At 39.9% G+C, this 144179-nt stretch overlaps 2 protein-coding genes across 5 annotated transcripts; both read right to left on the bottom strand.

The window, feature by feature from the left end:
* Positions 1-23150: 23150 nt before the first annotated feature.
* On the bottom strand, positions 23151-46720 carry ALDH8A1 (aldehyde dehydrogenase 8 family member A1). The gene is made up of 7 exons (XM_047102951.1): positions 45493-46720; positions 41497-41644; positions 40078-40233; positions 38284-38433; positions 32925-33181; positions 29095-29256; positions 23151-23897 (listed from the first exon to the last, which is right to left on the bottom strand). The coding sequence occupies exons 1-7, from the start codon at positions 45721-45723 to the stop codon at positions 23445-23447; spliced, it is 1557 nt and encodes a 518-aa protein (XP_046958907.1). The 5' UTR covers positions 45724-46720; the 3' UTR covers positions 23151-23444.
* A 9062-nt stretch (positions 46721-55782) lies between these two features.
* Positions 55783-142629, bottom strand: HBS1L (HBS1 like translational GTPase). 4 transcript variants are annotated; one of them, XM_047101645.1, is made up of 18 exons: positions 142453-142609; positions 137940-138005; positions 129256-129384; positions 128563-128757; positions 91632-91740; positions 87255-87514; positions 86623-86788; positions 83960-84077; positions 78599-78745; positions 76279-76353; positions 75409-75526; positions 74944-75012; positions 72078-72182; positions 68457-68547; positions 67917-68025; positions 61105-61205; positions 58053-58197; positions 55783-56456 (listed from the first exon to the last, which is right to left on the bottom strand). In XM_047101645.1, the coding sequence occupies exons 1-18, from the start codon at positions 142493-142495 to the stop codon at positions 56445-56447; spliced, it is 2058 nt and encodes a 685-aa protein (XP_046957601.1). In that variant the 5' UTR covers positions 142496-142609; the 3' UTR covers positions 55783-56444. The 4 variants fall into 4 exon arrangements, with proteins under 4 accessions (XP_046957601.1, XP_046957604.1, XP_046957603.1 ...); XM_047101648.1 differs by lacking the exons at positions 128563-128757; positions 129256-129384; positions 137940-138005; positions 142453-142609 and adding an exon at positions 123537-125836; XM_047101647.1 differs by lacking the exons at positions 128563-128757; positions 129256-129384; positions 137940-138005; positions 142453-142609 and adding an exon at positions 105496-105584.
* Between the last annotated feature and the right edge of the window lie 1550 nt (positions 142630-144179).

Here is a 144179-nt window from a genome sequence, read left to right as displayed (position 1 = left end):
CGAGGAAAGCAAACTGGAGGGTTGTGTTTCAGGCCAGAGGCAGTTCTGGATCATTCCCCATCACTTTCAAGCACTCGACCAGCACTTGAAGCACAATCAAATTTCTTGGGTACAGACAGCCCTTGGACACATAATTTAATAGAAAACTTCAAATAGTTCTCTGTGTCATTTCTGAGGAGAAAGACCAGCTCGGAGGCCTTGGAGGCCATAATCAGACAAGTACCTCTCTACTGAACGAAACATCAGGCTTGCAATAAGAATCTTTGCAAGATAAATTTAAGCCACGAAGAAGTCTTGTGTAGACTTAAAGAGGAGTCTTGAGAATGTGACAGGGTGGCTCACCTCTGAACAGTCCTCAGGACTCTTTTATCATTGATTAGTCAATTTCCTTCCCTCCTTCCTTCCTTGCTTCCTCGCTTCCTTCCTTCCTTTCTTCGTTCCCTCTTTACCTGTCCCCCACCCCTTCCCTCCCTTTCCTCTTTCTTTCTGCCTTCAGCCTCCTATTTAGGAATACTTATACAAGGTATTGTGGGATTTCAAAACAAGAAACAGAACAAGCTGTGTTCCCAAGGGGTGCACAGGACATGCATTCAGAAAATAATTTTAAAAGTAGACCTTTTCTGGGGCGCCTGGGTGGTCCAGTGGGTTAAGCGTCCGACTGACTCAGGTCATGATCTCACCATCTGTGAGTCTGAGCCCCGCATTGGGCTCTGGGAGCCTGGAACTGCTTTGGATTCTGTGTCTCCCTCTCTCTCTGCCCCTCACCTGTTCATGCTCTGTCTCTCGCTCTCTCTCAAAAATAAATATTTTTTTTAAAAAGTTTAAAAAAGTAGACCTCTCTTCTTGAAAGAAAAATCTTTCAATGTTTTAATACCTGTACTTTCTACAACCTAGTAAAAAGATACCCGACGGTGAATTATTAATGTTTAAGTTTTTGTATACACAAAAGTAACAAACATTTGCTTTAAAAACTTAAGCAATATGGGACGCCTGGGTGGCTCAGTCGGTTAAGCATCCGACTTCAGCTCAGGTCATGATCTCACAGTCCATGAGTTCCGGCCCCGCATCAGGCTCTGTGCCGACAGCTCAGAGCCTGGAGCCTGTTTCAGATTCTGTCTCACTCTCTCTCTGGCCCTCCCCTGCTCACGCTCTGTCTTTCTGTTTCTGAAAAAATGAATAAAGCTTAAAAAAAATAAAATAAAAAACTTAAGCAATATAAAACCATATTAAGCAGAGTAAAGGTGGCCCCATGCATGGACAGTAACATGGAAAAAAAGTCACAGGTGTCCCATTCCCCCCAGAGTAACAGCATGAGTGTGCCCTTGCAGACGTGTTTCTATGCACACACACAACCGTAACATATACGTCACAAAATGCTGCATGAGTCTTCTCCGTTAGTCTTGAAATCTTGGCTACAGCTACACAGCTAAGGCTCGTCATCTCAACAAAGCCACGCCTTGTAAATAGGAGCTTCCCCAATTCCCTTCAGCCTCATAGAGTTAACCAGACTGATCCTTCTACCCTCATCCCACCACTCCATCCATCCTCCAGAAGCACAAGGTCAGGCTCAAGGAAAGAAAAAGGGAATCACCCAGATAGTGAGCTGCAAGCCTGGGGAAAGTTGCTTTGGCAGGATCGGGGATGCTGGGCTCACCACTCCATCCATCCTCCAGAAGCACAAGGTCAGGCTCAAGGAAAGAAAAAGGGAATCACCCAGATAGTGAGCTGCAAGCCTGGGGAAAGTTGCTTTGGCAGGATCGGGGATGCTGGGCTCCAGTCCCCAACCCAATCCATATAGGGAGGGTTCGGTGAGCACCTGTCATAAGGAAAGAGAGTGCCAACCTGCATGTTTACTCAGCCACAGGACCGCATGAAAGAGCCTGCTCTGTGTCCCTCAGCCTACGAGCACACAAAGATGTGAATCTGCTTTTCACTGCTCACCTACTGCTGCTCAGGGCCCATGGAGGCTGAGCAAGGAGAGAGGCCTGTGCCAGGGAAAGGGCCCACCCACCATCAGCACAGCAGCAGTATGTGAGCTGAGTCGCCAGCGATTAGGAAAATAACAGCCGCAAATACTGAGACACCGTCATTGGATGGGTTGGCAAAACAATTTTGTAATTCAGAAAATCTTGTGTCGGCAAGAGTAGGTTGGAAAAGGGCACTCGCAGATGTTATATCTAAAGCCACAAGTGTAAATATCTTCCTTAGAGAAAAATTAGTAGGACCTATCAAAACGGGAGACATAATGCTTTTTCACCTAGTAATCCCACATTTAGCACTGCATCTTATAAAACAATGACAAAATTATCCTTCCAAGGTTGTCGGGAGACTTTGAATCCATCCAGATAAGGACTTGGAACAAAGCATGGTGGTGGGAATGAAGGGGAGGAGAAGGACGTGAGAGACAGTTAATAGGATTTAGAGGCTGCTTCAGAGTGAATTTTTTTTTCATGTTGATTTATTTATTTTGAGAGAGAAGCAGGGGAGGGGCAGAGAGAGAGGGAGAGAGAATCCCAAGCAGGTTCCATACTGTCAGTAGTACAGAGCCCCACACAGGCCTTCATCTCGCGAACCATGAGATCATTGACCTGAGCCGAACTCAAGAGTCAAATGCTTAACAGACCGAGTCACCCAGGCATTTTGTCCCTCAAAAAGATATATTAAAGTCCCCCAGTACCCAGGAATGTGACCTTATTTGGAAATAGTCTTATGGTAGATACAGTCAAGTTTAGGTAAGGTCACACTAATTTCGGTGAGTCCCAAATCCGGTATGACTGGTGTCCTCATAAGAAGAGGAGAAGAGACACAGAAGCAGAGGAGAACATCATGTGATGCCAGAGACAGAGATTGGAGCATTTTATCTACAAACCAAGAAATGTCAAGATTATCAGAAAGTCAGAGAAAGGCATGGAACAGATCCTTCCCTAGAGCCTTCAGACAGAGCATGCCTCTGGTGACATCTTGATTCCGGACTTCTTCAGATCTGTAAGAGAATAAATCCTGTTAGTTTAAGGCACAAGTCTGTGGTAATTTAAGGCAGCCCTAGGAAGCTAATACAGAGACCAATCAGTGTAGACATCAAGAAGAGGAAGAAATCAAATAATATGATTGGAGAAGATAGGATTCAGTAGGCAGAGAGGGAAAGATTAGGGCCTGAGGTCCCTGGGTGGGTAGAACACCTATTTGAGAACAATGGTGGGAGTGTCTGAGCACAGCAAACCCCCTCAGGCATGAGGTTCCTCTCAAGAATGTAACAGACCCCACCTTTGCCCCCTCAGGTTTCTCTTCAGGAATTTGACAAAAGACCTAAGTACAGCCATAGACCCCCCTCGTGCAACGGAAAAGAGCCCATCAGGAATGGACAACACAGCACCCAGAGCTATCAAGCCAATAAGGGCAGAACCTGAGAAGAAACTGGGGGAAGGGTTGGGGGAGGGCTCACCAGAACCTTATAAAACAAGGACCCTTATGTATAACCCTCAGGCATTCACTTTCCAATGTCCCCTCTCTGTAAGGAGAGCTTTCCTACTGTTCTTCCTTTCTAATCTTATATTCTAATAAACTTTGGCCTGCTGCTCATTTTGTGTCCACCTCTGCATTCTTCAAAGAAGCAAGACAACGAATCCGGAGTATTGTGGTAAAAAATCCTGCAACATTGACTTAGATGTATCTGGCTTGGGCCACTAGGTAGATGTTAGTGCCATGGACCGTGGGAATGGATATAGAAAACATGCAAAGAGAAGCAGCTGGGGCAGGGTATGGCTTGAGTCTTGAGGTCAGTGTCAGTCAAGGCAAGTCATGGCTCCAAGGCCTACCTACTTGGATGCGCCCAGTGTGCATTTATAAAGAGAAGCTGAGGAGATCAAAAATAACCTGAAGGTATAGGTGAGCGAATCTTGAGAAATATCCATTTGTTTGATAAACATCTGTATTCAGACTGAAAAGGCTTCATTCCCTCTAAGGTGACTGGAGCTTTACACTATGGAGCAGATAGTAGGCTCTTGGAAGAAATACAGCCAGAACCAACATGGGGAGTTCTGGAAAACAGGCCCATTTCCCACCCAGCCTTGAGTTGACTTTCTAGAGCTGATGTGGGCCCGCTCTGGCTCTCTGGGCCCGCCTGGAAGCCAGATGGCAGGCACCCCAGAGGGTGCGGAACATCCTGCAGGAAGAGCAGGTGGGGGGATGGGTGTGAGTCTGCCCCTCATTAGGGGACAGCCCCCCGCCCAGGGTGTTTACAACTCAGAACCTCCATTTCTCACCGTGAGCAGCAGCGGGATGGTACACAAAAGAATGTGAGAACCAAGCTGACCTCAGTCAGTTCAAGCAGTTTATTTTACAGAGAAGAAAAAGTGGACACAGAGAAGTTAAGTGATTTATTCAAGGTCACAAACAAATGGGTCTCAGAGCTAGAACTGGAAAGTGCTCTTTTCATTACAGCATTTCTAAGGTCTCTTTCAGCCTTTAGATCCTATGCTTATAAAAGCAATTTATAAATAGAATGGGGTGATAGAAGTTTCTAAGTAGCACCACACAGCAAACATTGCTATTTAAAGAGAGAACTAATTAGAATTCATCAATCTCACAATTCCAAGGTCCCATATTAATTTTGTGCATTGGAGCAAAACCTGTGTGGCAGATAATTTGAAACACAGGAGGTCGGTCAGTCAGATAGATTGCTTCTTCAGATCTTCAAGAACGTTCAAGAACATTGTCAAAATCCTTTCATTACAACTGTTTTGCATGTTGGATTTTCACTGATGTTCCCTGTCACGCAGCAAGTGGGTTGGCTGAAAATTTTCCCCAACATGCCACCGCCCCCCGACTCAAAAAAGGAAAACAAATGTAGCAATAGCAGCCTTGCCCTAAAGTCAATACCTAGAAATCGTGAAAAAATAGCAACGGGTTGCTCTCGCAGGTGATGTATTCCCTGAAAATGAGCTTCCCTCAGGTCAAACTGAAGCAGGCTCCAGAGTCCGAGCTGGACTTTGAGAGTGCCTGACAAAGGAAGACAAGGCACTAGAGAGGACATGTCTGAGGGTGCATGCACCTGTCAGCTGTCACCTCCAGATGTGATCACAGCTTGGCTCCTGCTGGAAGCCGCCAGCTGTAGGGCAGGAAGCTCATTTTTTTCCAGAAAGAACAGGACAGAGGAAGGCAGTATTCTCCCTATCCCCGCCCCCACTCCTTTTCCTCTCTTACTCTTTCTCTTAGACCATTCAATTTCCCCCTCCTTTGCCTTTTCTTTGTCTTCATTCCTATTCTTCCCTCTGTTCTTCTTTCTATCTCATTCGTAGTTTTCCCTTTACCATAGGTCTTTCCAGAATCTTCAACCCCAGCTCTGGTCTATTACTGGATGCATGGAAATGAAGTCACTTAAATCAATATCAGTCAAACATTTCAATGCCTTAAAAAGACTAGTCCTGTGGTAATGAGTAAGGTCTGTCCTTTCCTCCTAAAAGGCTGTAGTGAGTCTAAATGGTCATAAGCTGTCTCTCAGGAGATTACCAGAGGAAGGAGATACCTGGTTCCATAAAGGCAGCACCGTCTGGCTTCCCTGGTCCATGGATGTCCAAGTATCAAAATCATCAGAACTTAGTAACAGAAATTTCCAACTCATTTCTCAGTCGAGGTGGAAAACTGAGCATGTGTAGGAAGTACCCCTTCTACTTCCAACACATAGAAAAAAAATATATATATATATATATATTCAAATTCAAAATTCAAAAAAAGGAAATTCTTGAGAATGAGACCTTCAAGGACATAGCTGTGAAAAGGCATTGAAGCCAGATAACACCCAGGTGTGCTGGGAGGAGATATGTTCCTCAGGACTGAAGTTCTAGAGGTAAATCCCCAAGCCCCCTACTCAACAGGTGGTTGGAAGGAGCCTCCTTGCGTACAGCCAAGGGTGAAGAAGCCAAGTGCCTGTGGAGTGACCAAAACACTCTACCCAAAACTTGTCAAGCTACCACCATTCCTTCCAATAACCTTTGAAGTTGATCAAGTTATAACTCCAGGGGACTCCCTCTGAAGGTTTTGATCTAGAGAAACGACACAACCAGAGGAATCTTGCAATCAAACCTGTTTAATCCTGTTTTTTGCATCTCACGTTAGCAAATAAGTGGTTGGCATAGAAATTGACGATTGTCTTCTGAAGCCAAATCTTTGGAATTTTGCCTGAAATCAATCGTTCTTTTATTTGCCCAAACCCTCTACCAGAAATAGGTCATAAGAATCCAACAGGCACCCCTTCCTGGTTTTTATGGACATCAATTAACAGCTCCACCGTGGTCAAGCCATTTAGAGACTCTCCACTGGAAATACCAGCTGCTTCATTGGTTAACATGTCTGAGACTTCCACGGAGGGCTGGGAAATCTTGATTGAGCAGCAACACAGAAGGATAATTCAGGCCCATTTCGATCCTGTAGCCCCTATACATATTTTTATTCTAACCTATCCTGCTAATATTTTTATCCTAACCTATCCTGCTCATATTTTTATCCTAACCCTTGCCTTCTGCCTGGGAATGCTGTCTCCAGAACACTTACTAACCTAAGAAAGTGATGGCCTCCACTTCTCCTCCAGGCCACTGAAATCTGGATTTACAAAGGGCTTTTCATCCCTTCCTATAGTAATGCTGTCCTCTGGGTAGAGTTTTATAAGTTCACAGAAATACTTTCACAAGATAACACGGTTCTTATGTGATAGATGATGGGACCAGGGTTTTTATCCACAAATGAGAAAAGGAGGCTCAGGGAGGCCTGGTGACTCTCTGAAGGTTACACAGAAGAACTGGGACTTGAGTCCGGGTTTCTGGTCCAACACCAGGTGCCTCGGTGGCCTTTCCTTCCCGTGATCGTGACTTTCCATTCTCCCTGTCTTGACACTGCTTGATGTTGATTATCCTGCTCTCTTTTTATTTTATTGTGGCAAAATCGACAAACCATAAAATTTATCATTTTAACCATTTTTAGGTGCACAGTTCAGTAGCATTAACTATATTCACACTGTTGCGCACCTCACCACCATCCACTTCCAGAATTTTTCCCCATCCAGACTGAAACTCTGTCCCCATCAAACAAGAATTCCTCATCCCCCCACCCCACCCCCGGGCCCTAGCAACCATTAATCTACTTTCTGCATCTATGAATTAGACATAGTTACCTCATATAAGTAGAATCGCACACTATTTGCCATTCTGCCTCTGGCTTATGTCACTTAGCACGTTTTCAATGTTCATCCGCATTGTATCAGAATTTTAATCATTTTAAAGCTGAATAATATTCCATTGTATGTATACACAACATTTTGTTCACTCGTTCCTCTGTTGACACTTCTCTGAACTCTTACCTCATGCTTTGGGGAAATAGCACTTTGATTTTCCTTTGAGAAATTTCCTCCTCCCTTTGGGTAGAGTCTACTGGAAGCTTTAAAATGTTCTGGGCTGGGACCAACCCAAGCACATGATTCTCCTAGAATTGAAACCTAAGCAACGTGATGAATAGAATACAAACGGGATGGCTTTTTAAAACACAGCTATACGGGCGCCCGAGTGGCTCAGTCAGTTAAGCATCCGACTCTTGATTTCGATTCGGGTCATGATCTCGTGTTTCATGAGATGGAGCCCTGCACTGAGCTCTGCACTGACAACATAGATCTGCTTGGGATTCTCTCTCTCCCTCTCTGTCTTGTTCTCTCTCCCAAAATACATAAATAAACATTTAAAAAATTGAAACACACCTATAACCAAGCAAAACAACGTAAGTAGTGGTTTTGACTATTAGAAATGTTTCAATTCATATTTATTCCCAAACCCAGGCTTCCAGCTTTCCCTTTGGTCCTATGATTTGCACAATAGCCAGTATTAGATTCTGCTGCTAGAAATCAAAGAACTCTAACATTCATCAGAACCAAATGAAGGGTATCCCACTTCCACAGCCTCCATTCTGGCTGTGGGCATGAGTTATTTTCCCCTAAAAAAAATGTGTTCAATGTGTCTTTTATATGTATATATTATTTATTTACATAGATCTGTGAACACAGGATACAAAGTAAGGGGTAGGGAGAACGAAAACTAGGCTAGGAGTTTGCTGCCATGTATTTGCCCAATAGATGACCTCAAATTTCCTTAAAGAATCTACTGATCTTCATTTTCACTTATTTTTATGTCAAAACCTGGGCCTATGGTAGAAGGACTTAATTGTCAGTATCCAGAGGCTTTGCAACTCCCTGCAATCTGGTATCCCCAGATGACTTGGGGGGCATTGATATGTGTTTACAGAATGGTCTATTTTCATCAGTGCTCTCCAATACCAAATACGACAGTCATACTTCTGTTATTGCCTACCTACAAAAGAAAAAATTCTTATTTCTCTCAAAATGTTCATTCATTCAACAAATAATCATTCAATCCCTGAAATATACCTAGTACTGGGCTGGGTTCTAGGCATCCAGCAGCTAACAGGACATATTCTCTATTCTCGTAAAACTCACCTTCTAGTGGGAGACAGATCAAAGGTAATTAACTAATGAAGCAAAACTCTGTAAAATTCTAACTCAGCTAAGTGCTCTGAGAAACTTAGAAGGAGGATGTCACCTAGTCTGGGTTGCAGATAAGATTTCCCCAGGGAAAGGGTGACGGAAATGAATTTCAGAAGATAAATAGAATAAATAGGCGTTGCCTAAGTGGAGCAGCAGTGGGCTGAGGGTTTGCGCAGAGATGCTTGGAAACATCCTGGCATCTCTGTCTCAGGAAATTTCAGTTCTTTCATTCTCATTTTACCTAATAGTTTTCACATGGATTTCTGTTTCAGCGCTTTAATGCACCATATCTAACGTTGAATTCACAACAGCCATGTTAGACTGGTTTGGACTGGGTCCCGGCTTCTGCAGCCCATTTCTCCATCCACTTCCTTCCCTTCTTCCACGCACGCACGGACCATCCACTGGAACTTAATAAACAGGCACAGCCCAGCGGGGCTGAGCATCCCCTGCGCTGAAAAATAAGAGATTAAAGAGCTCCAGGCTCAAGTCCCCGTGCTGGCTCATTTAACCCTGACCTTGTGCCTCAGTGCTGATAACCAGGTCACTGAGATAAGACTATTTTGTCTGCAGGCCTAGTGACAGCTCCCGCTCTGGGTAACCTTCCTGGTGCTCCCAGCACCGGCTAGCATTAGGGTTCTGTCTTGCTTTTCCCTATCTTCCTGTTGGGAATCAGAGCCCCACTTGTGAATGCCAGCAGGCACTCACTCTCTTCAACCACATGTCCAGAGGCCACCCCCAGCTTGCCAACATTCGGGAACTTCTACCATTTCCAAGTATAACTTCAGCCCCTGGTAGGACAGGAGCTCTTTGGCTTCCAGCTGCTTGCAGTGACTGCCCCCTGGTGGTTATTGTCACAGTGGCGCTCCCACTTCCCAGCCCAGCTCTCCTGGGCATCCTGGCCCTGCAGCACCTGCCCTACTCCTTTTGAGGGCATGTAGTGCAGGGGGGCCTGCCTCTTTCTAATCTTCTGCAATTAACCAGGCCCTGCCCCAGTCATACCAGAGCCCAGACTGAACCACAGCAGGGCCACCAGCCTACCCTCTAATCCAGAACTCTTCGTACTCCATCCACATCCTATAACTAGTAAATAAAACGAGTTATGTTGACGAGGATTTGTGAACTCTGACTCATATGTAAAAAATAATTTGTGATTAGAGAAGGATTTTATTTTCATTACTTGAGGAGCACTGTTATCATCAGATGCATTTCCTTGGCTGGTCAAGAAGCATCCGTAATGAAGCCATCTTCAACCTGATGTCATTCACACTGTCTGCACATTGACGGACACCGTGGGCCATAAACCAAGAGGCCAGGATCCCTGATGATTAGATCAGCGTATATAGATAGATCCCAGATCTCATGCACTTCCCTTCCCTGAAGTCTCCCAGGATTCCAGCGGGGAGGGTTATAGATGGCTTCAGTTCTCTGCTTTGCACTCAGGGCACCTGTCTCCTGCCCCAGGCTCCCCCACCCCACGCACGGCACTGAGGGCAGCAGGGAGGAAAACAGCATCAATTGTTCCCAGTACAGAGCAACCCTGCGGAAGGAAACACCTAGCCCAAAAGGAGTCCGTATTTTCCCAGCCATCTTTGCGATCATTGTACCAGGAGAGCATTTCAGTGTTGGTTAGCTCACACACCAGGTCAGTGCTAAGGGTGACTAGCCAAGCTGGACTTTTCCTCTGTTCCTGCTCCATGGCACGATTTGAAGGGAAGACGAGTGTTTCCTAACATGTCCCCATTCCCCGCCACCTGACCAGAACGAAACCACTCAGCCATTTCCTTGAAATCTGCACAGGTGGCAGAGGCCAAGCCCAGAAAATGTGCCAGGGAACATTAGTCGTCACCCCGCCTCACATGATGTCTCAGAATCTGTAACCTAATACAATCCCCGTAATCTTAACACTTCATCTAACTTAGCAGTACTCAGTGACAGAGATGCCTGTACAGATCGCCAGGGAGCCCATGATATGAACTCTGAGTACGGGCTGTTCTGACCGTATCTGGGAAATACTTAAGGGTGGGGGAGACGGAGGGAGGCGGAAAATGTTTGATGATGCAGATATTTAAAAAAAAAAATCCGGAGTTGGCACATTAATAATACATACCAAAAAATAAAAAGAAGAAGGAGAGGGAAGGAAAAGGAGGAGGGAAAGGAATGCAAATTAGACAAAGCAAGGAGCACCCCCCCATCCCTCCTCTGGGGTGAAGTGCCCACATGGGCGCTACACTCACCATGACAGTTGTCACTGCAAGCCATCTGGGCCCAAAGAGTTTAATAATGTTTTGTTTTTAAATAACCAACCCCCACCTGCTCAACTTTGGCAAGCAGATGTCACCGGGATGGGAAAAGCTCTGGACGCAAAGACGGGAGCTGTGGTTTCTGTTTCCCCCCAGGGTTGCCCAGTGCAGCTCATTGATGTCCTTCCGACTGGGGAGGATTTGGGGCTGAGGATAGCTAATCCAGCTCGGGTTTGCATTTTCTCTTAAGCTTAAAGCTGCTTGCCCGTTGCTTCAGCAGTGCCCAGACCTTGGTAAAGGAACTCCCTCTGAGCCACCATGGGTAGTCCCAGGAAGCCTCAATGGCAGCCCTTCCCATTCACCAGAAGGCAGCCAGCAGAGAACCCACTGCGTCTGCAAGGCCTGATTAAGATCAGATAGGATTTAGGCATGGCATGTGCGCCCCCAAATCTGGCCAGTTCAGATGTGTGCATCGTTTCACAGCTCAAATCGTGGGTGGTAGCTTTAGAAATATTTGCATTTTAAAATCTCATGCTGACATTTTTAAAGTAAACCCTGCTGGAGAAATGTAACAGTTTGCAAACGCAGGCTATAAAGGATTTAAGAAGTTGTTAAAAGAAACTTTCTCTTATAAAATATATGCTTTCAGGGATGTGATTATTTCAACCAGGAAAGCTACACTCAATCAAAAATCAGGTCCAGAATAATATAGCTGAGTGGGGAAAGTCCATGCTATAAAATACATATCTAATAGGGAATCTAAAGGTTAACAGGAGATCAGAAATTCCTGGAAAAAAGAAAATAGGGCTGTGAAATTCATCGTGAACTGTAGCTCCACAGAAGAGAGTGAGTGTTCCCAAATTAAACAGAGACTCACAGGACCAGAATGAATTGCCTCAGTTATCCAATCTCAGTGCACTTGGCCTCTGGACACAGTTCGCTCACAGCAACCTCGGATTCCACAAAGAGACACAAGATGTATCTGTTTAGGAGCAATTCTCTTTTGCAAGTGCTCGGAAAGTCACCTATTCCTGAAGGATGGAATCATCCTCCAGAAAAGGGTGAGACAACCACAATAATGTTTTTATTAAAACTCCTTCCATGCTCAGAAATACATTTCCTTTTCTAGAATTCCAGTCTGCCTCTTTCCCACCAGTCCACTGAACCCTGTGCTTTTTCAGACCTTCCCGACATTTTCCCATGAAGGAAATAACAACTCATGATAATTCCCACCTTGTTTTATATGTTATTTGCTTATACGAGTGTGTGTTACTTAATTTTGCCTCCTTTCTTTGGGTGTTCTTCTCATTCTCCCTCACTTAGAAGCTCTGTGAAGCCACATGTACTCAGAATCTGCTTTTTTGTTCTCCATCGTATGATCCTACAAATACATGGGCATTGAAAATGCTCTCATTGGGGCGCCTGGGTGGCGCAGTCGGTTAAGCGTCCGACTTCAGCCAGGTCACGATCTCGCGGTCCGGGAGTTCGAGCCCCGCGTCAGGCTCTGGGCTGATGGCTCAGAGCCTGGAGCCTGTTTCCGATTCTGTGTCTCCCTCTCTCTCTGCCCCTCCCCCGTTCATGCTCTGTCACTCTCTGTCCCAAAAATAAATAAACGTTGAAAAAAAAAATTAAAAAAAAAAAAAGAAAATGCTCTCATTGAATATTATACGTATGACACATTAAAAACGAAATGTTTGAGATCTTGGCTCTAAGTGATTATTGTAAAGATTCCTTTCAGATAACAAACTTGGAGAAAAATATGAAGACTGTCCATTCTGTTCTACACTCATGACCTGAACTTCTGTCCACTGGATCTTGATAGACCAATCGAAGAGTTGGTAGACTCCTGGTGGGTTAGATAAGCTCCTTTTCTACAGACCTTCTTAAAATGATAACCATACCCACTGGAACATAGCTTTTTCATTTCTTTTCTAGACTAATCCTGGAGCCCCAAAGTGGGAAGTTTATCCTAGGACTTGCATTTATCCTCATTCATGCTGCTCTGTGAGGACATAGAGTCTTGAAGATCGTCCTGGGGTTTAGAAACCCCAATTACTCACAGTATCTCTTTTCCACGGGACGTGTTTTTCTCCCAGAACATACTCACCCAAGCACACCATCCCGATATTTCCTCACCTAGACTTGAGTGGGTTTGTTTGTTTTTTCCTTTAAGTGGTGGGAAACATAGGCAGTGGAGGGTATCAGGATATGTCACCCAAAAAACACGACTTTGGAAGTCACGCAGTGTCCCTTTGGCTGCAGTCACGGGCATGCTGGGATTCAAGGAAGGAAGCATAGACCTCACAGTGGGCAAGACTCTAAGATGATCCCAATTATTCAATCAAACAGGAACCTAGGTACTGCTGTGAAGGGATTTTGGAGAAGTAATTAAAGTCTCTAATGTGTTGGCCTTAACACAGGGAGATTGGCCAAGGATAATCCAGAGTTTTCTCTGGCTGGTTATAGGAGAGCTACCCCGAGATCTGAAGCACAAGAAGATTTTGATGCGCCTTCGCTGTCTTGAAGAGGGAAGAGGGTATGTGGCAAGGAAGGTGAGTGGCCTCTAGTTGCTGAGAGCCGCCAAGGAAAGGGTGAAGTCAGTCCTCCAGCTGCAAAGAACTGAATTTTTCCAAGAACAAAAAAGAGTTTGGAGACATGTTCCCTGTCCCCACACCAGAGTCTCCAGAGGAGAACTCAGCTGGGCTGACACCTCGACTTCAGCCTTGCCCTACCCTTCAAAGAGAACACAGTCACACTTGTAGAGCTGTGAACCAATAAAGGGGTGCTGTTTTAAGCTTCAAAAAAAAAAGGCACTTTGGTATAATGATTATTTTGAACTGAAAGCAACTGAGAAAAACCAGACACAGGAAGAGCTCTCTGCCCTCCTCCTATCTATCTAAAAGCAGAACATGAATTCCCCTTTTGTAGGTGTCCCCTGCCCTCTCCCATACCAGGAAAAGAGGAGCCCTTATCACCGGAAACGGAGACAGCACCTAAGTGAGTCTCCAAAAACAAACTTTACTAAATAACCCTTATCTAGCATTAGTTATTCCAGAATGTTTACCCTCCCATAATTTCTCACCCCTAGAAGCTCAAACCCCCTTTCCTTCATTTAGACACTTCTCCACAATCTATTGCCCTTTATTTGAATGGTATATAATTTCCCCAACCCCAGTCTAACTGCTACTTTGGGTTTTCATTTGTGGGGAGGGAAACCACCCCCATGCATGTAAAATTAAAAATAAAATGTTTATGCTTTTTCTCTTCTTAATCTGTCCTTTGTCAGTTTAATTTACAGGCCCCAGGAACAGAACAGAAGAAGGCAGAAGAAACATTTTCCTCCCTAACAGAAATAAGATGAAAAACATGTTCACCTAATTTTTATTTCTTGGGTGTGGATCAAATTGAAAATTTTACATTTGCCTCAATGGAACCAATGTAGGAAAAAAGAAAAAAAAAAGTGAGGGACGGCTTCAGAGGTTTTAAGAACTAAAGGTAGAAGTTGTAGATGACATGGTCCAAGCACTGGCCCCAGAGACTTTCCTGGCACATCATGTCACCACCCCCTCATTAACTGGCCAGCTCCTCCTACTAGAAGGCGTCATTTTATAAGATATGAATTTATTGCTTTAGTGGGTTTAATCCAAAACACCTGAGTCAGTACATTTCTGATTTTAAACTCCTATAAAAATGTCAGTTCATGTTCCCCACTGACTTGTTTCTTTTTAGATTGCTTTATGGGCACCTACTATCTCTCAAGTTTTCAACTGTGAAAACGTGCAGATCCCAGGCACGCACTTTGGAGAGCATGACAAAAATTCTAGAAGGTATTCCAGCAGTTATAAGGTTATAAGTGACCCAGTCGTGGCGTTCCAGTCACACGGTGTGGTCTAGTTTTCTGGGGAGTGATGTTCAAGGGGGTCACATGTAATGAGCTCTGAATACACTGGAACAGTGGACTGGGCCAGGTCGCATCTGTCTGGGTAGTAGGCTGAGCCCTGAGCCCTCACCACTCGGGCTGTAACCCTCAGCCAAGAAACAAGAACCTGACGTCAGACTTTGTACGTCTGACGAGCCAGGACACCTGGCTTTTGTGTTCTGTTTTTTGTTTTTTGGGGGGTTTTTTGTTTGTTTTAGTTTTTAAGTTCTTCTTTAAATTCCAGTTAGTTAACATACAGTATAATATTAGATTCAGGTATATACATTGTATTCTTGATTACGGGATGAATGTGCCTACTCAGAGATCAGTAGAGTAGCATAATTAATACCACTTGGTTTGGGGGTCCTCATAAATAAGCATGCTATTTCCCCAGGACTATTCAAATTATCATATAGTGATTTTTATATTTTTTAAGCTCAGAAGAGCAAACTTGTATTCAGTCTCCACTCTGTCTAAGGCACTGATCTGCCCTAGGGATAAAAGAAATGTTGGCATGACTAATATGAAAAACCAATCCCTAACTTCAAGGACCTGGAACTCTGGAGAACGGAAGGGTGTTGGAACTTATTTTCAGAGCACTTTATGTGAAGCATAGAGACGATGCTTATACACGCTTCAAAGTATGTCAGTCACTAAAAAAGAAAAAGAAGACTGGGACACCTAATACCCTTCAGAGCTTAAAAATTAAATGTTGCTTACTGTATGGTTGACCTCTAAGGCAATCAAAATAGGATGTGAAAAGCTATCTATTTGTGCCAAGATTTAAATCACTTTTCCGAAATGGATTTGCCAAAACAAAGAGAGGTGTTTTCTGTAGCAACATGCCGAACAGTCCCAAGTAATCATTTTTTTTAGTTTTTTTTTTTAAGGTTTCGGTATCTATCTGCCCCTTTGCTTATGATAGCAAAGCATAACGAACAGCCAAAAGGCAGAAATAGCAACACTCACCTTATCATGCCAAGGGATGTCACATTCTTTCTATAAACAATACGGTGCAAAGGTTCAGGAAGAGTGAGAGATCTGACCTCCAGTGATTTTTCCACTACTCATCATTTTGGATAGTTACAAGAACCAAGAGAAGGGATTTTCTTGTCTAATTATTTCTAACCTTAAGTTCAGGGAGTTAGTCTTTCGAAAGATTAGAACGCACTAAACACATCCTGAGGAAAGGGTGCAGTACATTTTCTGCAAATACTGTCCGGGAGATGTGAACTCTCTCCCTTCATTTAGGATATCAGAGGAGGGAGCAGGGGAGGGGAGCAGGTTCAGCGAGCTCAGCTCAGGGTAAATGCTTCAGTAAGCGCTTTATGTTGCTTCCCGGGGAACAGGGCAATATCCATTCTGAGGATGGAACTCAGTCTGACTGCAGACCACTAACAGCCCAAGTCCGAGCCGGTGGCCTCAGGATGCCAGAGAGTTACAAATCACCCCTCAGAACTGCTTTCTGGTGAGTTATTACTGCAAACTGAGAGAGTGCATTTCCCCGAAGATACCTCAAATTCAGGCAAAAAGGACTCAAGAAGCACGTATTGCGGGTGCGCTTCAAACATCAGAGAAATAGTTCCAAAGCCCCCCAAAGGGATACATAATGCTGATCTTCAAGGTTTTACCTATCTTGATGCTTCTCACGTGCTTTCCTTTCTCAAGGAAGTTACATGAAAGTCTGATTTCTCCTATTTAGCAATTTGTGCCCTCCTGAGGCTTATTTACCCACGGCTGACCTCGTGATCTGACACGTGGACACCCTGATGAGATGCCTCAGTGACAACATTTGATGCGGGCACTGAAGTCCCACTTGGGCTATTGGCATGGGATGCAGCGACACCCCCCAACAAAGGCGACACAGAACCGGGGGCTGTTCCCCTACCTCATTCCTCACACCCCCTCACGGGGGGCCCCACCTGGGCTTGGAGCCCTCCGGAAAAGGGGTTTCCACCCTCCTCCACCATTCACTATTTCTGAGCTCAAAACATCAAAATAAAGCACTTCTAATTTTACATATGAACTCAAACTGTAATTAAGAACCTTTTTTCCCCCTTTATCTTGTCCTCGGTGGATATAGAGGCCAGCTGCTTACTATCTGTGGGAAGGAAGTCCAAAATAGTTACTAGAATTTGCAATTATCTTTCATTGTCCTCAGAATACCCCTATCTCTTTGATGCTTGTATATTTCTGTACCTCCTGTTCCACTTGGAGGAACTATTTGCTGTAAGATTTTTGGCAAGTCAGTTAATCTCTTTGTGCCTCAACTGTCCATCGGGAAATGGGGAGCGACACAGGGTGACCTCAAGATCCCTGGCAATTCTGCCTCACTGTGATTCAATGACCCCCAGGGTCCATAAGATTCCGAGGAGGAGTTTTCAGCGCGTCGTTGGAAACTGAGTCACACTGGCATGGCAATTGTAAGACGAGGCTGGAGTAGAATGACTCCGCCTGAGGTAAGATTGGATGAGGAATGCCATGAGGTGTAGCGTGGGAAAGTGTAACTGGAGTGAGGCGACGACATATCCTCCGCTAACAGGCAAGATCAGGCAAATTCCTGATGCTTGATGGGTGGCCGGCCGCAATCGGAAACTGGGCTCTTCCCAGAAGGCTGCTTATCATTTCTTTGGCAGAAGCCTCAGAGAAGTGACTCTGATGCTTTGCACAGGCCCTGGGGTGAGTCAGCAGTGATTGGGGTGCTGACTAACGTGGCAGCAGATACGGACGATGTGAATGCTCGGATCTGGTGGGCTAATGACCACGAGGACACCTTCCAGAAGGCTTGCTTTAGACACCCGCGAACAAAATGTTTTCCTAAAGCTATGTTTGAAACCCTCATCTGAAAAGCCCCAGTCTTGTCCCTGGGATATCCTAGGGATGTCCCCCTTCAATGTAGGTCACAGGCAGCCTCAGTAACCTCCAAAAAAAAAAAAAAAAAGGACATGGGAAATTCCCAGCAGAGAAGCAAATCCAAAGCCAAGAAGGACCATAGGCTGTGGAGTTTTCTTTTTAAAGTCCCAGCTCAGGCTTAGGGGAAATCCAGCATGGATGGCCGGAGGCTGATGAGTATCCTGCACTGCCTCTCACCCTCCAAGTGCAGGCAGAAGGGAAAGAACAGGTGCAACGGGAAGGAGGTCCTCCTGGGCGGTGACTCTCTGGAGCCCCCTGCTGAGCAGACCCGCCAGGCTAGGGACAGGGCACAGGAGGCCAGGAGGTGTCTTCCTCCCCTCACCTGACCCGGGGCAGGCTTCCCAGATGCTCTGCAATCAGGCTGTGTCTCCCAGATACCCGGAGATCTCAGCTCTCTTATGGCAACCAGAGGTCAGAGGGCCGGAGGGTTAAGATACCCTGGAGCATAGAGTACATTCTTCCCAATTACCACATGCATAAAAAAGCATCACTGGGAGAGCTTTGAAATATATACGCTATTATTTATAAGACTGTTCATAGCACGTTAAAAAACATAAACTCAAAGGGTACCTAATGATTCACATGAAACTCTCTCCATTATACTAAACACCCCCTCGCCTGTCCTTGTTCAACTGAGAAGCAACCATTTTTAAACAGTTCTGGTTTTAGGTCTGTCTATACCACAGAACTAACCGGTATGTGTGTGCCTGTGCTTTTGGCCTTATCAACTTCGAATAATACATAATCTTCCCACGAGGAAAGGTGTGTGCACTTAATACACTTTGTACTCTGAGTTCACCCGCATTGCACCTTCCAACTTTTATTAATTCCATTAACATTTTGAGATCTTGAATGGTTGCGTGCGTCCCTTTAAATAAGCTGCCTCAATCCTTGCTTCTTGATTCATCAACTTGTGGCATCTTCAACCCACGCTCTGTTCTGTAAGAGGAAGAAAGTAGATCCCCACGGCCTAGCCTTGGCCACACCCTTTCCTCTGTGCGACTCGTCAGCTGATTAATATGATCCAGGCTGGAACCTTTGTACTCTGTTCTGTCATTTTAAGTTAGTTTTCTGTACTTTGTCTACAGCTTGACTTTAAAAATTGAAAACCAGTGAGAGACATCCATAACATTAAGATCATATAGACACTCATTGCAGAACCCAGCAATATGTAAGGCCCATGAAGATGTAAATGCAATTTTATATTTACAAAAATGTCCATCCAAAAAATAAGGGAAAAATGGATTCCCTTTCTTTACACCCTTTCTATTTTTCCAGGTCATGTCACACTTCGGTTCACTTCGTCTTGTCATCACTTCTGAAAAGTTGTTATTTCCTTTATTCTAATGGAGAGAAGAGACATACGTGGACATTTTTACATATCTAAGATCTTCCAGCTTGTTACACATGTTTTGTAATCAGTGCTCGTCAGTTACCACCTCCGGTCTACTCTGTTCTAATTTGGGCCAATTACTTTCTAGGCCTGTTTTACTGCTGATAATTTGACATTTCTTTTCATTTTGTTCCTCAGCAGTTCTTCTGTTTGTTGGATTTGTTTTTCTTTCTCCTAAGTTACATCCCAGGTCACACCCAGAAGAGTAAACAGGAGAAACACTCTGAGTCATTAGCTTATTTTGCTTGGATTCTTGAGTAACAGGTTAGCTGGCTATAACACGTAGGCTCAAAATAATGTTTCCTCAGAACTTTGAAATCTTGCTCTACTGTCTTCCAAAATCAGTATTTTATTTTTTTTTTTTTTTGAGAGAGAGAGAGAGAGAGAGAGAGCACAAGTGGGAGAGGGGCAGACGGGGGGCGGGGTGGGAATAGAGGATCTGAACCAGGCTCTGTGCTGACAGCAGTGAGTCTGATGTGGGGCTCAAACTCATCAACTACGAGATTATGACCTGAGCTGAAGTCTGACAGCAGAGAGCCCCTTGCAGTGCCTGAACTCACGAACTACGAGATCAGGACCTGAGCCAAAGTCTGACATTCAACTCACTGAGCCACCCAGGTATGCCCAAAGTCAGTATTATTAATGAAAAGCACATGATGACAATCCTATGCTTGTATTTTTGTTTTTGGGTTTTTTGTGTGTGTGCGTGTTTGTTTGTTGTGTTGTTGTTTGTTTTTTGGTGGGGGGAGGTTTGTAGGTATCCTGGCAGGTCTCTCTGCAAGCCTTATGCTAAGAATTTTTAAATTTCAACAGAATAGTCCTTGGCACATGGTGAGTGTTTTTCATCGGAAAGTTATTTTTTAATTATTTGCTTCTCCACCTTTGTTCTCTCATCTTGGACTAGTTACATTGACAGCTTTCTAGATCTCTGCTCCATCTTCTATTTTCCCCTTGCTGTCATGCCCTGTATTCTGAGCAATTTTCTCAACTTTATCTTCCAGATCGGTACGTAGTTTTCAGCCAAACCAATGATTCAACTCTATTGATTTTTTGTTTTACTTCATTTTATCGCCAACGTTTAATTCTTCGAGGCCTCTTCACGTCTGTCGCTCGCTCCTTGTCCATAGTAGCCCGCTGCTGTGGACAAATGTGCTGTGCCCTCAGATCTCTCTGAGATGAATTCGGTGTTTCCCATCTTTCTTGTATCTGTTTCTCCCACGGTTAATTGTTCTTTCGCACACCTTAGTATTTCTCTTTAACCAGATATTTGACGATCCTTGATTGACTGGTGATAGCTCTTAATAAAAAGCATGCTGGTTGATTATTATAGGTAGTCGGCAAAGTTATTTTTTACGGTTTGGCGGAACATTTACCCCTAACACCTGTCACTGAATGGTGTTAACTAATTGGTGTTAATTAACTACTCTACATTTCTGTGTAAGCGGGTCAGAGACAGGCTTCTTTTCAGGCTGTGAGGTCAGTTCAGTGTGTGCCCTCCTATCAAAGGGAGGAGAACGGTACCCGGGTGGTGAAATTCTTTGGTGGGTTTCTCTCTAGGTGTTGCCTTTCCTGTACCTCCTCTGGGCTGCGTGTGAAGGTCCTGAGTTGTCTCAGGCTCCGTGCCAACAAGCACGCTGGAGGCCTTCCCCAGGAAGGTCTACACTGGCGTTTGAGCACCTCCTTTGTGTCTGGGAGGGGCCAGATCCAGGAGACAGCTGCTCCTGAGACCTGGGAAGGAGACCTGGGAGGAGGCTCAGAGTGGGAGCTTTTCTGAAGTGCCCTCTGATTCTTTGACACTCAAAGTGCAATCGGGCCCCACCCCGGACCATCTGAATCTGAATCTGCCTGTGAACCAGAGACCTCAGTGACTCAAAGGCACAGCTAGGCACACTCAGAAGTGCGGCTCCTCGAAGTCCTTGCTCCTGGCCCCTCATGTCCTGCTGTCATCCAGGCCACCTCCACGAGCAGGAGCCTCTGGGGCCGTGCCAGAAGGAGTGGCCCTACGTCCCCTCAGCTTCGTCCGTGCGTGCTCCACTCTGTCCTTCAACACGATCCACTTTCCCTTTTCGGTACGTATTTCCTGTGTGTGCAATAGTGTAGCAAACACCCAAGCACCCGTCACCCAGCTCAGAAATAAAACTCAACAGATATCATTGAGACCCCTGTGCCTCCCCTTCCGGTGTTTTCATTATCAGTTCTGAACACAGCACACAGGGGAGCCAGCAGTCACACAGCTGCAGAGTCACCCCTCTGGTGGGATTCTGTTGTGGAGCCAGCACAGACCCAAAGGGTGCCCTTAACCGATGTGGGGCCTGAGACAGTATAGGATGGTCTGGGAGGGGAAGGTCTTGGAGCTAAAGTGACCCGTGGTAGGCTAGAACGAATGAAAAAAGGCCCATCGGGTGCTAAGACATCATAGCCACTGGCGTTGACAGCGGAGAACTGGGCCCGTGTTGGGGTGACAGAGAACAGCATCTGGTTAAATATGCATTAATGAGACTGCCTCATGAGCCCGGAAGAAGCTTCTAGAGATCCAAAGAGACCCAGAAACTGGGAAATGACATCCAGAATGTCTGTCAGCAAGAGGCAGTCCCCTGCACAATACAGGACCCAGAGCCCTGACAAGATTTGGAATCAAGATGTGGCTTAGGTCTCAGAAATAAGGGTGAGCTTGGGCTAGACCAGGTATAAGAACAAAACTGTGGGTTCTTCGAGACTGGAGCTGCTGAAATTCTTCCTGTTGATTCATGGGATTGGTCCTAGACTTAACTAATGAAGATCCCAGGGCCTGAACCGGAGAACAGGGCAGGTGAGAAAAGGGGAGGCGAGGGGAGGTGGAAGCTGGGAACCAGATATGATCCCACACCATCGCTTGACCTCAAAGGCGTTTATGTTTTCCAGCATTTGTGAACACGCCAACATATCCAAAAAACTACACAAAATGGTAAAGACTATTCTGTCCCCCGGCCCTGACCCAACCCCCACCCCCATACACGATGAAACAAACACCCCAGAGTATCAGGAAGACCTTCACTGCATTCCTGGAAATTGTTTTGAGCACCTTCTGTGTGCCAGGCACTGTGTTGGGATCGAGACTTCAGTGGAGAGTAGCACCTGCAGTGGCACCTGCCTGGGCTTTCAGCAATTATCTGGGCGGTCAGATATGCAAACAAGTGGTTTCAGTCTGTGCAGGAAGGGCTGTGCTGGAGGAGTTCCTAGGTCACATGGCCTAGTGGGGCCAGGGAGGGGCAGGGGGAGGGAGACATGGAAAAGAGACACAACGCGATGTTTTCCATGAGCCATAAGTATGTGGCTGTTTCCAAAGCAAAACCCAAGACAAGTGTGAGATGGTCAAAGATCATGGCTTTGGAGACTGACAGCCCTGGGTTCAAATCCTTCCTCTGCCCCTTACCATGTGTATGACCTTGAGTATGCTACTTTAATCTCTGTAAAGCTCAGTTTTCCCCTCTGATCATTAGGGGATCCAGAAAAAAAGGCACTGGAAATACCTTTATTACTTTGTATAAAGTCCATACCCCTAAGAGGATGAGGATAAGGAAGAATAAAGGACAATTCAAGAAAAAGGTATATGTCATACTGTCTACTAAAATTGCTTAACATTTATTCTTTTAGGATTAGTAGGTTGTAAATCTAATGAGATGCATACATGAAGAACTGTAATTGATTAGACACTACAGTAGAAATGGATCAAACTATTTCCTCTTCTTGTTCCAAATTCCCTCCAAAAGCAGTCATTATGTTATTTTTCTTTGTCCTTATATAGATGTATTTAGTGGGACCTACCATATAGGCCTGCTCTGACAAATTCCATATTATGCTTATCATCAACGTTGGCTTCATCGATATTGATGTTGGTGCCTGGGTGGTTCAGTTGCCTGAGCATCTATCTGACTCTTGATTTCAGCTCAAGTCATGATTCCAGGGTCATGGATTGAGCCCTGCATCAGGCTCCATTCTAAGCATGGAACCAGTTTAAGATTCTCTCTTTCTCTCTCTCCCTTTGGCCCTCTCCCCCACTTGTGCTCATCCTCTCTCTCTCTCTCTCTGTCTCTCTCTATCCCTCTCAAATTAAAAAAAAAGAAGCAAAAAAAAAAAAGATTGTCTTTAAATTACCAAGAATTCAATCAAAACAATGAAAAAAAAAAAAGTGAAGACACAACATAGAGGAAACCTGACAATCCCTTGGCTCCCTTTTTGTGCCTTCCTGTTCAGAAGTCTTCTCTTCTTTGACTCCACAGTGAAAATAGACAGCATCTCTTTGACAGCAGATAAAAATACTAACTACCGAGGATAGAGAAAACCCGCTAAGTCAAGATGTGGTTAGAATTTATGCTGGTGAGTCTGCTCACCACGTTGGATGACTGATTCTCTACAGCTGAGCATTGACCATAACAGCTTCTCCGCTGGCCGAGGTCAGTGCTTAATGGTGATTGTTTTGACTTCAGTGAAAAATTCATAAGAGTCTTTGGCTCCCTCTCTGCCTATCCCGGAACTCTTCATCCCCCCGAAAGGGAGGTTCAGCTCTCTGATGAGCCAGCAGTTGGTCCAGACCAAGCCCGACTGCAGCTTCTTAGCCACTCGGTGGACACGGCCCACATTGCTTGACCACACAGTTGCTGCCAATCCGTATTTAACACTGTTCGCTCTTTGAATCACTTCCTCCTCACTATCGAAGGGGACGACACATGTCACTGGACCAAATATCTCTTCCTTCATGCAGCAGGATTCATCCTTAATGTCTGTTATGACTGTGGGAAGCATAAAATATCCTGCTTGATTCTTGGGGGGGAGACTCAACGTATCCACCCCTTCACCACATAGAATTCGGGCCCCTTCGGCGCGGGCTTTCTTGATGTAACTTCTGACCTAAGTGGGTAGAAACCATGATTAGCAGCACCTTACCATTTGGTTTTACACAAAGCAGCAGAAAATTCAATATTTTTGAATCATCTACATAAAACATGTAAGGTCATTGCTAAGAACTCTAAAGTTGAGGGGCGCCTGGGTGGCTCAGTCGGTTAAGCGTCCGACTTCGGCTCAGGTCACAATCTCACGGTTTGTGAATTCGAGCCCCACATCGGGCTCTGTGCCGACAGCTAGGAGCCTGAAGCCTGCTTCAATTCTGTGTCTCCTTCTCTCTCTGCCCCTCCCCCACTTGTGCTCTGTCTCTATCAAAAATAAATAAATGTATAAAAAAATTTAAAAAAAAAGAACTCCAAAGTTGACTACCGTATTGCTCAGCTGCTAAGCCTGAGGGCAGAAGTGCTCTGACCATCATTTGGGCATCCAGCCCCATACGTTAGAGGAGAGGAGTCATTTATTTAATGTCTACGTGCTGGGCACATGGATAAATGCTTTTCAGACATTCTCACTTAATTCTCTCAAAACTCTATTAGCTATGTATTATTATCCCCTCTTTGCTGACAAAATTGAGCGTCAAAAAGGGTAGATGGTCCATACAACGAATAAACAGGAAAGCCAGAATCCACACTCCGCTATAATCGGTAGTTAAATACACAAAAGAATAGTTGCTCACTTTTGGGAGGGACTGTGTCCACTGCAGAATATGGGAAGTTGAAGGGTGTATAAGATTTCATTAATGGCCAAGATAGCTAGGCTTCCAGAACAAATAATTTCTAACTTCTAGTCTCATTACCAATTATATTCTAAAAATATATCTAGGCAATAAAGTATAGCTAACTATAATGGGAAATAAATTATGTAATAAGTAAACCCAGTGACTCGGGGACAATGACAGATGTTTACTAATAATGGTTGTAGAAATGACTCATTATAAAATGATACGTATGGTTATGTCTGGAAGGGTTGTTGCGGTCACAACATTATCCTGCCCCTGAAGGGTATGATAAGCATAGAAGCCATAGAAAAGTAATCCCCCAAATTAAAAGCATAGAACAGCAGTGAGGCGGTCCATCAAAGGCTGGGTACGTTGAAATCATACTTTGGCTTCTTACTTATCACCTATCTATCTGAGCATTCTGCCCCAGTATCCGATTAATATTTCATCGTAGAACTGTATTCAACGTAGAGCTATGTGTTCGCTCTGTAAAAATAAAAAGGTAATGTTGTTCTATGATTCGTTTCGCTCTAGTTTATGGAACACTTAATAAGCCATGAAGTCAAACACTTCCAAAAAATAGAACATCTGGAACAGCTCTGCATTCCAAGCTGCTACACCGTTCCCCCCCAACCCGTGCAGGGATCTCAGTGTTCTTCCTGAAAAGCCCTAGTCTAGTTTGCGGGTGGAGACCAAATGAGGTCTGGACTTCTCCTTCCTCCTTCCCGTATTCTCTTACTCCTCTTGAAGCAACCCACCCAGATTAACTAAAACATGTCAAAGGTCGCATCCTGCGTGAACAGGAGAAGTTGAGGCAAAGGTCCCCAGGGGCCCCTGCTGGTCACAGGACCAGAACTTTCTTCTGTGATTCAAACTCAGAGCGTTCTGGCTTTAGATTGTCTCCTCTACCCAGAATTTCATGATTATCTATCTCTTAGAGGTTCTTGGCTCTAAAACGTGAAAGCGTCGGTTTTCAAACTGTGAACTTTTCAAGATATTTAATGTATAAGATGACTCACACTAAACTGAATTTATTTTCTGGGGAAAGTATTACTGGATGATAGACTATCTATACTAGAAGCTCAGGAACTGAGATTTTCAGTAAAATCTGAAAAAAGAAAACAACATTGTGACTGGTAATATGCCATAAAATGTAATAGACTATTATTACGAAACTTTTTTGAGAACAGAGAGTAGTTATTACTTCGTAGCTTTGCACGTAAATCAGAGCACAGAGGGCAGATGGGAGTGCTGGGGAGGCCAAGCGTTCAAATCCCAGGGCCTCCACTTACTCTCGGAGAGATTTCAAATGCTCTGTGCCTCAGTTTCCCCTCTGAAAAATAGGATTAACATTCCCACCCATTCCTAGGATTCGAGAAAATCATGCATGTGAATATTTAGCGTGACGCCCGGTACACAGTAAGTCTTATGGTTGCCAGCTGCTCTCGGTGCTGTTGGTGAAGAAGGAGATGGTGTAACACACGATCTGATGCTTACTGGCTAGGAGACTTCAGAGATGCTCCCACCCTGCAGGTCGGGTTTTTTTAACCTGACAAAAGAAGACAGGAAACTGCCAAAGTGGACCTTTGTTAGGCCTGAAGCCTGGCCCTGTCGGGGGATGCACCAGCCAGGATCCCCTGCGCTTCCCCCAGCCTCACTGTCAACACTCAACAATTCCGTCTCCAATTACCTGCATCTTTGGGGAGGCTGGCATATAGCCAGATTCTCCAGACAGTCAAGTGGAAAAGAATTCAAGGGGGTAAAAAGAAAAACAAAAGTGAAAACAAACAGCAACGCCGTGCAATAGGTGAAGAGCCTTTTCTTCACTCCTGGAGGACAGAGTCGCCTGCAGCTACCTATGCATCCCCTGGGTCTCTGGGAACCTGAAAAGTCACAGGTCCTCTTAGGAGCATGCTGTGTCTCTGTGGGTTCTGAGTCCTTTGCCATTACAGGACAACCTCGACATATTCTAATGGGATTCTTCTGTCCCTGAATCGCCACCTATCGCGACAGCCACATAGAAGTAAGATGGGCACAGACGCTGCAGGGCTAATTTGCAGGGGACAAAGACCCCAGACGCTGCAGGGCTAATTTGATTCGGAGAAGATATAGACAAACTGCAGAAGAAAACAAAGAGGGCAGCCAGACCTTCCTTAGCACGCAGCCCCCCGAGCTTTCCAGTGACAGGCGAGGAAAGATGCCCACCAGTGGAACGTGTCGCTGCCTCCTCCGTCCCGGAGGGTTTGGCATACTGGACTGAAAAGAGTCCCACCGGAAAGGCCACATTTACACTTCCCTAGCTGCTCCCATGAGCTCCCCGTCAAGGGCAGAGGTACCCAAGGCCTTCGCACAAGAAGTGATCTGAAAGCACCCGTCAGGGGTCCACCTGGTGGGAGAGTCAGAGAGGGACGCTGTGATTCCTTGCATCTGGGCACACTTGCTCCATGTGGAGCAGCGACGATGGCAGACATCCAGGAACCCTCTGAGCCCCCGCAGGATTGCCCTAAGGCTTCACAAGGGGAGGAAACGTAAGTCCACCCGAGGGGCGCTCTACACGAGGAAGGGGGGACCACAAACAAGAGAGACTCCATAGACAGCAGCAGGTCGATACGTGGTGGGGTAATGGGAATAACATCTTTGGTGTGCTTCCCTAGAGAAATCAAAATAAAATAAATTGGCCAACGATAAAAAACTATTTTTTTTTAATTTTTTAAATGTTTATTTTTGAGAGAGAGAGAGAGAGAGAGCGCAGGAGGGGCAGAGAGAATCTGAAGCAAGCTCCAGGCTCTGGGCTGTCAACACAGTCCGACATGGGGCTCAAACTCACAGACTGCGAGATCATGACCTGAGCCGAAGTTGGGCGCTTTAACTGAGCCACCCAGGGACCCCTTTTTAAAAACTTTTTAACTGTGTGTACAAAATCTTTCTCCTTAAAAGCAGTAGGGTCATGGAACTTTCTAAAATGAGTGCAAAGTAATTAACTTTATTTTATTTTAATAAGGAAAGTAGCTGAGAAATTATTTTCTCTAAGGATCGAGGAGAAAATTAAGAGACTTTGGCTGAAAAGTCTGCAGTTTGGCTAACGGTAATGTGCTAACGTCAGTTTCTTGGTGCGGACAGTTGCACCGTGGACATGTAAGACGGTAACAAAGGGAAAGCTGTGTGAGTGGATATAGAAACCATCTGCCTTCTCTTCGAGATTTTTCTATAAATCTTAAGTTATTCCAAAATAGAAAGTTTATTTTTTTCTTAGTTATTTGACGGAGATAGAAAACATTCATGGTGGTAAAAATATTCGGGAGTGTTCGAAAACTTCTGTTTGAAAGATAAATACGTGCTTATGTTTGAATGCGGTCAGGAAAAAACTGGTAACTGTACCCGTCACCATTTTCAGGGTTATTCATGGAACCTCAGTAACTACCTTGAAATGATAGTAAGAAAACAAAATCCAACCGCCACGTTAAATAAATGCCTGTCTTGCCAGCATAATTTGGTTTCACAGAAGATGGCATTTCTGGGCGGCCATACTGGGTCTAAAACCTTGTCAGTGGTTCAAGTCTTGAAAACAAACTAAAGATCAGGTATGGTTTAGGTTAGGATTCTTGCCCTTTGTCCACAGCTTCTGTGGCTACGCTAGAAGCCATGGGGATCTCTCCCGCAGAACCATTTCACACATTCTCCCCTCCTCACCCTGCTTCCTGCTTCACTGGAGAAAATAGAAGAAATAAGAAGAGACCCTCAAGCTACTACACCCTCCATTATGTGCATCTCTGCTCCACAATATTGTAAAAGTCAAAGTTAAAAGGCAGTTAATCTGCCACATCTGTGCAATGTCAAAGATTTCCAGAAACTTAGGTAAAGGCCCTGTCCCTCAGAGGCTAACTGATGGGAGCGTATCTTCCTTGGTGGCCCTCAGGCACCACAGCTGAAAACAAGGTCCCCTAGCCCCCAAATTCTATGACTTCTTTTGGGAGTCACATCAGGTAATAAGTTAAAATGACCTTAAAGACCTAAATGCCACAAACCACCCAAAGACCATCGATGGCTTCTCCCACATGGACCACCACTCACCTTACCAATTAGGAACCACCTAATTAGGATCATGCATGCTGGCCCTTCCAGAATTCCATCTGCTGTAAGCCAGAGGCAGAGTCCTTTCCACTGGGAACTTTTTTTTATCTATGGAAACTCCTGCCTCCCTTAGTCTACATCATTCTTATTAGTGACCTTTATGTTTTGAAATTTGACTTCCTCACTCTTGATTCTATCTCCATGCTGACTTCCTAGATTCATTCATTCCGTGTAGATGCTACTTTAACTTGGACTACATTTGTGTATTCATATCTAATATTTCAGAGACCATTTCCTATACAGGTCCGAATGCTTTAGGAATAAGGCAGTAATTAACAACATTTCAAACCGTGGATGTGTGCTGTGTCCTACACTGAGCTTATGCCCAAACTCACATTGCACAGATGTACTTACTTTTTCCAAATGAGCTTTACTTATCAGAGCTCCCATGCTGGCCGATGGATCGGAGGGAATGCCAACTTTCCACATTCTGGTAGCTGCTACAAACTTCTTCAAAAATTCACTATAGATGCTCTTCTGGACAAAGATTCTGCTGGTACAGAGGCAGATTTCACCCTGCCAAGAATGACATGTGAGGACAATGACAAGACACCCTCCTTCGTGGATAGGTCAACGCGGCAATTGTGAGCACCTGGCCGTGGCCGGGCACTGGTCTAGGTAATGGGAGACGGTGACAAACCAGACAAAGTCCCACCATGAGGACCACAGCGGTGTGCGAGGCAAGGCAAGACAGCGTGAGCAGGGCTGAGCGGGAGTGTAGGCAGGAATGGGGTCGGGGAGGGTAGGAAACGAGGGCAGGAGGTGAGGAGCAAGGCAGTATCATGCAGTCTCACAGGCTCACAAGGAGCTTGCACCTTGCTCCTGGCATCATGAAAAGACCGTGGAAGCCTTTAAGCTTTAAGCAGCAGGATGACATGATGGGGTTCACGTTGTGAAAGGATCCTCCCAGCAGCTGTGTGGAGAATAGAACGGAAGGGAATGCGAGCAGGATCGGAGTAGAATTAAGAGAGTATTCCAGAAGTCCAGATAAGTGGACGTAGCTCGGACCAGGGCAGGCCCAGTGGACATGAGAGAAGTGGTAGGCGTCCACTGACGTTCCCAGACTCGAAAAGGGACATGGGACCCCAAAAGTGCAAGGAAACTGGTATAGATGCTCTGCAGAACAGACGGGTTTCAGGACGTATCCTTGCGGGGCGCCTGGGTGGCTCAGTCGGTTAAGCGTCCAGCTTCAGCTCAGGTCATGATCTCTCGGTTCACGAGTTTGAGCCCCACGCCTGGAGCTCAGAGCCTGGACAGCTGTGCTGACAGCTCAGAGCCTGGAGCCTGCTTTTATTCTGTGTCTCTGCCTCCCTCTGTCTCCCTCCCTCCGTCTCTGCCTCTCCCTCATTTATGCTCTGTCTCTCCCTCAAAAACCAAAACCAAAACCAAAACCAAACAAAAACATTAAAAAAAAAAAACAACTGAACCGACAAGACTGGTTGATGGATTATTGAGACAGAAGGAAAAGAAAGGGTAAGAATCAGGGTGGCTCCCAGGTTTTTGATGGAGCCGCAGAGCAGATGATAGCGCTCTTCCCTGGGAAGGCGAGCCCACGGCAGGGAGAAGATCAGCACTGCAGGGAAAGGAGAGGGAGGGAAACCGGAAGTCCTGCTTCGCACAGGTTAAGGCTCAGACGCCTAATCGTCACCCAAGCAGAGGCACTGAGTGTCCTGGGCTGAGGTGCTAACAGGTGCCTGAATGAAAAGTCATCCTTACTCTCCTTTGGCTACGCCATGCAATCGTTCGCAAACACCATTCTAGACACATCAACGCATTATATAGGTTTGACAAGTACACATACGCATGAACAACTGTTTTTGTCACATTTATATTTGCTTGACCTTCACAACCATCCTAACAATAGAACGTTTCTAATTATCTTGCTAGTTGTGCAAAGATGCACTGTTCAAATTAAACACTCACTGTTTGGGAGCAATAAATTCTCTCTGCCAGCCAGGATCACGGTTAGAACCATCTGCCTACCTGGCTTGGGAAATCTCCCAACACGAGTGCCCTCTGCCATGTGCGGGAGGCAGGGGAGGGAGTAGTAAAGAGATCTGAGGGGTTAACCAGTCAGGGTTTTCCTGACTATTTAGTGCTGGGAAAGCATAGGTGGGACCAGCGTCCCTAATGGTATGACTTGAGAGGAAATAAGAGAAGGGAAATCTTATTGATTGAGTGCCCATTGTGCGCCAGGCACAGCGCGGGATGCTTTCCTCATAATACTCCTGTGGTGTACCAGCTTTTCCAGTTCAGAATTAGGAAATGAAGTTTGACCAAACACAGGCCCAAGGCCCCCAGGTACAGGAAGTTTCAACTTCAGTCTGAGTGATGTTGAAGTCCGCGTTCGTTTCTTCCGAGTCCCACGGCGTGTCTTAAGTATGAGTGTGCCCCACTCCAAAGAAGAGTATACACAGTGGACATGTTTCGAAGGAGCCCATTGTGTCCAGTTGAGGAGGAAGTGCTCACTATGTGGGACTCATCTCTCGGCCAAGGAAAAAGAAATCAGCCCCTCTATTTTGCCTAAAGTCTATTTGTTGTCTCGAATTAGCCATTTGGATTCATGTCCTTTCCCACCGGCATTTAAAATACACGCCCCCCCTCCCCCCAAGAGGAAGGCTGTCTGAGCATTTCAAGTTCTTGCACAGTCCTTCTGTGCACTCGGAGTGCATTTGCCACCATGCAGAGGCCACTGAACACCCCCTCAACTATGTCTCAGGCCACGGTTTGTCCCCCCACCGCACTGTTGTCACTAAGCCACCCAAATGCTCGATTTCATTGTTCGTTTCGATCCTTGTTTATCTTAATGATTAAAATAGCTGTATCATAAAATTGCAAGTCTATTTTCTCAAATCTGAAATTGAAGTCTATTGATTCAGAAACACTCTATACACACGGATATATCTGTATATAGAGGTGCGGACAGAGATACGTAATCAAACCACTTTCTCTAAGAATTACTGCGAGAGAAATCATTACAATTGTAATGATCCTGAAAAACCACCGTCAAGAATGTTTTTCGTTCGACACTCATGAAAACCCTACTGGAAGGCATCATTCTTGCTTCTGTGATTTTACAGGTAAAGAAACAAAGGTTCAAAAGGCTTTGCAGTTTATTCAAGTTAAATAAAGATCTATCTCATTCTACTCATCCTTCTATGACAGTTCTCTTTCATTAATTCTTTGCCCTCTGCTAATTTTTTTTTTTTTAAACAGACCCTTTGGAGAGGGGCGCCTGGGTGGCTCAGTCGGTTGAGCGTCCGACTTCGGCTCAGGTCGTGATCTCACAGCTCGTGAGTTCGAGCCCTGCATCGGGCTCTGTGCTGACACCTCAGAGCCTGAAGCCTGCTTCTGCTTCTGTGTCTCCCTCTCTCTCTGCCCCTAACCCACTCGCATTCTGTCTCTGTCTCTCTCAAAAATAAATAAACATTAAAAAAAAATAATAAAAATAAAAATAAAATAAAAACAGACCCTTTGGAGAAAATCATTCAGTATTTTCGTATACCTGTTGAAGGTCAAGTGTGCCCCCAAAGCAGGTACAGGTGTCCTCTTCGTGATGCTTCCAGTCTGGTCTATCTGGGCTGGTTTTCCTAACCCTTTGGGATGCCATCGAAGAATTTGCTAAAAACTGTCGCCTCCAGAAAAACAACTGTTTACACAATTTCAGGAGATGAAAAGTTGCCATGACTCCATGACACCCATGGCTCCAACATAAGAAAGGTGCTGTAGGCTGGTTTAGGCATTTATTTCTAAGTGTGTGGTGCATTTAGGATGCTTTGGGGGAGCAAAGGTTCACTGGAGATAGGACATTGAGACAGCGAGAAGAGAATGAGAGTGACTCTATGAATTAAGGGAGAGAAAAGCTTGGAGAAACAAAAAATCAATCATTTTGCCCATGGCCAGTACCTGACAAAAAGCTGTGACTCAGAAAGAGGAGCTTGCTAAACAGAAGCTGTGACTCTAGAAGACCACAGATGGACATTGAGATAACACAGACAGTCAGCGGAATAACACAATGTAACAACTTCTTCTCACTGAAATAGCACCAGATTGACCCGCTCACTCCTGGCTTTGTACTGTGATGAAAGAGATCCAGTCTGACAGGGTCACAGAGTTTAACAATAAACAAACCAAAAATGAAACGAACCAAAATAAAAACAAACAGAGCAACCCAGAGGACGTACCTGGTTGGCAAAGCTGGACCTGACGGTCGTGGGAATGCACTCCTCCAGGTTGGCATCCTCAAAGATGATGGCGGGGTTCTTGCCCCCCAGCTCCAGGGACAGCTTCTTGCAATGGGAAGCACTCAGCTGAGCGATCCGCTCGGCGGTGGGCTGGCTCCCCGTGAAGGAAATCAGGGGCACCTCTGGATGGGACACCAGGGCCTCGCCTACCTTGGGCCCCGTTCCAAACACAATATTTACCACACCTGGTGGAACACCTGGATGGGACACAGTGACAGTTACACTAATTCCTCTCGGTACGTTGAGAACTTCCGTTACACAGACATTCTCTTGGAAAGTCCAATAGCTTGAATGGGTGGGAGGAAGTGTCTATGGCCGCCTCTAGTTTAATAACAAAGCTCCATGCGCTTTGCCTTAGAAAAACGAAGAGTAGAACATTCTCTCTCTCTCTTTGTTTTAATGTTTATTTATTTATTTTGAGAGAGAGAGAGAGAGCCAGCCAGTATAGGGAGAGGCGGAGAGAGAACCCCAAGCAGTCTCTGCACTGTCAGCGCAGAACCCCATGCAAGGCTTGATTTCCCAGACCGTGAGATCTTGACCGGAGCCGAAATCAAGAGCGGGACGCTTAACTGACTGAGCCACCCAGGCGCCCCGAAGATTAGAACATTCTAATTAATTCATTCCATAATATTGACTAGGCATCAGGGGCTGAGGACGCAGAGATATCCTCAGGCAGGTCAGGCCCTCTAAGGTAGAGAAGCCGCGCTCTTAGCTGGCATCCAGAAGTCACAACGCAGTGTGAACACGTTAAGTAGAGGGAAGAAGAGATTAGACTATCCTGGCCCAGGGACGTGAGGGAGGCTCCTCTGGGAAGGTGAGTATTGAGTTGAAGGTCCGGTGTCTCATAATATGGACATACCGTTACACTCCTGGACTGACGTAAAATACCAAGGACACCCGAACACGGGTGCCCCAATCTTTCTATCATGAGACCCTACCTTCCTACATTTGCGTGTATTTTTTTTGTGTGTGTTTATGGCTTTCCTTGTTTATTACCTATCCAACACTGGAAGGCACACTAAGGGCAGAAATGGTGTCTGTGTTTTGCTCCCTCCCCTGTTCCCCTTGCCATGGCCTAGTTTGCCATATAGATTAACACTGCTAAACGCTCACATTCACTGAGGGTCAGTTATTGCTGCAAATGATTTACACCCTTCCCATCTCCCAACAACTGATGATGCAGGTAGGATTTAATATCCTCACCTCACCCAAACTGAGGCAAAGTGAGGTTAAACGGCATCCATTACGAGGCAAAACTGGGTGCGGAAGATTAATAAGCAATTAAGTGAATGAATGAACAAATATTTAGCATACATTATCCAAATCAGAAATGGTTCTTGACTTTGTTTGAAAGCTTTAAGTGTCCAGAAAGAAAATCTGTGTGCAATTGTGATGTGTCCAGGAAGCTCTTAGGTTTGCTTGGAGGTAGCTGAATGTATTGCCTGTATTTCTTCAGCCTTGAAATGCAACAGAGGCAGAAAACCTCCAATGTGTAAGATTCTTGAACTACCCTGCTGCTAGGATCTTTTTCCGTCCAGGTTGGCCGTTCTCTCCTTCATAGAAACATACTCCATGGGATTACAACCATCTCTTCAAGAATATGCTTTTAAAGTATAAATAATAAGTTCTCATCAATGATCCATTATCATCGTGAACACCTTCCCGTAGAGTCAGTCTTAGCCTGATCACTTGAGGGGACAAACGAGTCCCCCTTCAGGTGAGCCTCAGGGACAGGTGTGAAGAATCAAAGTGGCATCTGACAAAGCGTCACCTCTAATGGCCCCACCGTTACAGTCATGTGCACACTTATTGAAACCTAGTCTGGCTCGATCCTGGATCACAGGTCACTGCCACAGAGGGGAAACCCAGGGCCAGACACCATGTGAATGCAGGTGAGCTCTGCGTTGGGACAAAGAGGAGGTTCAGGAGAGGGGGGGCCCATGGAGGCTGATGGGAGAGAAACAAGGACAGGTTCCCCATCGTTTGCAGGAAGGGGTCTTAATCTCCATCAATTATTACTGGGCATGTGAATATTTGCCCAATATTTTCTTTGTTTTTTCTTTTGAAATGTTTATTTATTTACTTTGAGTGACAGACGAGACAGCATGAGCCGAGGAGAGACACAGAGAGAGGGACGCAGAATGCAAAGCAGGCTCCGGCTCTGAGCTGTCAACACAGAGCCCGACGCGGGGCTCGAAGCCAGAAACCCACGAGATCATGACCTGAATCGAAGTCAGACACTTAACTGACGTATCCACCCAGGCGCCCCTGCCCGATGTTTTCTGATTGGAGTTTGGGGGCAAGAGAAGGTGAGCTGTTGGTCAGGCTTTATAAATCCTGAAGGCAAAAATGGATCAAATCCCTTCTAACGTTTACAATAGCATTTTAACGAAGAGTGAAGAAAACTTAGAAACACCACACATTTATAACCCAGGAAAGTGGGCTCATTTCTTCCAGGCCAATTGCCTTCTACACAACGGCGCGAACACTTTACATTTCCTTGAGCTCTGGTGTTAATATGTTAAGAGCTACATACTGGCCATTATTTCTCAGTACCAATTTGCCATTCGATGGAGGCAGTAATGAAATTTTTCTAGAGACACCCGCCCTCTACCCTTAAGATATTCTGGTTATCAAAGGAAGAAGGCAGCCAAGTCGGCAAATACCAATTCGAGAAACCTCAGAGTAGGTGGCTAACGGACAAGAAAGGGCACAAGGTCCCTCCCATGCTAGGATGCGGCAGGGTGGCAACAAGCTTAAATTGGGCAGAACAAAAATAGGCCAGGGGTGCCTGGGTGGCTCAGTCGGTTGAGTGACCGACTTCAGCTCAGGTCATGATCTCACTCACGGTCTGTGAGTTCGAGCCCCGCGTTGGGCTCTGTGCTGACAGCTCAGAGCCTGGAGCCTGCTTCTGATTCTGTGTCTCCCTCTCTCTCTGCCCCTCCCCCACTCATGCTCTGTCTCTCTCTGTCTCAGAAATAAATAAACATTAAAAAATTTTAAATAAAAATAGGAAGGCCAGAAATCCGCTTTCAGTAGACCCTCCAAGAACGAGGGCAAACATTTGGTGCCCCCAAGAAGAAGCGAATACTCTAGGACTTGCAAAGAGTTACTCGCTGCATGCTTTTTTAAATGATTGCACTTCACAGGAAGGTCATCTGCCAAGTCTCTTTGAAGGCTCAGGACTAGAGGACTGGCTCTTTAAATATCCAGAACGCACCAGCAGGTCATTTTAGCTTTCTTTTTCTTACACCATTAAAAGTGTCTCTTACATAGTCTCAGTGGAGAAACTGAGGGCTTAAGGCAGGTGCAATTTGAAGGGTGCCTGTGTGGCTCAGTCAGTTAAGCATCCAACTCTTGATTTAGGCTCAGGTCATGATCCCAGGGTCATGGGATCGAGCCCCGCATCGGGCTCCGCGCTGCACACGAAGCCTGCTTAAGATTCTCTTTTTCCCTCCCTCTTCCCATCTCCCCTGCTTGTGCCCTCTCTTTCTCTCTAAAATAATTTTTTTAAGGTGATATTTGAGCCTTATGCTCTCAGTGGGCCAGAGGAGGGAAGTTCAACAAAGCCAGCCCAGGCTGGGAAGGAGAGAAGGACCACCTTGGTATAATCAGCTTATTTGTTCACAAGAAAGAAGATCAATGCTGTGTAAATACATGGATACATAAACCTCTCATGCAGACCAGGTTCTGGGTGTGTGGAAGGGGAGAGTACTGAGGGAAAGGAATCATCCTAGATCAAGACGTAGTTGACTTCAAGAGAGCACGGTTCTGGGAACACAGCTCTGTGGCCCACGCCCCCTCCATGCGTTCCCTCCCCGACATGGATCACAGCAGAGCCTAAGTCCCACTTCTGTTCACTCGGGGGACCTACAGTCAACAGGCAGGGAAGAAATGCCTTGGACCCCCGCAGACACTAGGCACTTAGTTTTGCAAAGAACGGCATTAGAATGTGATCCCTCGTGGAAGGAAGGGATGACAGACAGGTGGGGTATGGGAGAGGTCGCCATCTTTCTATCACACACCCTCCAGGAGCCTAGGGCATCCGTAAATGTCACCTCAAAGACAGGATGGAGGGCCTCATTCCTCTGTACAATACAAGGGAAATGGGCAGCTAGACTAGGGTCATAAGGCCACCGTTCAACCTGCCATCTAAACCTTGGAGCCAAGAACTGGCTCAACTTCTTTAGAAGCCAATATGTATATTTTTGCTTGGAGAGATGAGATATCCAGAAGGGGGAGGGATGGGCTCTTTCTACTTTACAGATATGGGTGAGCCCAGCTACCTTCTCTGTGGGCTTGAAGGACGTATGCACAGCGGAGACTGACAGAAAGACAGCCTGTTTCCCACCATCACCCATCATCCCAGCCCAGAGTGTGTATGGAGACCTGAGCTGAGGGACCTAATAGCGAGGGGCTTTCCTGTGGGTTACAAGCTGGGGCCTCCCGATGGTTCCCCTCCAACCCTGTGCCCATGCTGAGTTATACCCCAGAATGTAACCAGGAACATACCTTGAATGTGACCATTACACTATTCACAAAAAGAGGGCAAGGAGGGGCACCTGGGTGGCTCAGTTGGGTGAGTGTCAGATTTCAGCTCAGGTCATGATCTCACAGTTCATGGGTCTGAGCCCCGCATCGGGCTCTGTGCTGACAGCTCAGAGCCTGAAGCCTGCTTCGGATTCTGTGTCTCCCTCTCTCTGTGTGTCCCTCCCCCACTTGTGTCCTCTCTCTCTCTTTCTCTCTCTAAAATAAATAAACATTAAAAAAAAAAAAAGGACAAGGAACCATATTGCATCAGCTTCCACATAGTGGCTCCAAATGCTGGGGAAACTGAGGAATGTATATTCAAATCTCTTGAAAATGGGCTATTTTGAGCAGTTACTCTATAACCATACAGAAAAGTGCCCAACAGTAGCCTTATTTTCATCAAGGTTAACACGTAGTCCAAACAGAAGATTTAAATTGACCACTGAAGACACTCTCTGGGGCCCGCTGCTGTCGGGCTTGAGGCTCCCCGATTGTACAAGTCTCTGTACTGCCTGCCCCCTGCTGGCGGAAGGGTTCCTGCAGCAGCTCGGTACACGGGCGAAGAGAGGAAGCAGTGTGATGAAAGGGGTTTCTCGGGAAAAGCTCAGGGAGACAACAAGCAAAGATGTCGGTGGGATCGGTCTTGCTCTGAGCGGATTTCCATCCAAAATAACTTTTCAAACGTCAGCGACGCGGAGGTGGCCGCAGCCCGCAAAACTCGCAACCCCAAAGCCGATCCCGTGCCTCTCGGGACCCGCAGCTAAATCACCTGCTGTCTCCAGGAGTTTGCACATCATCCAGGCCGTCACTGACGTCAGCTCGCTGGGCTTGGCTATGACGGTGTTGCCGGCAGCAATGGCCGGAGCCACCTTCCAGGTCAGCAAGTAGAGTGGCAAATTCCAGGGGCTGATCAGACCAGCTGCAAGAGGACAGAAGCACCTTCAGCAATGGCATGCCCCTCAAAGCAGGCTGGCCACACTGGGTTTCTTCACGTGGAGCTCCTCCCTCCTGCATCAAAGTGAAGCTTACTCTTCTAAAAATCCCCAATTCTGCTATTGGTAGCCACCTTCAGGAAAAGAATTCTGAAACGTATCATATGCCATTGTGCCTCTTCAAACTATAAATCCATACAATTTACTCTTTTCTTGATGTCGTAACAATTGTATTGATGAACAAACAGCAATATAAGTTACAGGACCAAGAGGCTGTCACTTGTCACTAAACAGTTCCAGCTGTGATGAGTTTTGAGATTTATAGTCCGATGTTCACATTTTTTTAAACCTCTCTCTCCTTCATCATCAAACTGTCTAGCTCCTACTTAAAGTTTTCCATCACTGTTTCTAATCTGTTGTGGATTAAGACATAAAGTCTCAAGCTTTTTAGAATTATTTGTAAAATAAGAACAAATCAGTAATGAGCATGCCCTGTGGGGGCCTCCTACTAGTAAGGCCGATGAATTCTGATGCATAGACTGCGAAATCCATTTTGGCAAGCCAGGGGGTTTTTTAATAAAAAATTCTCTCTAGGTTCTCACCTGTATCATGAGCAGATAGGATTGCTAAACAAGTAATAGAACCAGCATCTAGAATTTGTTCCCATGCAATACTGAAACCATGTGTAGGCTTCCAACCATAAAACACACACACACACACACACACACACACACAATCTACCTTATGAATAAGTAAATGGATTCATTTTATTTTATACTCTTCCCTCAAACCTGTGCTGTGAAAGTAAACATACACTCTATATTATTATATTTCTCATTGGAAAATCTTTTCTTTAGGGGATAACAGTATTTTTTCAGCATTGTATATCATCATGCTTCTTAGAGGAAGGTTTGAGCTTCTCCTAAATGCCTTCAAAATGTGATTTCCAAAGAGTTCAAATAATCAAAGTGGTAAAATGTCCCGTTTTCTTTCCTTTTAATTTATTTTATCCTGTCATAAAATGTAATAAATATGGGAGGTTGGTGGGTTTTTTTCCTCGGAGGAACAGTGACATCTAGTGGATATTTTGAGACATTGCTCATATTTATATGTCCTCCAAAAGGAAGAAGCGGCCCGTTCAGTCAAGGCTCACTTATCTGGCACTAAGTGCCCTACACTTACTAATTCATTTAATCCATGTTAAAATATATAAGTATAAAATTAAACTATTCTCTCAGTTTTTCAGATAAGAATCGTGAAATATACAAATGTTAACGAAACTGACCCTGCACATATCCAAAATCCATGCTGTTAACTACAAGCCTCTCTGGAAAGAAACTTTTTTTTTTTTTTTAGTTGTATGGGGGTAAAACCTTTGTATGTGAATTTCCTCTTGGTATTATTCTTTTCCTGGTAATTTCCCAGGAACGATGTTTTCGGAATAAGTGGGGAATTTGACACAAAGAAAAATAACCTCGAAATAGATTTTTGAGGCCCATTAATTTTCAGTCCAAGTAGAAGAAATCATCTCTTTCCTTTTTCTGGGTCTGTTCCCTTAGATCGGTGCTGCAGGACCGACGGGGCGTCCCTCGGCACCAACCCAGTGCAGGCTTTCACCCAGCAGCACCTACCGATCCCCACGGGGGCCCGCAGGGTGTAGTGCAGACAGCCTACGTGGTCCATGTGTGTGCACTCTGATGTGTGGTGCAGGATGGAGGAGGCGAAGAACCGGAAGTTCTGCACAGACCGGGGGATGTCCATGGTTCTTGCCAACGTTATGGTTTTCCCTGTAACAAGTCAGCAACAGGAGGCACTGTCAGTGTAGTGGAGACACTACCGCACCTGCATCCTAACTCACGCTCACGTAGCCTTGGTGCCTTCCAGCCCCGGACCCCAGCCCTTGACTAACGGACAGCTGATCATGGTTTCATAAAGCTGTGAAATAATTAGGTATGACGTTATAAGATGGGGGGGTGCTTAAAACGGAGTCAAATAATCTTTGTTTGGGGGGGGGGGTGAACAATTGATAGCGATCATGAATTCGCCAGATGCTACCACTCCGCTCACATCAGCTCTTTCAATTCAAAATCACCATGCCTTGTGCAGGCTACAAAGGGGTTGGAGTAATGGGTGTTAGGACAGCTGTATCTCCAGACACCATAAAACCCCTCGGACAGACATACGCTGTACATGAAATGTCCCCCAGCACGTGGCGGAGACCTTCAGATGCGCACGTGACAGAGCGACCAATGGCATCCGGAGGTTGGCATGTGACGCTCGCTCACCATGTGCCCCATGCACGACCTAGCTCCTGGACTGAACAAAAAGAGATTCCGGGCTTTTCCTTTATTCTCTTTGGCAATTCCAGGGGACTCCCTGCAGCAGGAGCACCAGCAGGAAACATCTCCTTCTTAAGGGCTTAGACTCAAGCTGCTTCCTAAGTTTAAGCTGATGTAGAGCACACATACCATTTTAAAAGATCTTGGGTTTTCCTAACAGACATCCCTGCAAGGATTTATGGGCATTTACTCCATTATCCACACCTCTGGGACGGTAGCTGCTTAGGGAGCAGAACGCTGACCTGTCGGACTCTTTCTGAACAACTTGACTGTAACTGCTCTTCAATGACCCGCGCTTAGAACCCCTCTGCCTAGGATTGGAGAATTGCAGGATGAGCCCTCCTCTTCCTCTCTCCCCATATCCGTGCCCTTTGCCAAGCATCTCCGCCGTGCCTTCCACCAAATGGACAAAATGTATTTGCTTTCCTGCCCTGGAACCTGGGCTCAGCTCTGACTTGATGTGGCCATCAGAATGGGGCAGGCGTGGGCCAGATGCCAAACCCCCAGGTGGTTCTGCTTTCCACCTCTACCTCTGCCATGAGAAGCGTCGTGCAGGCTAGCCTGATGGGAAGAAGGTGCCCTGAGTCCCATCCATTGTGGTTAAGAGGCAAGAGGTCCCCTGCCCAACTGGAACGAGGGTGTGAATCTCCAGCGTCTGAGTAGTTGTACTGCACTTGCCATAAAGCACTGCTAAGAGGCGGCTGCACTCACCTTGGTCTCTGGATTCCGCCTGGGCCAAGTCCTCCAGGGATTTCTCGAGCAGATCCGCCAGCCGGTGCAGCACCTGTGAGCGCTCCTGGGGGCTCCTGGCCGACCAGCCGGGAAACGCTGCCCTGGCGGCCTCCACTGCGGCTTCGATCTTTGAGGAGCATCAGGAAGACAATCACCTTAGGACTGTTGCTCCCGAGGTTCAAGGAATCCAGAAACCACAGCTCCACGCATGCCTAATTTTTTTCAGCCTAGTTTCAAATATGCAACACTTGCTAGTGCTGAGTTACCTGCAAAGTGGTGTTTTCGTGACCGGTGAATCAGGGCACCGCAAAAACAAAGAAGAGGGATCCGTTTTGACCAAGGTGTGCAGATGTGGCAATCAGATTATTAAAAAGAAGCTGTTTGAGGGGCGCCTGGGTGGCTCAGACGGTTAAGCACCCGACTTCGGCTCAGGTCATGATCTCGTGGTTCGCGAGTTCAAGGCCCGCATCAGGCACTGTGCTGACAGCTCGGAGGCTGGAGCTTGCTTCAGATGCTATGTCTCCCTCTCTCTCTCTCTGTCCCTCCCCTGCTCATGCTCACTCTCTCTCCCTCTCTCTCTCTCTCTCAAAATTAAATAAACATTAAAAATAAAAGCCATTTTAATTTTAACAGATGCACGTTTTCAATCATGTCAAAATACACATTTTTTTAATATCATAGGGAGGGGAAACTCATCTAGACATGTAGAATCTCTAAACTTTTAATCCAGCTCCAACACATCTGAGAAAGTCTAAAATTTTGCTTGAAATCATATCTGCAGGCTGTCTTTCCCCTCCGAATGACTAATTATAATAGCCATTTACTAATTTTTCTATATAAAGGGATGTTCGACACACAAATTATTTCATCTAACCTGTTCTAAAATTCTAAACCGTGCCTATTGCTATGCCCATTATGCAGATGAGGAAACTGAGGCACAGAGCGCTCAAGTCACTTAGCAGAGGTCACACAGCCAATAAGTGGCAGTATCAGGATTCAAACCCAGATCTTTGTGGCCCCCGAGACCATGGCTGGCCTTCTGTGGCACAGCCTCAGTCCCTGCCCCTGCCGGGCTCTGCCCAGTAAAAGAGGCCTGTTGGGGAGGAGGATATCTGTGTTTGGACAGATAGTTTGGAGACCTGGTTTTGGAGCCAAATCCAAAAATATACAGGGGAAGGTACGGGCAAGGCCAATTCATGCAAGGTGAAACGGGTCTTCAGGTCATGGGCTGCCTTTGTCTGCCCCTTAGCAAAGTCTAAGCAGTATCTTTTCCAGAGACAGCAAATCCATAGCCTGTGTCTCACCCCTCTCCCCTCTCACACACATGACAAGACTATAATAACTCACAGCTTGCTTCTACCCCTGGGCTCAGACCCAGCCTCAGAATCCTTTTCCACAGGCTTTAGGTCACCACGAGCATCTGTCTCATGTCACATGATCTGACAATTCTGCTGCCCTCTCCCCCCAAACCTGATGTACATTTCTCCTTTGCTTTCTTTGTAGAAAACAGAGTCCCTCTCAGCGGGGCTGAATAAAGGATACAATGAGTCTCATTTCAATTATACATTTCTGGAAAAAAAATGGTGTTTTCATTTCAAAAGCTGAATCTCTAATGTGGACCCGCAGAAACGATGAAGGAAGAATGTGGGCTTTCCACCAGAAGCTGCCGTCCGGCCGAGGCCTGGGTGCCCGCCAACAAGAGGAGGGTTCATTCCTGCTGTGGTCAGTACAAAACGTCCTCTTCCTGAGGTTGTCAGTGTAAAAGCTAAGCTTTTCGCTACGCAGAGAACTCAAGTACAGTCATGTTTTCTAAGTTGTCTTAGAATACATGTGAATATAACACGAGCATACGCTAAGACTTAGGAAGCATTTACTATTTGCCAAACACTAAGGGCTTTACATACACCAGTCTGTTTAATCCTTAGAACAACACTATAAGGTGTTATTATTATCCCCATTTTACAGGTAAGGCGACTGAGGAACACGGAAGTTCAGCTCTAAGTCAAGACCATACACACTAAGTTGTGCAGCTGGTCTTTGAAGCTAAGTGGTCCGACCCCAGCCTGTGCTGATGACTGCAAAGCTATCATGTAAATGCTACCATACGTGTGTGTGTGTGTGGTCACTGATCTAAGCATCAGAGATGAGAATGTTAGCTCACTGTCTGTCGTCTGTGGAATAAAGGACGATGATAAAGTCTTATTTGTAGGCTGTTACGACTCATATTGGGGATAATTCCACTGTTAGCAAAACCAGCAGCACTTTCTGTGAGTGACTTTCTGTAAAATCGGGCATGTAGTTTGTACGTGGACCGTAGTTTTCAAGCCAGAAAAAGCTGGGACTTATGGGGATGAGAGAGAATATTTGCAGGGAAATCCAAAATGTTTATTTCTCTACCAGCAGGTGCTTCCATAGTACATTCTGTCTTCTGAAAAGGCATGAGCCATTAGCTGCAGAAAATATTTCAACTGAATTTGTCATATTTGTCGTTTTTAACTTCAGTTTAGAAAACACCCTGAGACCAGGAGGACTGGAAAACACAAAGCTGGATTTCCCACATCTATCCCAGGTCATTGGAAACAAACAAAATTGTGGGTTACAGTTTAACCAATAGATTAGCCAGTATTTGCAGACTTTAATCCACAAGTCTAAAGGTTTTTTTAATGCAAGACAGATTGAAAACATTATTAACAAATGAGAAATAATAGCTTAGTATAGATGAAGGCTTGTTTATATATCTTTATTAATATATGAAGGTTACAATTATCCTTTAAATAATCTAGTTCTTTGTGCCTTAAAAAATAAAATCCATTAGGCATTAGATGAGCATATGTCCATCAGCCACATTTATCACCCCAGACACATTTACATTCTCAATACAATAAGTGATAATGTGTCTCCACCATTTTATAAAATTTCTCAAAATTAATTCAACATCAGTAAAAAAATTTTAATGTGTGTGCCATTAAGCACTTTAAGAAAAAGGATGGTATTAAATTTAAACACAAAACTATATGGGAATTTGATTTTGCATTTCACCATTCAAATGATCAGTTTTACTTTACCAGATATTTTAAAAACACAAGGAATTATTAAAGGATAACCTAAAATAAATCCCTGGGTTTTTACTTTTGCTTGTTTTTAGCGAAATAACAAGTTTTTCAGAAAACCATGAATATAGTGGCAAGTTTAGGCAACACTTGGTAGAGAAAAGGAAACAGTAATACTGATCATTCTTAACAACTAATAGTTTTTAGTAGACACCTATTAAGGAATGTCTGAGAAATGCAGCTGTGTGTTAAGCTGCCTAGACTAATAACTTGCTTCTACAGAGTCACCTGGGCTTTGTTCCGTGCACAGATATCACCCCTTTCTTTTAAGAATATTGTTTAAGTTTATTTATTTATTTATTGGGGGGAGGGGCTGAGAGAGAGAATCCCAGGCCGGCTCCGTGCTGTCAGCGCAGAGCCCGATGTAGGGCTCGAACCCGCGCACCGTGAGACCACCCTGGGCTAAAATCGGAAGCTTAGCCGACTAAACCACCCAGGCGTCCCAGGTAGCCCCTTTTGAAAGGTCACATGACACTGCTTCGCTTTTACCTTAGCACCTGTTTTCACTAACCAAAAGAAACCCGAAGAGGATTTTCACTTTTATGAAAAGAGCCATTACCATAGTATGTACTTCTCTCCCAAAAGCAAAGTTGCATGACACGAACTTTCAGTAAGTGGAGGAGACTCTGCACTTTATGCCATTTCCACAGGTGTCGTAGGAAGGCTCTCTTTTCGGATTGCGGGGGAAACCTACATCCTAGGAGTCCGATTACAAAGCAAACCTTCCCCGAACTAAAATCTTCCTGTCCGCCGATGTTTAACAACTGGGGACCTTTTCCCAATTCCCCTTGCTCCTAGAAAAGTAAGTGACATGTAATCATCAAGACACCAAGTACATTTCAGTCTCCCTAAGTGAACTACTCACCTCTTCGTTTCCACTGTCTGGCACCCTGCAGTATACTTCCCCCGTGGACGGATCATAAGAATCGATATATGAGCTACAAGGTACAAACTTTCCATTAATGAAGTTCTCCAGCGTCAGAAGTGCCTTTGTTCCGGCCATGGTGGAGACAACTCCTGTCTTTCTCCCCACCGGTGAGGGAGTCTCCCTACCCTGAGTTTGCCTTGTCCTCACCTCCAGCCCCAACGTCCTCATTTACCAATCAGGGAATGTGGGAGGTGTCCTGACACTCAGGAGCCTTCCAGTCTCCCAACTCTAAGTGAAGAGAGTTCTGAAATATTTCACAGACTTCCGGTACATTTTGAGAAAGGGATAATAACCTGGCAAAGTAACATCAGCTTATGTGCTCATGGCCCTTTGAAATGTCAGAAGGTATCTGTGTATCTCCTTTTACTGCATTCACACTATAAGCTTTATTGCTCAAACACTGAGGGCCAGACCCTGAAGCGAGTCCTTGACACGAATGTACTCATTCATTCCGCACAGCAACCCTATATAAAGTAAGTGTCATTAAATCCCCTCTGTTGTAGAAGAAACTGAGCCTCAAAGAAGTCAATTTGTCCAAAATCGCAGTTAGTAAGGAATGACCATTAATCCGTTTTTCTCCTAATCATGTTTTTCCTCCACGCATCGCTGCCCTCACCCCACAGAGGTAACTGAAGACAGACTCCCTCTCTCCATCACTCATCTGTGTTTCTCTTTACCTTGCCTGCCTTCTCTCTGACCGGTCCCTCCACCCCGAAACCAGCCAGATGTGCCATGGCAATAAAGCCACAAGCCAAATATATGCATGGTGTGTATAACACACAAGGGATTCATATCTGTGATGTGTGTAAGAATTTCTATAAATTGGTGAGGGAAACGAACAGCCCGATTGAAAAAAATAAGCAAAGGCTAAAAAAAAAAAAAACCAAATCACAACAATTCATAGCAAAAGGGATGCGATACACGATTGGCTAATGAAGGTATGAGAGGTGCTCGGCCTCACTGTTAATCAAAGGATGTGAAGGACACAGAGACGCCCTGTCTCCCCAGTGAGAGACGGTACACATCCCCCGTGGGCAGCGTGTACTCTTCTGTGGGCTCCCACGGTGGGAGGGCTTACAACACAACACCTGGGAAGGCAACCAGGCAGTTGTCAACATTTTTTTTTATATTTATTTATTTTGGGGAGACAGAGAGACAGAGCGCAAGCAAGGGAGGGGCAGAGAGAGAGGGAGACACAGAATCCGAAACAGGCTCCAGGCTCTGAGCGGTCAGCCCAGAGCCTGAGGGGCTTGAACTCACGGACCGCAAGATCATGACCTGAGCTGAAGTCTGACGCCTAACCGACTGACCACCCAGGTGCCCCGGAAGTGTCAACATTTTAAATGTGCCCACTTGGAGTCTGGTAAGCCTAGGAATCTCTCTCACAGAATTTCTTGCTCTGGTGCAAGTAGCTAAATCACAGGACATCTGTTTGGTAATTTAAAAACTGTGAAAACCATAGAAATGTCTACCAACCGACGAATATGGTAAATAGTTGTGACACCCACAATAAGGAATGTTATGTAGCCATTGAAAGGATGTGCTATTAGGTGAAAAAAGAGAGCTAGTGGATAACATGTCCTATATAATCTCCTTGGATGCCTATTTGATTGAGGGGATGGAAAGGGGAGGGGGAGTGAGGGTTTTTTCCTCTTTTTACTCCATACAGTTTTAAATTTCATGAATACTTTGTGATGAACCTTTATCAATATGCCACTTTTGTAGTTAAAATTTTGTCAAATGTGAGATATCAATATTCTAAATTCATTGGTCATTTGGGATGTTTCCTGGCTGTGCACAACCTTAGATCCTTAGGGCTTCCCTGCTCCCCCCTTGTTGGTCTCTAAATAATCTCCAAAATTCTTGCTAATCAGTGATGCAAAGCGAGAGGCTCTTCTTTCCCTAAGTTTCAGGCCTCTCTGCAGATCTAAAGGTGACCTCTGATGATGGTCTGATGAACAAAGGACCAAGCCCCTGGTGTTCTCTCATTTGCAGCTCAAAGCCTCTGCAGAAACTTGGGAATTAAAACTCACCTTATTTAATTTAGCCACTGTTCTCGAGGCTCCTTCTCCTCACCCAGTAAGAAGCAGGGAAGAAGTTTAAAGGCAAACATTTTTCTTCTCGGCCTAAAATTCTTAACGTTCCTTTTCCAGGTGACTTTTCTTTTAGCTTGTGTTATTGACGTGGGGTCATTTCGAGGTGCTTCTGTTGGATACCTGGTTACATATAAATAGAAACATACGTGCAGGGACAAATACAACGCTACATGCAGCCAGCGTCCATTCCGGAACCCAGAAACCAGGGTGGGTATTTCGAAGTCTAATGCAGGGAAATGGTTACATTGTGTTGGAAGGCCGAGAGAGGGGCCAGTCCGGCTGAAGCGCCCAGACAATAGTTAACATCAAAGAGCAGATGTCATGTCTGAGCCCCGGGAACACAAGAAGAGGTGGGTAGAGAGAGCTCCTGCAGGGCTGTGGCGTGGCCACAGCGGCTGGGCCAAGGGCAGCTGGGGGCTGCAGCTCGGGCTGTCGCTGGAGAGATGCTGACAGGGTCTGGATACAGGGAGCATCTCTTCCTTCCCCCTCCTTCCAGGCTCTTCCTAGTGCCTCCCGTTGGCAAAAAGCCACTTGGCAAGGGATCTGAGCGATAGGGTCTGCAGACCCCAGCTGTGGCCCCACAGTTCAAAGTACCAGGGAGGGAGCCTGGAGCAGAGAGCTGACAGGGAAATACCCAGCCCAGACTGACTTTTCTTTTTTTTTTTTTTTAACTATTTTTTTAGTTTATTTTATTTTTATTTTTATGTATTTATGTATTTATTTTTTTTGAGAGAGACAGAGTAGACAGACTTTTCTTAGCTTGTGTCCCTGATTCCCCCACTCAGCTTCCAGTGTCTTGTTTGCTCCTTCCGAACCTTCTAGAAGCCCACCCTTCTTTCTCCTAAGCACGTCATGCTCAAAAATATGCATCACCCTCCCTTCCCCTCCCCCACTTCACTGAGATATCTCTCACCCAAGCTATTGAGAAAAAGATCTGATTGTGTGACAGAAACAACGGAGACTAATGTGGATTGCTTAATCAAGGTTTTTGTCTTTTTGTATAGTTTGCAATAATCCAAAAGATTCTAATTAGAGGACTACCTAAGGGAGATCTTTTAAACAGGAGGGACTTTCCAAGGACACCGGGTGGGGGGGTGGAATTTTCTGACACAGAGGAGCAGAATAGTGCGAGAAGCCGGCCCCAGTACTTGTAACGCACACTTGGTGCTCCTCAGAACTTCTCACAGAAATCGGCCCAGCTTCAGAGCAGACATGAAGTTAGCTTTAGCTGGTGCATCTTTGTGCCACTTGTCATTCAAGCTTGACCTGGTCCATTTGGGCATAGTGCCCTGGCCCTTCACTTCCCTTCTCCCTCTGTCCTAGCAGCCCCTTCCTGTCTACACGGCAAGCATTGATCCCCACGTGCCGCTCAGCCACAGGCCTGACTCTGGAACCAGAGCGCAGGTGAAGCGGGAGACACTTCCTGAGGACACGGCATTCAGCCTCACTTCGGCCTGAGCACTAATGGGTCTTCATGCCCTTCCCTTGAAACTCAGGACCAATCGTCTCTTGCCTGTTTCCCTTAAGGAGACTAAAATCCGATACCCAAGCCTAGGAGTAGAGACTCTACTCCCTTGTGGTTCCACCTGCCTCACTGTACCTCTGCATGTGACCTGCTCCCGAATCCTGCGGACTGGTCCACCTGCTCTGCAGTGCTCGTCCCGCCGAGCCCAGACCCCTGGATTGCATCCAAGTGTCCTTCCACTGGCAGCAACTGCCCCCGCCGCACCCCAGCGGTTGCTCTAGCGCCAGGGCCTGCACAGCGAGAATAGAGGACTCAAGGCTTTAAGTTCCACTGACAAAATTATGAACACGAGGTGTGCAATATTCTGAACATCAGTAGTTCTAGAATACTTCAGAAGGCGACAGGGTAATTTTCACCTCATAGGCAACAAATTGTTCTTTTTGGAATTATTCCCTGATTTTCCACGATCCTCTCGAGTGCTTTTGGAACTCTGAACCACCCAGGTGGGCCGCAGTACCAAGAAGTACACGGTGTGTTTGTTACGTAAGCATCTCCAGATGCCATAGGGGAAGATACGGGTACCTTCCAGTTCTCTCTCTCACCTTCGTCTAGGGGAGACAGAGCACGAAGCAAGTCACAATGGAGTAGCGCGTGGGTACCCCGAAGGCGGGCACTAGGCTTGGCAGAAACCCAGGGCGGGGAATGGAGAGCTCCACCTGAGTTCAGTGAAGGGACCAGAGGACGGGACTTCGGAGGTGGATAAGGAAGGACAGGGAGGAAGTTAACAGGCAGACAAGAAGTGGGTAATTCCAGGCAGAGGCAATACCTGTTGAGGACCCCACCATCCTTCTGTCTCCACAAGAACCGTGACCAGAAGACACTCTCCTCTCTGCCCCCTCCTTCTCCCCTCTCCTGGTTCTGCAGCCTTTTAATGGGCTCAAGTCTCTCTACTATAATATTGTATCATGTGACTATATGGAGGAAAATAGAAGCCTGATAAAGTGAAAATGTGTCTCTTCTCCAGCACGAGAACACTGCTCTGAGAATCACAAAATTAAACCCAGTTAATGGGGTACCGAATTGATATTACAAAGGCCACACGCTACCTCCTGCCCCTATATTGGAGGCATAATTTAATTGACTTGTTTGTTCTGTCTTACACTATTATTTCTACCTATTTAAGTGGTTTCCAAGTAAGGAAAAAGCTGCGTCTGAGAGCTGAAAGCTGGCTTGGCCATCTTGGGTAGGCCATGGTGTTCTTCTATCAAACATTAACAATTCCTAAATCTCTGACATCAGACAAGGTCACTGTGATCCTGAAGTGAGATCCTATAACTGCTGAGCGAAAAGCACTGTGCAAACCATAAAAACGACTCAACGACTCCCTCCTGTGGCTAACTTGAGTGACTGCTGTTGCTTTACTTGCAGCCATTGCCCCTCCCTCAAAGGGTACCCAGTTGCAGAATTACTTCCACTTTCTGACAGCCACCAAGTCCAGAAGAAACCCTTGCTCACTCGAGCCCTCCCCAAAATTACCTAGGTGTGCCCAACTCTCTAACAAGCCCCTCTGTACCCCTTCTTACTAAGAAGCACCTAGTCTCCATGGTGGATGGCCTCTCTTGCTGCAGCCAGCATCGGTCATTTTGACTAGTCGTGTCCTGGTGGTCTTTGACTGATGACATCAACAAATGATGGGCACCAACATATGCTTGATGCAGATTCTTCTACTATGACTTCCCGGAAGTTTTGAACTACATCTGTGACCTGAGTATTGTATATCCTGCCTCCCCACTTCTCCACCCCCTCCCACAAGGACTCCTTACCTTCACCTCTGAACACCACCGCCTGGGTGGCTCAGTCGGTTGAGCGTCCGACTTCGGCTCAGGTCATGATCTCGCGGTCCGCGAGCTTGAGCCCCGCGTCGGGCTCTGTGCTGACAGCTCAGATCCTGGAGCCTGTTTCGGATTCTGTGTCTCCTTCTCTCTCTGACCCTCCCCCATTCATGCTCTGTCTCTGTCTCAAAAATAAATAAACGTTAAAAAAAATTTTTTTTAAATCAATAATGAAATTAGTGGCCTACAGCCCCTCTAAAAGTTTTACACATTTGGCTTTGTCTTCTAAAATGTGGTGCTCCACAAAAGACTGGGGTTAATTTTTCGTTTCTTTGAAGATGACATTTTTGGGGGAGGTTTGCTTTATTCCCAAGATTTGTTTTAATCTTAGAAAAGTCAACGTTTTGACAGAAAAATGTGGTTGTGATCCCTTTGTGATGTTTTGCACAAAAATGGTGTGCTCTCATCACGTGCAATCTTGGGGTCTCTCTGTCCACCATTTTCATCTATCTGTGTTCTAGGAGTGGCTCCGAAGGAAAACTTACAGGTCATCAAACTTACAATGATCACCTGTTTTCAGTCTTCAGCGAGTATTTGGATGTTGCTGTTATGATTTAGGTCGGTTCCTATGCAGTCTCTTCCAGCCTATCCTGATTCCTTCCTCAACTCAGCAAAATCTCCTGCTGAGACACCCTGCAGCAGTTCAAGAAAACTCGTGTTTGTTAGGACGCACCTGAAAGGTCTTTGCCTCCAGCTGCTCAGAACACTACTCTACATGTAGGGCTGATTTTTCCACAGCCCTCATGCTGTGTTTCACAATCATCTTTGAAAGAAATCTATCGGAGCCCAGTGTTAGAAAGCAAGAGCGTATTACGTGCCCTCAGCCACCTCACAGTCCATTTGCGTCCTGGTAGAATCTCTGGCAGCTAGTTGATTTCTTGTCCGCATTCTGAAACGCAAGCACATTTCAATCTCCGCAGCTCAAGAGGCTCACCCCAGGTCAGGAAAGACTCCAAAGTGGGGCTGTGGTTTAATGACAAGAGGACAGACAGAAGCAGTGCTGAAGTTTGCTTTTCTTTCTCTTTCCTTCACTATAAAAAGAGCCGTCTGCACACACAGCATTAGAATAGAAATAAAAGCTTGTAATTTTCGGTCACTACACACATAAGGAAATGGAAAGCAGTCATCTGCTGCCACCGGCATTAATTCTTGCACTCACTCAACAGTCGTACGTGCTAGGGACTGTTCCAGTTGCTGAAAAATAGTGGTAGGCAAAACAGAAAAGGTCTCTTTCCTCTTGGGACCGACATTTCAATAGGAGAAAATGACGAATTATACAAATGAAATATGAAATTGCAGCCATGAAAGGATTCCAAGGACAGGGACAAGGTCCATGAAAGCACGCAGCAATCCTACCTACTGTAATCAGAGCCCACGGGTTCCCTGGAAAGTGACAATGAGCTGGTACGCGGGAGCTGAACCTCATGTTACATGCAGTCTTTCCACTAGTCCTCATCATGTAGTTATATGCCTCATCTCATCCCTAATGTTTATTTTTAAAATCTTGAATAGCTTTGGCATTTTCAAAGAACCAGACTGTAAATTATTCAACAATTCTACTTTTCCTAAGACCTCTGATACAGAAGGGCTTTCAGTGGCTCCATCAAGGGTTTCTGTTGGGTTCATCTTGCCCCTGGACCCCATCGCTCCCGTCAGCACGTGGTTCTGCTGCCTTGTGGCAGCTCTGGTCCCACTGTTAAGATGCTCATCGGTGTGGCTCTTCTTACTGGAGGTAGGTGGATTCTAAAGAATGGTTTTCACTGTTGGTGGGATTTTAAAATGTTGCTAGTTTGGAGGCCAAAAGCTGCCCTCTTGGGTGATTTTGCCAAAGCAAAACCTGCCTCCCTCTCTGCACCCCCCCCCCGCTAATTTTTAATTTTGCAGGAGGGAGACTGTGATTTCCAAGTTGAATTACTTAGATTCAACAGAATCATAATGGCTCCCCTCCTCACCGAGTCCCTCTGCATTGTCCTTAAGGTACGTTCTTGCTAGATGCTTCCATATTAATTCTTCAGAGAACCCCCTGGGCTGGGCTGTCAGCCCTAAGAAGACCTGTGCTCCAGGGCTCTCTCCTGTGCCTAGAATATGGCAGGCTCATGTTGAGGAAGGAAGGAAGGAATGTTTTTCCATTCACGTATTTCTATGGGTATTTTAGAGGAAAAGTGGAAAGTGATGACCCAGTAATTTTTATTGGGTCTTCTTATCTGGAAGGTTTGTGTGTATGTGTTTTAGCCATGTAATCCTGATGAATTCCTACAAATCAGGAATGTGCTGGGGACATTCAAATGACTGTATTTTTACATCTTTTTTTTTTTTTTTTTTTTTTTTTAAGAGAGAGAAGCAAGAGTAGGGGAGAGGGGCAGAAGGAGAGACAGAGAGGATCCCAAGCAAGCTCCACACTCAGCACAGAGCCTGATGGGAGCTCGATCCCACAACCCTGGGATCACGACCTGAGTTGAAATCAAGAGTTGGAAGGTCAAGCAACTCAGCTACCCAGGTGCCCCTTTACATCATTTATTAAAAGCTACTAATACTTCTATTGAAAAATCTTGATTGCACTATAAAATAAAAAGATCTTGAGTAATGATCAAAACTACATTAAAAAATAGGGGTGCACACACATGCACTCTCTCTCAAAATAAATAAAAAAAAATATGTGCTAGAGGCAGAAAAGAAATGTATCAAAATATTGGCAGCAGCAATATTTAGGCAATGGAACTATGGGTGAATTTTATTCTTCCCTCCACTTTTCTGTATTTTACAAATTTTATAAAGTGAAAGATTACATTTTAACAACGGTTAAAGTAATTTTTCATCTGCATATCCATAGAAGAAAAAAAAGTCTATGTCTAGAAATTGTTTTATAAAATACCTCTCAAAATAGAAGGGCTCAAATACTGTTGTAAATAATGAATCTATGGAAAAAACACTAACAAGTCAAAATATGGATCTATCATGTTTTAAAGGCCGGTTATTCTACAGGCAATTGAGCGGTGGAGATTCACAAAGAGCTGAGATCAGAGAACAAAGAAGCCACTTGTGTGCAGAAACAGAGAAACCATAAATAGGAAGAAGAAAAGCAGCACGGGAAGCAAAAGTGCCCCAAAATGGATGCACTGTTAGTAGTATGGATGGAAGTTTCAGGGGGAAGATTTCCACCAAAGCCAAGCTTGTGTATGCTTGCTATTCGTCACTTAACCTCAACCTCCTACTGCCACCACACCTCTCCCACGCTGGGTGGGTCCCCTTAATGTCTCCACCCCCTTAAACAACAATCAATTGTACACATAATGCAAATAAGACTGCACTTTATCACAATTTAAGAAGGGAGAAATAAACACTCATTTCTACTACTGCTGCTACTATTTTTTGATGCTAAACTTTTTTTTTTTAATGTTTATTTATTTCTGAGACAGAGAGAGACAGAGCATGAGTGGGGGAGGGGCAGAGAGAGAGAGGGAGACACAGAATCGGAAGCAGGCTCCAGGCGCTGAGCTGTCAGCACAGAGCCCGACACAGGGCTCGAACTCCCAAGCTGTGACATCATGACCTGAGCCGAAGCCGGACGCTTAACCGACTGCACCACCCAGGCGCCCCGATGCTAAATTCTTAACAGTTAATTCTATCAAGGCCTTATACAACACTGAGTGGACGTCTCTTGTTCTGGCCTCACCCCTGCCCAGTCCCAATCCATTTCTCCTGCCTAAAATCACCCTGAGTTTCCATCCAACCCTCCCATGATTCTCAGCCATGTGCTGTGCGTGATATCCACTTCACACCCAACTACAAGAGTGCCCCAAGCAAAGAAATTAAACTCAATTATAGTCAGTGGTGAGCTGTTTCCAGAACTTCTGGAAAACAAATGCTCTTTAAACCTGCCCTTGACCTTGATGAAGGCTCTGCGGATCCAGGTGTGGAATTGCAGGGGGTTCTGAACAGAGTCAGAGGGAAAAGCCAACACTGGAGAAGGCGAGTATAGATGAATGAGTCTTTGCTGACATTGAGCTGCTCCATCTAGATGGAGTCAATGTCTGGCTACCGCTAGTCTTTCTTTTTGGTTTACATCACTTTAAGTTAGGTTTTTGCCAGATCTATCTGTTAAATTCCTGATTACTATAATGCATAAATAAAACACTTTCTTAGCTTAGCAAGTTTACACTGGAGTGACAACTACTCAAACACTCTTCAGTAAAGAAATGTACTATATGGGTGTGTTCGCTCTGATCATTCACCCAGCAGCACATCTACACTCTGTACATTTTAGCACATGGATGTTATTCTTCCACAGAATAAAAGAAATGTTGTCGTACAAGGTAAGCCACCAATATACAAATCACACTATTTCCCAATAAAAAGGTTTATCATACAGTCCATCAGATCAGAGTCCCAGGCCCAGCTGAGGATGAATTCTACCCTAAAGCGACTTATACTCAGGAGGCAGCACAACAAATACCCATTGACTAAATTTACCTCGGAGTTTGCTGTTGCAACTTTAAAGAAAAACATGACTTTACTCACAGGGGATTTACAGTCTATAAAGTATGCAAGATAAAGTCATCATGTATGTAATTCTAAAACAGAGAACAGGAGAAATAAATTTATGGCTAGAAATGGAGGAGTTGAAATTTAATCTGTTAGGGAAAAAAAAAAAAAAAAAAGGAATTCATGTGAGTCGGGAAACTTAGGTGAAAAAGAGCCCATAAAATCCCCAAGTCATTTTTAGCAAGAGTGGTAGAGAACCTCATAAACAGACTCTAAGAAACAAAACACGATCTGCTGTTATGCTCAAACTAAGGCAATTTATTAGCTGGCTTTACACCTTAAATAATCTCTTGGTTACCTACAGGGACAGTTCCACTAATTCCAAACCAAGCTTTCAAAAGTTCATTGTTGGAGGAAGAACATTCTTATGCTCAACACAAAATACCTCTTTTATAACTTTCAGCAAATCTTTTCTTAGAGTTAACTAAAAAAAAAATTGCTCAGGTCAAATATTAACTACCTCAACAACCAATTTAGTTTATTTTCCATCAAAATGTGCGCAGGAGAGTTGAAAATCAAGAGAGAACACTGTAAACATTTTGTGGTTTGGCTGGAAGTAGAGTTCATTTCATGATGACTGAACGTCTTCTAATACATATTTCTGATAGTTTCCATAAACCTCAGCAAAGTAAATCCATTCACTAACATTTCAAAGGGAAAGTTGTTTTCTTAAATGAAAGTGCAATATTAGCCTTTCTTTGCCATTTGGCAACTTGAAATTTTTGCAGGAGTGCTGATTAATACTTCTTTGTAGTTGATTATATCATTTTAAGTTTCTCTCTCATTTAAAAAAATGTCAATTGGACATTGTTCCTTTAACTGAACAACTGGATTCTTTAAAACAGAGGTTAGCTATTTCACTGCATTTGGAAACATGGTAGAAATTCTGACCCATCATTCTTTTATCTGTAAAAGAAAAAAACAAAAAAAGGCGCTATAATTTATTCATTCACATTTTAAGAACAATAACAAAAGGAAAATGACAGTGAAATAATCATTATATCAAGATGAAACTTTTCTTTTTTCCTGCAACTTTTCCCCTTCCCCAGTCATGCTATTTCTGAGATTTACTACAATCTCTCCATTATGTTCCACAAGACACTGTGTCTTATTTCTAGAATGCTCTTTTAGAAAGAATGCTTTGATGGATTACGTGTCACATTGCTGACAGTGCATTAGATAACATTTACTGAATGCCTATTACGGTGCCAAGTGTTTTGTGTAGACCTTCACTTCACGACGCTGGGAGGTAGGTTCCTGTACCCCATTTTTACAGGTGAATAAACTGAAGGAGAAATGTGCTTGTGCTGCTAAGAGTCAGTGGAGTAGTAACAAACTTGGGCAGCTGGACTCCAAAGCCTTTTGCGGGATGCAAGTATAACTGGATTTGGATGCAACATAAAGCCCCATGTTCAAAGTAGACACTCCGTTCGATGAAGTGAATAACTTTCATGCGGAAAACGATCAAATGAAGTAATGAAGTTCCCTTTAAAAAAATAATATTCCTAAGATTTACATTAATCATGATTGTGTGGAAGAACATTTAAATTACTGAAGTTCTCTGGTCCACTTCTGGCTATTTTCTCCAAAACTCAACTGCACCTTACATTATACAATAGGTCCCTTTCATTAACATTAATTGAACTTTCTGAATGGATCATTTCAAAGAACACTGAGAACCAGTTATTTAAAGAAAAAAACAATAATGATGGCTCTTCTATTAAATGAAATCACTTCCCCCAAATTCATTGGACTCTTAAAGTCTGTATTCTCATAATTTGGATTGCATAGTTTCAAATCTATTTTTCAACAAATTTAATTAAAAAAATTTTTTTAACATTTATTTATTTGAGAGACAGTGAAGGAGTAGGAGGGGGGCAGAGATGGGGGGAGACAAAGAATCTGAAGCAGGCTCCAGGCTCTGAGGTGTTAGCAAAGACCCAACGCGGGGCTCAAACTCACAAACAGTGAGATTGTGACCTCAGCCAAAGTCAGATGCTTAATCCACTGAGCCACCCAGGTGCCCCGAATTTACTTTAATTTTTAATAAATGTTTATTTATTTTTGAGACAGAGAGACAGAGAGAGAGCATGTGTAAGCAAGGGAAGGGCAGAGACAGGGGGAGAGAGAGAATCCCAAGCAGGTTCCGCGATGCCGGCGCAGAGCCCCACGTGGGGACTCGATCTTATGAACCCTGGGATCATGACCTGAGCCGAAATCAAGAATCGGACACTGAACCGACTAAGCCAACCCCAGGCGTCCCAAAAGTTACCTTAATTTTGAGGAATATCACTCATGGGGAAGATAGTTTGGAAGTCTCACTGTGAAAAGTTCTAAAACCACACATTTTCTTGCCATCACATAAAAAGACTTTAACATAAATTTTAAAATCTTGTTCTAATACCATTAACTGTGTCCCCCTTAAGCCATAAAGTCTCAGTGAGCATTCTCACAAAGCAGGTAAAGAAGAGACGCCACGACAGGTAACCACCCTCACGGTACCTCGGTGACCACGCCCGCGGCGATGGTGGAGCCGCCGTAGCGCAGCATGAACCTCCCCAGCTCCTTAAAGTCTTTGTACAGCTCCAGCGCCACCGGCCGTTGCGTCTGCAGCTCCACCAAGGCGTTCTGGCCTTTGGTCAACAATCTGTCAGAAAAGGGGAGCGGGGACGACACGGATATCCCGCAGAGGTGAATAATGCAGTAACAAACCAAAAAATGTATATTTCACATATGATCAACTTTCAAAAACTTAAAAAGAAAAAGAGTTTTTAAAATGAAAATATATACCTTTGAACTTTTCTGGGTCAGTTGAAAGAAATGAGAGGAATAATTCTAGATTTAAGAAATATTAGCTACATTTTATATACGTGTGTGTGTGTGTGTGTGTGTGTGTGTGTGTGTGTATTTTTTACCAATCTTCCAAATACAACTCTTGAAGGACCCTATAACCTAAAATGCTCAAGGACCCTCCACCAAAGCCTTCCCTTCATTCCCTCATGCAACTGAGAGGTTCAATATCTAATAAAGAAAGTAAAGAATTTTCATTTTAAAAGAGGAACATAATATAAAATTCGAATTGGGGGGACGAAGTGTTAGGAAGTTATGTATAAAGAGGACAAAATCTCCTAGTGCCAATAGACTATTCTAAACCTCTCTCTTTCCTTCCCTCCTCTCTCTTTTCTCACACAGGAATAGTAATTCTTTAACAAGCGTTCAAAATAAAATCACATAAGATTTTTCCATCGTATGATGTCTGTAGGAAACGAACAGGGTGGGGCAGGAGTCTTTATATAAGCAGTTCCATACAAATATAAACAAAAATCCTCATGCAATGGGCCTTCCCAAACTTACAGCAAGAGTAGATCCCAAAAGGGGACATTTTGAAAACGTTCTCTAATTTAATTTTGATAACATTCTCTAATTTAATTTTGATGTGTTCTAGAAAGAAAACAGCAATTATAAACTCTCCTTCTGGAAGATTAGTTCAGAGACAGAATAAGCCAAAAAAGTTTTTAAAAAAGTATTCCAAAATTCCCAAAAATTGGCTTTGGACAATTTCAGTCCAAAGTCCAATTCCTTAGAAAGGAGAGTATCTAATATATTCATAATTTGTACTTAATGTTGTTTCTAGAAAGCTTGATTCCATCCATATGAAGCAATCAAGTCTGTAATTTGCCAGCGGTGGAAAGGAAGGAAAGACCAAATGGTGCTGGTATAAAGTAAGAGAAAGGCTACAAATTAGGTGCCAGGGAAATTAATATGAGAATATACTAGAACCCAGAATCACTGAGCAGGGAGCAGAAGCAGGGAGGGGAAAATTCAGAATTAGATATGATGAGTCAATTTTAGATTGAGAATTCTCCCAATCACTTGTGTGGGTCAAACAACCTGGATCCTGCCAAAAATACTATAATTTATGTGAACCAGCTGACTAGGTTAAATTCCTGGCTCTGCCCCCTTGCTAGCTCTGTGAACTTGAACATGTTATATAACTTCTCTAAACCTCAGCTTTTCCTTATCTGAAACCTCAGATTTTTCCTTATCTGAAAAATGGGGGAAATAGTACGTGCTTCGTAAGGTTGCTGAGAATATAAACCATGTGAAAGTAGTCCCGAGAGAGCCTAGGAAATAGCGGTCCTTCAGAAATGTTCACCATTATTTACACTTCTCAGGACATTATGGCATCACGGACTTTAAAGACCCAGGTTAAACCTGAAGAAGTATCAGTGACTACACATACTGTGGTGAGCACTGAATAATGCACAGAACTGTCAAATCACTATGCTGTACACCTGAAACTAACATAACATTGCATGTCAACCATATTTCAATACATTTTTAAAATCCATCTTAAAAAAAAATAAAAAGAACTGTTAAGGAACTATCTTCGAAAGAGAGATTAAGTAACTTTTTCTTCCTAACTAATGGAGAAACGGGCATGGGTATAGAGCAGAGTGAAGACTCACTTCCACTTGCACCCTACCTATTAGCCCACTAGCCACCTCTGGGCCTCTTACCCAGGTGCGAATGAGGAGGAACACCCAAAGACTGAAAAAAAGGGGATTTTGGGTGGGATTCCCCATAGGGTTGAAACGAGGAAAACCCCAAAGCTAAAGCAGCCAAGCCAAACTGTGGTTAGTTAGCCTTTAGTTGAATTAGGGTAAAAAACTTAAGGTTCTCAGGAAGCACTTCCTTTGAAAAATCCCAACCTTGTCCCGGCCAAAGGGAATTGTCCCCACTGAGGCCTGGATATTAATGATAATCAAGAGGGAAACAACATGGTGGTGATCACCTCAGCTTAAAGCTCCACGTGGATTCTGAACAGAAAGAAAAATTCTGGGTGGGAAAAAAACTAGAAGCTACAGGGTATGCAATACACTTTTTGCCTGGAGTATTCTGAAAGTATGGAATGCTTCTCATTAAGGAGGTGACAAGAAAGTTAAGAGCAACACTCAGGTGTAATCTGGAACTGGCGGCTAGGCATAATTGAAATTCATTCTTTAAAATGTAGAACTGACTTTTTTAAGTGCCTTTATTTTTACATCATCAGTACCCAGGGCTTGACACATATATGCAAACTTACATTAACATCTTTATTCACAATCCACACCCCACTGCCACCATCCATAACAGAAATTATATCTAGCGGCACTCATACCTAGACGGAAGCTTAAATATATGGTCTGTGTTTATTTTAATCTAGTCTGTGCAAAGAAAGATTTCTGGAACAAGTAAAATTAGATTTAGGTTTCATTTATCACAAAGAGAAATACTATCACAATGAATTAATCAGTAAAAAAATTGCTAAATTTTAATTTTTTTTAAATGTTTATTTATTTTTGAGAGAGACAGAGACAGAGCTTGAGCAGGGGAGGGGCAGAGACAGAGGGAGACACAGAATCCAAAGGAGGCTCCAGGCTCTGAGCTGTCAGCACAGAGCTCAAGTCAGGGCTTGAACCCACGGACAGTGAGATCATGACCTGAGCCAAAGCCAGACGCCCAACCGCCCGAGCCACCCAGGCACCCCTTTGCTAAATTTTAAAATACTCACTTTGGCTTCTTCTTTGTGACTTCACCCGTGCTTTTGTTTAAGACGCTAATCAATCGTTTAATAACGGCAGGCTCACTGACAGTCTGATAGTGTAACAGCACCTGAAACAAAAAATGGTCCTGTCAAAGCACTCTTTACCGTGCACCCGCGGCTGTTTATCCTGGTGTCACATTCCATCATATGAATGCACTCGGCACTCCTGCCGGAAGCTTTCGGGGTCTCCAGCTGCTTCCTAAGTCCTACCATTCCGATCAGGGTGTTCCTTCACTTACTAAGGGATAAAGGTCACAGGGGCCAGTTCGAGTCTCTCCTCCACTAACTTAACGAACCTTAGTAGATCAGACAACCTTCCTTACAGGGTCGTGATGAGAACTGAACAAGATCAGAGACAGTGCCTGGTATAGATGTTCATCAAATGCAAACTGTTCCATCACAAAAATGAGGGAAGGGGGATCATGTGATATCCAGCAGTAGTTAATGTATTCATTGTTGGATAATGAGAATAAAATATTATATAGGACTTTATTAGACAGTCTTTGAACTCAGGCCTGACTCTACACTTTCCAAGTGTGTGATCTGGGGCAAGTCCTTTTAAAGCCCTTTATCCCCAACATCTCCAGCCTCAGGTTCCTTATCAATGAGAAAAATCAGATGTTATTTTGAAGTGGTGAATATTCAGTTAATTGATGATCTTAAATTTTAGCTATTGTTCGTGTTTTATATGTAAGGAAGTTTAATATCAAAAAGGTTAAGCAACTTAATGTAGCCATGGTGATATGTTTCAGAGGTGAATTTTAATTTTTTTTTTAATGTATGTTTATTTTTGAGAGAGACACAGACAGAATGCGAGTGGGTTAGGGGCAGAGACAGAGGGAGACACAGAAGCAGAAGCAGGCTCCAGGCTCCGAGCTGTCAGCACAGAGCCCGACACGGGGCTCGAACTCACGAGCTGTGAGATCATGACCTGAGCCAAAGTTGGACGCTCAACCGACTGGGCCACCCAGGCGCCCCTCAGAGGTGAATTTTATATGCTGGGATCAACTAGAGTAAGAGTTACACTGGCTATCCTCATTCAAATAACTAGCACTAAATGTGCAATATGTCTATAGTTGGGTATAGTGGGAAGACCAAATACTCAGCAAGTGGCAAAGCTGGCAAGGTTTAAGTGGTCTGACCATTTTATGCTGTTTGCTTGAAAAAACACTGACACTTCTACTATGGAACTTCTTCGCTGGGACGGCACATTCAGAAAAGAGAAATACAAGGGGGACTTGTGGATGCACAATCCTGGACTCTGTAACTTTCTAAAAACCCAAGTCTTTCAACCAGCACTTTGTTTATTCTGTCTACTTCTCTCCCCAGGACAATGCTGTCCTCAGTCCAGGACAATCCTCTCTCATCTGAATTAAAGTGCAGGCTCCTTCCTGGTCTCTCTGCCACCACTCTTGTCCCTCCCTTAGCCAGTCTTCTTAAATCTACCAGACTGATCTTCTAAAAGATAAACTTAACGACACACCCTTGCTTTTTAAAACCATGGAAACTTTAACTCCCCTACTAGGCACAAGGCCCTTCTCAACGTGACCCTCACTTCTCCAGCCTCGTCTCTCTCCATCGCCTCTTCCATTCTCCATTCCAGGCATACAGAGCTTCCACTCCCTACATGTACCACGCCCTTTGTAAGCTTTAGGCTTTTGCACACGTGATGCCTCTGGCTAGAACACAGCTTCCACCTGTGCAGCCTCACTGGGCTAACTCCCACTCATGCTACTCCAACCCTCTTAGCGTGAAGCGTCCCCTCCTGCAAGAAGCCTGACCTCTAGTCTGAGCTAGACACCTTCCTCTGGGTCCCCTAATCTCACGACATAACCTCTCACTTTTGTTGTAGCTGCTGTTTTAAGTGTCTGTCATCCCATGTAAATATAAACTCTGTGAGACAAGGAACTATGTATACCAGTACCAGACATTTAACCAGCACTCAGTAAGTATTTATGAAATAAATGTAAGAATGAAGGAATAAGAACACCTACAACACATGGAAGAAGAAATCAGTCATGTGGTTTTGTTTGTTTTTTTAAAAGGCACAACCGAACCTCCATTATTCTACAAAGGCAAATTAGTTTTTGTTTTGTTTTGTTTTTTATCAATGGCATGTGACCATTATAAACTGGAAACATTCCAGAAAAATTTAATGACCAACTCTTACCAGGGGAAAAAACCTTCCACAACACATGGTAAAGTTACATTTGTGTATCCAACACGGTCAGGGGTCAAAAGGCACCAATGTGTAACGTAAATGTAGTTCTACAAATCTAAGAAACATTTCTTTTGCAACAAACAGGTAAATAAGCAGAAAGCCCCTTACTTGGCTCAGGTGTGACTAAGAAATCAATACCAGTCTCCATCCAAGGCTCGCCAAATTTGAAAGAACAGAAGCACACGAACCTACTTAAGTTTCTTCTAACTTGTGTGAGCTGTGTGTGGGTTCCACCCAATGAGGTAGATGAATGGATCGTAGCAGTTTGGGGTACACTGTGTGTGTGTGTGTGTGTGTGTGTGTGTGTGTGTGTTTTATGTCCACAGTATCTTACAGGTAGTAGCTCAGGAAAACAAAACAAAAACAAAAACAAAAAAAAACCTTGTGGAACACGAGTGAAAAAATCTACATGCCAAGTAAGTGGAAAGTAATTGTATATTATATTAACATTTAGTTCATATTACATATAACTCAAGTCATCTATAATTCAAACCAGTATGCAGCATAACGTAAAAGGAAAAGGATCTCAAAGTGAAAAGTACTGACTATGAGTCCTGGCTTAATCACTCATTATTCGGACAGTCACCACACCCGAGTCTCCAATTCCTCACCTGTAAGTGCAGACAACACTAACACAAGTCTACGATCTTATCTGCAATTCAAAAATCCAAAAGACTGAAAACCTAAGTTGTTCCTGATTCTGCTATAACCCACTTAAGTAGCAAAAGAGGACTTGAAGTAAGGCAATTTACAGTCCTTATTTATTCTACTTAGCATTAACAAGCTGTGATGCAGAATTACTAGTATGTTTGATTACAGGGTGTTGCCCCATCATCTGTTAGGGGTTTTACATAACATGCATGCATCATATCACCTTTCTATAATCTGAATATTTCCGAACTCTGAAACACACTAGCTTGAAGAGTTTCAGATAAGGGTTGGGACTCTACTTCATGTGGGGTTGTGAAAATAAAATTATGTAGTGTTTTATAAAACTGTAATGAGCTACATAATCTGTTAGGTGGTAAAGTAAGTCAAATTATCATTTTCCTTACACTTCCAAGTGACCTATATTTTAAAACTATCAAGGCATATATGGTCCATTAGTTTACAACAAGAAAGCTAAGACCACTCAATAGGGAAAGGACAGTCCTTACAACAAATGGTGCTGGGAAAACTGGGTAATCCACATGCAGAAGAACGAAGATGAAGCCTTACTTTACCCATGTACAAAAATTAATTCAAAATGGATCAAAGACCCAAACAAAAGAATGAAAACTATGAAACTCATAGAAGAAAACAGAGAGGGAAGTTTCCTTGATGTTGAATCTGGCAATGATTTCTTATATATGACACCAGAAGTATCGGCAACAAAAGATAAATGGGACCTCATCAAAATTAAAAACTGTTGGGGGCGCCTGGGTGGCGCAGTCGGTTAAGCGTCCGACTTCGGCCAGGTCACGATCTCACGGTCCGTGAGTTCGAGCCCCGCGTCAGGCTCTGGGCTGATGGCTCGGAGCCTGGAGCCTGTTTCCGATTCTGTGTCTCCCTCTCTCTCTGCCCCTCCCCTGTTCATGCTCTGTCTCTCTCTGTCCCAAAAATAAATAAACGTTGAAAAAAAAAAAATTTAAAAAAAAAAAATTAAAAACTGTTGTACATCAAACAGCATTATTAAGAGATTAAAATGACAGCCCACAGAATGGAAGACAGTATCTGCAAATCACATATCTAACAAGGGATTAATATCCAAAATACATAAAGTACTGAAAAGATACTCAACATCACTAACCATTATTAGGGGAAATGCAAATCAAAACCACAATGAAATACCACTCACTTCACAACCATTAGTTTGCCTATCAGTTAAAAGCATCCTACTCTTGATTTTTGGCTCAGGTCATGATCTCATGGTTTGTGAGTTCGAGGCTTTGCGCAGACGGCACACAGAGCCTGTTTGGATTCTCTCTCTCAAAATAAAGAAGCTTAAAAAAATCACCCACACCGCCCCCCGCCCCTTACACACACACACTACCAAGTGTTGGTGAGGAAGTGGAGAAAAGAGACCACTTGCACACTGCTAGAAAGAGCATAAAATGGTGCGGCTACTATGAAAAATAGTCTGGCGGTTCTTCAAAAAGTTAAACACAGAATTACCACATGATCCAGCAATTCCACTCTTAGGTACGCACTCAAAAAGACTGAAGAAAAAAAAAAAGGGGGGGGGGTCAAACATACTTGTATGCCAATGTTCAAGGAAGCATTATTCGCAATCGCCAAAAGATGGAAACAACCCCAAGGTCCATCAACGGATGAACAGATAAACGATACATGGCATACACATACTATTCAACCTTAAAAAGAAATGAAATTCTGACATGTGCTACAATACTGATGAACTGTGAAAACATTATGCTAAATGAAGTAAGTCAGACACAAAAGGACAAAACCGTATGATTCCACTTATGAGGGACGTAGGATAGGCAAATTCATAAAGAAAGAAAGTAGAATAGCGGTTGCCAAGGGAAAAAGGGAAGGAGTAACAGGGAGTTTTTGCTTAGAGGATACAGAGGTTCAGTAGGGGGTGAGGAAAAAGTTGCGGTGATGGATGGTGTTGTGTTGACGGTCGCACAAAAACGTGAGTGTACTAAATGCCACTGAACTGTACACTTAAAAACAATTGAAATGGTAAATTTTATCTTACAAAATATTTTACAGTAAAAAAGCATAAGTTTAGTTAAAGTCTAACCCATTCTTCTATTTTTCTTCTTAAATAGAGTTTACCATACAAACTAAGAGACACAAATACTTCATGTAGTGTTAAGAAATGAGTCCCCAAATAGCAAAATTTTAATTGCTTGGGAAGCCTTTTCTAGGTTTAAAAACAAAACAAATAAACCAACAAACAAAAACTGAAGGTTCCTTCCCACAAGGGGCAGATTAAATGACAAAACACGACTGTTTTATTCTGAAACAAATTTCATCCTCGTATTCGTGAATCAATATACGCGGTGTAATTTCATAAAGGAACACGGACAAACTTTCAATTCATACTTATTTTTAAAAAACTACAGTAGACAGGAAGACAGTATTACTATTCAAAGTAACTACTGACCTCTTGACCTCTCTACCTCTCCAATGGCAAAAATTATTGCTGCATGAGTAAAAACACGCCGTAACCAACCTCTCCAGTTTCTCCCCACTGGACATACTGCTTTCTAAGAACGAGTGCCGTTCATTCACAGCAATTAAGCTACAGTTTCTTGCCTGTTAAAGAAGAATTCTGAATATTTAAAAATTAAATATTTTCAACTAGAACAACTATTTTGGAGAAACAATTTTAGTCTTTTTTTAGCATTTGGGAGAAATGGTATATGATTAAAACTAAAATTCTCGAACAGTATCTTGTATTTTTTATATGACCAAATTTACACAGAAATAATTACAAAGAGTTATAATCAAAGTGCATGGTTATTTCAAAGGTGTGTAAGTATAAAATGAATTTAAATAAGCTAAATAAATTTATTCCCAACCTCTAAAACATGATCACTAACTAAACTGAGCTTAAAGGTCAATTACTACTACTGTCTTATTTTTATTTCAAAGATGCATTAAATGCTGAAAATGATCTGTTTATATTTTCAAAGGCAAGCCATTTAATTCCACTAAATATTTTATTGTCGTGCAAATCTGTACTATATGAGCTGACCAAGAAAGAAAAAAAAAGTCTAATAAGAAAAACTTCATCTGTTAAGTGGCAAAAGCAAAGTATCAAACTCTAAACACAGGATGGCCCCAAACATCTGAAAAAAAATTACACATAAAAGAAGAAACCCATGCAATTCACAGGCAGTGTATCTTCTGGCCAAGTAATATTAGAGTATAAAAACTCCTCTCCTTCCCATTAAATGTGCATGTTCAGATGATGCTGGTAAATGATAACCTACAAACAAACCTCACAGCCTGCAGGGTCTAAATGTGTTGCTTTGGCCCAATTAAAGTTAACCCTGTGTCAAGCATCCCCAGAACGTATTCATAAATACCAATGGGTGGACAACATGCACACATAAAAATACACTAAATGTAAAGTGTAGACATATTTATGTAGTATGCAATTACAGAGTATTCTTATCTTTTATGTGTGTGTTTTCCAAAGTTTTCTGTAATAATGTATTACTTTTATAATCAGAAACACTATAAATAAGCATATTAAAGCCAGAACAGAAAGACATAATCTAAGATTAGTCAGGTAGCCTCTAGAACACAGTAAAAAACATCAACCATTTTCCCTAAATGAATTTTACTATTATCCGTACTTTGTATCCTATTGATTACAAAATTTCTTTTTAATGCCTCACTGAAAAAATCGTCAGACTCAAGGACCAAAATGAAAAAATACAAATGACTTTCAAAGTCTAATTTCATGTTTTTCTGGATTAGGGCAGTAAGAGGTTAGTTGAAAATAACTATAATAGCATTCTCGCTTGTAAAGTAAGTTACACTTTTTAAGATGAAGTTACTTTGAATTTATAAAAACAATAACAAACATTTTGAAACTTACAGGAAATCCTTTAGTGATAGGAATTTCAATATTAAAGATGAGGATCCGAGCTCTGAAACGAGTGCAAGCTTTAATGGGTTCTTTGGGGCCACAGAATATGCAGCCAACACTGTAACAGAAAAAAAAGAGACGGGGTGGGGGGGAGGGGGGAGAGAAGGTACTTGAAGAACAAATAAATACACATCAAATAGGAGTATCTCTAAAACCATTTACAAATAAAACAATCAAGTAAATTGGGGACTTTTCTAAATACTCCCTTCTGGGTTAAGGCAAAGCTTATACCATTATTAACCTTCCACCATTTTCATACGTTACAGCTTTCACTCAAAGAACGTGTTGAGTACACGTGCTGACATGTATTAATTTCAGTTTTAAGCAGATTTTGCTCATCATTTTTACATTTCTACAAGTGCCTATTTTTGGCCAAATGAAATTCGAAATTAATACTCATTCTTTCAGTTCAGTAGGTGAGTTGCAAGATCTATGTTTTGAGGTCCTACATCCAAAATAAGGGTCGCTTAAACTCATTTTCTCACTCACTTGATCTTGATGATATCCATGCCAACCAGCGTAAGACTAACATGATCACCTGCCGCCGCCCAATCAACAGGTTCATCATGCAGAGTGATTCCTGGAAATGAGTAAGAACCAAAGCATACAGTGAAACACCTCAATATCAAACCATAACAACCAAGAGAGCTTGGCTGATTTATGCCTCATCAGTCACTACTCATCATTTTCAATATGAATAGATTGAGAATGAGAAGTGTAACTGTGAGCGTTGAGGAAAACACACTTCCTCTAGACTTGACTCTTCTAGAACACCACCCTAAACATAAAGTGACTTGTATTTGTCCAAAAAAGGCTGATTTCTGCTTATTTAATCAAGGCTTTAAAACTCATTTATACAACTCATTTTATAACTCATTTATACAACTATTAAACATGCCCCCGTTCAAATAGTTCTCTTATATTAATAGATGCGGGCATAATAATGCAGTTCAAATCACTTAATAACATAAAATATGGGACTAGGGGAGGTGTCCAGTAACCCTTAGGGCATCAGTGCTCAGTCAGATGGTACTCTTGACAGGCCCCTTCACCATTCCTGGCTCAAAAGAAATGCTTCCCAGAAAGAGAGAGAGATCCACAATGTTAACTGGTTATAAGAAAAGTGTAAGGAAATTTAATTTAAAACTGATCCCAGGTGTTGCTATACACCTTTATTACCTAGGGATAATCCTGGAGAACAATTACAAAGGGCATTACTCCACTACCTTATTCAAAAGCTATGAAAAGGTATCTCATATTTTCTGATTCTATGGGGCAAATTAATGGGCTAATAGTAAGTTCCATTCCACTAGAACTTGAACCTTTTGATGAAGACAGTGCATAGGCCAACCACTGTGAAATAGTTCTTGATGGACATGTTTTTAGTAAATGATAACTCACCCATATCTTTCTCAAAATACTATTTTTTCCCATGTAGCATACACTTAAGAAACTCTTAACTTTCTTTTAGACTTTTTATGATTTCAAAGAGAACTTTAAAAGCTCTGAGACAACCTAGAGTTTTATTTGAAATTTTATGTATGTATATACCTGCATTAGTCTAGGAGGAGCCATAACTTTTATCAAGGCATCAAAGAGGTTCTTGACTCCAAAAACTTAACAATTATAATATTAAGGAATGTTTGTTAAATTTTCAACTACTTTAGTTTTTAAATGTAAACTTATTAAAAAAATTTTTTTAAAAAGGTGGGGGGGCACCTGGGTGGCTCAGTCGGTCAAGTGTCCGACTTCAGCTCAGGTCATGGTATCACGGTCCGTGAGTTCGAGCCCCGCACCGGGCTCTGTGCTGACAGCTCAGAGCCTGGAGCCTGCTTCGGATTCTGTGTCTCCCTCTCTCTCTGACCCTCCCCCGTTCATGCTCTGTCTCTGTCTCAAAAATAAACAAACATTAAAAAAAAAAGTTTTTTTAAATGTAAACTTAAAGTGATCATATCTGATTTTTGTTACGAAATGTGGAACTGAAGGCAGGAGCTGGCCACTTACAACAGAGATTGCCTTTAGTTTAGGATTTTGAAGAGCTCTCATACTAGAATTTTAATTAGCAATATAAAATTTTGTAGAGGCAATCTATAATCTGATTTTCTCCCTCCAAATATGTTACACTGTCCTATATATGATACTCATCTTCTTAAGGATCTTCTTCATGAGACAGACATCACACAAAGTAGTACTTTTTTAACACTCCAAAAACTCGATGCGTTAATAAAATGAAAACACAATTTAGAATTTCCATTTCTTGGTAGCAGATTTAGTCACTTCTCTCTTTTTAGGAGATGTTACTGGTTAGTGATAGAATTGTTGAGATAGAAGGGTGCACTGAACAATTAAGTAAATCAAGCAAAAGCAACGGAGTTAGAAATTGAGGACTGAGGGGCGCCTGGGTGGTTCAGTCAGTTAAGCACCTGACGTCAGCTCAGGTCATGATTCCCACAGTTCCTGAGTTTGAGCCCTGCATCAAACTCCGTGCTGACAGCTCAGAGCCTGGAGCCTGCTCTGGATTCTGTGTCTCCTACTCTCTCTGGCCCTCCCTTGCTCACACTCTGTCTCTCTCTCAAAAATAAATAAAAATTCCAAAAAAAAAAAAAAGAAAAGAAATTGAGGACTGACAACCTCCAAGTTGGGTTACAAGAGTAGCCATCAAGGAGTAGGGTATGATCTCAGGTACTTCTTATACAGCTTTCCTTTAAGATTAAAGATAAGGGATTAGAGTTTTTCTGGTGGGGAAGGGACAGGAAGAAGAGAGGGAAAGAATGTGGAACTTACAGATGTAAATTATGATTCTGGAGGTCACAAAAGAGCCAGTCTGTAAGGTCCATGATAATTTTAGGACCATGGTTTTAGTTTTAATTCATGTCTATTGATTATTTTAAAACTTCCTATCTCAAAAAAGCTCATTAACCTACAAAGAAATTAGTATTTCAAAAGTGTTGTTGCTCTTGATCACTTTAAAAAACAGTAAGAGATCTGAACTTACAAATAATAGATCAATGGAAAATGATTCTTTTTAAAAAAGCGTGCATTACTTGTCATCTAAATAGAATTTTCATGATCCCTAAACCAGCAGAAAGAAAAAAGCAAAATGGAAATAACTTTGGCTTTCATTCCCCTATTCATCTTTAAATTTGTTCTAAATTGTTACCTAAACAGATATTCATTAATTTCTTAGACTCTAAGAAATCTGCTTTTGAAGTAAGCAAATTAATTGTTAAAAATGTACATTCAAATTTATCATCCAGTCAGGTACAACTCTGGATATAAACTATAATAAGAGTAATAGAGAAAAGTACTGAAATTTAACAACTTTTAACATTCTCAGTATACTGTAATTTAAAATTGTTATAAATTGTTACTTTGAAGTATAAATCAGAATGTCAGGTCTATGTTGAAGTTGGAGGCTTAGCTGGAAACTAGATTAAGGTAAGTACAGAATTATAAACTTTTAAGCAGAATTCAGAACAACAAGTACACTTGTAAGGTCAAAAGATTAGAAAATAGAAACAGTTATTGGTCAGTGTGAAAGGTCATATATTACATGTGGGAAAGCAGTAATTCTGGCACGTTAGCTCAATTTCTCTTTTTAACATTAGGATTCTCTGCATTTGCATCTTATTTTCTTAGGTCTTTCTGCAAAAAACAATTTTTTTTTTTTTGGTATAAGCATGATTAAACTGTTAACTGATAGTAATTCTGAAATACAAATTTCAAAACAACTAGTTACTGACTGTTTAGTGCCAGGATGGGGTTAAATTTAATTTCTGCTGCTGAATACTATTTTCAATGTATCTGTCAGGTGTCTATACATCTGGTTAGATCCTAACCAGGCTTTTAGAATCAGTGTAAGGAAAAAAAAAAAAAAAAGAAATGCTACCACAGTTAGAATGTTCTGTGTACATTTATACACACATAGTCACAACAGAAAAAATCGTTTAATGTTTTCACATTTTTATCTTCAACAGTTAGTATCATTTTGACAGTCAGTTACAATTTCACTAAGAGGTTATTTACTTAGGAGTTAATAACTAAACTACTTTTAAAAATCTGCTGTCTCAACTTAAAGGTTTTCAGCAAAAGAATCTTGCAGAGGAATACCTTTTGCAGTACAAGTTTCATTAGGAGGCATTGCTAGTAGTCGGTCACCGGTCTGGATATAGCCAGCTTCAATTTTACCAGTTACACAAAATCCAGATCCTTGATCTGCAAAATACACCCAAATCTTACAACTCATGTAGCCACGTTATCTAATGATTCAAGCTGTTAGCTACGTTTTGTTCCCTAGTAGGTTATATAAAACTAGTAGTTCAATGAACATTTAGCAATGATCATTTCAGAATTTGTAACATTATCTACTAAATAGGACATACCACATTCTACTCTGTATCTTCTTACAAATAAAAATATTCATGTTACAAAAAGGGAGATTCATTCCTCTTTCAAATATTTAGTGAGTGTTTACTAGGTACCAAGCCATGTGCTAGCCTCTAGGAATAAAGAGATGAAAATATAAGTCCCTACCTGTAAAGGGGTTTTACTCTAGGAAGAGAAAGACAAAAACAATACACTGTCCAGAGACAAGTATAACTTAGGATGTACAATGAAAACAGAAAGAGGTACACCGAAGAATTCATGATGAGGGGGAATGACTGCACGTTAGCCGGGCACTCGGAGAAAGAACAAGAGTTTATAAGGTACTTGTGTATATGGGGAGGGAAAGAAGGAAAACACCAATGACCCAGGACACTATATAAGCAAAGGCGGAGTCATAACCGAATGTGAGATGTACGAAGACCTGTGTGTCACTTATAAGGAATGTTTATGGCACCACATGAGGCAACAGGGGGAGGCAAAGAGCAAACAATAAAGGGACCTCATAAATCATACTCAGGGCTTGAATTTCATCCTCAGTTAAGGAATAGGAAGCCGGTAAAGAAATGTGAACAGAGAAGTGGCATGATGGTATTTCGGTGTCAGAGAGGAGGGGAGACTGACTGCAGACTGGAAGCAAACTCAAGAATTTGGGAATAAGTTATGACAGATCGAAGGTGATGAGGTAGAAGAGGGATAAAGGCAAAAAGGGGAAGTCTAATTTGATGGTGCATCAAGTGTGAGATAGGAAATTAAGGAACAAGATCCATTTTAGCCTTGGTGAATCTGAAGTGCCTACCAGACATACAGGTGGAGACAATGCATTCCAGGGGGCACCAATCACATCAAATTCCATGAGAATGGGACCCTGGGAGCACACTCCCTGTGGAGATGTCCAGTAGCAGTTAGCACATGCGCATGTATCCAGAAAGTGAGAACAGGTTTGGGTTCGAGATACTGACTTGGGAAGCATCAAGACACAGGAGGTAGATGAGTCATGGATGTCTGTCTGAAAACAGCACGTCAAGTAAGAAAAAGACTGAGGCAGAACATCAGTTAGGAGTCAGAAAAAGAGGAGCCCACAGAGAAGATACAGAGAGGTCTGAGAAATGGACAGGACAGTAGGAGAAAGTGGGTCACAGAAACCAAGGGAGAAAAGTTTCAAGGCGGATATGGCTACCAGCTTCAGAAGTAATGCCAAATTCAAGTAAGATGAAAGACAGAACTGAAAACTCTGTAGGGACTGTGGCAACCAAAGGGTCATTTGGTAACCTCAGCGGGAACATGCTAAGGGGGAATAGTGTAGGCAGAAGCCAGGAAGCAGCCTGAGAAGAGAGAGAGAATAGCAGGTAAAAAGGTAGAGTTAGCAAACACTGTTATTCAAAACATTATTTTTGTATTCTGTATGTTAAAGAAATAACAGGCATTTTAAAAAGCATTACCGGTATTTCTTCTGCTACTAGAATGTGGAAAGCTAGTAATAATAATGATTCATTTCAATTTCACTGAATGATTTTTTGGGAAGCACCTTCATTTATTAAACAATTATTAAGCATGTATACGTGGGAGGCACTAGTCTGCACTGAGCTAGGTCCTGCAGATAAAGATACAGAAGAGACAGTACTGGCCCTTAAGGACTCCACAATCTAAGTTCAATAAAAAGCACAGAAACAATTATACTACTGACTGAACAATACACTGACAGAAGATACTGAGAACACAGAAGGACACCTTAGGGTACATGATGGGTGAGCCCATCAGTTACCAAATTATTGCTGCTCAGTTCGAAATCCATTCTGCACTGCCTATTCCATGATAATGGCGATTTGGGAGACCACTGACATCTTTACTGTATTGATTATTCCAACAATTACGTTATACCCTTCCATTTATTAATATCTTTTATTTCATTTCTATTTTATAGTTTTCGAAATAGGGTTTTGTACACATTAAACTGGATGTACTCTTGGGTATTTATTTAATACAACACGTTCTCCAACATGGCCTTCTAAGTTTGCCCTTCCTTGCATCCTCTTCCTCAGCCCTCTGGTACCATATAGAGTTTCCTTACATCTTATAATCACTCTTTTATCATATTAATAATTCTTTACCTCAAACTTCTCTTTTCAGCTATGGATGGTATCTTTCTCCTGATTGGACCCAGACTCTGCTACAGATAGGTACGAAATGGGCAAGAAAAGAGAAAGACATAGTGGTAACAAAGATTCTGTATTGGTTAAGAAATAGTGAACAATCCATTTTGGTTGAAGGATACAGAAACTAAAAAGATCTATTGAGAGGGAAAAAAAAAAACATGAGGCTAGAAAGATAAAGGGCAAGAGATTTCACACCTGGAAGAAGAGTATGAGCTGAGGAAACGATGTAAGCTGAAGTAAACTGAAGATTTTTCTGGGGAGGGGCATTAAATAAGTAGAACTATGCACTTCAAGATTTATTGGGCCTTGATCCTTACGCTGGCATAAAGAAGGGGGAATATGAAGACAATGCAATGATTTCGTCTAAGAAAAGAGGTCAGGGGAAAAATGGAAAAGCAGGGACCGTACTAAAGAAGAACCAGGGAGGCAGCGCTTACCTTTGAAAACATCAGATACACATAATCTAAAAGGCTTATCCACAGATCTCTGAGGCGGCTTGAAGGAATCTGGAAAAAAATGGTAAAAACCAAGGTTTAATTTAAAAGTAATTCTTGACTCAGGTCCAGTCGGCCCATTGTCATCCCATGTCTCCTAGAAAATAATTTTCTTTTATACTTACTAATAGCAAATTGACTCTCATTCATCTAGTATTTTGTGGTTTATGAAATGTTTTTATATACGTTATCTCATTTAATGTCAACAACCATCTATTGGTTAGGTAGGCACGAACCTCAGTAATTAAATAAGGGAAATGGAGTACTAGTTGAAATACTGCAGAGGATTTCAAAACTACTACTCTAGCTCTTCTGACTATAAAACCTATGCTTTTTCACACACATCACTTGTCTCCCATCCAGAACTCTAAATGACAACATCAAGCTTATAATGTACTAAATTCTTACCAATTTGTTCTAATAAACATAGTCCTTTATACCATTTTGTGAGTTCACTTGATTGAGATCTTGTGATTAGATTTTCACCACTGAGACCACTTGTAGGGATGAAAGCTACATCACTCTCCTATTAAAAAAGATTGAATATATGAAACTTAATACAACACTGTTTTCAAAAGGTAAAAGACCCACCATTACCATGCTGCACCAAGTTTGTAAAAGCAACAACATACTTTTTAAAAAGTAATAGAGGGGCACCTGAGTGGCTCGGTCACTTAAATGTCCTTTGGCTCAAATGATTTTGGCTCAGGTCTTATCTCACAGTTTGTGGGACCAAGCCCCGCGATGGGCTCTGTGCTGACAGTGCACAGCCTGCTTGGGATTCTTTCTCCCCCTCTCTCTCTCTACCCCTCCCCTGCCTGCACTGGCTCTTTCTCACTCAAACATTTAGTAATAGAAATCACAGAACTACAGCCTTGAAGTTATCTGATCCAACAGTTTTCAACTTTTTTGATTTTTGTAAGAAACTTACAAATTTGTTCAAAACACTCAAGCACTTTTGTTGGGCAACAGACGCTTTGCTAGAGAAATTCCTCTCTACTAGTTTCCACTGCAGTGGAAGTGTGGTTTCCACTCCTCTGGTACCTCCCTAAACCTATCCACCTAATTTAATAGCTGGAGAAAAGTCTTTTACTTATGTTAAATCCAAGCCAAGTTATAAAATATGTGCAATTTTCTAAGGTAAAGTAATCCTAAGAATGTAAGATATACAAAAGACCAGGCAGAAATAAAAACAAACAGAATTAAACATACTTAATAAGACAAGAACAATCAGTAAGATGAGACTTAAGGTACCAAATATATTTAAATTTATCTTACCTTAAAACCTGCTTGTTTAAGAAAGTGCCCAAGTTTTCCAGTAATCTCTTGAAACCTTTCTTGTTGCCAATTAACCTGACAAAGATTCAATTTTTAAAACTATGCTTCAGATTATGCTATAAATAAAATTTAAATTTCTGCCACAAAATATTAAAAAATCAAGACTAAAAAATAAAAATATAAAATCTATTAAATATGAAATCTATTAAAATTTAAACTTGGAATATCAGATCTTACTATTAATATGATCTAAAAATAATTTTCCCTACAACAGAAAACCTAGAAAGAAACTGCAAGACATATAGAATTTTTTGTATATAGCTATAAGTGATTTCAAATTTGGGGAGACAGAGTGAAGGATTTATTAAGTTATGCTCAGACCAACTGCTGATGTAAAATAAAATTACTGATGCACCCCCACCGCAAGCCAAATAGACTAAAAATGTATGTTATATGAACTCTATCTAACAATATGCATGCTGTAGTATTTAGAGGTAAGTGTAACAACGTGTGTAACTTACTTGGAAATTCTTGTCAAAATAAGATGAATTAATAGGTGGACACAGGGGTAGATAAGACAAAGATGAGATCAGTAAGTAGGACAATCTTAAGTAGTGGGTAGAGTATGGTATTTGTTGTAAAAATCTCTCCACTATTTTTTTCCTAATCTTTACATTTGAAAATTTTCATACTAAAACACTGGGAAAAATAAAAAGTATGTGTAATAATAATACTGTAAAAGAACCATGTAGAAAAGTGTAAGTATCTGATCCCAAGGTAAGAAAATACTTAAGCATAAAGAATAAAAAAAATATGCTTATAAACTTGACTATATGTCAAAAACAAACCATAAATAAGTTGAAAAGTAAAATAACTGGGAAAAATACCTAAGACAAGATAAAGGATTAATATCTTTAATAAGTAAATTATACTTAAAAACCAGTAAGAAAAAAATGTTTCAAAAATAAGCAAATTATATAAATAATTCCCAAAATAAAACCATAAATGGTTAATAAATATACAAAGTATATTTAAATATTATTAACATTCACTAAAGAGTAGGTTAAAAAACAAAAAACATGTTTGGCAGTGCCTGGGTGGCTCAGTTGGTTAAGCGTCTGACTTCAGCTCAGCTCATGATCTCAAGGTTTGTGGGTTCGAACTCCATGTCAGGCTCTGTGCTGACAGCTCAGAGCCTGGAGGCTGCTTCTGATTCTCTTTCTCCTTCTCTCTCTGCCTGTCCCCTGCTTGTGCTCTCTCAGTCTCTCAAAAACATTAAAAAAAAAAAAAGCATTAAAATAAATTTAGGGCGCCCTGGGTGGCTCAGTCAGTTGAGCGTCTGACTTCAGCTCAGGTCATGATCTTGCGGTCCATGAGTTCGGGCCCCGCGTCAGGCTCTGTGCTGACAGCTCAGGGCCTGGAGCCTGCTTAGGATTCTATGTCTCCCTATCTGTCTGCTCCTCCCCTGCTCATACTGTCTCTCTCTCAAAAATAAATAAAGATTAAATAAATAAACAAACAAACAAACAAACAAATAAATAAATAAATAAATATGTTTGGCATATCAAACTAGAAAATAATCATTTAATAACAGCAGTGTTGATAAGAGTTTGGGAAAATGACTACACCATATGTGCCAAGAGTAAATACCAGAAGATTTCTTGAAGGCATTTTGATCATACATAGCAAGTCTTAAAAATGCATATGTCCTTAGGCCCAAACATTTTCATAAAATAAACAATTTCTAAATACACTACACTACACACACACACACACGGAAATATTCAAAAGTCGGGGATTATATGGATAAGTTACAGTATTTTTTTAAAATAGACTAAAGCTATAAAAACAAGCTCTTTATACAAAAATTAATTACTTAGAAACATGCACAAGAACATTATCAATTTTTTTAAAAAGGAGCTAATAAAAATAACACGATGTTACGAAAAAAAATATTTTCATCTATAAAAATAAACTGGATGGATGCACAAAACGAAAAGTTAAAAGATTTTGGGGAAAAAAAGAGAGTTGGAAATATGGGTTATTTTGGGTTTCTTTACACTAAATTCATTGTGTATTATTTTAACCAAAAACAATTTTAAAAATTTAACTTTTTAAAATTATCTCCGAAAATGAGAAGACATCTTCTTGCTTAAAAATCACTAGTATTTCATTTATTTAATACCAGGATCGTGCATTTTTTTTTTAACTATGGTAACCAAACTAGTAAGATGTACACTAGCCACATCCGAGGTCATCGATACGGCAGAAGAACATTTTAGTTAACATCTACAATGAATTCTCAGTCGCCTTCAAATACCTGATCCATCTTATTGACTGCAACCGCAAGCTGAGTTACTCCAAGAGAACGAACCAAGAGGCCATGTTCTCGTGTCTGTCCCCCGGTCTCAAATCCAGCTTCAAACTCTCCCCTGCTGGCGTCTACAACTAAAATGGCTACATCCGCCTAAGAAAAAAGAAATAATCAAAATTAGAAATAATGTCACAGCATTTTAATTCAAAGGACAAATTAGTCAATTAGTTGTGGTCAGATTTTATTTATTTTTTTTAATTGTGGTCAGATTTTAATGGCAGACTCTAACCTGACACCAAACCCTAAAGCAAATCAAACGGAAGAATTACATAGATGGATTAAAACTTAAATATTAAAAAAACTAGCATGTGGCCAAAAATAATGATACAAAGAATTTAAAAATTCCCATATTTGATTATATAACAATTAAAATATCTAGACAAAGGAGGAAAAACATAAGCACAATTAAAACGTAAGTAAACTGAGGGGCGCCTGGGTGGCTCAGTCAGTTAAGCCTCCAACTTCGGCTCAGGTCATGATCTCACGATTTGTGAGTTCAAGCCCCTCATCGGGCTCTATGATGACAGCTTGGAGCCTGGAGTCTGCTTCGGATTCTGTGTCTCTCTGCCCCTCCCTCACTTGTGCTCTGTCTCTATCTGCCTCTCAAAAATAAAATAAATGTAAAAAAAAAATAATAAAATAAGTAAACAGGGATAGGTATTGGTAAAAATTATAATCTTAATATGAAACCTTTACTAAAATAGGAAAAAAAAAAGACATAGCTCTGCAGAGAACTAGATAAAGAATACAAGCAATTTGCTAAAGAAGAAATATAAATGGCCAAGAAACATTAAAAAATTCAAATTCAGGGGCGCCTGGGTGGCTCAGTCAGTTGAGTGTCCGACTTCGGCTCAGGTCATGATCTCAGGGTCTGTGAGTTCAAGCCCTGCGTCGGGCTCTGTGCTGAGCTCAGAGCCTGGAGCCTGCTTCAGGTTCTGTGTCTCCCTCTCTCTCTGCCCCTCCCCTGTTTGCTGGCTCGCTCACTCTCTCTCTCTCTCAAAAATAAATAAATATTTAAAAAATAATTTTTAATTCAGATTCACTATAAACAAACAAACAAAGGGCATTTAAAAATACATCAATATATTCTTTCCTTCCCTATTTCTAGAAATCACATTAGGCCAGATTTATAAGACAGAACGATTTACTGTAGGCCAGGGTGCAATGAGACAGGCATTCCTATGCAGTGCCTGTGTAAGGGTGCAAACGATCTGGAGGGCATTTTCACACTAAGTATCAAGAGCCTTAAAATTATATATATCTTGCTTCCTGCCAATTCCACTTGTAGGAATTTATCCTAGAGAAGTAATTATGAATCTACACAAAGATATTTATCAGAGTACTATTTATCATGATGAAAAACTGAATAAACGCATTACCAAAAATAGCATATTCACCCTCTACGGCCAAGAAAAAGAACCTTGACTTAGCACAGTTTCCTAACCTTTCTGGAGCATTCTGGGAATCAGGTGAAAGACATTTTTTCCTCTCATAATGCCATTTACACACAAAAAAAGAAGGGAAAAAGCTAACCTCAGCCTTAGCTCCTTTTCCTCTAGCTTTAAATTAACACTAGTTTTACAGGTTCCCACTATTCTTTTGTGTTGATGCTTCTTTCTGTGTCTCCACTTGCATCACGTGGATGCAGTCTCTGAAAATTTGCAGGAAAGTCTGTGCAATCATAGGTGTTCCTCCATATTCATTATCATCAATTATTTCTGTCAATGCATTGTTGGGACATTCTTCAAAGGAACACTCTTTCATTTTTTCCCCTTTGCAGGCTTACCTGTTCTAACAGAGATCTGGTCTTCTCTAATCCAGGATAGACTGACTAACTCTGACAGTACCCCCTGAGCTACCTCAGACAGGTACTTGATAAGCACTCTCTCGAGGTCCTCTTACACTCCATCCACATGAAACGCTCTGGCCTTTGGGTCAGAACAGAGTCCACAATAGCATTTCTCTTTGTTGTTTCCTCAATGACACTTTGTTTATGCTACCCAGTTTTTAAAGAATTTCACATGAACTGCCATATAATCCTCACAATGAGAAATAAAATGGTCATAAAGTAAGTAAAAAATATATCAGATACTTTGCTCTGAGCAGAACTTCATAATTAAATTAGAAGTATCATCCACATACTTTGGTGGGGGCAATTTACACTATGATTTCTATTCTTTTTCCTTTTATTCCTACCCAACTACTTCTGCCCTTCTTCTCCTCTTAAGTGCAGCATTCATTTCCAATCCTTCATGACTTAAAATACGGACCCATAATTTCTTCAATGAGGTCCAGTTCTTTGAACAAGGATTCTTGTTTAAGAGCACAAACCAGAGCAATTCATGTCAAAACCAGCTCTCTCACTCATCTGTACTCACTAACAGGTCTCCCACCTCAGGCAAACATTGTCTAATCTTGTCAAGGGTCAATTTACTTGTATGTAAGTGTTGAATCACGATATTGCACACCTGAAAATAATTTTACACTGTCTGTTAACTAACTGGAATTTAGATAAAAACTTTAAAAAAAAAATCTACTCACTTCACAGAAACACTGAAGGGTAATATATAAAGCACCCAGGCCTGACCTTCCAAATCCTAGGCTCAGTAACTGTAAATCTCTTTCTAATCAGGTTTTGCCACCAACCGTCAAGTTTTATTTGTTTTCTTACGTTAAAATTTGAAATTCATTGAATGAGCATGAAGATATCTAAGGCAGTAAGTATTCTTCCTAATTCACTCTATTATATATCTCCAAAAAATTGGGGGGCAATTTCTCTCTTCTTTCATGCAACAGCTTGTTTTGGGGAGCTCACATGCCCCTACATTTTCAAGGAAGCCCTTCCAGCACTAAAAAGAGATCTTCCCTCGTCACATATACTGCATATATTCTTCTTGTAGTACATTTGTGTTAGCCTTTTGTCTTTACAAAGTTTACCTTCCTACACTGTGATTTCCTTGAGGACAGGCAGCATACCCTGTATTTGTCTTTGTATCTCTAAAAGCCAACCCCAGTATTTTGCACACTAAGTTACCTAATATTTTGAGTCTATTTCTTCATTTGTCATATAACAGAATTCAATTAGATACTTTCTGAAGTCCTTTCCTATCCTAATTCCATTAAGAGCTTGGAATAAATGATCATTGTGATTATTCTGGATTCTAAGATTCTAGGATTCAAAGACACTTTACTGTAACCACTTGTTTTGATATTTGCCTTTCCCATTAAACTATCAAAATGTGCTTTGCAGTTCATCATATCCCTATATTGCCTACCACAGTGCTTGGCACACAGTAGGCATTTAGTAAGTATGCACTGAAAGAAACACACACACACACACACACACACACAATGAAACAAAAAGAAAAATATATTGTATCCTTTAGTAAAGAGAAAAATATATTGTATTCTTTGGTCATGATCTACACTACTTTAAAACAGGGATGGGGTTAACTGGCTGACTCTTGTTGGCACAGCATACAACTCTTGGTCCCAAGGTTGTGGGTTTGAGCACCACGGTGGGTACAGAGATTACTTAAAAATAAAATCTTTAAGGGATGCCTGGGTGGCTCAGTTGGTTAAGCATCTGACTGGCTCAGGTCATGATCTCGCAGTTCGTGAGTTCAAGCCCTGCATCAGGCTCTGTGCTGACAGCTCAGAGCCTAGAGCCTGCTTCGGATTCCGTGTTTCTCTCTCTCTCTCTGCCCCTCCCCTACTTGCGTTCTGTCTCTCACTCTCAAAAATAAACAAACATTAAAAAATTAAATCTTTAAAAATAATAATAAAATAGGGAGGATGTGTACTTTTATTGTAAGGATTAAACTAAATGCATACAAAACACCTAATACAGTGTCTAGCCCATATTTGGTATTCAATCCAGAGTAATAATTATTTTTCAATCTTCATTATCTTGTTCAGTCCATAGACCTTAAATTAATATTCTGAAATTATATCTCAACTTTCTAAACCAGAGTATTTTCTCATTTATCTTCAAATATATTCAAATTTATTCCTATAAAATCCTTTTTAGGTTGACGAATGCTCATATTTATTTTTGGGACAGAGAGAGACAGAGCATGAACGGGGGAGGGGCAGAGAGAGAGGGAGACACAGAATCGGAAACAGGCTCCAGGCTCCGAGCCATCCGCCCAGAGCCTGACGTGGGGCTCGAACTCACGGACCACGAGATCGTGACCTGGCTGAAGTCGGACGCTTAACCGACTGCGCCACCCAGGCGCCCTGACGAATGCTCATATTAACATACCATTTAAATAGCTGTTAAGAACTCAGAAAATGGCCAAATGCTTACCAAGTGACAGGCAAACTTCTGAATTCTTCATATTTTCCAACAATCATCTATTATTAAAAAAAATTGATGTCCTCTATGTGCAGGGCTATTCCCAATGTTTTAATTATTTATTTAAAGATATTGCCTTTGATTTTTTTTCAGTATCCTTAAGAACCATGTAATTCTATAAATTGCAATGGTTGTTTAATCCTGTAAAGAAAGTAAATGGGTGCCTGGGTGGCTTAGTCTGTTAACAGTCTGACTTCGGCTCGGGTCATAATCTCATGGTTCATGAGTTCAAGCCTCTCATTGGGCTCTCTGCTGTCAGCACAGAGCCCACTTCAGATCCTCTGTCTCCCCGCTCGTTTTCTCTCTCTTTCAAAATAAATAAACTTAAAAAACAAAAAATAAATAAATAAACCACAGGGCAAAACTCCCAAGCTTCAGTACTTCTGCAAAAATCAGCTCTTTAAGAAGATATAGGCCTTGACTATAAATACAGTAAAAAGGCAGATACTCAAATATTCACTCCAACTTATTAATATGATATAAAGCTATAACTCATTAAGCACTTTATCATTATTTTTACTACAAGAAATCCACAGCTTTTATACATTTGCTTCTATATCATAATTAGAAAAGGTTTTATATAGTACCAATAAGATCATAAAAATACAGTATGTCTCTATTTTTTCAAATTTTTCCAAAAGTTAAAAATTTTTAATTTACAATATTTTTTGTTTGTTTGTTTTAATTTTAAGTCCTAGTATAGTTAACATACAGGGTTGTATTGGTTTCAGGTGTACAATATAGTGACTCAACACTTCTATACATGACCCTACGCGCATCACGGTAAGTGTACTCTTTAATCCCCATCACCTATTTCACCCATCCCCCACCACCTCCCCTCTGATAACCATCAGTTGTTCTCTATGTCTAAGAGAGTGTAGAATTATAACCTCAGCATCAGGAAATTTTATACACAATCAGTGTACTATAATTCAGGGAATATCTCGTACCTGGGCTGCTCCTGTAATCATATTTGGAATGAAATCCTTATGGCCTGGAGCATCCATTAGTGTAATAACTTTGGTTGTGGTCTCAAACTTTGTCATACCAACATCCATTGTTACTCCCCTTAAAGAAATCAAAATGGTTAGAATGCATTATAGAAATAATCAGTGCTACTATGGATTAAATTATTTAATAATATAGGCTAAATGACAGTCCAAATTCCTAAGTAACAATGGGAATTTTATTACCTAGTCTATTATTTTGACTAATCAAGGTATCAGTTGGGACTAGAATTTCTGCTATAATAGAATTACACTTGTATAGCTTGAAAATAAGGTTGTGGACACAGCAAAGTTTAATCAAAATGCTGGGTATTTCCCATTCCTGCCCCCACCCCCTTTTTGGTAAGAGACAATGCAGACTGTGAACAAAGAAAGATATGTGGGGACATCTCTGGAAAATGAAACAATAAATACTGAACAGGAGAAAAGATAAAGTTAAGAATGACCACTATCAGGAGGTAGTTTTCCTCATCTTCTAATGTAGATGCTTCACTAATTATAAATTTATAAAACTTTCATTTGCAAGGCAGGTAGGTCAGTATGTTACACATTTAGAAAAAAGAAAATATCAAAGGAGATAGCAATTTTTTAAAAAAATCAATAGAGATAAATAGTAGTTTGTTTCACATCTCATTTCATCCTTCTTGGAAACCAACACGGTGCTTCTTAGCTATAAAACAGTAGGTTCAGATTTTAAGAAAGCCCACGGAGGGTCTATATGGGTACTGAGTCTTTCCAGATGTCAGGAAAGGGAAATCAGGTGGGCAATAAACTGGGTAATCATTCATCTTGGTTTGCTCCAAATAGTTCAGAATAATGAATGAGCACTACCCTACTACCAAGGGTTCTGACGATTATAATAAATTATATGTCCACCCTAGCATAGCAGTAAGGTAACTGTGGGTCTCCTTGATCATATCATTCTAGTCTAATCTGAAACCATGGGCCTGTTGACGTGGTAAAAATGATGCTTAGTTCTCTCTCATAGTCCTCAAATAATTGCCTAGAATACTGATGAACCAAGACTTATTCTGAGCTCCTGCCTAGACTTTCAGCAGAATACACTCCTTTGAGCCAGCTCTGGTCTGCATTTGTCACACTAAGGACATAAAATTCATTTATGTTCAACATTAGATCAGAACAGAAGATTTATAAATATTTAACATGGTGGCATAAGTAACACACTGTATTTTTGAAATGTTATTAAGGAACATACAGTAGTGAGTTAAACTCTCATTATGTATCTAGAAGCATCCGCTATCTACATATAAAATGAAAGAATACTCTAAAATTGCATCATACTGAGCAACAGACAACTAAAAAGCCATATATTTTAACAATGTTTCATAAACTGATAAGTGAAAATTATTTAGTCTTCTAACATTGACATCATACAAAAGTTCCACTGTTTTCAATATTCATTTTCCAATTTTTCTTATTAGGTTGGAAAACAAGCTTATGACCCTATATAGAATAAAAAAGATACCTACCAGAAAAAAAAAAAAAAAAACCCACCATGGTATAAAATTCTGTTTATCAAAAGAGCTACGGAATATTGTGACTCCCTTTATTAAGAATTGCCTTATATTATAACGCATACTATTCAAGACTCCAAAAAAATTAATACGCACTTTTTTAAAGTATGAAAATCTAAATATATCCTCTAATATTCAGAAGGAAGATAGGAAACATGCAATAATTTGTTGATTTAGGACTTTCAGAGGACTTCAAAGTCTTTAGTCATTACTTTGACACAGTCGATAATCTCGCCATTTCACTTATTAGGTGTCCTCTTTCTTTCCTGAAAAAGATGCCACTGCGCCCCCTCATCCCTGACAGTTCTAACATGATAAATATCACTACTCTAAAAAGACGTGTTCAAAAGAAATACTTTGGCCAGAAGTCTATGAGTAGCTGTTCTCTCCTGCAGAGTTAGCATTGGGCACAGTAACAGATACAGGAGTAATTGACTAGATTAAACCTATATGGTAGGAGATAGGCTGTTTTTTTATAATATAATTTATTGTCAAATTGGTTTCCATACAACACCCAGTGCTCATCCCAAGGTAGGAGATAGATTTAATTACTTGTTAACTCTATCTCATAAAAACATAGTACAGAAAGTATAAAGATGAATTAAAGTGATAATTTAAACTTACTGGTCATTTTAATTTGAGACAGAAGACAGTTTACTACAAAAAGTTATCTTTCCTTAAAGTCACTTGATATAAAACTAACAGTTTTATTCGTAATTTTAATTCAAAATCAAGTCAACTTGACATATACTGAGGGAAGTGACAACTGAAACTTCTCTCACAGAATAAGTAGCTAAGAGTTCTTACTGCCTTTTTCTGAGTTTGCTTTTTAATTTTTTGATAAACATTCTCTTAAACTATTCTCATAGAATTTGGAAGAGTAGAAAATGTATATAGATACGATGAAAGCTATCATAAAAATATTTCCCTGATAATTAAAAGCTTTTCTCTAAAAAAAAGTTTCTAAAGTATTTCATGTTTTTTTCCACACATATTCAACACATATCGCATACTTATTTAAAAGATTATATATATCATTTCAAACTGAAAATTTTGAAATATAGTGACTACCTTTCCCTTTCTTCGCCAGTCTCATCCAAGACCCATGCATATGCAAACGAAGCTTTGCCAGCCTTTTTAGACTCCTGTTCATACTTATGCATAGTTCTTTTGTTTACATTACCCAGAAGATAAAGCATATGGCCCATCAGAGTACTTTTCCCAGCATCAACATGACCTAAGGAAAATTGATTCAAGATTAATACTAGGTACAATTTCCAGATGTTGTTCACATAGAGGCATTGCAAGAATATGTAATCCGATAGCTCATGTCAGTGTTTAGAGTAGTAAGTACCAATTTTTATCAAATGATAGTTAAAATAAATGGAGAAAAAAAAAGAGCATCTCTTTAGAGAGGGGGGGACGTTTCCTTGACTTTTGGAAATTAAACTGTCAATAAGACATGCCACTTTCAAAATGTTCACAAAACGAACATGCCACAAGCAAGTCTGATGACCTCCTTGGTGATGTGGCGTTATGTCACCCGCGGTGACTAGCAAGCATTACGATGCAATGCCTCCCTGCTTATGTCCATTTACACCCATACAGAAACTCAGACTGGGAATGAGTCTGCACACTGCCACCAGAAAGCTGCCGGGCCAAAGCAGAGGTGACCAACCATCCAGAGGAACAAAGGGCATTACCAATGACTACCAAGTTGAGGAGCTGCTTCCCTCCTTGCCGCTTCTCCAGCTCCGCTTTCACGTCTATTTGCTGCCTCAGCTTGCCGGACTTTTTCACTGGTGTTGGTGCTGAACTCTGCTCTTCTGATGTTTGAGTGGTGTGGGATGGAAGAACTGATTTAGAAACAGTGTCAAGAACATCAGAAGGAGCAATGCCGGTTTCTTCACTAAGATGGCCTTTTTGAGGCGTGTGGAAACTATGACCATTTTCTTCAGTTACTCTACAGAAAGCAGAGACAGAAAAAAAGTATTTAAACAAACTCAACTGGCATCCTATAATGTCAGAAGGGCAGAGAAGCTGTCTGTTCTTATTTCTTACCTTTGGAGACCAAAAATGATCTCTGCTAAGTGGCCAATCAATGAAGGTGGAAATGATAAGTAGCTAGACCCAAAGCCCACAAACAGACTTGGCAGGTCCCAGGAGAGAAAGAGTCTATCAAAAACTAAGGTAAGAAGAAAATATCCTGTAAAATAACTGAATTCAAGCCCATAGCCTTGGCCATATAATCCTATCAAAACAGATGGCATAAAGGAGATATTTTGTAAAACTTGGCATCAAATGTATTCCTAGAGATAAAGTAGTATTAAAAAAAAATTGGGTTTATCCCTAATTCATTCTTCCAACAGGACAGAGACCATCTGTTTCGCTCAAATACCATCCTTAAAGGAGGTATTTCTGAATGTTTACATTTTCTTAATACTTTCAGCAAAGAAGCTTTTAATTCATTAATTCAACAAGATACCTGATTTTCTAAAAACTACAACTCACAAGTGGCATCGATGTTGAAAAGAAAAGATGCAGATAAGAAACTGATCTACTAATCCCCAAAGTTTACCATCTAGTGAGGGACTCAAATACATAAGGTAGAAACAAGGCCACCTAGCATAACTTATTTTCCCTTTGATAATGATGATACCCTCACAAGTAAACACTGATCTTAGTTCATTAGCTCTTTGACCATTATCTACAGAAACTGTATCCAGTGCTATCCCATGGGCATCTAGAAGCAACATGATCTAATCAACCAGACTACGCTATACTTAACGTTCCTTTCAATGACATAGATAAAAATTAGGACCAAGAACAAGTTAAATTGCAAGTTATTAAAAATGAAACCAACTCTATCCAATTCACTTTGGAACTGGCAAAGAATTATACACAGTAAGCAGTTTATGTGAGAATAGTCAATCTATTTTCTTCTTGCACGCTGTAACAAAAACGACTCAGGGCAATTTTATATGCTCAACGCTGACTTTTCATCCTAGGCCTCAGGAAGAAAGAGTCACACAACTTTACTAAAACCTCGCATCCACTCCTACTTTCTCTTGCTTTTGAAATCTCTACTAACAATTCTGGTGTTCATTTGCTAACACTGCTTAGAAAGATTCGCTTCATCTTGAACCACAGCAAAAAAATTTAAGTTTGTGGAAAAGGTTCCAGTTCTTTGGAAGGATTCCAACAGGCTAAATTAAGTGAAATCTTAGACTATAATTTGCAAACATTTGAATGACCACAGCTTCTAAAACCAAAACATGACAACTGGGCATCACAATTTCTCGTTTCAAATCTCTGGTGTAGTTACAGAAGCTTTTCTTCAAAGGAAAGCTTACGTTAACTCCTGTATGGAGAAGAGATCCAAGCAGAATGGCTATGGCTGGCAGAGCTCAGTGGGCCCAGCACAGGAAGAGCTTCACAAAACATGGGTCTGACTTGAACATTTCCTTTACGATTCAGTAACAGAAAGGTTTGCTTTTCTCTCGGTTTCACAAAAACATTCCCTTTCAAGTAAATCCTAGGTAAAATGCAAACCAGGTCACTGAATCGTACAGGGTTAGAAGGAAGTGACCAAAGTAAATAGAAAAGCATCCTAGGTAAGTCTGTGCTCAGGAAAACCGTCTGAAGGTTTATTATCACGAAGTAAAAGTCAGTATTTTTAAGATTTTGAAAAATTTCTAAGATGAGGCCTAAAAATGACCATTCTGGATGGCACCTGGGTGGCTCAGTGGGTTAAGCATCCAACTCTTGATCTTGGCTCAGGTCATGATCTCACAGTTGATGGGATTATGCCCTGTTGTTAGCGCAGAACCTGCTTGGAATTCTCTCTCTCCCTCTCTCTCTCTGCCTCTCCCCTGCTCATGTTTGCTCTCTCTCTCTCTCTCTCTCTCTTCCCCTCCTTCTCAAAAATGAATAAATAATTTTTTTTTTAAATGACCAATTTTGTAACTACTGACTGATGAAAGAAAGAGTAAGTTGGCTGAATGTTTTTTCAGGTGCTTTCTGATATAATTTTGTAAACTTATCTATTATTATCATACGATTATTCTGGGTTTTTTTTCCCTAAACCATCTTTCCAAAAGTGGGAATATTTCTACATGAATCTAGAGGCTTGCTTTCTCGTTATTTAAATGAGACTAGGAAGCTAATAATTTAGATTTAAGAGTATTTGTCCTCTATGCAAGGTTCAAACCATTTATACTTAAATAAGCTTTGTCTAGAGAGGTATTTACCATCTTTAATATTAGTGAAGAAAAAGTTTGCTATCTCATTTCTTCTAAGCAATGCATTACCCTTTTTTACAAGCCGTCACTGGGAATCACACTGTGTAGATATTTATGCTGCTGAAATCTCGACTCAGAAGTGTTTTTTTATGTTTCTCTGTGCTTTCTCAAGATCAAATCAGAATAACAGCCTAAGTATTATCCCTAACGAGTCCTATATAAGTATTTGAACAAATATAGCTTGGTCCTTAAACAATATTATGTATTTCTGAGTAACCTGATCTGTACCTACAGACCTTTCATGTTCTGATGATGTCTCTTATAGAGCTATATCAAAGTACTAACTCACAGGCTGTTTTTTCACCTTTACATATTTACATATTTCCAAGTCTGTTTTTAAAATAAAATGTATTTCCCCAAGGACTCTGATCAATGAATATTTAAACAACTATTCTATGAAAGAAATACAATGATGAGCATTAATGGCCCTGCCCTCATGAAGTATATAGTCTGAAAGGCTTGCATCACACTTGTAAAGTAATACAAAGTTAGGTTGTCAATAATTATTTACTTGTATTTACTATTTTTCTCTTGATCATTTATTATCCATTATTTCTTCTAATTATTCCCATAGATAACTATGCATTTACTTCTAATGTGAATTGGGGCTTATTTACATGTTGCTTTCTAAGACTTCCAAAACATTCTGCATTAAGATTATAAAATCCTTAGAATAAGAATTGCATATTCTGGGTTTTTTTTCCCTCTCTCAATGAAAATAATCCCATAATGGGATTAAATGGTTCCCAAGACATAAGGATAAAAAAGAAATTTATGATTTCAACAACCCAACCCCAATGCAGAGAGAAAAAACATACATTTAGGTTTTGGTAACTAAATCAGGATTCGAAATTATTTTAAGTGACTGAAGTTACCCAGATTAAAATGTAACTTTTTCATTCATCCAATGTCCTAGATATGGAGTTCTTTCCTGCACTGAATTAGAGTAAGTTCATCAATTTAAGATTCTTCACAACTAAGACTCATGAAACTTCCATTAATTTAGATAGAAGAATGTTGTAAGGGAAAAAAATTGAGGTTGCTTAGTTTATATTTCTTGAAATTAAAAAAAAATCCTCTATTCTTTGTTTACATTTGATAACAGCGAATCTTACCTATCTAAATGGCAGACAAAACATACACAATTTATAAGTAATAGATTTAAGAAAATTTTAAAGAGGCTCTATTAAAGTTAATGTTTTTAAACTGTGCTATGAAGTCTCAAGCAACCAACTTCCCTTCTCTACAAAAACTCCTGGGAGAATCCTAAAGACAGTGATAAATGAGTGCTACTAATATAGGATTTATCATTTCTCACCAGATTTGAAATTCTAGATATGTTTCATTTCATATTTTATGCCCTTGTTCTAGTGGCCCACTTTTTAGTCAACCTGAAAATCTAAAAGAGTTTAAATATCATAGTCAGAAAAACTTTTTAAATAATGATTCCATGACATTTAATTCCCAAACACTGCTTACCTACGCCATCTAGTGGCAGAAGGATTCCTTATCTCACAGTGTTAGATTTCACAAAATATGCTTTTTTATGTTAAGTAGCTAAAAATCGTTTAGTTTACATAAGGACACTGACAACGAGATAGACTAAGTAATATACATAATTTAGAATCAATCCCTTTTCTTTGTATCATGCCATTCTGAGAACGCACGATACTTCAATGTTAATGACACATCATGCAAAATTAAAATAGTTCTCTTACAGTCAAATACAAGACAGTACCAATTTCAAATAAAAAGGTGGGGGAGGGTTAAAAACCTTACCCAGGCACTTCAAATCCCATAGTTTGCTTCTTTCCGGACACGGTCATTTTAGCAACTTTTGGCACAATTTCAGATTCACTGTGAGATGACTGGGAATCTACTGATTTTCCTAATTAGAGAATAAATACACAAGACTAATTAATTAAAGCTGATTTCTAGAAATATTTGTTACACATTACATATTATATGAATACACCATATGGTAATTAAGTTTTATGTAATTTATATCTTTAAACATATTCTTTTCTCTAAAAAAATTTAGTGGAACATTGAAATGTTGAAATTCTTTTGTCACCCTACATTCTGGGAAATCCCCTACTACTGGGACTATGCTATGCTTAACCTCTACCAAATCTCTTCCTAATTTTGAAGTGACTCTTAAGTTTCAGTATTAAGAGGTCACAAGGTGGTTTCTGCACTGAGCCTTGCTCTGACAGAACACCTAGACCCTAGATCCCTCTCTCCTACCACGCCCTTTCACACTACTAAAATTGTCTGGTCAGTTAGCAGATGGCTAAGCTATTTTTAATCCCATGGTACCTATAAACTGATGAGCAAGTTAAGAGTCTGCTGGATTGTGCTGGACCCTGCATATATTTTACTTGGGCACAATACTAGGCTTAGTAAGATATTTGATCCCTGTCAAGAATATTGGGGAAGATGTCAATAGAGAAACAGTGAAGAACAAAATTAATTATGAGTTAGATCAAAGTAAGGCTTTCATGCATTTGATCCTTTAAAAAATATACAGGTATTTCATAGAATTCTCTACAATGTATCTTTATAATTTTTAGTAGTATTACCACTAGGATTGGGTCCACTTAAAACTGCAGAAATTGCACATGCTTCACTGGTAAATATACATACATAAATTACTTTTAAAATTAGAAATAAATTAATGTACAGAATGCATATAAAACGTTTGTTATTTGCCTACTAGATGCCAAGCACTATGCTGGAAATATGATGGTGAACAAAAGTTGATGTAATCATTGGGCTGAAAGGGCTCACATCTAGTGGAGAAGGTATACTAACTGAACAAAAATAAAACTGTTATTAGTGTTATAAGCATACATGGTGTCATAAGATATGGTGATAGGGCACACAAATTAGAGGGCCACCACAGGAAAGAGTTGAGCAGTGATGTAAAAATGAGTAGGAATGACCTACCCAGAAGGAAGAGCACTGCAAACAGAGAGAGTAGCTGGTACAGTGACTGCATTGTGGGAGGCAGCACAGTACCTCAGAGGAAGTAAAAGCACAAGGTTAAAGGAACAGAGTTAAATGGAGCTGAAGCAGGGGCAGCGGCCAGGCCATGCAGAGCCTTTAGACAATGCCAAACATCCTAACAGAACTGGAAGCCACCAAAATGATGTGAGCAAGTAGGGAGAAGAGGAAAGAGACAGGGGAGAAGATAAGAAGTCAAGCTTGAGGAGAGGTCTCCTCTGGAGCATCTATCTGTGATTCATTAGCACAGAATTAGCTGAAGGCACAGACATAATAAGTGAGATCACAAAACGAGAGAACCAGGGGTGGGAAAAAAAGCGGTACTAGGACAGAGCCTTGCAAGAAACCCAGCCTTTGGTCACAAGATAGAGGATGCTGAGCCTGCAAAAAGGGTGACAGGGAAGAGACAGGGAGGGGAGGTGGCTGAGGAAGCCAAGGGAAGTTTGACGGATCTGGCATCACCAGAGTCTGAGGACTGAAGATGTGAAGATGTTCACTAGTCCTCTAGACATGATCTCTTCGGATAAAGGTCATTGGTAGAATTAGCAAGAGCCATTTGAGACAAGGGACAGGAGAAGCCAGGATGGGTTAAAAAAAAAAAAAAAATGAAGCTAAAAAACAGAGGCGGCAATACCTGTCCACAATCTATTCGTAATTCCAAAACCAAAAGCTCTGAAAAAATAAGGTTTTGTTTTGTTTTAATTTGGAAGCAAAACTTGACCCGGGACACCTGGGTGGCTCAGTCATTAAAGTGTCTGACTCTCAATTTCAGCTCAGGGCATGATCTCACGGTTCCTGAGTTGGAGCCCCATGTCGGGTTCCGCACTGACAGTGCAGTCTGCTTGGGATTCCCTCTCTCCCTCTCTCTGCTCCTCCTCCCACGCTCTTCTCTCTCTCTAAAAATAAACATACTTAAAAAAAAACAAAAACAAAACCTGACCTGGACTAACATGAAACTATTTATAGTCCTTACTTATCCCACTTAAAGTGTAAAGCCATGCATGTCCAGGTCAGAAACAACAAGGTGATGATTACAGGGCGCTGCCCCACATCCTACTGAGATTATCACAACCTTAGGTAGTACGTACATGTCGATGCTTTTCTAAATCCAAAAAAAATCTGATTTCTGAGTCAAATCTTGTCTGAAGGGCTTTAGATGAGAATATATGCAAATAACTCTTTAAAAAGTTTGGCTGGAAAGGGAGGGTTATGGTAGAATGGTAGCAAAAGGGTCAGCTGACAGAAAAGTAAAAGTGAGATGGACTGGCTGACAATATTAGGAAAAGCAAGAACCACATTTAGATATTTTAGAATTTCTGAGAAGGCAGAAAGGGATGGGATATGAAGCACAGGCAGAATCCAAACTAAGATAGGTAAAAGGCTCTTTTTACTGTAACAGGAGGCAGATACGTATGTTGAGCTGGAAGATGTAAATCCCTAAGGGTTAGATTCTATTCTCTCCATAACAAAGCAGCCAGCGACCTAGTGAGACTGAGACTGAACGAGGAAAGTAAAAAAACTGGCGAAGCAAAGAGTTTTCAATAATCATTGCAGTAAGGGAATTGTTGGATAGTACTGAAGACCCACTTAAGATTTGTGATAATAACACCTGAAACTAATGTAACATTATAGGTCAACTATACTCAAATAAAAACTTTTTAAAAAAAGATTCGTGAGGGGGCTGCCTGGGTGGCTCAGTTAGTTGAGCATCCAACTTTGGCTCAGGTCATGATCCCACAGCTCATGAGTTCAAGCCCTGTGTCATGCTCTGTGCCGACAGCTAAGAGCCCAGAGCTTGCTTTGAATTCTGTGTCTCCATTTCTCTGGCCCTCCCCCACTTGTGCTCTCTTTCCCTCTCAAAAATAAACATAAAAAAAAATTTTTTTAAGAATATTAAAAATAAATAAATAAATAAATAAATAAATAAAAAGATTTATGAGGAATGCCTGGATGGCTCAGTCAGTTTAGTTTCTGACTCTTGATCTCAGCTTAGGTCACGACATCAGGGTCATGAGTTTAAGCCCCGCAATGGCCTCCGCACTGGGCATGAAGTCTACTTTAAAAATAATAAACAAATAAATAAATAAATATCTGTGATAATACATTTATAGAGGAATCAATTTGCCTTTCTTTGTGACTTTTTCTAGCAATGCTCAGCCACGTATGAACAGACACAGAGAAGACATTAACTGCTTCATTCGGTGTTAACTTTCTATCCAACAGGTGCAAAGAGAAAAAGCAGAGAAACAAGGAAGTTAAAGGTATTGGCAAAAAGGGGGGGGAGAGTTATTGAAATTATAAATCACGAATTCTAAGTGGGATTAAAGAAATAAAATGTAGAAGGAAGACTACCGATACACTGGGAATAAAGGAGGCCCAAAGGTCAAGAAAAGGTCATGATTTGAGAGGCACAGCTAGGTGGCTGTGGTCAGAATAAGGACTGTGAATATGTGATTCTGGAGGAGGTGGATTATAGTGAATTGCTGATGAGGTGAAAGTTACTGGAAATCAAGTGGCCAATGAACTCAAAGTCCAGGTGTGGTATTTGTTGGTGTTTTTCCACATGGATGCCCAGGTAAGCTATGATCATCGGAAGCTGAGGGTGAAGAAAACTGTAAACCAACTGCCAGTGAATAAGGAAAAGCAGCCATGAGGTTGCTCACTAAGGACTAACAAACAGGTGGCTTAGGCAAAAGACAGGAATTTCAAAGGAGCAGAGACATGAGGGAAAAAAAAAAAAAAAAGGATGAAGGAATAATGGTGTTGGAAAAGGCAGCAAAGAGAACAAAGCTGACATTCCAGACCCTGAGGTTTGAGAGACTATAAGTGGAGTAAAGCCAAGGAGTGGAAAAACCACTAGGAAAACAGATTGAGGATTACAGAGGCATTTGACTTTTATGGGGGGGTGGGGAGGGGGAAACAGTTCCAGATTATAGCAAAGTAGAGAGGAGTGAGAGATGAGAGAGGGATAAGAAAGGAGGAAACTGAGAGCACTGATACTGATGATGATGATGATGGCGGTGGTGGGGTGTGTGTAGGTTGGAAGGTGACCCTCAGACATGGAAAAGAGGCATGGTGAATTTTGGCCTCTGTCAAATGAATAGGGGAAAGACCCATAAAGCACAGAAATGTCTCAATCCAGGCTATACGGGACTAATTCCCACTTCCCATTACAATTCATTTTAATAACTTCCAACTGGTTTGCATGTAAAAAACGTTGACCCCACTTACACATTTAATACACTGAAAAACTGTAATTTTGACTTTTTCTTTTTTTTTAAGTAGGTGGGTCATAAAATGGCATAGAAAGTCTTAAGCACAAAAATCACAACATGTGATCCTATAATATTTCTGCAGATGCAATAAATATATATTCCTTTCATTTCTGGTGATTCTTATCTATCAGGCATCAAACCCAAGATGTAGTATTTGAACAATTCAGTCGTTTAAGTGAAAGTCTTTTTTTTTTTTTTTCTAACAGGAAAATGAGTCCAGTATTATAGATTTGATTATCACTCATTAAAGCAGTAGTTCCGAAATCTTTTTATTTAGGTCACATACCCTTTGAAAAAACTCATGAAAACAATGGGACACGCTTGACAGAAAAAAGCACCATACACACAAAATTTTGCATGCTATTTCAAGCGGTTTAATAATTCCAACTCTAGAACCTTCCCCTTGAGAGATAAACTTGACTCAGGCTATTTTGGAAATATGTTAATTTCAATTTGATGTTATCCACAGTCAAAGAAAAAAGATACATTCAGCAAATTTTCCACTGAGCTGTTGTCAACAGCAATGTGATACACTTCCACTTATCCAACCACATTACAAAATTCCCCTCATAATCAGATGGCAGACAAAACCTACTAATAGGTCAGAAGTGAATGAATAACTAAAATAACCAGTTGTGGATCACTAAGAGACATGAGTATTCAAAGGAGTATTCAAATCCATCACAGAAAAGTGTAAAATGTTTACTGTGTTCTCCCATCCTCCCTAACCAACTAGAAATTCGTTCACTGTATAACAACCTCAAAAAACAGCATTAAATTTTCATAAAGTCCAAAAAAACGTCAGCATGGAATGAATTTTCTATTGCATAGAAAAAAAGAAGCTTGGACTCTGGTTCCTGCTCTGCAACTATTCAGCTATTACCTACCTTCCAGCTTCCGAAGCTCCCTAAATCTCGCTAGCTCGTTTCCTCATCTACAGACCTTCCTCCATTTACCACGGGGCTATGTCCTGATAAACCAGCCTAAGCTGAAAAGATCATAAGCTGAAAACGTATTTAATACACCTAACCTACAGAACGTCATAGCTTAGCCTAGCCTACCTTAAATGTGCTCGGAACATTTACAGTAGCCTACAGTTGGGGAAAAAAATCACCTAACACAAAGCCTACGTTTTAGTTAAGTACTGAGTATCTCATGTAACTTACTGAATACTTTAATGAAAGTAAAAACAGACTATATGGGTACAGAATGGTTGTAAGCATACTGGCTGCTGACCCCTCGATCAGGTTACTGATTGGAAGCTTCAGCTCACTGCCACCATCTAGCATCATGAGACAGGATCACACCACATTACATCCCCGGGGAAAGATCAAAATTCAACATACCATGTCTACCTAATGCGTATCACTTCCGCACTATTGTAAAATCGAAAAATCTAAGTAGATCCATTGTAAGTGAGGAACCATCTGTACACAATGAAATAAATTAAATAATTTCTAGTTCTGTATATGTCTATGACTCCTAAACCACTAACACGATCTTTAAATCAAATAGCCCACTAGGAAGTAAAAGTAAAATGTGCCATTCTAGAGGAAAAAGATGTCCTCTCTCAAGTCATGTAAAATCCAGCGACCAAATCATGGTTACCAAAAAAATATGCATTCCGAAGATTCACATATTAGTGACCAGTGTTCAGTCTCTAGTAGGGTGGAGGAGAATCGATCATCATTTTGATTTTTCATTCGGATAGAAATGACAGCTATCCAGTTGACCAAGTCTAACCTGCTTGTTTTACAGACCAGAAAAAGAGACAAGAAGTTGAGTGACTTCACGTCAAGTGGCAGGACCAACACTTAATCATCTTACCCTACCTGTCCAATTCACCTTTCTCATAACTCCCAGCTGGCTCTCAAGCAAAGCCTCCTTTTTCCCTGCAGTTACTCCTTGATGGGCTGCTTCCTCCAGGGCTCCACTGTTTCCTTTCTTGGCTAAGATCTAAATAGCAGTGTCTAAATTTTCTCTTAAGTACGAAATTATCCAGGCCTTGTCTTGAAGATCTTTTTCAACACGTATGCCTTTGTAAAGGATACACAGCTCAGCTTCCCTAATACCACCCAAATGTCATTCTCTTGCTGAATTTAATGACAACCTAAGCGTGCATATCCATCCACATGATTCACCCATCTCTGATTCATTTCTTTGCTCTCAAAGCATCTTCAATATTAGACAACTAGCTCTTGGAGCATAGAAACTGCCGTATACATATGTTCACATACTCGACAGCACATGACACAGTGCTCTGCCCACAAGCACTCAATAGAGTTTAGTGATTAACCCCTAAAGGTTTACGTTTTGAAAACATGAGATGATCTCTTCTTTTTGCAAGTTTTCCTCCACCTTTTCTTTGGACAATAACCTCAATTTACTCTCTACCTACTACTTGCACTTAATACCAGCCACCCAATGTTTCTGCTTTTCTAGACAGCCACTTTGGCCTTGCTATGGGCACCTCAGTATGCTCTCCTGGCAGGTGCTTTATAAGCTCTTCTGGCTTTATAACCACCATGTAGAGTAGGTATAATTATACCTACTTTAAGAAAACTGAGGTCCAAATTTGTTGATTTTCCAAAGGCTATACAACCTTGGCCTGTGACATAACTAAATTAAAAAAAAAAAAGATATGAATCACATGGTAGCTATTCTCAGAGAGTTTATATACTATAAACTGAGAGATAATTATAAAAGTGGTAGAGATGTTATAGAAACAAGAAGAAAATTAGAAGTATGCATCTATTTAGAAAAAATTTAAATGAAATGAGATCTGACATGACTCTGAAAAAGAAAGAAAAATAACATGAGAAAAAACATATTTAAAGGTCAACCAGGCAAAAATTCTGAAAAAAACTGGGCCTAGTCATAGACAGACAGTAACACAAAAGTGTACCCTACTTTTAGCTTGAGCCCAGTTTTTTTTGTTGTTGTCATTGTCGTTTTATTAATTTGCTTAAGTGTCATGCAAGTAAGTTTCAAGAGTACATAACAACAACAAAAAGAATGATCTGGCAGTAAAAATCCAGAGACTATTTTGGGGAGAAACAAGCCACATTGATGCTGAAGTTCATTTGGAAGAGTAGAAGTGAGAATGACCAATAAAATTTTTAAATTAAGAATAATAATAGGGGAACCAAACTAGGCGATATCAAGAACTCCTATTAAGTTGGAGTAAACTAAAATGAGAATAGATTGATGAATTAGAATAGAGCATCTGCAAATGAACCAACAGGATGTATTTGTATTTGTTATACATAAGAATTGGGAAGAAAAAAAGAGTAAGAATTGAGTAATGAAAAAATATATAAGAATACACATACAGTTATAGAAATTCAGTATATACAAAGTGATGCTTCAAATCACCAGGAAAAGCATGGGGTATTCAATACTGTATTGGGAATATTGGCCATTTGAGAGGAAGGTTCTATCCTATGTCTATGGTGTATCACATAAGTATAACATGTATAAATTCCTTATTGATCAAGGAAATGAACATAAAGGAGAAACATATAAAAATATATTTACAATCTTCAAGTGAGGAAGTCTGACAAATTTTATATAAAATTTTTAAATTTCTCCCTGATTAAAGATACCACAAGCGAACATCAAGTATCTGGGGAAATATATATATAGGGTTAATGTATATAATAAAAAGAGCTCCTACAGGGGCACCTGGGTGGCTAAGCCTCTGACTCTCAATTTCGGCTCAGGTCATGATCTCATGATTTCGTGCATTCGAGCCCCATATTGAGCTCTGTGCTGACGGTGCAGAGCCTGCTTGGAATTCTCTCTCTCCTGCTCTCTCTGCCCCTCCCCCGCTCATGCTGTCTCTTTCAAAATAATAAACAAAAAAATTTTAAAAGAGCTCCTACAAACCACTTAAGAGAAAACAACTCAGAAAGAAAAAGTGAGAGATTAAAAAAAACAACAACAACAACCCAAGTCAAATTACACAAGTCAAAGAAAGGTGCGGCAGAGCACAGGGGAGACGTGAATGGGAAGGGGATATAGGGGAAGGAGGACTAAAAAGGGAGGTGGTGGAAGACGAGGGACAGAGGGGGAGAGCCAGCAGAGAAATAGGTAGGAGTACTTCTTTTTTATTAGCAGCTAGTGTTGCCAAGCTAAAGGGGAAAAAGAGTACTATCTGACATTGTTGGCAAGAGCACAGCCTGGTTCAACTTTTGGTGGGGAGGAATGCGATAAAATGAAAATGCTACGTACGTTATACTTCTGGGAATGTGTTCTACAGAAATATTAACATTACTGTGCAACAGTATACAAACAAGATTCTTTACTGTGGTGCTGCCGATAGGGCAAAAAAAAAAAAAAAAAATTGTGGGTGGACATCAATAAGGGAATGGTAACAAATCATGATGCATCTAAACAATGGAATAGTTCACGTCAGATATAAAAGTAGTAAACCTACATGCATGAAAAGGAAACCATTACACATTAAGTGGAAAAAGAAAGCACTGTAATATTATATAGTAAAGGTGCTGTATCGCTATATTAATGGCATTAAAAAGTCCACAGGAATGGAAGTGAACTTTTAAAAGTGATTACATCTACAGTGTGCTATTAAGAAAAAAAATAACTTTCAAAATTCATATACTTCTATGCTATATTATTTTTATAAATAAACATGTTTAAGTGAAAAGCATACATATTAAAACAAGCACTTTAAAACACTAAAAACTCCTCTCAACTTTATTCTTGAGATGCTCTTGATTTTTCTTATAAGTTCATAAAGCAAAATCCTACTACTTGACAGTAACACTTAGAATCATCTTACCACAACCCAAACTCTTCCCATCAATGATCTTGAATACCACATACTACTGAAAACATCCACTGAAAAGTTCATGCTTGGAAACAAGAGTGCCAAGTTCATCCAGTCAGTCATTCAATGACAACTTTATATTCTGCATGCTCTATGAAGCTGAAAGTAATGCTCTAAAGAGTTTTGGTTTTTGGATTATGCAACCCCCTTATTTAAACTCTGAAGCTCCTTGACAGCAAGGGCTGCCATGTGTTGGATTTCTCTATTTTTGCAACCTAAATATTTGATACATTGTACATCATCGATACATGATTACTCAATTGAACAAAATAATTTCATGATAGCTCTTTCAATGCTCTAATAAGGGTGAAAACTAAAAGGGAACTATAAATGTGAACTTCTTTGAACAAGGTCATGGCAAAATCTATCCCGCCCGCCTCATATTCTCTAGAGCACGATTTCTCAACCTTGGTACTACTGATGTTTTGAGCAGGATATTTCTGTTGTGGGGAGCTGGACTCCCCATCACAGGATGTTTAGCAGCATCCCCAACTGTCTACAGACACAGCCAAGTGTCCTTGTGGCCCCAAATCACCTCCAGTTGACGACTGCTCTACAGTTATTAGAAAAAGCACTAAATACATATTATATACCCTATAATCACTACCTCAAATGTATAGATCATCTCCTAACTCATCCTCTTGCCCACAAAATGATCAATTGCCTTTTCTTGTCCAAACATAAAAAATCCCGAAGTCACTGTTTTCTGATTCCCCTTTTTCTCAAAACTTCTATATCCAATTAACTGTATTTACTATTCCTCATAAACATTCCTCAAGTTTGTCCTTTTCTTTCCTTTCCCATCTACTTAGGTCAAGCCCATAGAACCCCATGCCTGATTTACCTTTCAAGACTCATCTCTTCCCTATCATTCCCATAAATGAACTGGAATTCTCTGGCATACACATTCTTGTTTTCTCACATCCGTGGCCATGGCCCATGCTATTTCCATGTTCATGAAAATCCCATTATTTTCATGCAAATTATTAATACAAGGAAGCTAAGGCTTCTTGATAACGCATGAATCACAGAGGTCAACTTCAGCACCATATACTATGATCAAAGACTCTTAGATTCATTCTACAAAGATTTACTGAGAGCCTGTGAGGTATAAACACTGGTCCTCCCCACCCCCCCCCACCCCCCGTGTAACTGGCAACAGAATAAAGAACCTAGAGATACACTTGCGTACTTTCATGAACCCCCCCCCCCCATAATCACTTCATGTCAAAATCCTCCAGTTCACCAGAGTTTGGTAAAGTAGGTACGACCTGGTAGGTAAAGTAGGTCTTAGGTCAAGTAGGTAAGACTCTCCTTCAACAAAGCTTTGGTGGAATCCAGGCTCTGCTACTAACTATGTGACTTCAAGTGAATTATTTAACTTCTGTGCCTAGGTTCTTCATCTATAAAATAAAAATAAGAGAACCTACCTAACAGGGATGTTAGGAGATTTAAATAAGTCAATACATGTAAAGCACTTAGAGCAACACCTGACATGTATTAAATACTCAGTGCTCCACAGTAATGACAGAAAGCGGCATAGTCTGTGAGTCTCTGAGATCACCAAAATACCAACTTCCTTTTCCTCGTTTGACACCAGGGAATCCACAGTTACAAATTACTCTCTGGCAATCACATATTAATTCACGATGGGGAGAAGAAAAATGCCAACTGTGTATAACACTGTACTAAGCACTGGGATAAACAGATCAAATAATAAGACATAATTCCTATCAAAAAACAGAAGTCTACTAGAGATAACACACATACTACAATGTGAACTATGATAACACAGACAGGCATCAGAAAGGTACTGACCCACCCACACTGAAAGAATTAAGCAATGTTTCCTTTAAAATATTTCTAATGAATCTTGGAGGAAAAAATAAGGATAAGGGGATTGGGAAATAAGACACAATGCCTGAAACAATACAACCGCCAATAGATTGGCATGGCTGGGACACAAGCAAAGAGGGTAAGTAGGTTAGACATAAGAATAGAAAAGCAGGCAATGCATTTAGGGCCATGTACAACATTAAGACATTTAACTTGATTTTGAAATATAAGACGAACCACTAACAGAATCAAAGCATTGGAGTAAAATATCAGAGCTTTTAAAACTTACTCTGACCACAGCATGGAAAATAGACTGAAGGCGAGACTGGAGAAAGAGCAGTTAGAAGACTGCTGTCCTAACACGTGTAAGAAATTCTACGGACTGACCTAAGATATGAACGATAGAGACAGAGAAAGGGATATCCAAGCTATTACAGGGTAAAATTAGGAATCCATAATACCTAGATGTATGTAGACAGGTGAGAGAAGTAAAAGTTCCCAGACTTTCCAGCAAAGAAGAATGAGCAGATGGTTAAGTCATTACCAAATAGAAAACACATTCCAGAGAACTAAGAGAAATCTGCTAGTCAGGGTCTTGCTTCTTTGTATGGGTCCTTTCATCAAGTGCACAATTACAGCAGTACATAGACGAGGACTGCCACCAATTTTTTTTTTTTTTTTTTTTTTTTACCACTGTTTAGATACAATCTTGGGTCTGTAGAGTTTTGCAAGTTAAATTATAACATGTTCTTGGCACTGGGGACACAAAGATGAATAATAGTCTCTGTTTTCAGACACAGACATAAAGACAGACAAGACTGAAAGAAAATACAGGCAAGGAAATTAAGAGAGAATTTTGCAGGAGACAGTGCTATGACTACAGATGAGCAAGAACCGTAGCACAGGGAATAAGAGGAAACAGGCAGGAGATGAAAATACACTCTTACATCATGATGATGAATTAAATGTTACAGAGGGAGAAAACAGAGATCTTAATCCCTAGGACTCTAAATTAGATATGAACACAGAACATATTGGGTCTGAGATTCTTTCAAGGCAAAGAGAAATCTGGATAATCATGTGTGCAGAGGAAAAGAAATGACAGCATCATTAAAACACATGAACTTAAGACCTGGGAATGGATGAGGTAGCTTACCGAAAATGAAGGCTGAGAGGGCAGGCAATGGAGGAACTCAGATTAATAAAGAGACAGGCAGAAAATAAGCATTCACATTCCTTGTAGAGTTCTCACAAGGAATTTAGAGTCATGGAATCATGCAATTTTGTGGGCTGTATTTTTAGAAGTCACTTGGTCCAGTCCTTCATTTTACAGATGAAAATTTCAAGCAGATTTCTAAAGATCACATGCTTAATTAATGGGAACTTTGCTTCTTTTGTCCAGGCTGCTTCCAAGGCACACTCCCCTTTCCACTTTGTTTCCGGCTGCACCTCCTCCAGACTTTATGGGGTTGATTTCCTCAAGATTACTGAACCAGGTTTACTTTGAAGTTAAATGTATATGAAAACTGCTCAATCAAGTGTCTCTATAAAATGTTAATGCTTTGTCAAGATCGTGATTTTGTGATTTTAGTGAGGCTAATCATTAGTACCTATTTGGATACTTCTGGTCACAGTTAAAGTTAAAATCAATAATTATGATTTCTTCTAATATTTGCATTTCAAAATCTCCAAAGAATCTATTTGGTTAGAGCCTAGTAGTTACATCAGTCTCTGCTTACCAAAGAAGTTTCTGTTTGACACACTTTTAATTTCCAATGGGAAATTGGATGGGTAGGCTAAGTTCCCCTAATAACAAACACATAAATACTAACTCCTTAACCTTCTGCTCATGCTGATTTTAGGAGGGGAAAGTGACATTTAGACTCTAAGGCATGCATCATAGCATTAGGCTATCAATTTTAGGTCATAAATGATACTCCCAAATTCTTAACAATGATAACTCCAGACCAAAATGATATGACTTGGAAGTCAAAAACCTTTATTGTATATTCATAAAACATATATTGTTTTCTGACTATAATGTAAAATTTCAATATAAAGTATGTGCCTTACCTCTCCATCCAACCTACAAGCTCCAGAAGGGTATTTTTTGTTTTCCAAAACATCCAGTCCAGTGCCTGGTACACACTAGGCACTCAAATATTTTAAAAGATTATATAATTTTATATATGGAAAAAAGCCAGTGATTCTCAGCTTGGGAGAAGAGGTAGATGAAAAAAACAAGGCCATCTCTGCCTCTCTTCCTTTGAAAATCCTTGTCAGTGGAAGATACTGATGCTGACAAAGTATTATTATCTTTCAGATGTCCTGAGACAGAAAAATAACTCAAAATAACATATCTGATATAGGGGCGCCTGGGTGGCTCAGTCGGTTAAGCGTCCGACTTCAGCTCAAGTCATGATCTCAGGGTTCATGAGTTTGAACCCTGTGCTGGGCTCTGTGCTGACAGCTCGAAGCCTGGAGCCTGCTTCGGATTCTGTGTCTCCCTCTCTCTCTCTGCTCTCCTTCTCTATCAAAAATAAATAAACATTAAAAAAAATTTTTTTAATGACGTATCTGGTATAAAAATATTTTTATAAATGAAAGAGTGAAGTTCATCTAAGTTAAACAATTTGACCACCCAGATTAACATTCTTTGCAAATTATAACCTACCTCTTGTTGACTGGTTTCAGGTTCATAACTAAAAAGATGTTTGAAGATCTGCCTCAAGTCAGGAAATTAGTTCAGATGACCTTTTAAGGTTCCTGCCCTCATAATCCTATTTTTAAAAATAACCAGTTAGCCTATTCAGTGAGAATCTCTTCCCCACATATATACCATTAATTTCTAAATAACATCAACTATACAATATTTTTTTAACATGTTAATACTATCATCCACATCAAATAGGGTACTAGTTAGTGAAAACTGTTATGCAGGAAATAATACTCTTAAATCCAGTTAAAAATAACTAAGGTGTACTTGGTTTTGCCTATATAAAATTCATAGCTAAACATGAGAAATATTACAAGGGGGATGTTCAAAAATATGGGTTTGTTTACTTAATGGCATTAAGTAATTTCAAATTTGAATAATACCTATAAAGATGTAAAAACACTAATATAGAACACTAGTTTTGTTTTAAATTAAAATGCTTTTCACCATCTTTAATCTAGGTTTTTAAAGTATTCTCTGAAACAAACTGGGGTGTAAAAATTGATTCTACATTTAAAAATGTGTGTACAGACAAGTATAAAATATAAAGAAGAAAAATATAGGATACAAAATTGTATGTATAATAATTGTATTAAAAAATCTTGAGATAAAGAATAAATATGCATAGGAAAAAAGTTGAAAAAATATGGCAAAAAACAAAACTGTTGTCTTTGGGTAAGATAATCATTAATATTTTCCCCTTCTTCTACATCAAGAATATTACTAGTTTGATACTGAAGATAATAGGTTAATAGGTGATTTTAGAGAAAAGGAGAAAATATTTATAAGGTTAAAATAAAAACCTTCAAACTAAATTCACAACAGACTCTTAATGTAAGAAAAATTTACAATTTAAAGTAATTTGGATCAAAACACCTTAAGTTTAAGAAACGTTTAAGGTTATTTAGAAAGAAAGGGGGGGTAGAGGGGAGTTCCAGGTAAGTATACTTTTTGCTATCAATCATCACTGTTCGTAAAAATGTTTCAAAATATGCCCAGTACATATAGGTATTCACACACAAAAATAAGATTTTCATAATTTCAAAGAAACCAGTGTTAAATTTTCAATGAAAAACAACTACTTCAAATATGAAACCATTTCAGTGAATCTGACTACATCTTTAAATTCTAGTTACCAGATGTACATTCAAAAAGTACATCAGCTAGGTTACAGAGAATAAACCACTTCCTTCAATATTACAGCTGTACTGACTGTGATTTATTCAGTATGAATTATTTTTTCACTTTAAAACATCCTTTATATAGCATAATTTGCCTCATCAAATCCACCATGCACCACCACTTGCTATGACACAGAAGAAAAAAGTTTTCATTGGAATCAGATTTCAATTTTTATAAACATTATTGAGCCAGAAATCTTTAAAAATTGAAAAACTTCAGATGAACAGATTTCAACCTGTATATTACATTATATACCTTCAAGCAGTATCCACAAAATTTATAACCTAATGTATGTAATGAATTTAAATTATGGTATTATAACTTATTCTATAGCAATTAAACATTCTTGCTATTTCAAGAGTTAAGGAACAAGAGCAAACTACATTACTAATAATGTTCCTTAAGAAAAATCCATTTACATTTTGTTAATATTGCTGGGATAAAAATTTCGTTAGACCAGAAATGGAACAAAACCTTCTTACTTTATAGAATAAAATTATATATATCAAACCCTTCAAAAACTACATTGGTGTCCCTTACCATTCTTCCCTAGATTTCTGTTTCATTTATTCTAAACCCTCCCTGAAGAAATCTCGTCTATATTCCTATCCTTGGGATTATCCACCCTTGGAAACATCCTAACAAATTTTGTTAATACTTCATGTCTTGTTTAGGCATGAATGCGTATTTGAGAAACACCTCCTCAACAACGCAGGATAACCTAAATTTAATGAGTTCCTACTATGTGCCATGAAATGCCATAATGGCTTAACATATAACTTCATTTAACATTATAGGTACCCTAAAAAATAAGAACTATTATTATCTTAATTTTGTGAATAAGGAATTTGTGACACACAATGTTGAGTAATTTGCTAAAGGCACACAGCTAACAGGTGGTTCAACTGGAATATAAATCCAAGCAATTTACACAAGTAACCGTGCTCTTCTCCAAATTACTGTAGGCACTAGCAGTGAGAATCTACTTCTAATCATAAAATCAGAGAAATGCTAAACATTTGGATAGAGAACAGGCATAGAGGAAAAGGCTCATAGCATGCACATGAGCTGAAGTAAGAAAAAAAGTTTACAAGAACCTTGTTGAAAACTTCAAGGAGTTCCAACTTTAAAAGAGATAAATAAAAATTAAACTGTATTAATAATTTAAAAGGCATTAAGTTTCATTAAGATTCTCATTATCTAGCTGTCATTTACACTTTTATTTTAGTGACTGCAAAATACACACATATGCACACAGACACAGGCCTACATAGGTCAACCTAATCCATATTTCCATCTAGTCCCCAATTTCCTTCCTTAATTCTATCTTTGGGATCTTCAAGAACATGGCCTTAAAGACAGAAAGAGGCTACTGTATTGAATAATCCTAAAAAATAAATAAATAAAATTAAGTTTTAAAAGGACATACAAAATGTCATATACTATCTGCACATATCATCTTGAATTCACATGTGGGACCAAGAGTCATTCCTAAATGATTTAAAAAGACCTGGTAATACTGAACACTATCCATATCCAGAAATAACTCCCTAATAACAAATGTAATGAACTTTAAAGCAATCAGTAAAAGGAAGAAAATAAGGGAAACCAACACGGTTTTAAGAGACTACTATAGCATAAAAGCTGGGTTAAGTAAATCAGAATACACTTTGAAGTAGATAGCATTATTGCCATTTTAAAGAAGAAAAGAAGTCTCAAATCCAGTCACTTTAGCAAGGCCATGCAGGTAACAAATGACAGAGCTAGTTTGCAAAACACTGATCTAATTTGAGAGCTACCACCCCTCTGATCCCACACACTACTGATACATACTGATATGATACATACAAGCCCATGCGTTGAAATTTTTTAAGAAAGTAAAGTTTTACCCTTCTTTACACACTAAAGTAAATTTTAGAAGAATTAAAAGTCAGACATTAAAAAAGCCAGACATTAAAAAAGTCAAACATAAAAAAATTCATATAATTCTCTCAAAAGAAAATTTAGAATATGTATAACCTAGAGGTTGAGTTGTTTTGTTTTGTTTTTTACTCCAAGACTCGAACCCAGTAAATTAAAGACAGAGTGAAAAATTTTAAATTTTTCTATAGAAAAAGAGATCATAAAGAAAAAGACTAGGCAAACTATTTACAATGCGTAGAACTAAAAAAATTCTCTCTTAAACACTGGCCTTAGCAACATATTTATAGATATGACTCCTCAGACAAGGTAAACAAAAACAAACTATTGGGACTACACCAAAGTAATAGTGAAGGAAACCATCAACAAAAAGCAATCTACTGAGTGGGAGAAGATATTTACAAACTATATATCCGATAAGGAGTTAATGTCCAAAATATATGAAGAACCCATAACACCAAAAAAAAAAAATCTGATTAAAAACACAGAGGACCTGATTGACATTTTCCCAAAGAATACATGCAAATTGCCAACAGACACATGTAAAGATGCTCAACATCACTGATCATCAGGGAAATGCAAATCAAAACCACAATGAGGCATCACTTCACACCTGTCAAAAGGGCTAATATCAAAAAGACAAGATATAACGAGTTGGTGAGGATGTGGAGAAAAGGGAACCCTCGTGCACAGTATTTGGGAATGGAAACTGGTGCAACCACTGTGGAAAACAGTATGGAGGCTCCTCAAAAAATTAAAAATAGAAATACCACATGAGACAGTAATTCCACTACCAGGTATTTACTCAAAGAAAACAAAAACATCAACTTGAAAAGATTTATGCAAAATGATGCTTACTGCACCATTATTTACAACAGCCAAGACATGGAAACAACGCAAGTATCCATCAATAGATGAATGGATAAAGAAGATGTGACATACACACAAATATACACACAAACAGAATAATACTCAACCATAATAAAAGAATGAAATCTTGCTATTTGCAACAATATGGATAGACCTAGAGAATGTTATGCTAAGTGAACGAAGTAGGGAAAAGACATGTTTTCACTTACGTGTGGAATCTAAAAAACAAATGAACAAACAAAAAAAGACTCTTAAATACAAAGGCTGCCATAGGGAAGGTGGGTGGTGGATAAGTGAAACAGGTGAAGAGGATGAAGAGGTGCAAACTTCCAGTTATAAAATAAACAAGTCATAGAGACGAAAAGCACAATACAGGGAATAAAGTTACTAATATCACATGGTGACAGATGCTGATGACACTTATCACGGTGAGTACTGAGTAATGTATAGCATTGTCGGTCATTATACTGGACACTTGAAGCTAATACACTGTATGTCCACTATACTTCAATAAACACTTTTAATTGGTATCAATAATATAAAGACTTCAAATTAATAAGGAAAAGACAGCCTAATTAAAAATGGGCAAAGGATACAATTAGCAATCCACAGAACAAGTTCAAATAACAAATGAATATATGAACATACTCGATTTCATTAATGATCACAAAAAATGCAAGTTAAAGTAGCAATGACACATTAGTTTCTCACTTGCCAGACTGTCCAAAATCAAGAAAAGTAATAATACCTACTGCTGGAGAAGGGATGAACCATAACTTTCATAAAGCACTGGCCGTATCTATTTAAAGCAAACAATACGCCTTTCAACACAGTAATCCCATTATAGGAGATCAATCTCATAAATCAAAAGCCCTAGATTGTAAGGATATATATACACAGATGTTCTACAAGCAGTGCTGTTCATAAAAGCAAAAATTGGAAATAAAATGTATGTCCTTTAATATGGTAAATTTTTAATAAATTGTAGTATAACATTATCATGGAATATTACATAATCACCAAAAGTTGAGTAAGTTGAAAATATTCTAGTTGACAATGGATTATAAGAATATGAAATTATAGTATTTTTTAATAAAACATTAATGAAAAACCCCTGTATGAGTGTCTATTTTTATATATTATGTGAAAATAAATAAATATATGGAAGAATCGAATCTAAAAATGGCTAAGTGGGGAGAAGAGCCACGTGGGGCTTACAAGAAAACATCATGAATGACTAAAAAAGGCCTCAGAAAGTCAGGAGTCATTTAATAAGCACCCTAATGCATTACACTTTAATATAATCATGTTTTAACTGCACCTGTTCCTTAGTTGGTAGTAAAAGAGCACTTTATTTCTTTGAACTAAGTTCAGTTATCACTTGTTGAGCACTTTCTACATGCCAGACACTGTGCCAACAGCATCACATACGTTATTTTACTTCTTTATAGAAACTTCTAAGTTAGCTACCATTTTCTCATGAGTAACTGGTATTTTAGACAATACCAACCTCTGTAACAGCACACACAGTGCAGCACACAGATACAATTTTCAGGAATACGTAGGTGACTGTCACCTCAACAAGCAACCCAAAAATGACATAAAAAAGTCACCACCTTTGATGCTTATCCACTCTATTAATGAATGAAAACTTCAATACAAATATAAAATCCATCACTGAAATATAATTATCCTTTATAAAATGTTACAAATGCTATTATGAATAACAACTAAATGTAAGAGTAAATTAGCACAATCCATCCAATTGCTTTAAAATTGCATTAAAAATGCCCATACCTTTTTAACCAGCTACTCTACCCAATACTACTCTATAAATATCTTTTATCAAATAATTGAAAAAACACACAAATGTACAAAATATTTACTGTAGCATTTTCTGGAATAATCAACTAAAAAACTTAAGTTTGCAAAGTGTCTGATTAAATAACAATATTATGTTAATAACTGTTGGCATACAATAAAGGTCTACGGACAGCTGTTAGGGCAGAGGCAGGGGAAAATGGAGAGGTGTTATGAGTATAGAGTTTCAGTTTTGCAAGATAAAAAGTTCTGGAGATCGGCTGCAAAACACTGTGAATATACTTAACATTACTGAACTATACACTTAAAAAATGGTTAATACAGTTGCTTCCGTACCTTGATTACTGTGAATAATGGTTCCATATCTTGGTTATTGTGAATAAACATGGAGTGCATATAAACAGTGGTCAATATGGTCAACTTCATGTTATATGTATTTTACCACAATTACGAATAAAATTAAACAAATTTTTAAGAAACTTTTAAAGTACGTAGTACATGACAAAATTACAACAGACTTAAAAAGTGATGTGTGGTCCCATTTAAAAAAAAAACTAATATTCTCCATATATATAGAAATAGGTACACAATGTATAAGAAGAAGGACATTGGTATTAGAGGCATCTTATTCTGTATGCTGGTTTCACCATGTACTAGTTTTGTGACCTAGGACAAGAAGTTTAGCCATTTTTGAGCTTCAGATCCTTCAACTGTAAAACTAGGATAAAAATAATCCCTCTTCTTTATGATTATTGAATATTAAAGGAGATAACAGAGATTAAAGACAATGTTTAGTACAATATCTGGCACATAAGTGTTCATTAATATTGTCTACTATTATTGCTTAAATGCATCAAAATGCTATAGTTCTAAATTCTGAATAATAGGATTAAGGTACATGTTTTTTCTTCCATTGGTTCATTTGAATTTTCTAGTTTTACTCAATAAACACTATTATTTATTTAAGCTTTTGCCTTAAAATGGTACCAAGTTATCAATTATTAAAAAAAAAAATTAAATTTTTCAAGACTTAAAACCAAACCGAACTGTTGCTCAAGAAATGGAAGACCACAAAGTAGTTCTAAATTAAATAAACTAGAAAAGGACTTCATTTCTTAGGATTGCTCATTTGCAAGGACTTGGAAATTGATACCAATTCTCTATACATGAAGGCCAAGTCTCTTACCAAATTAATACTATCAAAAAAAAAAAATGCTTGAAAGTAATTTTTTTTTTCAACGTTTATTTATTTTTGGGACAGAGAGAGACAGAGTATGAATGGGGGAGGGGCAGAGAGAGAGGGAGACACAGAATCGGAAACAGGCTCCAGGCTCTGAGCCATCAGCCCAGAGCCCGACGCGGGGCTCGAACTCACGGACCGCGAGATCGTGACCTGGCTGAAGTCGGACGCTTAACCGACTGCGCCACCCAGGCGCCCCTTGAAAGTAATTTTTGAATACCTCACTAATGATAAAACTGGTTTCCCTGGCAAGGGATTTAATTTTATCCTTAAGATATTTATCAACAAATACCAAACAAGGTTCAATTTTACAATATAAAAGTTTGCTGCAAGTACTATGTAACAATGAAAAGGGCACTGGAGTTCAAAAAAACTCCACATTTGAGTTACAATTTACCTCTTAACACCCATGTGAAAGAAGTCAATTTATTTATTTAATATAAGCCTCAGCTTCTTCCACCTAACTCACAGATTCTCCGAACGACTAAATACAATACATACAAAGCCTGAAACACAGTTTACATTTCAATATATTCTATTCCCTATCGTTTCTTGAGAGGTAGCAGCTCCCAGACAGAACACTACATACAGCCAAGAAAAAGAAACAGGTAACATGTTCAGAGGGAAAGCACCTGGCTACATATGGTGTTTCCAGTAAATCATATGTAGCCCTCAGGGGCTACTATAAAGCTCTACAGGAAAGTCTGTGACCTCAATCTAGGTCTCCAATGGCTACCACATGTTTTTCTGATAAAAAGTGAGTATGAAATAACTAAAATGAATGCTGTCGTTTGCTTCCACTCTATCCCTTGTTGAACTACTTAACAATGCTTAGTATGTACACAAAGCACTCAAAATATACCAAAAGAACTTATAATTGCCTTGGAATGAAACATGAAAGTATATAGCTATAATCAGATTATAATTTCTATGGTTAAAAAAAAAAAGTAATTAGGCCTAAAAGAAAACTTTGTATTTAGCATTCATGCACTTCTTATATGGTACTGGCTCTAGCAAGAAAAAGATAAGCTGTTTTGAGAGGTTAAAGCAAATTATTTTTAAATTAAGCAATTAGTGTTTAAGTTTTTCCAGTGTAGGTGTACATACAAAGAGAATCTTAAGACCCATCTGAGAACGTTCTGAACCAGATGAGTTTTTTCAGTGAAATAAACCACTTCCTTTCAAAAGCCCACATAATTTTAAAGCAGAAAGTCAATGAACTCTGAAGTTTTCTGTACAAGTATAAAATACTTCTAATTGCTTGAATAAAATTACTCAGTGATAAATTAGTGAAAAAAATTTTTCAAAGAGAAAGGTATTTTACAGGGGACATCAAAAATATTAAATATGCTGACTTTAAACTCCTTACAAAAAAGGATTAAAGTAAAATGAAATATATTTTAAGCACTTTACTAAAAGTTCATGTTTAGAAGTGTTTAGAAGTGTCCTCATATTAACAATTTTTCACTGTAATATAGACTTTTCAAATTAATACTGGGATTTATTTCCAGGACATGTTAAAATCTCACAACATGCTCTACCTGAGAAGAAAGAAGGGTGGCATCTCCTCCTAAAACTCTCATGTCATTTGCTTTTCCATTTCGTTGGGCGATGTTTAAGAGACAAACAAAACACAATAAAGAAATAGAAATGATCTTGTTGCAAGCATTTACAACTCTTACAATTTTATCTTTTTTTCAATTCCCTACACCTTCTCTAATGAACAACCTACCATTAAGACTCAAGAATATGAAAATCATTATGTGCATACTTATAATATTTCAGACATTCAAATAGAATACAGATATACTATATATATGAGATTGCTTAATTGACTTATTAAGAAAATAAGATACAGAAAATAACTATATCCTCACTATGTACAATTACAGTTTATTTTCTAAATGAAGGGAAAACAAGATGAAATTCAAAGGGAAAGGAAAATAGATTTCTAAACAGTATGAGGAAGCCAATATTAAGACAAACCTTATCAAAAATAGCTCAACTGTAAAGTATACTATTAAAATATATTTCTCCAAAGTCTCCAAAACTTTTAAACAATCAGTTCTTTTTTTTGTTTCCAATGTTTATTTTTGAGAGAGAAACACAGAGCACAAGTGGGTAAGGGGAAGAAAGAGAGGAAGACACAGAATCTGAAGCAAGTTCCAGGTTCTGGGTTGTCAGCACAGAGTCTGATGTGGAGCTTGAACCCATGCGCTGTGAGATCATGACCTGAGCCAAAGTCGGACACTTAACTGACTGAGCCACCCAGGTCCCCCTAAACAATAAGTTCTTTTAATGATCTGATTAAATAATTATTGGCTACTTTACTTGTAAGGTGATAGCAGTATCAATTTCAAGAACTATAAAAAATGTTAAATTTAGATTACATAAGATTCCTTTTCCAGATTTGCAGACCAACTATTTTTCTTAATACTTACTTTTTTTTAGGTCAACTATTTTTCAAGAATCAAAATAAACCCAATGTTAGAAAAAGCCTCGAAAGCAATCAAGAATTAAACCTCACCTCACACAATAATATTCACTGTGTGGGAAATTACTTTCTTCCAAGTTAGGTTGACTATACAATTATAAACATAAATAGTAAGACTTTTTCTGCCAAGAACTTTCCTTTCAAACAATACTACATGTATTTCAATTTCTGGATGTTTTTGTTTAAAAAAAAGAGTCTGTATTACTCAGTTTGGGGAGTATCTTCTCCTTTGGTAGGTTTAAGTGGCAAGGAAAACACCATCAGAAAACTACAAGATTGTCCCAAGATTTTACTCCCTAAATATATGTTCTTTTAGCAGTCCGCTCATGAATGCATAACAAAAGTACACAATAACCTGTTCAAAGATTATTTGTATTTGCTATTGATTTTCCATTTTGCATATGCTAACAAAATGAGCTAAAATGTTATCTAAATTAAGGAGACACATTGACATTTAATGCATTATTTTAGACATCAGAGTTCTAGTTAATTATGCCATAATGAAAGGCTAATTTTCACATAGGTATTAAGTTCTCAGTCCAAAATTCCAAAAGTACAAAAACACTGAAAAATTCTCTAAATGAGAAATAGAAGAAATTTCTCTCTACACTGTTCAGTGTTATGTCATGATCAAGTCAGGCTGATATGGATAGTGGAATCATTATACCTAAGCATTTAAACCTTTGCTACAGTCTGCCTTACTGACAAGCCTCTCAAATCAGTCTAGTTTTACAGCTGAAAAGAGGGTGTTTAATAGGATCAAATGCTCTAAGGAAAAATTATACACTTTCTACCCTATTTTTCTCCCAAAACACATACATGGGGCGGGTGGGGGGAGGGTAGAAAGAGAACTAAGGACAAAAGAGAAAATGATAAGAACACCAGGAGAAAAAGTTGGAAAGTAAGCCAGCAGAACTCCAGAGAAATGCGGGCCGGGGAGTAACACTAGAGAAATAAAAGCCACATTAAAAGCAGCATAATCAGACTAGCTAGCAACATACAATAATAGAGAGCAGCACACCAGTATCTGCAAAGCCCTCCACAAAAGCAAGAGGGACCTAAAACCATGATCTGTCAACTGGTCATGCAAATACAGGCCCACAGAATCCCTTTCAAATATTCAACAACTTGGGAAATATTTCACACATGTATATTTTGCAAGGAGGGGATGGTGAGCGGTCAAACCAGATGTCACAGTCAAATGAGACAAATAGAAGCCTAATCATGAAAATGCTATTTTAAAATGAACTATGGTTGTTTTGAAAGTAAGGAAGCTTTGAGTACAGAATAAAATAAAAATGCTATACATCTTGGCAATAAATAATACGACTAAAAATACAGGACAAAAAGAGAGAGGGGGCAAGTATAAGAAACTGTAACTTTGACGAGCTCAACTTTTAAATCCAGGACTCATTAAATTAACTGTTTAAAGTTAATAGTTCAGTTAATAGAAATGTAAACATAAAAGTTATAAAGGTAAATATTTTAACTAAGAACTTAAAATATCAACAAAAATTATGAGAAATAGGGAGGGGATGAAGCATAAATTAATTTCTTCATCTTCCATAATGAGAGATCAACGTATTTCTTAGTGCTAGCAAATTAAAGTATGTTACTATGTTACAAAGATAGTACAAATCTCCAAGTTACCAAACAGTACACACCAAGTCAAAATACAGACCATGTATCACAGAAGGTATTATACCTAGCCTATCCTTTGACTCTGACAAACGCAATTATATCTACAGGAGGCACAAATAACCAAAGTGACTCAAAACATTGAAAGTAAAAGGATGAACAAGTCCAACTTAGGGAAAGCAATCATGACATTAAACAAATTGAATTTAAGTCAAAAAGCATAAAACAAATCAGAAAGGAACTTTACATTAATGAAAACTTCAAATCCACAGAAAGATCATGTATCTTTACATATCAAAAGGCATAAGGTAAAATCTGTAAGTAATAAGATGAAATAAAATGGAAGGGTATTATATTTTAACTTACCTCTCTCTCAGCCTACAATTAAGGAAACAGATTTTAAGTCAGCCCACTGAACCCTCTAACAATTTAAAAAGTAACTGACAGAAATGTATCATATTTTGTATTCCTCAGACAGAATTCATATTCTTGGCAAGTGCCTATGAAACCATTCTAAAACTACACTGGGCCTCAAAAAAAAAACCTCAGTAAACTTCTAAGGGCACAGACCACATTCTCTAACAGTACAGTGAAATCAGTAATCTTAACAAAATAACGAAACTCCCACAATAACCTGGAAATTTTAAGACTTTCAGATTCTTGGCTTAAAAAGGAAATCAAAATAAAAATTGTGAATTATCCAGAAAATAACAGTAACTCTAAAGGAACCCAGAAAATAACAATGATTCTAAAAGAACTCATGAGCAAATATAGTATCCACAGGAAAAATAGAACTACAGAGACTTAGGTAAATAAGACAGAATGTAAACAATGCGTATCAACTACAAAGCAGTGGGGAGAAATAAGGAAAAGGTGGAGCTAGGACTCCAATCTAACAATTTATTTCTCACAACAGAGAGACAGATCTGCAACTAAATGGTGGGTCCATGAGTATCTGTTATATTATTTTCTTAATTTTTCTGTGTTTGCAATCTCATAAATTAAAATTAACTTCTATAATAAAGAATTGAAAATGCATTTAAGTTAAATTAAATGTTCCACTCAGAAAGGCAGAGAAAAAAATGGAAAACAGATTAGATAATAAACAGATTACTCACAAACTAATGAAAAAAATATACCAGTAGAACTAATTATTAATCCAAGAGCCAATCTTTGGAGAATGAAACAAATTAAAAGTAATAAAATCAAGAGAAAACAAAGCTGGCAGAGGGGAAGAAGAAAGTAGAGGGGAGAAAACAAAATAAAAATGGAGGGGCACCTGGGTGACTCAACCAGTTGAGCCTCTGACTTTGGCTCAGGTCCTGATCTCACAGTTCGTGAGTTCGAGGCCTATACTGGGCTCACCGCTGTCCAAGTGGAGCCCGTTTCAGATCCTCTGTTTCCCTCTCTACCCTTCCCCCACTAGTGCTCTCTCTCTCTCTCTCTCTCTCTCTCTCAAAAATAAACATTAAAAAAAATTTTTTTAATAAAAAAATAAAAATGGATATTGGGGCACCTGGCTGGTTCAGTCGGAAGAGCATCAACTCTTGATCTTGGGGTCATAAGTTCCAGCCCCATGTAGGGCATAGAGATTACTTAAATAAAACTAAAAAAAAAATAAATAAATAAGAATGGAGATTTAACTAAATATAAAAGAATCTAAAAAAATAATGACAATGTTTGCTATAATGCTAAACAAATACACCTGAATGAAATGGATGGTTTTCTAAGAAAAATAAAACATTCAAACTGACTCTAGAACATTTCTCTATTGAAAAAGATAAATCCTTTGATGACACAAATAATTTCAATGCTCTTTAAATTACTTAAGGGTAAAGAAAAACTCTTCTCTATAAAAGCATCACAAAGAGGGACGCCTGGGTGGCTCAGTTGGTTAAGGGACTGACTTAGGCTCAAGTCATGATCTCCACTTTTGAGTTTGAGCCCAACATCAGGCTCTGCCGAACCCACTTTGGATCCTGTTTCCCCTCTCTCTGCCCTCCCCTGCTCATCCTTGCTCTCTCTCAAAAATAAACATTTAAAAAATTAAAAAAAAAAACGCATCACAAAGAGAAATCAAAACCTGAAAGAACACACACATATACACAAGTGTAAATTAAATTTGCGAATAGATGGAATAGCCATCAACAGAATATTAGCAAATAAAATCCATCATATTAAAAGAATAAACTACCATGATCAACTAGGATTGTTCCATATTATGTCTACTAGAAAATCTATTAAAATTGTAATGTTTCATGTTTAATAATGTAATGTCTAAAGCCTTTTGCCTTTGATAAAGACAATATATTTTCTCCAAACATTTTTGAAAACATTAAATATCTCAATAAAAATTAGAACTGGATTTTTTCCCCCAGATAATTTGACCAGCTTGTTTCTAAAGCTCATGTGGAAAAAAAAAAAAACCAAGAGAGATAACTCAGGAAAACTACGAAAAAGGAAAGAAGAAACAAGACAGCCTACAAACATTAAAACCAAATCAAAATTGTGTAAGAATTACCACGGTAACTAACGATCTGGTACTGGCATAAAACAAGACAAAGAAATGGAAGAGCACAGAGTCCCAAAATATAGAGAGATAGGAAAGAATTTAGTGTATGTCAAAGACGGCAGGTTCAAATCAGGTTAAAAGAGAAAAGGGACATGTAATTAAACAAAAGGTACTGTGACAAATCCAACTGCTGGAAAGACAAAAGATGCTGGTGAATAAACTGCATTCCTAGTTTCCTCCGTAATGGCAGCTAGATCAAAGAGTAAAAGGTATTAGAAAAGAAAAAGAAAAGAAGAGAACAGAAAAGAAAATCTGTCAAATGTATTAGAAAAAACGAATGATTTTTTAAAAAATTATCTTTTGCTGGAACAGAACTTTCAAACAAAAACCTTTAAGAGAAAAGATTGACGCATTTCAATACACGAAAATCAAAATTCTATCTTATAAAAACAAGCTGGTAATCGGAAAACAGTATTTTCCAGGCATACAACAAAGGACTAATGTTTTTTTTTTTTTACTTTTAAGTACATGTACACATATATATACAATACATACATTGTATATATACACACACAAAAAGTCATTATGAAAGACAACGAGCAGAAAAATGGGTAAAGATTAAAAGTAGACAGTTCCAAGAAAAAGAAATACAAACAGATTTAAATATACGATAAAGCAGTTAGCCTCACTCTATTAAAAACATATAAATAAATGAAAAAAATATTTTCTAATGATCAGGTTGGTGTAATACCAGAAAGAGTAATAACCATATCTGTGAGAATCTGCACAGAAATACTCAGAAACCTGTGAGAAAGGAAATTAGTACAATCTCTGTTAAAGATAATTAGGCAGCATCTATCAAAAATCTAAAGTATATATTTTTTGGCCCAGAAATTCAACTTCTAAAAATGTAGGGTGTTCATTTTGGGGTCATTAGTGATAGCAACTGAAAACACTTAAAATGTTTATCAACAAGGGCTATTTAATGTACCACCACATTAAGAAATCCTACACAGCTTCTGAAAAGAATGAGATTGATCTCTGTATAAACAGTAAAGTCTGCAAAAGGCTTTGACAACTGGTACAGACATAGAAGTGTTACAGCATCTTCCCATTTGTCTAAATATATACATGCAGGTTCACATAGTGATATGCAAGTAAAGTTTCTAGAAGAATAATACAAAAGAAACGATTTGTTTACAGATTTATTTACAGCTTCCTGTAGGGAACAAGACTGTGGGAGTGAGACTCACTTTCTACTTTAAACCCTTGTCTACATTTATGTGCCAGACATACTCTAAGCTGAAGAGACATCAGTGAACACATAAAATACCTGCCCCCATAGAAGCTGCGTGGGGGCCATGGGGAGCAGTAGGGAGACAGGTAATAAAAATAACTGTGTATGCACACACAATGTCAGATGATTTAAGTGCTGTGAGGGACAATTCAACAGGACCACAAGGGAAAGGGACTATATGTACAGAGGGGTATAATTTTACATGGAGAGGTAATAAAAGGAATGCAATGAACTAGGGTGCCTACGAAGGTTCCCCTCCCCGGGACTGGGAGTGAAGTGATATATAAACTACAACATGAAGGATGATCAGCCAGGAGAAATGGGGGTGGTGGTAGGGGCAAAGCAGTATACAGAAGCAGAGGAAACTCAGGTAGGTTTGTTCTGGGGGGGGGGGAGGGAAGAGAGAGAGGGCGCACAAAACAGAAGTCTTATAAAATAATTTAAAAGGTTTATACAGAGGGCAGAATATTAGAGCTTCATTTTAGAAAAGTTACTCTGGTTGTAATGTAGAAAGTGTTTTGGGCAAAATAAAATGAGAGGTAAAGAAACCAGTTCATTTTTCAGTAATTTTGCTCAAAACTAATGGCCTTTTAAGAGGTAAACTGGCAATAATGATGGAGAACAGTGGGGTCAAAAAATGTACAATGCCTCCTCGTTATTGACGGTTTCCATATTTAGAAACTCACCTATTCACTAAAGTTTATTGGTAACCCCCAAATCACTATTTATGGCACTTTTGCAATCACTCCCAGACAAATGCAGAGAAGCAAAAAATCTGAGTCACCCAACATGCACATTCCCTGCTGGGTCAAAAGGTGATAGATACCCTGCCTTCTTGTTTTGGCTTTTACACCACAAACAAGTATCCTTTTTATGATCTATTTTGTGTCACATTTTTCACACTGTGATTTTAGTTGGCTACTTTGCTGTTTAAAATGGTCCCCATGAGTAGTGCTAAAGCACTGCCTAGCGTCCCTAAGTACAAGGCAGCTGTGATGTGCCTTATAAATAAAAGCCATGTGTTGGATAAGCTTTGTACAGGCCTGAGTTATAGAGCTACTGGCTGTGAGTTCAATGTTAATGAATTAATGATATGGAAATAATACATTTTAAACAAATGTCTTTTAATAGATACATAAAGTAAGGTTACATACTGACTGACAAAAATGTTGTGACCAGAAGATGAAAGGAACCTAACCCTGTATTTCCTGTAAGAGCAATGCTTCAGCATTTGAGAAGTCAGTGTTGGCATACTGCACTCAGCGTTCACTAATTTGTGATTTTATACAATGTAACTACCACAAATAACGACAATCAACTGTATATACACAGATGTTTTTACTTATTTGTAAAGCAGGAAAAATAGGACCGGTAATCGATTGTAAGTAAATGAGGGAGAGAAATCAAGGACCATGTTAGCTAGGTTTCTGGGTTAAGCAACTGGAAGACAGAGATACTACTAAGAAAAATAGGAAACAGAGGAGGCAGCAGCTTAGATCAGGAGGGCAAAGATGTCAGCTTTGGAGAGTGTAAAGACGTAACTGCCACACTACAATCAATATAATTATGTGTTTAAGTACCCACAACCCCCCTCCCATCTGAGGTTAACAATCATTGCTTTGTTCACCTTGTGATATCTCTTGCAACTAAAATGATGTGATGTTTTCCTTTCGGTCATATAATATAAACCAGGCACGTCAACATCAGAAATGGGCACTCTGTCAGTTCTTTCCCCTTCTACTTCCATCCTTGCAATTACAATATCCATATTCGTTATAACCTATACTTTAATAGGATTTCTATGTTAAGTCCTCAAAAGTAAATACATATGAAATTTTACCTTTTGGAAAGCAAGAATTTGAAATGGCAAATATCTTAGAGGAAATTCTTTACATACAGGTAGTTCTTTTTTTTTTTTTTAATTTGTTTACATAAATTATTAAAATTGCATCCTGAAGGCTCAAGCTTATCTAAAAATCCCTATAGATAAACTGTGTTGTTTTCTTACTTAATTTTGGAGAACCTCAGAATTGTAATTTATTTCAACGTCGCTTTTACAAAAATGTATATATACACTCAAAATGACATCTTTTACACCCTAAAAATTAAAAATACAATGTATAATTGCATATACTGAGTCTCATATAATTTTAAAAGAAAACTAGTAAAGAAATTACTATCAATCCTTCCCTGTTTAGTCAACATTCTCTGTTCACACAAGTAATAGAAAACAATTTTTAGGCTACTACAAATCTGACTCTATAAGCAAATACATACTTGTAGGAATACAAGACAAAAAAACTTGTTGATACACAGTTCTTCCTCCATGTATAACTGTGCACTTGTTTATTTGTAGTGGTCCACATATAAATCCAGGATCAATTTAAAAGGTAAATAATCACATACGAACCCATTATCTTCTCTTAACTGTGTTTATCTTAACAGTGCTTCCCTTTACATACAAAGAAAAGCACTATACTGGTTTTATCTCTGATGTGAAAATCAGTTGTATGACCTCCCACCGAACACTAAAAACAAAATACAACACACTTGGGCTATTTATTACTATTTATATGAGAAGACAAAAGGATGAAAGGAAAGTTCAAGAAAGAAGAATTAAAAGCCAAAGGAGGGAAGGAGGTTGGAATGCCGATTATTAAACTGGAAATAGGAAAAAAGTAAAACAAAAAAGAAAAGTTAAGCAAAGTGTTCTGTAAGGAAGTGAAACCCTAGTTCTTGTCAATTAATGGAAAGAAGAATCATAACCAAAAGAGCCAACCAAAGACTTGAGAATGCAAAAGGACAAAACATCCATGAACATTAGATCATTTAAGGACAAAAAACGTGACCAAAACTAGTAATTTTAAATATCTTTTGTATTTTGTATCATTTAGAACATAATTACAACATTATATCTATTCCTAAAGTAAAATTTTAATGCACTTGATCATAATGCAAATAAAAATGACTTTGCACTACAAAACTGGTATTAGAATTGGAAAATAAATCAAAACACTTAGCATACCTGAGCTACCAAACAGCAGTCAAAAACGGGCAGTTGGTGCAGAGTACGCATTTAGTGCGAGCAAATCATCGTCACTGAGGTGTATCCATAAACAGGCACCGGTCGCTTTATCAAGGGCCAAAGGCCAAGGGTGGAAAGGGCAAAGGGTCTTCTCGGCTCCACTCTGAATCTCAGAGACTGACAATTCCTTACTCAACAAAGCCAAGTACATGTCATGTACTTGCCTGATGGACCAGGAGCCATGACAATGGCAGGGAGACCTATTTAAAAATTGTTGCCTTTCCTATCATCCTGCAATATAGGATTGTCCCTAAAGAAATAATCTTATAAATGGTAGTTACAATCCTAATGAGCCAACAAAGGGAAATCTAGTTCACTACAAAATCTACTTTTAATGGCTTAAAAGTATTACATTTCCACTTGAAAATCTGTTCTAAAAGATGGTAAAATAATAGTACCACTGTTCAACTTTAATATGAGTTACATAAATATTTGTGGATTCACGTGCAAAGTGGGTACACTTGCATTAACACTTAATCTATCAGGAGTTTTGTCAGTTCCAAACTCATAGAATACAATTCACTTCTAAGTTGGAGAGGGCCCACATATAAATCTAGTTGATGAGTCATACACTAATTTTGCAAAAGTACTAAAATGTTTCGTCAAGGTATAAGACTAGGAAAACAAAATCAGCAGTTGGGGCAATTTAAACTTTAAAACTGACCATAAAATATAACCTAATTTATATCATCTCGTAAGCATCAGTATGATATACACTGAAATACACAATTAAAAACAAAACCTGAAGGCATCACAAAAAAAAGTGTTTGGTCAAGAATAAGGAAAACATAATTCTAGCTTAAGATTTCCCACCAAAACAGTGGATATAAAAACATCATACACAGCTAAAAATATTGGAATGTCATTCTGAAAATAAACTGAAACAAGAAATACAAAAAAGAAAAATTATAAAAAGCACTCTGAAGTAGCTGCCAGAGAAAGTAGGTCTTTACTAGGAAAAGGCCAGCCATTTTATTTTCACTAAGAACTAACATTTTAGATCCTATTTTTTTCTGCAAGAAATACTAATGATACAGTATCAGCATCCTCTTATGCAAGACTATAATTCCTAATTAGCAATTTTCCTTGGTATTTCTGATTACGAGAAACTATAAAATATAAATTCACATTGGTCAGGTGCTATCCTCAGCATTAGTAATTCTTTCCGTTCTATTGAGTCCTTCCCCCAAGGCAATAGTTCTCAAGTAAAAGTAACACATCAAAATCACCTGGGGACTTGTTTAAAAATACACAGTCCCAAAATGTCATCCCTCTGAGACTAACTGACCATGTCTGGATTGAAGCCACGGCATCTGTTCTGAAAAAAATTCCCCTAGCGATTCTGATTGCTAGTTGAGGACCACTGCTTTCAGGGATGAATTACATACTTGTTCTACTGCCTAGAAGAGCTCGGATTTGGTCTGACACTGCTGAAACTTGGTCACGGTAGCACATACACTGTCAGTATCAGAGGAAAACACATTTTATTACTTACATAAGAAAAAGCTAAAGAGATCTGATAAAATTATCTGTTCAAACAGCATGCAACCATACTTGAAAACACTTTCTATATATTTATTTCAAAGTGTGCATTTAGGACAAATGGTTTCGAAAATGTATAAAAATAATTTATGTACTAATCCAACTTCAATATGTACATGGTCCCTTAAAGGATTTTCATTTTATTATCATCAAAAATGTATTTCAACAACCTCCACAGTATTCTTAAAAGTCAGGAATTTTAAAATTTTCTAATAGAAAAATTTTATCCACCTACAGAAAAATAATGAATGGGAATGATATCACTAATATTTTAAAATATAATTATGTCTCACCTATGCTATGCCACATATCAGAAGAAAAATCTTTATCTCTAAACTAGAATAATCCCAAGTGGCATTTTCATTTAAGAATGAAGCACAAAAATGTTTTACAAAAGAAAGGTCTCATTGTAAAAACTTATAAAGTTGAGTGCTTCAAACAAAAATATCTGAGGTTTGATTTCACAATATCAAGTTTCCATATGCATTTTGTAAACATATACACCCACTTTAGGCTATCAACTTAAATAAAGCCAGTTATCACTAAAAGAAAATATAGTAAAAAAAAAAGTTTTTTTCAGTGCAAAAATACATTATCAACTAAAGTTATCAACTGACTTAAGACAATTTTAATATAAAACCACAACTCTCATCCCATAATATACAGTAATCCTATAAAGATTTTAAATTAAAACAAAAACTCTACAACAGTTATCAAGTTCTCCTGTTACTATTCTCTAGTGAAAGCTTTCTTCTGATTAGCTTTTACAATGTCATCAGGAGATGCTGATTTGAAGTCAAATGGTGTTATTGCTATAAGAGGACTTATTTCTTTGTCCTTTATGTCTTGAACTTGTCTACTATAAAGAAAAGTCTTATAGAGGTCAAGGGTGCGTCGCTTGCAGCTTTTCAATGGGTAACGAAGACACAGTGTAGAAGCAAAAGCTGAAGGTCTAGCAGCAAGAGCCTTGGTCCAAGAGAGAGAAAAAGGTGGGTTCCTAGTCAAAGAGCCTTTATTGGTTCTCTTATTATCCTTAGCAGAATTGAAATTTTTCCCTAACTTCGAATTTAAAACTTTAGTTCCTGATGTTGGAGCAACTGATTGGTCTGCTACATGTTTTGGAACAAAATCAGGGGTTTTTATAAGGACACTAAGATCAATATTTGAATCTATTCCAGGTGAACTCATTTCAGATACACTGAGCTTAAAGGAATCCTTCTTAAACTGAGAGCTGTCTACATCAATTGTTTCTGCAATCAAATCAGAAAGTGACAAATTCTCAAGGTCTCTTGTAGGAGAAGCTTTACAAAATGCCAAAGACGACAGAGATCCTGTTAACTCTGATATTCCAGTCGAAGATGGATACCGATCTGCTAGCCTTGACAAGGGAAAAGATCCCAAACTGAGATCTGTGAAACTGGCAGATGACTGGTTACAAAGATCAGATAAAGTAAAGCACTGGCTTGGATTATTTTCTTTGTGTTCCTGAAACAGTTCAGCTAGGGATGGACGTTCACACCCGGCAAACTGCGGACTGTCATCTTTTAAAATGTAATTCTTGGCACTCTGTTCAACTGAAGAAACACTTCCAACTTCAGTCATTTTACTAGTATTTAAATTATCATGAGCTATATTTTCCAATGAGCTAGTTAAGAGCAAAGGACTATTTAAATTTCCTAAGTTGTTTTCTACTGGAATGTTATGGATAGCAGGAAGTGAATTATTCTGAATACATAAAGAGTTACTAGGCGTTGAGCTCTTTATCATTAAGGACTTTAAATCTGGTATTTCTTTGAATGCAGAATCATCTTTGGAAACACATTCCGATTCATGAGGTCTAAACAGATCAGCACCTAGATTCTTTGAAAACAGACTTTCCAGACCATCCGTGGATGATAATCTGACTGACGGCTGACTTTTACAAGAATCTCTTGGCGCATCATCAATGAGGTCAGCTAGCGAAAGCTCTTTTGTTAACTTACATGATTCTAGTTTCTTTTCACTTTTAGGTCTGTCAGGTTTCTTTTTTTTATGGAGTAAATAGTGACTTGGTACAACTGAGGAATTATGATATAATCCATATTTTGCTAGTGGGCCAGAAAAATCAGAGGGTTTGCTACTACAATCCAAATGGTTTGCGGATTGAGGACAAGAGCTTTGAACATTATCAGCTGAAACTTGAGAGGAAGATAATAAGACTCCTTACCTTACAAAAGCCATTAATTTTCAGATGAATAGGTTGACATATGCAGAAGACAGTCACAGCAACCAAAAGGAAACATGAAATGAGGCATTTAATTACTAAATGTTTCTTCTGATTACAGCATGAATAAAGCGATCAAATATTTGATCATTATTTAATAAGTGAACACTCTAAAAAAAACAATAAAGGAATTTTACCTTCCTTTAACCATCTACAGTGACCTTCATACTTTGTTCACTAATATATACAAATGTAAATATCAAGTTAGTCAATATTCTACTTTTCACAAATTTTATAATGTGAAGTTTTAATGTACTTAAATTATCATCATGGTTATCTCAAATTCAAAACAATTAAAAGACCAATGAAAAGAACTAGGTTTATCTTCTCCTATATTTTTAATGTGTTAAAAACAAGCAAACAAATAACATCCTGTCATCTCTGGGATAAACTATTAATAAAGATGAAATATTAAAGACTCATTTTCATAGGGTCAGTTACAAGTGCCTCCACATCAAATATTTTTTTTAATTTAAATAGATAATAAAACCCATCCTTGTTTCATAGTAACAGATTGCATACGACTTTGATGTGGTCAAAAATCTAGTCCTCAGGTTACAGGAAATACCAGCCCAGTTAATAAATCACCATGGTCGTACTGACAGATACCATACCAATTATTACAGAGGTACCTCAGTTCCCTTCTTATGCCAATTAAATTTCCAAGCTTAACCCCAAATTCTATAAATTTAAAATTAAAGATCTGGCTTTGAAATGAAACAGTAGTATGATACTTATGATATTTCAATAAAACTAACATATTTATAAATACTATAAAAATAAAGGGATTTCTGTAATTAATCGTCTGGCTATTAATTTCCACCTCCTGACCCATTAGAGTTAGAAAAACAACAATAATTAAAAAGCTCTCTAAGCTACTGACAAGAAGCAACAAGTGGCTTGTTTTTGTCTGATTTTATTTCCCCTATATCCTGCTAGTTACAAAACAAAGGGAAATTATGAAAAAACAAGCTGTAACAGAGGGAAGAAAACAAAGCACTCAGCTTAAAAATTCACAAAGTGGAAAATCAATTGATGAAAATCAGGATTACTGTAACATGCAAAATGTTCCGCCCATATTTCTTAACAGCCTGAGCAAATCAGTGCCTCTTTTAAAACATTAGCTGTAAAACCACTAAAGGAGAACAAGGAAAAGCATACCTTTCGCAGTCTTCCCTGTGGATGCTGCTCCCTCACTCTTGACCTTCAAATTCTGCATTTTATCTTGCTCCAGAACCAGTGACAAGGCCTTCTGCACATCAAACTTGTTCTTCAGAACTGCTTCGACCAATATGTCATCTGGCACGGCATCTCCAAGTGCCTCTCTCATGTGATCAAGGCATGAATAAAGACGAGCTAGAACAGAAAATAATTAAAAGGCTGTACTTAAATGGTGCCATGGAAGAACACTCAATCTTGAAAACTAAAAAAAGGAATTTGAAACTATATTAGGATGTACAACTCTCCTCTTTCCTTGGCAAAAATTATTTATAATGATTATATTTTTATCCACAATATATCTCTTTCCCTATTAGAGCTTATGAAATAATAAATATTGGTACAAGAAAACAAATCACTGAAGTTTCTCTCCTGAAGAGATAAAACAAAGATCTCAGTCAAAAATTCCAGTTAAATAGCCACACAACCAATGTTTCAGCCATACAGTTAAACATACATTCCTCATAAAATATACTTAATAAAATGTAAATTTCCCTTGAGGAGACAAGATATATTTGTACCATTCCTTCCCACCATCACTATCATGAACAATCACAATAAAACTGAAAAATTCTGGTATACCAATTACCAATCATTTTCAAACACGAAGCACGGATAAACTACTTTTTACTATACCTTGATCAATTCCACTTAGCTGATGGTTCAAAAAAGAATTGGAGGACTCTTTCAGATCTTCGTAATCATATTCTTCTACAGGCTCAACAAGTGAAGGTTTGTCACGTCGCGAGTAAATAAACTGAGCAGCTAGAACAGAAAATGATGGAAGAATGCTGTAGCACAGCCACTTTCCAATAAGTCTTTTTTTTTTTTAAGTGAAAATAAAAACAAAAGATGCTGACCAACCACCTACAGCCATTTACCCACATTCTGTAGTAATAGCTAAAAACAAAACAGGGACAAAACACACCATACTCCAAATCCTGCTCAGATGTCCTTACTAACTACTCACTGGCCTCTACGATCATCCTCCTTTTTATCTCCAAAACCTTCACCGAGCTGACTCGCCACAGTTTTCAAACACTACCTTTCCTAACACCTTATCCCTGCCTACCACCCCATCTTCCCTGCCATATACTCTTCTTTGGAACAAATATTTCAAACCACATACCAAACTTGCTTATTTGTACAATTAAGAAAATACTAAAGGGGTGCCTGGGTGGCTCAGTCAGTTAAGCGTCCAACTTCAGCCAGGTCATGATCTCACAGCTCGTGGGTTCAAGCCCCGCGTCAGGCTCTGTGCTGATGGCTCAGAACCTGGAGCCTGCTTTGGATTCTGTGTCTCCCTCTCTCTCTGCCCCTCCCCACTCATGCTCTGTCTCTCTCTCTCTCTCAAAAATAAACATTAAAAATATTTTTTAAATAAAAATTAAAAAGAAAATACTAAAAACTTAATTTTCACTTTCTGAGAATTGCTAATTTTGTCTGAACCCAACAGTTGATCAAAATCATAGACCTTAATTTTTGAAAACCTCCTTTCAATCACGCATTGTCTACACTGCATAATAGCATCACATACCTAACTCTGACTTTCAGATATCAGCCTGTGCCATTCTATAGCACTCAGTGTCATCCCTCAGTGTGTAACTGGTATTGTATATTTCATTAAAAGGAGGAAAGCCAAAGTATGAAAGTGTCAATATATGTCTGCGTATCATCAACCAAATATAAGTGAACAAAGAAGAAAAATCATCATGAACGCCCCCAGGGCTGACTCTTCCACCTCAGGTGGATGCCCACTGACCTCAATTCCTGCAGCTTGTGTTCAATTGTGAAGAAATATAATTAAAGAATAAGTTAAGAAAGATAGAAAGTTACAAAGACAGAGGGTAGAAATACAGTATTCTACATGCAAAGTGTTCCTAGGGATTTTACAGTATTTAGCTTTCTGGAAGAGCACATAACACTTAAGTCTACTGCTTAGTGTTCCCACATTGAACCTTTGTGCATGTTTTCAGGAAGGCATGACCTATGAAAGAAAGAGAAACTAACCATAAAGTCTATAACCAATGCATATAAATAATGCACATACAAACACTAGATAATGCTATGGCTTATGTGTAATACCCCTACTCAGAGGGCTGTGGCATAAGTGCTATCTATTCATAGACTATATAAACGATGGCCTTAGAGATTAGTAGTAAAAGCAAAGAAAAAAAACGTAATGATGCATTTTAAGAGCCAAATGAGTAGTACAGATGAGTGCTACAGAGGCACAGTCACTGAAGACTGGCGCGATTATACAAAATGAGGTAAGAACATCAGAAAAACTGAGGAGCAGGTGGAAGACACCTGGGACAAAGAGAACAAGTAATGGGCGCCTGGGTGGCGCAGTCGGTTAAGCGTCCGACTTCAGCCAGGTCACGATCTCGCGGTCTGTGAGTTCGAGCCCCGTGTCAGGCTCTGGGCTGATGGCTCAGAGCCTGGAGCCTGTTTCCGATTCTGTGTCTCCCTCTCTCTCTGCCCCTCCCCCGTTCATGCTCTGTCTCTCTCTGTCCCAAAAATAAACAAACATTGAGAAAAGAAATTTAAAAAAAAAAATAAAATAAAAAAAAAAAAAGAGAACAAGTAAGAGAGAGAGTACGGCTATTCTGCCATACTGCGTGTTTCCTTAACACAACCTACTCACACCAAATGGTAAACAGGAGAACGATGAGGGTAAAACATCCAAGTTGCTTTGGTTATGAGATTTTGCCCCCACTTCGATGTTTTGCATCATCACCTAAAAGCAGCAGGTACAAAGTAACGTCTGCCACAGCTTACACCATAACTGTGACCGTACCATAAAGCCAGAGCGCGCCACATTCTTCCTCTAGGCTCAGTTTGGAGGACCTGTGACTTGTTTTGTGCATGCCTTCCGCTTCTTGACTCTCCGAGATCTGTGAGCATTTTGCCTTTGCAACATGACTTGTTAGTTTAATTATTTCTCACATTTCTGTTAAGCTTTTACCTTTTTTAAAAATTTAAAGTTTTATAGTTACTGGAATATTTCTTTATTAGGAAGTTAAGGTATCTTTTCAAATATGCAAGCATTTTCATTACTGTTTTTGCAGTACTTTACAGGCTGAGTGATCTGTCACGATCCTATTTTTTCCCAGTTCTGTTATTTTTTGTATACAATTCTGAAGACCCTAAGGTTTTCAAAAAATACACATATTAGAGGCGCCTGGGTGGCTCAGTTGGTTAAGCGTCTGACTTCCGCTCAGGTCATAACCTCACACTCCGTGAGTTCGAGCCCCACATCAGGCTCTGCACTGACAGCATGGAGACTGTTGGGGATCCTCTGTCTTCCTCTCTGCCCCTCCCTGACTCTCTCAAAAATAAACATTAAAGTAATTAATTAATTAATAATAAATGGGGTACTAAAAAATGTAAACTGGACCACTTTGTGCCTGTTAATTTATAAATTATTTTCCTAGCTGTAATAAACTACTCAGTTTAGCCTAAAAGTAACAAAACAAAAAAAAAAAAAAAAAAAAAAAAACTTTCCCTAACTTCTTCTCTTATCTTTCAACTGTGAGGAAAACCCTAAGGAAAATCAAAAATTAAGTAAGGAAAAAAATCAGATAATTCCCTCAACAATTTTCACTCAGGGAATATTGACAGGGAAAAGGAAGTTGTCAATATCCAGGCTGCTACTCAACCTCAGAGGAACTATTTTTTTTCTGGGGGGGGGAGGCGGATGGATTCTTATCCCCAATCTACACACAAATCCAACTCAGAAACCTACACTGTGGCTACTGTTTTAGAAATGCTGTTGGCTGGATTTGCTGGGAATTGGGGCAGGAAAGAAGGTAGAAAAAGTCCCCAGGGAAAATAGCTACTAGTGGGGAAAAAACAGTCCAAATCTCTGAAGTTGAAGTGAGAACCCAAAAGGCAAGAAATACGATAAAAAGAGAAAGAAAGAGGAGAGAAAAGGATAAATACAAAATACTATTCTTTTCTAAATTTAAATCACAAACTTTGATGGAAATGCTTTCTGAAAAACTGGAACACCCATAATTACTTTTAAAACTTAAGGCATTTAAACATATATGAAATTTCAAAGAATTCAAAACCTGACTCCTAAACTGCCTCAAATTGTTCCCTAAACACCTTAAATTGAATATCATGTAAGAAGCACTCATTAATGATACAACTACCTGAGCTTCCTCCTCTGGAGGTTCTGATTCTGTGATGCTGGAAATGGGACCGGAATCTGTATTTTTTAATGTGTTATGTATTTTTGAGAAAGGGAGAGACGAAGTACAAGTGGGCAAAGGGCAGAGAGAGAGAGAGAGAGAGAGAGAGAGAGAGAGAGAGAGAGACAGAAATCAGAAGCAGGCTCCAGGCTCCAAGCTGTCAGCACAGAGCCAAAGCGGGGCCTGAACTTATGAACTGTATGATCATGACCTGAGCCCAAGTCTGACGCTTAACCAACTGAGCCACCCAGGCACCCCCAGGGAATCTGTATTTTTATACTATTCCCAGATGACTGATATCAGGGAAAGTTAGGAAAAACTGGCCTACAAATCCCCCTGTAGTCCACTTTGTATATGGTCATCAGTTCCTTTCCAAAAATATTACCCCTTATTCAAAAACCTCCAATAAGCTGACACGACACACCAAAAATTAAAAGCTGCCTTCCAGAATTTGCCTATTTCCGTTCCCAGCCCTCTTTGCTGCTGCAAATGAGTGTTCTCAAATAAGCCTCACATAGAGGCCACTGCTCAAGCACTACTGTTTCCTCTGTCTAAGATGCCATTCTTCCTCCCAAATGTCCCAGTCCTTCCAGAAGCCTTCCCACACCCTTCAGGCAGGACTAATGTTCCACCCACCATACCACTTTGGCACATTTGAAGAGGACATTTAACATACTTCCTTATACCAAATTAATTCATAAATTTATTAGAATTGGGTTTTTCTTACACATTAATTGATGCTTAATAAAGATTCTGAGTTGGAATGGAATGAATACTACTGTTTAAGCAATCATTGGAGGCCTTTTGACTGAGTGGCTCCAATGCCTTGCTAACAAATGGAAAACTAAGCCAGAGTCAACTCCTAAGCCTGAGGATCAAGAAGAACAACCAATCAGGGGTACCTCAATGGCTCAGTTGATTAAGCTTCAGACTTAGGTTCAGGTCATGATATCACGACTCAACCTGTGGGTTCAAACCCCAAGTCAGGCTCTGTGCTGACAGCTCAGAGTCCGGAGCCTGCTTCGGATTCTGTGTCTCCATCTCTCTCTGCCCTGCCCCCGCTTGCACTGTCTGTCTGTCTGTCTGTCAAAAATAAATAAACGTTAAAAAAAATTTTTAAAAAGAACCACCAATCACAAAAATCCAACTAGGCTTTCTCAAATAATGCAACCTTTAAGCTATAGTCAATCAAATAATTTCCTTGCTTTGTTTCCTATCTTCTCTATAAAATCCCTGCCCCTTAGTCCAATCTGGTGGGGGGACCATAACCACTTCCAGTTTGGAGCTGCCTGATTCAAACTGGTGTTTGTTCGAATAAATTCTTACTAATTGCAATATGCCTCAGTTTATCCTTTAACACTTCCAATTACAGTAGGCAAAACAAAACCCACAACTGTTCAAATAAAGTTGTATATGTAGGCTCTTTTTGCCATCCTCAATTCCTTGGCTATGTTCAACACGCAATATCAAAGTCAATCTTTCCCAAGGAAAAAAAGCTGTAACATTTAGAAATTCCCTTTCCATCAGGACAACGGTGCCTACCTAGAGTTCAAAAACATACATGTGCTGATGAATTTTAGAAAGATTCCTATTAATTGATAAAAATCACTCAATTATCAGAATTCATAAGACCATGAATATAATCAGCTCTTCAATGACACTGGCTGCTTCTTTAAGAACAGAGCATCCTTCTAACACTATTCATTTTTTATTGAAAATCACTTGGAAAATATATCACTAAAAAAGAAAAATAAGTTTCTAACATCACTATTGCATACATGTTTTGAAAAACTAAAAGACCCCAAACCACATGCATTTGTTAAAAACACAGTTTGTCACAGAAAAAACTCAAAACCATTTCACTGTACCTCCCACTTCAATAAAGTCACTGACTTCTTGGTGTATAGTACAGAAGTAACTCAAGGAGTAAAACTATCCTGAAAATGAACCACACACAAGACACACCGTCAAGACCTATGAGAGACAAAGGGATAAACTCTGACCTCAAGAAAGCGAGGCCATGAACACACACAAAAAAAACACCCTCTGAATGCCTGACGTGGTATGCCATCAGTTCCTTACACGAGATCAAGAATACGTTATCCAGATAAGCCTAGATAAATGAATGTGTTAACCTGCAAGATTAAGATGTCTTTCAGCAGTCTCTCTCTCTATAAAGGTTTCCACACTGTGCAAGCCAGATTCAACCAACTTCCAGATCCTGTAGCCCTTAATTCCTGTAAGGTATCTCTTGACTCTATCTCCAAATCAAATGCTACCACCCTTGTCCTAAACTTTGATTCTCAAAGCAAACATCAACAGACTATGGAGAGCTTATTAAATAAAAGAGCAGCTGTGCCCCCCTCTGAACAGGGCCAAGAATTACTTTTCTAATAAATTCCCCAGTGATGCTGATGGTACCTGGACCACACTTTGAGAACACTGTCCTCAAATATCCTCATCTCCTCTAGATTAATAAACCCATCTCCAAACCAATCTATGTACATCCCCTAATGTACTACCTTCAATCCAGTCTCTACTATGTAAGAGCTTTTTTAAAAAACTCCCATCTAGGGGCACCTGGGTGGTTCAGTTGGTTGAGTGTCTGACTCTTGATTTCAGCTTAGATCACAATCTTAGGGTCCCAGGACCAAGCCCCTGCTTAAGATTCTCTCTCTCTCTCTCTCTCTCTCTCTGCCCCTCTCCCCTGCTCAGGTGCGCATTCTCGCTCTTGCTCTCTCTCTCTCAAATAAAATAAAATACTCCAATCTAATTATCACACTCACATCATCTTCTCAGTTTCATGAACATGCCATGCTCTCCACTGCACTTAAAATATGAGTGATAAAGTTAATGCTACCAGATATCACTTTATCACCTAGTCAACTGTGACAGTATATCGTAGGAACCCCAAAGGGTTAACCCATGAAGTTTTTTTAACACTGCAAATGGCAAGTGTCTCAGAGGTACCTTGAAAAAAATGAAATTTCTTTTATCCTTCATCCCTACAAAATGTGGTCTTGAATCCCAGCAAAGGAGCTCTAAAGGCATGATGATTAAGCCATCTCTGAGCTTGTAACCCAGTCTTCTTTACTCTGCTTTGTGATGCTGGGGTTGCAGTCTCTAGGAAGTTCATTTCTTTGACAGCTGGCTCCCTTTTAGGATCAGCCAATGGGGAGATGCTAGAGGGAGACTGGAAGGTCAGAAGAGGAAGACACGTGCTCCTTTCCTTTCTGCTTCTTGTCCATCCCCCATCTGCCCAGCAACACTGCACGCTGCAGTAACAGCAGTTAGTACCAGTTAGCAGTTTTCCCAAAACTCCCAGAACCAGCTTCAGTGTGCCCCTGCCCACATCCCTCAGACACCCTGACCAGCCTGCTGACTAGAACTCCCTGTTGAAAAGGCTGAATCCCAGGTTCACAAGGTCCTTTTGCAGGCACCGGTACCAGCCATGCACTGTCCCCCTCCTCAGAGGTCTGAGTCTCCGTTCCACAGCCCCTCCTCTGAACTTCAGAAGCAAAGCAGCACCCTCCTGTCACAGGTTTAAGTTGCAGCTAGAAGCACCTCCAGGAGCTTCTAAAAGGTTGGGTCTGACCTCGCCCACGTGCTCCTCCAGGAACTCAGAACTGTAAATGTTTCCTGAAGTTACCACCTCCCTGACACTTTGCTCGCCCTTTTTGCATTTTTTTGTTCTCTAAAACCTAGCTAACAATTTTTTTGTATTAAATTCTCTCTGGCAGGGGTGCCTGGGTGGCTCAGTCAGTTAAGTGTCTGCCTTCGGCTCAGGTCATGATCTCGAAGTCCATGGGTTCCAGCCCCGCGTCGGGCTCTGTGCTGACAGCTCAGAGCCTGGAGCCTGCTTTGGATTCTGTGTCTCCCTCTCTCTCTCTCCCCTTCCCTTGCCTGTGCTCTCTCTCTCTCTCAAAAATAAACAAACATTATAAATAAATAAATAAATAAATACTCTCTGGCAAAATGACTGGTACAATTTCTATCTCCTAACAGGATCCTGAATGGTTAAGTGTGTAACACTAGAGGAAGATTGGAAAGGCCCTGATAGTAGTAAGGCCAAATGAGGAAAGCAGAAATCAAGAGCTAGATGTATTTCAGAGGAATAAGGAGAGGTGCTAAGACAAGTTGTGGAGTATCTCTGCTTTATAGGGAAGAGGAATTCTAAAAAGTCAGAAGGGACATATTTGGTCATCAGAGACTGAAAGTGAGATTAAAGCAGGTACAGGTCTACAGGGCAGCTTCAGAGACTAAATGGGATTAAAGACAAAGTGGATTTTGATAGAATGTTAATTATATTAAGCCCTTAATATAGAGCCCTTAAACTTGTAGAGAATGAGTGCTGTGAATTATACTTATGTTGTACCTAACTGTATTTAATTTTACCCTTTCACAGCATAGTAAAATTTAGCAGGGCATTTTAACTAACTGTTTATAGAACAGAATGAAATTTGAAGACAAATATATTATTAGGGAAATAATGAGAAAAGGTCTGGTCGAACATTATGTATTTGCTGAAAAGAATATATGAATGTTTCATGTTTTCTTTATACAGTGACAAAGAACTCTTTCAGCAGGTAGGCAGGAGATACAAACTGATGCCCAGTCCTACTGAAAAATGAACTCTACATGACTCTGGCTCCATCAGAAGTCTGAACTACATATATTTGGTTTATTTAACAAACTATATAACAGTAAACTGAAGTACTATATGAAATGTAGTCTATGTGTAACACCTCAATGTTTCTAATATTCAAGAGATCCCTGAGTATATAAAGTTAATTGTTATCTGCTTTCAAAAGTTTTAGGTTTTCATTATTGACTAAATTACCATTTCAGTAAAATTTAGATTAACTGCATGTTACAAAGAATTTTGGAAAAAACATACTTTTCAAAGTTTTCTTCAAATTGTTGTTGAAAGCTAAATGATGAAATTAATACTTTAAATTCTTTTCTTAGGTAAAGAAATGGTTTTATACACCTTTAAAAGTTAACATACAATTATCTTTTAAACATTACATAATATCATAGCCTTATGGAACACTCTAGTCCTAGAATGACAATGATACTTACTTAACATTTTTAAACCCCCAAATAATGGAAATCAAATACCTGTTGATGGCGAAATACAATAATCATCCTCTACAGACTGGCCATAGAGATCATCATCTTCAAAATCTATAATAAAAACACAAAAGATAAATTTATTTACAAGTTCTTTTTATATTCTTAGTTATTAACAAGGAAGCATCAGAACTTTCTCCAAACTAAACCATCCCTCAAAATTACAGGAACTTGGAATGTCTGCTTTTCCAAAAAATTCTAAAAATTTTATCCACAAAGTAGGTACTTACTGACTTTATGCATAAAGACATACACAGTTCTGGGGCGCCTGGGTGGCTCAGTTGGTTGAGCGACCAACTTCAGCTCAGGTCATGATCTCATGGTTTGTGAGTTCGAGCCCCGAGTCAGGCTCTGTGCTGACAGCTCAGAGCCCGGAGCCTGCTTCGGATTCTCTGTCTCCCTCTCTCTCTGCCCCTCCCCTACTCATGCTCTGTCTCTCTGTGTCTCAGAAATAAACATTAAAAAAAAATTTTTTTTAAAGATACACACAGTTCTTCATTTTTTTAAGCTAACTGGGTTTCGTTAAAATTTTTCCAAGTTTTCACTTTATGCAATCAAAAAATGATAACACCACAGGCCACAAATTTGAATTGTCTCTCTGGTGTTAAAACCTGAAATAAGCCATCCATTCATTTTTTTTCACCAAGTGCTGTCTATGACCTAAGCATTTATTTCCCATACAATCGACTAGCACAGGGTATACAATCAGACCATGAGAACAGATTTTCTTCATGTCAAGCTAATTTCTATAAAAACCATCTTATCCTAAACTCCCTTGTGCTCTGTTCATGCTAATTGGACTTCTTTTCCTAGTGACCAGAATATGCACTTTGCCCAGATTTCCTAAAGCTGCTTCTTTTTCCTAGTTAAGGTTCCAGCTCAAATGTCACCTGTTTGCATACATCTTCCCTGACAACTACCTTCCCTGACCATTCCGGTAGAGCAGCGAGCCCCCTACCACTTTTACTCTCTAGCACACTCCTCCAACTGTCTGTCTTCAAAGCACTATACATCTATGTCATTCCATGAGACTATAAGCTCCTTCTGGGCAAGGCTTTGTCTTAGCCAACTACCTAGCACATGTTTGGAACTAAATTAATTCTCGTTTTATTATAAAGTAATGAATCAAACAATTTAAAACTAAAACCTCCAAGAAACATAAATATATTTACATAAAGGTATTTATTCACATGATAGACTATGCCAAGGACTAATAAAGATATCTGAGGGGCAACAGTGAGTGACAGGCACATTCCCAGATCTATAGGAACCTAAACTCTAACAGGAACCAAACACAAAAAACAGGCAATTAAAAAATTATATGACAAGTGTCTGAGACATGAGAAATATAGACTGATTTGGGAACACACACGTGAACAACAAAAACAGAACTGGAAGTGCGGTGGCTAGAGAAAGATCCCCAGGAAAGTAGTATTGAAACTAACTCCAGAGGATAGGTACCTAGTTTCTCAGGGTATTTATGTATCAGGAACAGCATGTTCAAATGCTGAAACTAAATGTTTATGGCAAAGAAAAATTAGACAAATACAACTATTGGATAAAAATATGTACCAGTCAATAAATTATTAGATCACAATCCTAAGGTAGCAACTTATAAATGAGTCATTTACAAAAAAAAAAAAAAAAAATTAGACATTAAAGGCAAGAATCTTTTTTACCAGGTTAGTTTTCCAACTGAAAGTGACCCTAACAGTGCCACAATATAAAGTTTATTTATTTTTGACAGAGAGAGAGAGAAAGAGAGAGAGAGAGAGAGAGAGAGAGAGAGAGAGAATGAGTGGGGGAGGGGCAGAGAGAGAGAGACACAGAATCTGAAGCAGGCTCCAGGCTCTGAGCTGTCAGCACAGAGCCCGACATGGGGTGGGGGCTCGAACCCATGGACTTCGAAATCATGACCTGAGCCAAAGTCGGATGCTCAACCGACCGAGCCACCCAGGCGCCCCAACAGTGCCACAATATAAAAGGATGAAGAGAGAGGCACCTGGGTGGCTCAGTCGGTTGAGCCTGTGACTCTTGATTTTTGATTTCACTTCAGGTCAAGAGATCTCACAGTTGTGAGATGGGGGTGGAACCTGCTTAGGATTCATTCATTCTCTCCCTTTCTCTCTCTCTCCCTCCCTCCCCCCTTCCCCACTAGCACTCTGTTTCCCAATAAATAAATAAAGATGAAGAGAATTCTGTCCTAGGATTTTTGTAAAGTGGTTCTTTTCCTTGACAAAATTTTGTAATATTTACTGCACATAAAGCATTTTACCAGCTACTGGAGTAAATGTAACAACAGAGTAAACAGAACAATAAAGAATGGACTATGCCCTCCTGGCACTTTTAAATTAGTAGCTAACTGAGGGGTGCCTGGGTGGCTCAGTCAGTTGAGTGTCTGACTTCGGCTCAGGCTCAAGTCATGATCTCACAGGTCGTGGGTTCGGGCCTGGCACTGGGCTCTGTGCTGATAGCTCGGAGCCTGGAGCCTGCTTCGGATTCTGTGTCTCCCTCTCTCTCTCTGCCCTTCCCCCGCTCATGCTCTGTCTCTGTCTCTCAAAAAATGAATAAACGTTAAAAAAAAATTAAAAATTAGTAGCTAATTGAGCATTAGCTAAAGGCAGTCATGTAAGGTACTATCTAAACAACAGAGAAGAACAAAGTGAGAGTTAAATTGAGGAACCAATAGGTTTTAAAGCACATACTCTAATAAAGTTATATTACTTTTGAGAATTTTCAAATTATTATTTGAAAATAATACAAAGGAAACATTAGAAAAAAAAAAAAAGAATACACTGGACCCTTAAAATGAGTAGAACTTTTATAAGCAGGAAATGGGGAGGAACCTCCCATGCTACAGGAACAGCTTGTTTATGACATCATCAATTGTTCCAAAGAAACAAGACCAAAAAAACCAACCTGACCTGGGATTGCCCAGGTGAAAAGATATTTAGCACTCACTCCCACAGGACCCGCACCTCTCATCCAGGAAGCCTTCCTTCACACAGAAATCCTGCTTTAAACTCCTCCAACCCACTTGGGAATAAGGTGTTCTCACTTAAGTAGTAGCTCCCACAGCATCTTGGGAGTACTTTTTGTAGCATGTCATACTCGAATCATCGGTTCCTTGTGTATTTCCCCCTCTACAGTCCCTCAAACATCTTACTATTTTTCCCCAAAGCTTGGAGCAGTACTCCAAGCACCAAATTAATGAAGAATAGGCACTCAATTAATGTTGGTTGAAGAGATTATGCATACTTATTGAAGAAATGAGTACATTGCAATTAGGCCTATCCATACTTTTCCTGTCATAACTGCAAAACTATCTCTCGGGCCTAAAGTCATCTCTCAGGTAGCAGCGATCCACATGCAATAAATCCACTGCATACACTTAAAACGACCTCCAATCTGAAGTGAACACCAGGAACCTAACATGTGCCAGGCTGGCGAGGCGAATCTCCAAATGCAGTACAGGGTGTTAGCTACCCTTCACTATGGTTAGGGCATACTGATGTTCTAGAATAATCTGTTGACAGTGCCAATAACAACCACTAACATACTAAGCACACTTAGACTATTAGCACTTTAAAAAGCAACAGGTCTTAACTCCTTTTTTGCAGTCCTTCATATTTGTTTATAATTTTAGTTTGTATGATGCTTGGTGATGCCTAGAACTGTTGACTACAAGGAGATGATGCACTTATCCTAAACTAATTCTAACTCTTAAACTCCTAGAGAACATTCACATGCACATTTTTTATTTCATTTTTAAAAATCAGTAAGTACTTTCCGGAGCCCCCTTGCTTCTAGTGTTGCTTTTTTTCCCATTCCAAAAAACATTTATATTGAGCATTATCAACCAAGAACGGAGTATACACCTCAAGATCATCTGATCCACTTATTAATTAGGCCGTTTTAATATCTTTTTTATCGTCTCCTAAGTTTCCAATTTAACTTGAAACTCATACAACCTAAGTTCAGTTAGCTCAAGCCAGGTTCTACACAAAATGTATGCATGAACAAACACAGAAGATTCACCATGTATATCTAATAGTTACAGCCTAACAATTGAAGGTAAGCATGAAATCAATCCGTCTTTTACAAGCGAGCATCATTTCGTGGGCATTTTTTAAAGTGGGGTCGGAAGAGAATACCTAGAAGGAGGCAACTGTGTACCCGACCTAGGAGGAAACAATGGGAGGGAGAGGTGACGTGCACAAATATCACCGAATCCCAACCTCCGCAAATGTCCTCCCCATAGGACGACGTGCAGCACCTCTCCTGCCCTAAAATAAAACCAATCCCAGAGGGCAGAAATCACGACATAAAACAACGCCACTCGCTGGCATTCAGATGAACTGTTATTTTCTCCAACTGAGCCTGCTGTGAATTCCACCCTGGCACCACTAACGAGAAACTCACAGATCAAAGTGTATGCCAACGGGCTGGAATCCCAGCTGGAACGGCGACAATGACGTCCCGGCAAGACCCTGCCACATACCTTCATCGTAGTTATAGCCTCGAACATTCCGATGCCGGGCCATGGCGGGAGAACGGGCCTTTGCCACAGCCCCTCACAAAACACACGGCTTAGATACCGATAAGGCGCCAACTGCGGCCTGGACAACACACACACGCCATCTTAGCTTCCGGCAGGCCTCTGCGCTGAGCTCCTGCGCACGCGCTACGTCTTAAGCCGCGCACTGCGCGACAGCAACTTCTCAGGGTCACCCGCCTCCCCGGAGCGCATGCGCAGTTATGCTCACGAAAAAAAGCTCTTGGGCGTGCCCCGCCCACAGACAGGTTGACTGACAGGGGCTTCAGGGGGCGGGTATCCCAGCGCCTACCTTTTGTCGATTTGGAACAAAAATTAGGAGCGTGAGTTCGTGACCTACGCCAGCGTTCCAGGTTATTTCCCAAACTGGTTTCTGCTAATGAAGCCGACTGTGTGCCCATTAAGAGCAGGAAGCTTGTGTAGCTTTCATCTTTGAGGCCCAGGTAGGGACATGATAGACACTCCCAAACTTGTACATGTTTGGTTTAAGAATTAGTTCAAGATTCGGAAGGCAGAAAAAAGGACTGTTTAAATGAATATATATGGTTAAGTTGAGAACCTGGATACAAGAGGTCACCATACTTTCGTGTGTTATTTACTGTTTCACGTATGTGCTCCGTCCTGCATTAATATCTCTAGTAAACAGCTGTCTGCCCTTAGCGATGCAGAGGATTATAATCAGAATCATGAAGAATTCTGTAAGCACTCATTGAACACGTAATCATGTGTGGCATACTAAGGGTATTAAATATAGCTTTTTAGACATAACATTGGCTTTAGGTATCCTCGTCTCCAAGAACACAAAGTAAGGCCATGTAAAAAAACTAACATCATACCGAACAAACTACATTTGTTTTAACCTGTGTTTTTGAAATGCTGTTACTTTACATCAAATTCTAGAAATGAGTTGAAAGCTTACTCAACTTTATTATACATAATAAAAAGATAATAATACCAGTGCAATTCGTATTTGTAAGTGGCTCGAAATATAATTTACACATGCATTTGAGTGTGTCTAACTGCCAAGTGTTTGTTCTTAACTATCACTGATGTTTAATGTAGCTCCGAGACGAAATTATACACAAAAATAGTTGCTAATTTTATATGGCTTAAGGGTTTTCTTTATTTTACACTTGTAGATAATTTTTTATGTTGCAGTCTGTTTCTTCTAAAATGGAGATAGTTAATAGTATCTAACTCACAGAGTTGTAAATAATAAAGTATCTTTTTAAGAGTATTTCACACAGATCTCCGTAGGTGCTTTAAAATATTAGGCATTATTAAAATACAAATGGCAGCTTCTAGTCCACTGTAATTGTCAATTACAAGCTTCAGTGTAACTCACTGAGATATGAAATAGATGAGTTATAAACTGCACTACAGAAGCAAAGATGAAGAAAACATTACTTCTGCCTGAGGAATAGTATATAATTTGCCTTTGGTTCATCAATAATGCACTCTCTTAACATTCTAAATACTTGAGAGCCTTGACTACCTCTCAAGTAATAGGGTTTCTTCAATAGCAAAGCCGTCAGTGACTTCCTCAGAAAGAGTTAGGGATTTTATTCTCTGCCCCCAGAACTCTTTTTTTTTTTTTTATGTGTATTTATTTTTGACAGAGAGAGACAGAGCACCAGCAGGGGAGGAGCAGAGACAGAGGGAGACACAGAATC

The sequence above is a fragment of the Lynx rufus genome, unplaced genomic scaffold, assembly GCF_022079265.1.
Source record: "Lynx rufus isolate CCGP_SWC_20201006 ecotype Redwood Valley unplaced genomic scaffold, mLynRuf1.p SCAF_6, whole genome shotgun sequence".
Lineage (NCBI taxonomy): Eukaryota > Metazoa > Chordata > Mammalia > Carnivora > Felidae > Lynx > Lynx rufus.
This window is presented reverse-complemented; position numbering and strand designations above follow the sequence as displayed.

Coding starts and splice junctions, on each gene's coding strand:
- ALDH8A1 (XM_047102951.1), bottom strand. CDS start 45,723: ATGAGGACGTTGGGGCTGGAGGTGAGGACAAGGCAAACTCAGGGTAGG. Junction 40,234..41,496: donor GGCGGAATCCAGAGACCAAG/GTGAGTGCAGCC, acceptor GACTTGTTACAG/GGAAAACCATAACGTTGGCA. Junction 23,898..29,094: donor GTAAAGCTCATTTGGAAAAA/GTAAGTACATCT, acceptor CTACCCACTTAG/GTCAGAAGTTACATCAAGAA.
- HBS1L (XM_047101645.1), bottom strand. CDS start 142,495: ATGGCCCGGCATCGGAATGTTCGAGGCTATAACTACGATGAAG. Junction 91,741..128,562: donor CACAGGGAAGACTGCGAAAG/GTATGCTTTTCC, acceptor TTCTCTAATTAG/GAAAATCAGTAGATTCCCAG. Junction 84,078..86,622: donor ACTGGCGAAGAAAGGGAAAG/GTAGTCACTATA, acceptor GATTTCTTTAAG/GGGAGTAACAATGGATGTTG.